Source organism: Cydia pomonella, chromosome 8 (assembly GCF_033807575.1).
Source record: "Cydia pomonella isolate Wapato2018A chromosome 8, ilCydPomo1, whole genome shotgun sequence".
NCBI classification, from domain to species: Eukaryota; Metazoa; Arthropoda; class Insecta; order Lepidoptera; family Tortricidae; genus Cydia; species Cydia pomonella.
The window spans coordinates 13,769,454-13,913,632 of record NC_084710.1 but is presented as its reverse complement, the minus strand read 5'-3'; the positions used below and the strand labels follow the sequence as shown (position 1 = coordinate 13,913,632).

At 36.7% G+C, this 144,179-nt stretch overlaps 3 protein-coding genes across 4 annotated transcripts; 1 reads left to right on the top strand and 2 right to left on the bottom strand.

Moving 5' to 3' along the window:
* The first annotated feature begins 9,231 nt into the window (after window positions 1-9,231).
* On the top strand, window positions 9,232-13,822 carry LOC133520631 (bombyxin A-3 homolog). The gene is made up of 3 exons (XM_061855167.1): window positions 9,232-9,453; window positions 9,667-9,850; window positions 13,039-13,822. Exons 1-3 carry the CDS (start codon window positions 9,436-9,438, stop codon window positions 13,218-13,220), a joined length of 384 nt encoding a protein of 127 aa, XP_061711151.1. The 5' UTR covers window positions 9,232-9,435; the 3' UTR covers window positions 13,221-13,822.
* A 28,296-nt stretch (window positions 13,823-42,118) lies between these two features.
* LOC133520625 (protein amalgam-like) lies at window positions 42,119-111,176 on the bottom strand. 2 transcript variants are annotated; one of them, XM_061855154.1, is made up of 10 exons: window positions 108,094-111,176; window positions 88,231-88,325; window positions 71,863-72,070; window positions 68,729-68,884; window positions 65,300-65,428; window positions 61,226-61,363; window positions 60,846-60,995; window positions 45,950-46,036; window positions 45,381-45,473; window positions 42,119-45,009 (listed from the first exon to the last, which is right to left on the bottom strand). In XM_061855154.1, the coding sequence occupies exons 1-10, from the start codon at window positions 108,149-108,151 to the stop codon at window positions 44,990-44,992; spliced, it is 1,134 nt and encodes a 377-aa protein (XP_061711138.1). In that variant the 5' UTR covers window positions 108,152-111,176; the 3' UTR covers window positions 42,119-44,989. The 2 variants fall into 2 exon arrangements, with proteins under 2 accessions (XP_061711138.1, XP_061711137.1); XM_061855153.1 differs by lacking the exon at window positions 42,119-45,009 and having other exon boundaries at window positions 45,024-45,473.
* A 3,316-nt stretch (window positions 111,177-114,492) lies between these two features.
* Window positions 114,493-121,075, bottom strand: LOC133520622 (glutamate receptor-like). Its single transcript, XM_061855149.1, has one exon. The coding sequence runs from the start codon at window positions 119,297-119,299 to the stop codon at window positions 117,515-117,517; it is 1,785 nt and encodes a 594-aa protein (XP_061711133.1). The 5' UTR covers window positions 119,300-121,075; the 3' UTR covers window positions 114,493-117,514.
* Between the last annotated feature and the right edge of the window lie 23,104 nt (window positions 121,076-144,179).

The following is a 144,179-nucleotide window of genomic DNA, read 5'->3' as shown; positions in this document are numbered from 1 at the left end:
GAATACATTTTTTTCTTTGAGAGCGATTATTTCCGTAAATATTATCTTTATGAAAAAATGGTTTTAGGAGACCCGTATTCGATTTGAAATATAAAAAAGGATTTTGTATAGGACACCCCACACTATTGGGTAAAAAAAATAAAAAAGCATTTTGTATAGGAGGTACACTAGGTTTTTTTTTATAGTTTTTATTTTACCGTTCTTTCGCAATGTATGATTTATGTATCCATGCCAAAGTACAGCTTTCTATCACTAACGATCACGGATCAAAGCCTCAGACGGACGGACAGATGGACATGGCAAAACTATAAGGGTTTCTTTCTAGGTGACTACGAAACCCTAAAAATGGCACTCGTAAATGAAAAAGAGAGGGGGGGTCTTTTTGTATGCAAGTAGCGGAGTTTTTGCTTTTATAACAATAATCCTCTTATTATCCGTTGTACTTATGGTTAGGATTAGTGGAGGGGCTAACGCCTAAATTATAAATTGCCGGCTAAATTGGAAAATTTACTCTACTTTATAAAAATAAAAAGTATTGTTATTATGTGTGTATATTATCGGGACTTGAACCCAAGACTGGCAGCTCAATAGACTTGATAAAGCTATCAATGTCGGGACTTAAGTAGTAATGTTATTTTCTGATATGAAAATAACAATAATTTGTTTGTTTATTTTACGATTTATAAACGCTAATAAAAAACAAGCGCCGCAGATAACGCATGTCCCAGTAACCTACAATCGATAATCGCGTAATTTGACACAGTGCCCTATTATCAACACTATAATTGGAAATTACAAAACGTATACGTATACCTATATCGGTTACGATACAAATACGAATAGCAAAACATGTCCCACATGTTTGCAATATTGTTTCACATGCTTTTAAACTCTACCAAAAGTTGCGGATGATTTTTTTTGGACATGGCTTAATCAAAATTGTTAGTTCAGAGCCAAATGTCAGTTAAATTTTTAGTGAAAATTATCACGCGTTGAACCTAACGGTCCGATTCGAAAAATGATTAAGAGAAGTTTCAGATCTTAGAAATATCTTTAAAAGATCGATAACTAAACGACATGTCAAAATTGACATTTATTTTGATTCCGCTGTGATCCCAATAAGATCTATCTACAATATTTCTAACGCCAAAGTGACATAGGTTGCCCGAATCGAGTTGCTTCTGCCAATATACGACATACAAACGATATCTAAACGAGAACTTATCTAAATTAGAACTATTCTATTCTATTCTATTCTATTCTATTCTATTCTATTCTATTCTATTCTATTCTATTCTATTCTATTCTATTCTATTCTATTCTATTCTATTCTATTCTATTCTATTCTATTCTATTCTATTCTATTCTATTCTATCGTTATTCTATCTCATTCTTCAAATCGGGCCGTAAGTACATTTAACATTGATTCTAACATTACGGACTAGCTATGGTATGTTTAGCAGTAATCCCCTTAATCCGGGAATGTTATCGATTAGGCTTAGGGCCTGGAATAACAAGCTGCAATAAAAGTTCCCTGTACTTAGTATCAGGCTTTTGCTCAAATTGTTATATCAATCTGTTCGACAATGGTTCCAAATATTAGGTGCATTCTAGATCCGCAAAATTGATTGAATACGTGGTAAGTTTTTTCTAGCTAGTGTAAGTTGAACCAATGGAACGTTTCTGAATTAATTTGTGACGTCCCACGGGTAAAGGTACTTTATGGTGGTCGGCGCTTACGCTGTTATTAGCGACGCTCCAACACTAATAAAGCGGCGCTACGCAACGTAAGCGCCCACCGCAATACCTTTTCTCGTAGAACGTCGCAATTATTTAAAATCACATAATGTTAGGTCTAGGTTTGACAAGATTTTGTTTAACGACGAACATGATAACTTCAATGGCCATATTTTTAAAACGTTAATAAGACTGGGTCGAACGTCCATTGGCGCTCTCATTAGGAGAATTGTGTTTTAGATGGAAAAATGTGGCCACCATTTGCCGTTTAGTTGGTAAAGCAAAAAATAATTAAAATAAAATTATGCCACAAAGACCAAGTTAAAATTTGGGGAATAAATGGGATAAACATATTTAGACATATATAGACGTATTTTATTTATTTATTTTATTTTATTTAGTGTTAGTTATAAATTAATTGGTTTATTAGAAAACACAATTCCCCTAATTAGGGCGCCACTGGATGGTCGACCCAGTCTTAAGGACCTACCCTTGAATTCCATGTATAAATATCTATCTTAGTATTTCAATTTAATTAACTTAACTATTATTTTAACATAAGCATTATTATTAAAACGAATACCAAATCAAAATTAAACTAAAATTTTAAACATAAGTAACTAAATAAATCTAAAATAAAACGAAACTGTCTAAAATATCTCCCAAATAAATACATTTTATGTGTTGCCGTGTTGCCATTTGCCAACAAACGTTTGCTACCAATAATAATTTGAGCTTAACTCAACTAATTCAAGAGCAGATTCCATTGTATACCATGTTATGTACCTAGGTTTAGTTGCGAGTACCTAAGTCAAGTTAATGGTCCGCGACGCTCGCCGTGACTGGTGATGTCACATTAATCACACTCCCGCGAAAGATGAGCCTCTGCTAATGCTTCATTATGTGTGTGTGCGTCCACCTGGAGGTTTCGACTGATTGTTGTCATCCGTCGCATATACGATATGACCCCATTTCACTAATATGACAATTGACACAGGACAGCTGGGCTAAGATGGTCGGCTTTTTATCATTTGTCCCCATGCCTGTCACGTTCTAACAAGGTGATAAAAACGCTGCTGGATAGTACAATATGTCATTTCTGGGTTATTTATATTGAGAATTCCTGAAGAATCTTTAGGCTACTGTCCTAGTAAAGTACCTACCTGTTCATTGTTAACAAATAATTACTAGTAAAAAAACAAGGAGGTCGATTCTGCATTTTAGCAATTTGTTATAGTTATTAAGACCTTGTTTTAATACGACCTTGACGATAACTTAGTGAATGGTTCATTGCATTTCGCATGCACCAATGTTGTATCAAAACACGATCAAACCCGTATCAAACTGTTCATATATTGGAATCATGTTCCCGGTTTTTATACTTTTGTTGGTAGATACTTTTTCAATTTTACTCATACCGTGCAGAATATGAGGCGAGACCTTCCTAATAACAATTTGTTACGCCGCCTGTTATTGATCGTTGTCATTTGTCGCGACTAGCGTGCCAATAATGGTCGTTACTTTTAATTTCTAGCGTATGTGAGCGTTTCCGTTTTAATTAAGACTAATTTTTATGACTTTATTATGATTATGATCGCCCATTGTTCTGAACATATGTAAATCCCAGTGGATAGGTATCATTGATTGCGTTCTCGCGCGCGAGTCTATACTGATGTCGAGCAGGATCTATGGAGTCGCGCGCGAGAACGCATCTCATGCTAGCCGGTCAGAAATTAGATGCAAATACCACAGTTGACAGTTCGACTGAATATAATTGTGTAATCGTATAACTTATTGCATTACGCTGGTGGCCTAGCGGTAAGAGCGTGCGACTTGCAATCCAGTGGTCGCGGGTTCAAACCCCGGCTCGTACCAATGAGTTTTTTGGAACTTATGTACGAAATATCATTTGATATTTACCAGTTGCTTTTCGGTTAAGGAAAACTTCGTGAGGAAACCAGACTAATCCCAACAAGGCCTAGTTTACCCTCCGGGTTGGAAGGTCAGATGGCAGTCGCTTTCGTAAAAACTAGTCCCTACGCCAAATCTTGGGATTAGTTGACAAGCGGACCCCAGGCTCCCATGAGCCGTGGCAAAATGCCGGAACAACGCGAGGAAGAAGAATCGTATAACTTATTGCAACGAGTTAAGGTCTACCAAAGGCCAGATAAGCATGATGTTATTTGATGTCGTTTCAAAGCTATTGTTAGATCTTGCTCGTTTTCTTTTGCCTCCTAATTGGAAGTCAACTGTTATCAAAGTCATAAACCTTTACTCACAAGTAACACGAGGCAGAAAAATAAAATCATATTTTTATGTGTCACAATCTATTGATAATTATAGTTCTTAGGTATAAATAATATTACATTATATTCGACGCGTGCGACGATAATGGATTTTGTTTACGAGACGAATCACGGGCAAGCCCCATTTACTTGGCGGGACAAATGAACAACATTTGTTTAAAATGATAATTTAGGCTATAACTTATTTTACAAAGTACCTAACTTGGCAAAGGCACCTTTGTGTGATGAATACTTGTTAGTTTGTTTTTTAAATGTGTCTAAGTGTTCTAAGTTGATGTTAAATGCCTAGGGACTTACTTAGGTTGAATTTGCTCATGACTTTCGATCATCATTTAAGAAAAAACCAATGAAATGACCATTTAAGACCCCGCCTACAAAGCAGGAGGTCCCGGATTCAAATCCTGGTAACGACATTTATTTGTATGATATTTCCTGAGTTATGAACGGTTTCATAACCATACTCGTATATGGTAAAAACAAGTTGTTACAAAACAATAGTATCTCATGGACCCCAATAGGGTATAGTAAATATTGCTTTAAATAAGTATTAGTGTACGCGCACCCGAGCTGCATACATTTTCCATTGTTAGTAGCTCGGTACTACTTACAGGGCCAGCGTGTCTTATTTAAAATGTTTTAATTTCACAATTAAAATGTGTATACCTATATTAGAAATACCTAGAAGCGATTGTTTAAAATGTATGAATTGATGAGAAACCCGGAATTTATAAAATATTGAACACTAAATAATAAAACTGTGTTTTATTTATATTATTAACAAACAAGATCTTATTGCCAAATAAAAAAAACGAGAGTGCCTTGCAAAAAAAAACCCAACATCGTCACTCCGGGATGATGTATTGTAAGAATTGTAATGATAGGTACATTTAGAAGTTATGGGGGATTAAAAAAAACGCACATACATACATAAATACATGCACACATATATGAAACCTAAAGACATTACCCTCCTTTTTTGGGCAGTTGAGTAAAAGTCTGTGACAACCCTACCCTGTGATCTTGTGCGGTGTCGGCATTTACGCAAACATCTAAGGCGTCGGTCCACTATTACTTTTTACACTGTGATAACAGGATTTACTAAATAATGTCCTTAAATAATAAACCTTAAATAATACCCGAGCAAGCGAAAGATTCCAAAATTGAAAACTGGAATCTTGATTGTTGTGAGGGTTGTAAGGCACGAAGGTTAAACAAATTTTGCCAATGAGTGAAACACGACATTTTTTAGGGTTCCGTACCCAAAGGGTAAAACGGGACCCTATTACTAAGACTCCGCTGGACGTCCGTCCGTCCGTTTGTCACCAGGCTGTGTCTCATGAACCGTGATTAAGTTAAATAGTTGAAATTTTCACAGATGATGTATTTCTGTTGTCGCTATAACAACAAATACTAAAAAACTGCATATAATAAATAATATATTTAAGGGGGCTCCTATACAACGAACGTGATTTTTTTCCCGTTTTTTGCGTAATAGTACGGAACCCTTCGTGTGCGAGTCCGACTTGCATTTGGCCGGTTTTTCACCACACCAACACAAGGTAAAGATTATGTTATGAAATATTTATCATTCTAAATCATAATTTAAAAGTCAATTTTCCAAAAAGTCCATATAAAAACTGGGATATTTCGGTTTTAGTGATTAATATGTGTGTTTTCCAGTTAATATAATTATCGAGAGTAATACCAAAGACTTTGAAACTATCTATTTCTTAAAATTTTGTGTTATAAAGCAATAGTTTTAACTGTAATAAAGTTCTTCGGTAAGGATGAATTGAATTTATTTGGTTTCGTTTAAGTTTATTGCAAGATTAAGGTTGCGCATCCACAGATTCATATAATTTAAGGTAAATGCTAGTTTTAAATTTAAATTTCCTCATTTTTTAAATAAAAAATTAGACCATTAGCACTTTTGGTAGGTCGTTAATATACATATAATAAAAATAAAAGACAGCCCAAAACGCTTCCTTGTGGGATTGATCCTTTTATTTCTGATGCGAGACCGAACTGATTCCAATTGATTGTTAAATGGATTTTGATGAACACTCTTCTTGGATCAGCCCGCGTAGCCAACGTGCCAATCGTTAACGCTCCGTAGCGCAGCGTAGTCATCTCTCTCAATCACTCTTCCATACCAGTGCGACAGTGACAGTTGCGGTTTCGTTCGCTATGGAGCGATAATGAGCATGTTGGCTGCGCGGGCAGGAAGTCAACTATCCGCTCGAAAAACTTTAAAATAGGGGAATAGTACTTCATCTCTCTTGTTTGAAAATTGTACCAGTAAAGAAAAAGTAGGGGTAGGGTATGACGGGAACCGGGAATTCTCGGTTCCGGGCCTGAGGTTGTACGGAAAACCAGTACCGGGTGTGGGTGTGGTTTTAAGGTTAGTTATGACACCCACACCCCTTCACCTCATGGCCTACTAGATTCCAGACTTCGATGGGCACTCCGTCGTATATTTATTTATTTATTTATTTAAACTTTATTGCACACATAAAGAAAAATGTACAAATGGCGAACTTAATGCCAAAAGGCATTCTCTACCAGTCAACCATTGGGTCAAACAGAGACATTTGTGAAAGAAAATTGACATGAAGAAAATTGGCTCGTCTATATATTATACGTAGGTATCTATGATGTGCTTACGAAAATCCATTGCCGCACGGCAACTTTCTCAAGCGCCGTGCAACGTGGCGGCCGTTTGTTCGAATTCTAACTACGTATACGACCTTTCACATCCTAGATCATCAATTTTAGTCATGATCAGTAGGGCTAAGATGGTCGGCTCTTTATCATTTGTCACCATGTCTGTCACGTTCTGACAAGTATGTAAGTGCGAAAGTGACGGGCATAGTGACAAGTGATAAAAATGGAACCATGCTGCCACTGCAGACCATTTATGAAGAAATTCACGACTATTGAATGTGTACTTCAGATCTCGATTTTCCACTCACTCAAATCTTTAAAGTTGGTTCTGGCGCTAGTTTCGCTCGCTCGGTCCCTCGCGCTGTTTGCTGACGGTCGACCTAACACCAATTTTAAATAAAAAAAAGAACTGGATTTCAGCATGGACTTATGGAAAACTAGTTTTAAGTAGTGAAAACGTGGTTTCAATGAGGCCATAAGGAAAATAAGTTTTAACTAGGGAAAGCGCGTTTTCATTACGGTGACATATACATGAAATCAACTAACTCACTTAATCTTTCAGAAAAAGAAATGAACAGTTATCAAATACATTCTAATTATAAACACATCCTGATGTTGTTTTTATGTCAGAGCAATAACAATAACAAGTGTGACAAATAGTCTGGGTCAACAGAGGCCGACCCTTGTCCAATCGTACCTATAGTACTCGTTGGTTATTCGTCGCCTTCCGGCCACTTGACCTTAGATAGACGCTGTTGCTATGTGCAGTGCACGAGTACTGCTACTTGTTTCACAAATCTTTTCTCTTGGCTGTAAGCTCAATCTAACATAAATTGATATCGAGGTACATTACTACTGTGCGTAATCAGAGATCTAAGTCATACTGGCTTGCTGAAGCTAAGTGATTGAGAAGTTGGGTATTGTGAATGATGTAGCCCTGCCGACAACGATTTACCGCTGGGGGGCTATCGTATGTGGTTGATGATAACTGAGATATTTTTATTGACAAATTATGAACCTTGCCGTTTAAGCAAGAAGATTCAAAATGTAATGAGTGCCTGCTTATGCATGTTTTGAGTGCCCTACTCAAGCATGCTCCATTTCCCAAGTCATGCGTTCACTTGTACCTATTGACTTATTTCTTTATATAAAGTTTCTTGACAAACAATAAGAAATGTACAAATGGCGGCCTTAATGCTAAAAGGCATTCTCTACCAGTCAACCATTGGGTCAAATAGATACATAACATACCAAACAGAGATTCAAAAAAAAAATACATAAATAACTTACAAGGAGAAATTTTAATAGTGAAGTCAAATATTATATTATTTTTGATTGTCCTTTGTTGTGGAAACTCTGTCAAAGGATAAAATCTATGTATGTTATTAAATACTAACGTAGGCTAAGATCAACTAACACAAATTGAACCATTTCTTGTCTTTATAGAATAATAATAAACAATGACACAAATATATGGTTAAATACTATTACTTATATAATAGGTATTAACCCAATTTCACGGTTTAACTCACGTGTTTTTAGTCACTCGTGCTCGCGCTTGAGTTAAACCGTAAAATTTTAGCTTCATGATGATATGTCTCACGACGCATTGAATTTCATTACTTATATGATGTTCTAATTATAGAGGATTTTGGTGGTCACCAGGCCTCTGGTTAGAGAACAGGCCAATACTTCGCTCAACGGATCAGCATCACCATCTAGCGGGGCAATGCGGCCAGCCTTCTGACTCGGTAGGGTACCGACCGAGTAACCACTGACCAGGATTTAGGGCATTTTTTTAACCTATAAGTTTTTAATTTACCTATGCTTTATTTACTTGTATTTCGTTATTTTAATGAAACCGTTTATATGTTCAATTAAATATTAACATGTATTTGAGAGATATGCTTACGATAAACTAACAAATATTACTACATACAATACATATACATGAAAACTACTTATAACGTAAAACTCCAAGTTATTCGCAAAAAATGCCCACAGATCCGCCTTGGACAGCTCGGCTCACTGACTGTTGTAATGCTGTACTTGTGACGTGATAAGTATACAATTTACACCGAAATGTTAGTCAAGTTCCAGTTAAGTCTCTCAAATTAAGAAGATGCGAATGGATTGAAATTAAACTCACCGAGATAAAAATTGTGCTCCACACACATCTTTATACGACTCGATACTTATTGAAAAGAAGCTTTTTAAACTGCCTTTTAGGGTATTTCAACATTTTGGTATCAAACTTTCAGTGCATAGGTATGTAATGATTATTCTAGCTGTGTATTTTCTAGATCAATAGGTACTTAGTTAAGTAAGTATGAGGAACTATTACCTACCTAATTAAGTCTAATGATACCTAATGTGGAACAGATAAGAGCTTAGTTTAATAATAAGTAAGGACGTAATTACAAGCGAGAAATGTAAAAGACAAAAATAGCTAACGATAAATAACATTATTATTAGATGACAGACGTTTCTCTCCAAGTCTAGCCACTCAGCAACAGCGATAAATCAAGGGACGTTTAGACAGTGTTATCAAACATAATTATAATTGTTGTTTTGTAAACGTTATCGATGTAAACAAGTTTTAAGTAACTCCGTACTGTGGACCTTCGGGGACTATTTTTAGGCCCGCGTGGAGATGTTTGATCCATTGAACAGTTGTTAGTTAGACCGAGCGACCGTGCAGTGCCGATGCAACCAAAATCAGCCAAAAATGAATTCGTTACACTATGTAGGTACTTTATTTAATTCAAGTAATTTTAAGTTTCTCTTTTCGACTTTTAAACTTAGTTTATAATATGTGTCGTTCTTAAGCAAAAGCTTTTTTGTAAGTTGGTAAATTAAGAAGGAAGCTTTTTTGAAACCGTTTCTAAAAATTATACTATAACTGTATGCATACTTATTTAATAACGTGTATCTAATGCTTTGTATTGTTTTGTTTCAGTTATTTATTATAATGGTATTATTAGGAAATAATTTAGTGGCGCTAGCGCAAGAAGAAATGCAGCAATTGAGGCTGTCTGACTCTATTAATAAATGCAGCCATCGCCTGTCGCAGATGATTGCAAACCTTTGCAATAACCTCTACAAAATTGTGAAGAGAGACACACGTTCATCGAGAATGATAGGTAAGAAATGTTTGTACTTATTTATGTATCTTTCATAAATCGGGAACGCCTTTCTAGTCCACTTTGTGCTTTAGTTCCCATCTCCCAATAGTTAGCTTATTATAATAGGGTTTGTTTGAAATGATTGTGTGAAACATTGTAATAAGTTTTCATAAAAGTTTCGATTATCGGGTCGAACAAGATCTTACTTAAACATCCGATAATGCTGACAAAATCTACAATTACACAATTATTCAAAAATGTGTCCACAAAAGTAGTTTGTTGGAGTTAAAATAATGAAGGAGTATTTAGAATTAGGTAACGTAAGCTAAGAGCAGGTTGAAGTATGTTTTGTAATTCAGACAGAATATGTTTTGTAATATAGGCAAATGACAGTGACAATAATATAAAAAATCTATCAATTTTTATTCATATTAAACTACCTACCAAAGTTTTGCATAATTAAGATCATGTTCCAATATTTATGTATAGATATTGCACGCATTAGCCGCATATTATCACGGTCATTAGAAAGACCACACAAAAACATTACATGTGCACTAGATATAGAAACTCACAGCACTTCCTTATATTTCTCCTATGTTTGTAATTCCATTCATTCATCGCTCATCCCATTCGTCTTTCTCTAAACCCATAGCTAGACCGCTAGCTAGGTATCTAAGGATGAAGCTACTAGTATCTTATTTGCAGACGATATCTCCATTGTTTTGCCATACTCTCCACATGAAAATAACCTGAACTCCTTGTTTAACGTCACCCTCACTAAAGAAGTTGATTGGTTAAATCTTCATAACCTTGAACTGAACGCAGCTTAGCCATTAACTATAAATATAACAATCAAGCCTTGAATGGCGTAAATTCTTCCAATCTGCTGGAACATAAAACAAACAGAAAGTTGCAGACCTCATTTCCGTAAACTCGACATACTAACATTGACTTCTATATACATACTTGAGATATGTAAATTCAAAAGAAAATATAATTAACTCTTTCCATTACCAAAAAATCCGACAATCTCACATTTACGCCCAAGAAATACAATTCCCGTTCCGTTTTCAAATTTAAATATCCATAGCTCTAGTCCATATATAATGTGATTAATGTGCATTAAGATTCACAATAAACTTCCAATAGATATTAAAAATGAAAAAATAGATACTATATTTAACAAAAAAACTTACAAAGTATTTAATAGATAATAGTTTTTATAACTTGCAAGAGTTTTTTTGAAAGTTAAATTACTGGTAATAAACAAATTACAAGATCTCAGGTATATGTAAAATTACTATATTTATATTTAGATTAAGAATATGTTAAGTATTATGTGTACAGGATTTATAGCTGTCCGATATCCAAATGTAACATCTAATGTACTTACCTATGAAAGCAATATATGATTACTGATTACTGAAGTTCAATAGTAGGTCTTTGAATGGCTTTGCCCTGAGAAAGCCACAAAAAGTACTTTGCCCAGATGATAGCATGCCATTCACACTTTACCTACGTTTATCATCTGCTACTCACTACATACATGTTGTCAGAAAGATAATCCTTCAACTCGACGTGACCTGGGAACGCCCGTTTTGTTATTTTGAGTTTATATTATGACAATATACCTAATCATACTAAGACATTTTCGGTGCATTAACGTAATGATAATGAATGTTTATTATTTAATTATTTATCAAGTATTAGTAGGTATTTTACAATAGTGTGGTTGAAAACTTCCATTGCAGTTTAGGCAGTTTAATCACTACCGTAAAATGGGGTGAGTAGGGACAACACTGACATTCAAACCTCGATAAAACTTTATTTTTTACATGTGGCAAATTGCTTTTTATACATAATATATGTTCCGGTCGTTTGAATTTTAGTTTTTTTTTATGATTTTGTGTAGTTCCATTTCATAGCTCTAAAGATAAATACAAAATAGTAGGAAATCCCAGCTCACCCCGTAGTAGGGATGAGGAGGGATTGGAGGGGTGAGATTTGAAAATTGTTGGATCGACACTTTGGGATAATGAACATTATAATAGCTCCATTTGTTATTAGAATATATAATTTACGTAGCAATAGTCTGTAAAAACCAATTCACCCCTCTGTCATCCCTCCTTACCCGATTTATAACCCAACTGCCCTCGTAATCCCTACTCACCCCCTTTTACGGTATGTAAACTATTACAATATAAATTTAAGGAAGACAAGGCATCGCTCGCCCCGAACTAAGATCTTGCGATTCGCACAAAAGGTGCAACTGTTAGACGTAGTCTTGATAATGAAAAATAAAGGTTTATATAGTGAAAATAATTAATGAGACCAACAAGGATACCTTACTATCTATATGTGTAATAAGATGGAGGCGTATGAGACAACTTTCAGACTTCCCTATCATAACTCTAGCAGGTAATCCCAATCTGTTTTCGAAAGGTTGCCCGGACCTTGTAAAACTTTCTTATTCTACCCACACGTCTATACCTGTGCCTGGGGCCACGTTATATTATAATATTCTAACCCAACTTTGACATTTCTATACCCTCTCCTTACTTACCAAATATGGAAATTAAGGATTTACCGCCTTTCATATTAAGCGTAGGTACCAAAAAGTAACCGAATATTTCAATCACATTACGCTGTTTCGGAAATTAAAGAATTTACGCATCAAGTGACATGTTAAATTAAATCCTATACAAATATAAAGGTCAGGCTAGGGTGGTGTTCCGCCGACTGGTTCTCGGGATAGCTATATTTCAACGGTTGCACAATCGGCAAAGTTTGCGGGACAGAAAAAGGTCGCTGAGTGCAAACTAAAGAATGGAGAGCTCGATTCAACGCCTTCTTTTTGGCGTAGAAATGCTGGATTGGCATTGTGAATATTGTGATTTAAAGTATTGTGGTATCAGCTTATGTTTCTCTTTGTGTTTGGATTGAGTAATAAATATAACGTGACTATCGAAAGATATTTTTTCACAAAGTAAATTGACTACGTTTTTTAAAATGAGTAATAATATATAAAGTTCATAAACAAGTTGAATAGTCAACAATATTTTATTAATTAACTTGTTAAGTAGTTAATAACGTGATTGCTGTTAGGGGGCTCCTTAATCTCCTTACACAGATTATTATATGGAAATGAATAAGTATTTACCTACTGCGTTTTTCTCACTGAAGGTAAATATTTTTATCCACAGATAAACTAGTCCCAGAAGACCTCCACGAGCATATGAAGCGCGCGCGGCTGAAGCGATGGCGGCGTGTGCGGCGGCAGGTGGCCAACGAGTGCTGCGAACGGCCGTGCACGGTCAGCAACCTGTTAATGTACTGCCCCCCGGAGTCGCGGGTAGTCAAAGAGCACCCTGACATGTTTGACTGATTGTAAGAAGAATGGTGCAAATGGCCCTGCACGGTCAATGCTGTATATCAACCCGAAGACAAGCACTGGAGATAACCCTGACATGTTTTGCTCGCTATATGACAAGTGCTGCACACGGTGTTACAATGAGCAACACTGATAGACTGCCCTGCAGATGTGCAAGTAGTAGATGAGCACCTTGACATATTTGACTGACTGTATGAAAAATTATGATCGACGCAACTGTATTACCCCTATAACATACAAGTACCGAAGAAAATCCCTGATCAAGTGTGTCCATTGTGAGATAAATACTCCTGTACGGCTTTGAAAACACACAATAGTCAAAGAAGCACCCTGAAATCATTTATTAAATGGAATATCACCGACAAATGTATGAATTTAGTAGTATATTGGGGTGGCTGGTACAAATTCGTTAGTATTTATGCGTGCGTGGTCTAAAAATGTTTATACAATTATATACCTATATATACATAGATCTGAATATAAATCATATTGATAAAATTACATAATCTGTTTATTTGGAACGTCTATCAAAACAAATTACTTACTACAAACTATACATATGTACATCTAAACTGCTCAATAAACTATTATCTACAGCCTCCAGTATTCATTAAATTTTAATCAATTTACTTTGTTTATTCTACTCGGGAGGCCTAGCCAAATTTGGATAAAACGCCAAACGAAACTGACTAAAATAATGTATAAAAATCGGCCAAGAACATGTCGGGCCATGTTCAGGGTTCCCTAGTTACCATCCTGGCAGAATAAGCTAAACGGGGGCTATTAGTAAAGATAATTTGAAATAGAGGTGGATTGTCAAAAAAAGACATTGTAGCCACAGTAAATTTACTGCCATGTTTCGACACATGATTAAAACATTTAGAACGCCATTTACTTTGATCCTTATTCTTTCACTGATATGTGTTAAATTTGTCAAATATCAAAAAGTGGCGCCATCTATAATCGATCATAGGCCAAAGGTATAACTGCATCGTTTCGAGCGATGGCGCCCAGATTTTTAAGTTATTTAACGTCATATTTAATTGGTAAATGTGCCAGATATCATATTTCAGAGAGGAGCAGGAAGTAATTCCTGCTCTGCTCACTTGACCTTTCATAAAGTTACCTGCTTTTCTGCCAAAACAGTTTCCACTAGTTAATTAAAGCAGAAAAGCTCAAAAGGGAACAGTAAATTACTAAAAATAACGAGTAGTATCAAGAAAAATCAAGTAAATCGAAAGCTATTTTTGGTTTACTTTGTGGTGCTTCGCTCGCGCTCTGAACTTGGCGTTCAAAACTTTTACTAGTGAGAAAGTGACTAGTTTTACAATTGGGCAGTTTCTTAAACATTGGAGTAATTATTATTTTTTAATTTGTCATATGTTCTCTTCAGCTTTCTATGATTTTCATATTTCGAATAGCAATTTTTTTATAATATCACTTTACTTTTATGCACATTTCACAGAATATTACAAAAAAAAATATGTTCGGAGTCAATTACCTACTTATTAAATTAAATATCATTTATTATCACGCAACTATGGCCCATAAATACCTTACAAACTAACATGCATACAATACCTAACTAATAAAAATCTTAAAAGCTAAAAATTATTTGGGCGACACAGTTTTCTGTTGTATCGCAAGTTCGGGTGTAGGATTCGGCAGATTCCCACGGAACAGCCGAAATACCACACCCTTCGGCCAGAACTAGCAGGTTTTTAGCAGCAGCCGCGGCACGCGCACCACGAACCAACTGAAGTGCACGTAATGGCGCGATTGCAGCTGGAACACTTCCAAGTCGTAACGGATCTTCTTGCGAACATTTTCCACCACATCGTCAGCCGTGGCGGAAACATGCAGGCGCGATACATATAGCGCGATATTCGGCGAGGCAACTTTCAGACCAGAAGCAACATACCTAGCTACGCAGTGCCACACTGGCTCTTGCGAGGCGCCTTGCGCAGCCTACTCTTCACCTCCTGTGTGAATCCTATACTATCTAAAAATAAACCTATCATCTTTTGGTATTATATTAACATTATTGAAATAGCCATGTGTTTCTCTATAGGTAATCATTTACTCGCTAGTGTTCAAACATACACTGGAAGATAAGTATAATGGAGCTATACTTCTGAAAGCTATTGCTAGAGTTAGTGACATATGTGTAACGGCATATTCCGCTCCCAACCCTGACGTAATGTGTTAAAACTAAAGAAAACCTTCATATTTATTAGGGATCCGTAGTTAATTAACCTTATAGTTTCGCCATACCGGTCTGTCTGTCATTTAAATATTTTTGGAAATAGTTGTTCCAAAATAAGTTTTCAACGTCGGCGACGTCTGAGGTTAATAATTGTGTAAGTTTAGGTTCTAAGTTCTAGGACAATGGGCACTTTTGTATGGGGAGTGTCCCATGGATGTATACTGTTGAGACATATGTTGTTTTAAAGCTCTTAATCGTAGTATTATTTTATTGTATGGCACCAACCTTGGACAACTTGCAGGGACCGAGCTATATAAAAAAAGAAGTTGCACATATAAGCAGTTATATTTCCTTATACGCGGGATATAAAAAGTTTTAGCGTATTTTATTCGAAAGAATATAAAAAATGCTTTATGTTTTTTATTTTAAGTATCATTTTCAACTAAATCAAAAATGTTGACGAAAATTTCATCTAAATCGGTTGAGCGGTTATTGATTCCTCATACAAACCTACACATCCCTTTTCACATTTAAGGGGAAATTTTTGGGATAAAAACTATCCTATGTTCTTCCCCGGGACTCAAACTATCTCTATACTAAATTTTAACAAAATCGATTCAGCGGTTATTGATTCCCCATACACATTTCCACCTTCCTTTTCACACCCGATTTATACGAAAACGATACCAAACTTGGCCTAGTAGCTTAAATGATTGTACAGATATCAAGATAAAGTTGAGAGCCCCGCGCCCTAAAAATTTATATCAAAAATCTTGGTGGCTCCACTTCTCAAATCCAGCCTTGGGTCCTAAGGACCAATCCTGCCAAAGGAAATCTTTTGTTTACGCGTCATCGTGTTTTATGGGCTGCACCATCGACTATTAAATTTGTTTAAAATGACAATAATATTTACTGGTATTTTTGTTAGCCCGAAACATGCCTAACTAAAACATTATTGCTCCACTTTGATCAATTGTGTTGAATTAATTTGTTATAACTGGTCGAGTGTTATTGTGTGTATACGGCGTGTTAGGTATTTTGTTATAAACAAATCCGTTTATGGAAACATAATACCGGGTGAGGCCTGTAACACGAGCAAATAACTTGAACATAGATTTAACTCCTAAAACGATGACACTTATGTACAATAACTTTTAAAAATTATGAAATTTTAGAATGTATATTTTAAAATGTGCTAAAAATCAATGTGATATTGTTAGTGAAAAGGTTGGTTAGTGTGAGGAGTACAGCCTACAGTTTAATTTCTTGCTCCTGTTACATGCCACACCCGGTATGTAAGGCTTCAGTTTCCATAACGGCGTAAGCGACGAAGGAGACATATGAAGTTAATTATGTTTACATTAAATTTCAACTTTTAATTATTCATTTAATTATTGAAAATCCTAGTCTACTTCCTTCAAGCCGGTAAGTAGTTTTACATTAGGTACTATATTATTGCGATATACCACACTGTAAGTACTGGCCTATTTATCGAATTGAACTTAGTATTTATCATGTGTCATTCATTGATAACTTTAGACATGTCACTTAGTATTAATTACTCCGTAATTAATTACAATCGTGTACACGGCGGCGGCTTAAAATATCAGAACTGCAATTTCGTGCCGGATTAAAGGGTAAGTAGGGTACCTACGGTACGTGTCTAGATAATTCCATAAAGTAGTTCATAAATTTTAATTTTTATAAGGTTAATTTCTTTTCCAAAACTACCTCGACTTTTTAGATATTCAGAAAACCCTAAAGACCTTATAGAACAACAAACAAAAAACTACTAGACATGGCAGTGAATCGTTAAAATGCACCCAAATGGCAGCCGCCCCTGCAAACGATCGCGTATTCCGGGGGAAGTTTTGAATAATGCTAATGCGCCCGAAGGTGGTGCACTCGCGGACGATTTATTATTTCCTACTGCATTCTTAGTAGCTGCAGTTATGAAGATGACAGTCTTGTTACTTTGAGTTCGACTTGGAAAAAGAATATTGGATGAAGTTTCATACTAAGTAGGTGCATAATGTAATTTACAGTACATATGGTGCTTCTTTACCGCCCTAGTACGGTAACTAGCACTATACGTGCGTATATCGAAAATTTAAAGGGCCTTTTGTACTGTAAAGGTACAATACACGTGGGAAAAGGTAATTCGCAATTCGTGTAGATTTTCCTACTTTTCGCACTTATATCGTAATGTACTATTTCATTTGTCATGCTCTGAAAATGGGTCGTTGTTATTCGAAAAAGTATGCAGAAAATGATACGTTTCTACTCTAGAGCATTGAAAATTCAAAAAATTCAAAATTCAAAAATTTATTCTGCAAGTAGGCCTCAAGGGCTCTTTGTACTTTCTAAGTACGTTTTTTTTTTTACGATTAGCATTTAAAATTTTGTTTTTAAATGGACTAGTTGTACAATTTCCATTCTGAGAATTAACTCCCCATTCCATAAATAACGATATTTTTGCCTAAATTTGTCAATTTAAAGTACCCTCCAGGAATACTAAATACTGCAGTTTATACTTAGCCTTGATTTTTTAATGCATGTATTTTACTTTCCTTGTACTCGAAATGAAAAGGAGAGTGTTTAATTCGGGTGAAAGACACCATTTCAGTCTCGGACTATTGACGCTTTTACTGCGTTCGAGCGCCAAACTAAGTTTAAATACTTAAATAAATATAATAAGGACATTCTTACACAAATTGGCTAAGCTAAGTTTAGAGGGAAATTTAACATATTATATATAAGAACAACCGACGACGTCCGAAATTGTGGTTCCTATTACAAACGTATAACGTACCTATATATTCATGGTGCAACATGGTTGCGGTTAAGCCTTATACTAACTTTTACAAGTTTATTAAGAAGCTTCTTTTTTTTATTAAAAAGAAGAAAAAGTTAGGCTTTTATTTTCCAAAAACTGCATAAATGAGAACATTTCCTAAGCAACTTTTGTTTTACAATTAAAACTATGTTTTTTTGCTCCAGTCATGGGATGTATGGCGCAATTAATTTTCAAACTAACAAATATCAATGAAAAATTAAACTTAAGCAGCTTTTTGGCTCTTGTTTATGGTAAAATGTTGTCAGCGATTAAAAACTGATGGTAAATACTTGTTTTACAGGATTTATCTATACCATCCCATTACTGGTGCCTGTTCCATTATATGGGTGTTTACTATACAGGATGATCAATCCAAAACGGTCAGTATGGAGAAGTCAGAAACTATGAGAGATAGCCACTTCTATTCTTAGGAAACATTATTTTGATATTGTAAACGCGCATGTTGAAATAATAAGCTCTGCTCCCTGGGACCAATTTTGCACTTCTAAAAAGGCCCTTTTTCAGGGCAACCCTGATTTACATACAAGGAGCTCCCTAATAGCTTAACACTGAAACATTAATAATTAAACATAAGTTTTAAATAGGACTCTGTCTACTTTTATTGACCGAGCGAAGCGCGAGTGAAGCTTCTGTGTCTCAGCTTGGGATATATCGCTTTCGAATGGTCCGACTATAGTTTGTGTTCACAGATTTGTCAAATCTAACCTTTAATAACATGACAGTTCGAGTCAAGACATGCGTCGGCTCGAATGATACGATCTATATCCGGCTGTTACATTCTAAAGGTCGTATTTTTGACCAATTCTCGTGAAATATTGGATTTTTAGAATATAATAGAATAGAATAATTTTTATTCGTAAACACAAACAAGACACATTACATTACATAATATAACAAAAACAAAGAAAGTATAAAGTGCCACGAAATGGCCTCATCTCAGCATGTTGCTGGTGGCTTCCAGCGCTGATCTATATCCGCGCGCTGATCTATATATTTTTCTGCGTGCGTTTGGACTCGTGAGGTCTATGGCTCATAGTGGCACTAGTTTTATTTTGTGTCATCCTGGCATCTAATCGGAGGTCGAATATTGCTCGCTTTTGCCTTTCGTTGCAATTTTCCTGTATTGTAGAAAGCACCGACTTTCCTTCGCCTTTACCTACTGTAGTTTAATTAGTCCCTTAGAAGGGTGTATATTCTCGTTTGCCCCAACGTTGTCGTAACTCATAATTAGTGTCGTTGTTTAGGTTACTACTTATGATAAGTAAACTAATAACAATTAATTCACGAAATAGGCGTTCGTTGGCATAAATATCAATCTGTGGAAGATTGGTCCCGATGAAACTCATGTTTTATTTATACGAGAGGATGGTTCATTATGTAGCTTTTATTGGCGCTAAAAGCTAGTGTGCTTTTTTTTCTATTGGCGCTAAAATCGACTTACCTACAATGTTTTTATTTTTCTGTCTATATTTTTGTGCCCTCTCCGATAAAAATCCGTGGATTAGATTATTGGATACATTCTGTATATAGTACGCTCTCAGTATCAGGTGTGTAATTGTTTATTTATACTTTATTGCACAATACAGGAAAATAAGAATGGCGTACCTACTTAGTACCAGAAGGCATTCGCTGCCAGTCAACCATGGGATAAACATATAGGTGTTTGTCAGAAAGAAGATTAGGGCACAAGGCGTACCTTTCTTAAAATTTAATGAAAAGAACTGGCAACCCTTTAGGGAGGCGTGTGAAGATCTACCGTAAGAATGCTACACTTATAATGCATATAAAAAAACAAAGGAAGTGATTTAAGATCCGCCGGGTTCAATTATATGTTTTATTATTTACTCAGATAAAAAAAACCGTTAGAAGACGGCTCTGTTTAACCCTACGAAAAAAAAGTTTAATACTTATAATACTTATACGTTATCTTTGTCTATTTTGTTAGCTTCATCGGCCTATACTCATACATGTCCTATTTCTGTACACAAGGCTCTCCCTAAAGCCGATAGAGAATATAGGCTATAATAGCTATTTTGTCCCACGGGGCACAATTGTATTTACTTCAATGTTGTTTGTTATTTAATGACATAGACATTAAATAACAAATACTAACAATATTAATATTATCTATGTGTACGAGGTGACAATATCAATAAGAAAACTATAAAAGGAACCTTATAAAATTGATCCAATAAGTAAGTGTTCCTATGTTGTTAGGAAAATATCCAAGATCTTATTAAAACTCCGTTTATGTAATCTTCATTGTACAAAGTAATTCGTAAAAGGGTCTAAAATTATTATGATTAAGTATTTAAAATAATCCAGTAACTTTGTCGACTTTTGAACTTTTCTCGGAAACTATTAGGTCTAAAGAGACAATTTTAGTATCGTACCTATTGTAACAAAATTAGTCTACTTTAAAAAAACGTTTTGAGTAGGTACTATCAAAAACAAGTCCTTTAGGGTTATAATCGCCCAAATCTACAAAAACATGAAATTTTCGCGGTTTTCTCGATTTTTCATAAAGTTGCGTTCGGCGCTCGAGGTCTCAAAGTTGGATTATTCATGGGGCCAATATAAACAGGCCTGCAAAAAATCAGAACTACCGGATTTGACGCAAACGCTAATGTTTAAAGTTACTGGATTAAATTAGCAATGACTCGATTTGACCATTAAACCATTCTCGAAATAGTACATTACTATAGAGGCCGGGAAACGAAGGGTTGCAGGCCAAGTAGATATGGACGAATAAGGATACGCGGCCGGAAACCCTGTTTCTGGCCGAGATTAGTGCTTTTCTCAAACTTGCAATGAAAATTAATCCGTTTTTTTTATTCGTAGGTCTACGGGTACACAGCTAAAAACTAATTACGAATCTACTACTATTTGATGGTTAAATGCCAAGACATGGTCGTTCACAATTTGACGTTTAAGCTTTAAAAACAAAAGAAAATTGCTTTACAGGCAAGGTTTAGTGTGTGAGGCTGTATGAAATTCCTTTACATATCATCTTCACTCATCGCACATCCGGTGCTATGGTACGTACGTAGTATTTCCGGACCTAATTTGAAGTAAGTCAAGTCATTGCAAGTTAGAGAAAAAAGTACCAACTTTATACTTATTATTACTTAATGATCAGAGCAAGTACCTACTGACAGACGTGCGTTTGGTATTAATCCTATCAAAAGCAATGAAACGATAACTTTGTATGAACATTGTTTACTAAGGGATCCAAGTGCATGCTCTTGAGTATAAACCCAAATGATGAACATGTAGAGTAATTTACAATATACACACTTAATGCAGTTCAAAAATATGGGCAATGTTGATAGTACTTACTTACTTACTGCTGTGGCGCAGCGACCCGAAGTGGATCTTGGCCTCCGACACTAAAGACCGCCATGCTTCTCTGTCCAAAGCCGTTTCTGTCCAGTCGACGGCGCCGAGTTCGCTTAGGTTAATAGTGCCCTTTGGTTATTTAGTTTTGATGAGGACACAAGTCTATAGTTTCTCTAGTCCGACCAACTAAGACAACAAAGTGACAAAGTGTGGTTCCTGATAAGTTCCCGGTAAGTTTACCATGCTGTTTCCACTGACTTGATGGTAGTGATAAAGGCATAAATAAGAGCGCCACAGTATAAGGAAACCGTCTTTTTAGACCAGTAGTCCAATCTCAAACAGTTTATAATTCTCGTTCGAAATGTACCTATAAATATTTAATAAAAAATGTCTTACAGTAATAAAAATAAAATATCACTAATATTTGCTCACCGGAAAGTTGCCGCCCCTTGCATGCAAAAGCATGCTTGTTTTCACCTGAGATCCGCTCAGTTTTTTGTTCGAAGTTGGACTACACGTTATGAATCGGTGTACACTGATATTATACTCGAAGTAGCACTTAGTAAGAAAGCTTAGCGAATTCTAAGTCTCGCAATTTCTAAAGAGGTGAATAGAACGAATGCTAAAGGAATGCAATGACACAGATAGTAAATAATTATGATGATAAAAAATTTTAATTTGAAACGGTGCTGACAGTTTCATGTCTTCACATTCACGTGTTGTTGTGAGAGTGATCTCTGTGCTGCGATACTTAATACAGACAAACTAAGTCCCATTACCTATTATGTATAACTGTTAACAAAATAACGTACATTTTGGAGTATTAAAGCTGTCACACTATTAAATGCCAAGTTCAGGGTATTGCCAAGCACCAGTGTGACGTAATGAAGACAAAGTCTCAAATGTAAGCGTTTTGGTACTTAACTTTACTTTGTAAGTTGAATTTTACGAGTAACAGAAAGGTCCACATTGTTTTTGATACTACGTGACGTCGCAAGATGGCGCCCATGATTGAATAAATGATTACAGACGGCATTTAGCTATGTCTACTCCATTTTTCAATGACTGAGCGAAAAGAGAACCCTCGTGGCAAAAAGGACAAACGGACCTAGCTAAAAATGAATATAATGGTAAGGGGGGGCGAAGTGCGCCGTGCCGTCCAAGTTCGCCTACCTTTAATATATCGAAAACTGCGTATAGAATACTAGTAAGGCGCACTTCGCCCCCATCATATATAGTCCTCCTCGCCGTATCCGACGACGGCGACTCCTTCAACTGTTTTTATTCGGAAACATGGAAAGCTCTAATATGGCTTGCAAAGCCAAATTTGGTTTTGAAAATGCGATCGCATGGTGCGCAATGAAGCTGACCAGCTGGGTTGTAGGTATAGGTATACGAGGGCCTCGGTCGCGTCTTACGGAGATGGCGCTTGGCATCCAGGTCTTCCAAGCGCCGCTATTTTATATATTTATTATCACACAAAATTCCGATTTTCACATTTGGCTTGAACCCCCTGTTGCTTTGACGTAATATGTGGATCACCCTTTATGTGAAATAAATTCAGACTTCTGTTGTATTTTTTTTTTATAAAATCATGTCAAAAAAGCACAAAATCATAAAAATACGGTCCTAAGTTCATATTTATTAATGTTCTGTATTCCATTCCAGACTAATAGATATATCCAAATGTACAAGAGTTCGCCTTTCACATTATCGCGTTTCAATAACATTAGTTCACGCAAGTATGTAGTTTCATGTGCTTCAAAAATTTGCAATTAAAAGCTCCAGCCGTAGATTGTGCCTAACTTAGTGTTCTCAAAGCGAATTAGGGCCCAATTTGACTCTAGAAATTAAGGTTAAATGGTAATAATGGTATTTAATGGTATTTATAATGGTATTGGTAACCTACATCCACCTTCTATCATAATATGATATAACGTAGGTATGCAATCTTGGGAGGACCTCTGTTATCATAAGGATTTTAATAATATTAGCTTCTGTCCGCGACATCGTCTGCGTCTGATAATGATGGTGATTAATAAAAAAACAATCCTAGCAAATTTAATCTAAATCAGTTCAGCGGTATTTGCGTGAATAGGTGACAGTCGTATTGTCATGTTATTAAAAGTTAGTTTTCACAAATCCGCGCGTCATCGTGGATAACACAAACTATAGGGATAGTAGGGATTCCAAATTTTTCAAAGTTCACTTGTTGATTGTTTAGTCGCATCTGGAAGTTCATTTCGGAGTAGGCTCGGTCGGTCCTAGTATTTGAATCTCCAACTACTCTTCTTGTAAGTAGTAAGTTTCTGAGAATTCATTTGTAAGAGAGAATTAATAAAGAAACCCGATGAGAGTTGGTTGAAAGCTGTTTTATGCAACTGACATTTGAAACTTCGTAAGCGCGACGTAGAACAGTATGGGTCATCCATGCTTGTACAAGTGGTACTCGTAACACTATCCGTTGGTAGCTCTGCTGTGGCGCGCGCGATTATGTGATGCTGCAATTACCAGAAGATGGAAGAGAAAGCCCTAATACACTAAATATAACCGTGGTAAATTTGTTCCGTAGTGAATTTACTCCCCCATTCCATTTTGCAGTCCCTTACGGAGAATTACTTCTTCTTTTCTTCCTGTTACCCTCTATCGGGATACTTGGGGAATAAAGCTCCAATCCTATTCTTTCACTGACTCCTGTTTTGTCAAAAAACCTAGTAAGTACTACTGACACTGGAAATAAACTTAGATGTAAGTCATAAAAATATTATAGTAGTAAGTAAGCATAAGCAAGTTACGGATAGCAAATTTTTACTCACAATTTCTTCTGCTACGTTTAATAAGATTCATGCCTCTATGCATAAAGGCATGGATATTACGTCACATCTATTATTCAAATGGGAATCTGATAAGGGTCTGTACGAAATGAAATACCTACTAGCTTTGTCATAGCGTCTTCAAATAGGTAGATTTATGACTTATTTTATGGATGTTGAGCTGCGTCAGATATTAGTTAATAATAAAGACTGCCAAATGTAATACAAAGCCACGTTCATTATGTGGTTATTACACTGATCCCGATCCGCACGCCTCTCTGGTGTGTGACCGAGATAGCGCTGTCAATCAAATGAATAAAATATCAATTATTATCGGGCAACTAAGGCTCATAATAGTTACATACCTTACAGACAAACATAATATAAAAATCATTATGTCGACACAATCGTTTTGTGCTCTATGCATACATGCAGCATACATGGAGAAGCTATTGATCTAATGTGAAGATCCCCTTACTGTTACTGTAACTGACTGAGCTAAAATTGTTATCTGTAATACCTATATAAACGGCCTCTTTCTAAATTCAAACACATGTAGCCAAAAAGAGAATTTTGTTTGCAATACAGCTTACCTACAGAAGCTTGTGAAACGGTCCCATTATCATTATCTTGTCTCTGGTCGCATGTAAGTTATAAGTATAACATGATATAAAAACGAATCTTCTGTCAATGTGATGTGGTGTAATGGAGCCACGGCTGCGGCTTGCGTTACTCGTCACACATTTTATATTCTATATTCCCCCAGAGTATCGCGGAGAATAAAGATATTTCATCGTGCTTGAACTGCGAGTCAAATGTCGCATGAGAATTTGATGATTGGAGTGATATTGGTATAGTAAAGATAATGTTAGGTGAACTTTATAGTTTAATATCTTATTAATAATACATATGTGACAATAAAGTGACCTAGTCGAATAAAGCCCGTCACAGACGTAGCGATAGTATACCAAAAAAAATCTTATAGCAAGGCATCTTACGATATAAATTTTTGATAAGCAGAAACGTCTGCGAACGATGCTATTAAGCTTAGAATAAATTTAAAAGTGGAAAAATTACTGCCTCTGGATCGATACTCCAGCGCTCTGCCAACTAAGCCATCAAGACCTCATCCACAGCCAGTAAATGTTCCCACCATATGGGCCTAGGGGACCCTAACGACATCTACAGTAAGAACGTTACACTTCTTAACGGCTTTTACTTATTTTTTAAATTTATCTTACGATATATTTTACGTACCATTTAACAGAGTCTATATACCTTATAGCAAAGCATGTTAAGATACCTTGTGATATATAATAATATAAGTAGCTCGGTATATTACGATATATTTTGGTATATTTCGTTGGCTTGTGTGGTGCTTAGCTATACTATAAGATATATTAATAGGTATTGTCGCTCCGTTTGTGACGGGCTTAAGGCTTGTGTTGTGGCATGGCACATCATAACTCAATAACAGATATATAACTTATATTCTTTTATACACACATACAAATGCCATTACGAGGGAATCGAGGGAGGGGATCGAGTTTGAATAAACTCAGGACCTCCTTCTTCATAGGCAGGCTCACTACCGACATTAAGCTTAGACTGGTATGAAGAAAACAGTTCACCTTATATTAGTTCAACTATTGGTCGGGTCCACGATGGCAGCGCCTAGTGTTCGCAACGCTTTCGTCCTGTCAAATAATGAGCGCAACAAAATAAAGATTATTCCTTTAAAATATTTATTATCATCATCATTGGCCTGTAACATCAATAAAATGATGATTTAAACAGCGTCCGCAAATGACTAGTATGTCCAACGCGAGAGCGGTAGTCGCGACCGCATAGCTGGCAGGAGAGTGCCGTGCCCGGTGATGAAGATGGGAGAACGGCGCACTGGTGTCTCAGTCTCAGCCCGCTTAGCCAACGTACCAATCGTTAACGCTCCGTAGCGAACGAAACGCAACTGTCACTGTCGCACTAATATAGAAGAGTGATAGAGAGAAATGACTACGATACGCAATGGAGCGTTAAAGATTGGCACATTGACTACGCTGCCAGTTCTTGCCTTAAAAATAGGTCCAGACATACATTTACATCTTCTTAAAACAGCTATCCATTTTATTCTTTGGTCTAATTTCAAACTCGGTGTTGGAAATCTATAAAATTTACAATGACTGTTTCATTTAATACTGTTGCAGTTTATCACACAACAGCTATTGTGGCCCATTTTTATCGTAAATATTATTTTAAAGCAAAAAGCGCGAACAAAATAACTGACAGAAACCCGGCATAGAATTTCGCGAGTTTTGGCCACGTCAAGCGCTCTGCACGCGGCCAATAACGTACATCTGGTAACGCGCCCCTTGCGTTATCGTGCATTATGTTACCCGTTATCCTAACAGGGCCCGTTAAAAATATTCATCAGAAACCCAGGAGTAATTTAGCTTCTCGTAAAAATATTCAACTTACTGAAAATAAAGCTGACCGATGGGAGTCGAGATTTATGGACGCTTCATCATTGCCTTATGGTTTCGTTATATACTTAGGTACTACCTTATGAAAGCAAATAAAAAACCTAAAACATTACAAATTACGTTGTTTTTTGAAAAAACTTAAAAGATTCTCTGAGTCTTGTTTACTGCATCGCATAGATCATCTCTTATTCAGTGGCTTCAAAATTCGAGTCGCACTCTATATTTTATCTTATAATAAGAAAAGCGCGCGAAGGCATAAGTTTCAGCTCCGAGCTCTTTAGTGTTTTATAGCAAAATAATGTTATCATGATAGCCAAAATATTTGAAATTGCTTTATCAATCCGATGTGATTTAGGCAGTAGATCTTTAACATTATTCCTTATTAAATGTAACTAAGACGAATAAGTTTTAAACGATTTATTTATTTATTTATTTTATAAATGTCTCAGCTTTACTAAACTAACATATTAAGTGGACTATTAAGTGGAGTTCAATAGAAAAGACAAATAATGTAAACAAACCTATTTACATTCAATTCTTCTTAATCTGGCAGTTTTTGTGGACAACCGTGATTTTTTCAACAGTTTATGTACTTAAACCTTTTATTTATATTAATTACAAGTTAAAATATTATGTTAATAATTAATATCACAATGAAAACAACCATCGTAAAAATAGACGTCAAATGCTAACTTCTTTTCCATTGAACCCCACTTATATGCAATGGTAATACCTAATACCTATTACGTTTTTACTGTTTCCCCAAAACACTTACGGAAAATAATAATTTCAGAATTTCAACATAGATTTTCGGCGGGTGTAATTTCAAATAACCAGGAGAATGGGACTCTAAGGCATGATCAAAATACAAATAGAAACAGCCGAATTTTCGTACCCTACTTTCATTTTCATTCCCTTTCCTGAGAGCTTCTTTCAAATTTCTTGTTTCCCGTGGCGCGTTAACATTTTATACCTGTAAGCGGCTAATTTAGTCAACAACAACATTACAAAGCTAAGTATCAGATGTTTACTTGTAATGATTAAATAATAGTCGACCTTCTTGGAAATTTAGAGTACCTACTTAAATATTGTATAAAGATTGGACTTATATTTAACGAAGTACAGTAATATTACTTTTTTCCTTACAATAGAATATTACGAAATTTTACTTTTTATCATATAGTCGGTATAATCTGGATAATAACGACAAAAGTGACCAAATATATCGGGACACTTCGTTATTTCTATGGCAACAAAGTGTATCCATATCTTTATTCACTTATATACCTTTTTTTTTACCCAGAATCCGTTATGGATCCCACTGGCACGGGAGAAGGCGTCGGCGTTGCCATTACGGGCTCGTCTTTTGTGGCTGCTGCAGCAGCCTACTCCGCTGAAGACGCCTCGGAACACTTGAGGGCCTTCCAGCTCGGAACCTCTTGAGGCGAGTGATGGAACTCCCGGCCCATCACCCGCAGGTTCCCGTTAAGGCGGCATCATTTGGGCTGCGTATGCCCTTAAACCCCCCTGTATGCCGCCTCGCCGCCCTATTGGTGGGGTTACAGGAACGCTTGCGTACTCATCCGCGACCCCACCGGCGGCAGCCGCCCACGAGCGACTCCTTCGCTAAAGCCCGAAGGCACTTCACGCTAGGCGCGCCAGATGGTTTGACGCGCCTTCCTCCTCGGCCTCCGTCCAGCAGTGTAGTGGACCCCCCCGAGCCCGCCACAAGGAGGCCACGGGCGCCAGAAAACTCCCCAGCGCCCGGCGACAGATGAGGTCAATGGTTCTGCCGCAAACCACAACTCGGCTGCAGAGGACAGGGAAAACGGCACACCGTAACATCGACACTCCTCTTCCTCTGCAGCCCCACCAACGCCGCTACAGCGGAACGGCCCCGTCAAGGTCGCAGGGGATAGGGAGAGTGGCGCATCGTGATACCATCACGCCTCTTCCCCTGCGATCCCACCTCGGCCGTCGAGGATAGGGAGAACGGCTAATCGCAACACCGACACTCCTCCTCCCCGACGGTCCACCTCCAACGCGTCACAGGCGGGCTTACTAAGCCCACTTGGAGCGTCCTCCTCGGGCCAGCCCGCACCTCAAACAGGCCGGCCCAGGTTGCCTCTTCGCTTCACCGTGGGTGACCAAGCCACGGCTACTAAGCCCCTCCACCACGACAAGGTGGGCAACCCGCGGGGGGTCACTTATATACCTAACACAAGCTTTATGCAGCAAAGCCAACCAGTGCGAAGCTGACCATTATATATCACTTAAACTGATGTAATTGTTCCATTGTTATTTATTAATTCCTTGTACGGCATGGCGTTTTTAGATTATCTGACATTGTCATTTCTGTCATACACGTAGATGGCGCTAGTAGCTGTCACAAGTGGATTAGTTCAGTTTTTACGAGGTGCCGTACAGTTGCAATCGTGGCCCACAAATGGTCTCGCCGGATGATCAGCGCTGACCTTCAGGTCAGCATTATGCTGAGGCGAGCCCATTTCGTGGTAAACAATTTGAATATGTTTTAGTCTTTTTAGGGTTTCGTAGTCTACTAGGAACCCTTATAGTTTCGCCATGTCCGTCTGTCTGTCTGTCTGTATGCCTGTCCGAGGCATTGCTCCGTGGTCGTTAGTGCTAGAAAGCTGAAATTTGGCATGGATATATAAATCAATAAAGCCAACAAAGTCGTACAATAAAATCTAAAAAAATACTTTTTTAGGGTACCTTCCCTGTACGTAAAGTGGGGGTGTTTTTTTTTTTTTGCTTCAACACTACACGGGTATCGTTGGAAAGGTCTTTCAAAACTAATAAACAAACATTTTTTTATAAAATGTATATGTTCGGAGATAATCGCTCCGAAAGAAAAAAAATGTCCCCCCCTCTAACTTTTGAACCGTCCAAAAAATATGAAAAAAATTGTGGAAGTAGAGCTTAAGAAAGACATTATATGAAAACTATAGCGGACATGATCTGTTTAGCTGTTTTTGAGTTATTACAAAAAGTTTACCCTTCAGTACCCTTCTAGTAAAAAGACGTACATCTACAGTTCGTCCCTTGGTTAACAATCTACTATACTTTAAGGTCCATTTTAGCTTATTGTGACGGAAAAGTAATTACGGAACCCTACTCTGAGCATGCCCCGACATGCTCTTGGCTGGTTTTTATTTTTTGTAATATTTTCTGTATGTAATTTAAGTTTTACCACGAAATAAATTATTTATGATTATGATTATAATTACTTACTGACCGTCTCAGATTCATACTTTGTATGTTCTCGTATTTCTGGGGCTATTTATGAAAGATTTTCCGTAAATGTGCAAGCATGTATACGCTCCCAGCACTTTATGAGCAAGCCTTGGTTTACAGCGGAAATATTTAAGTAAGTATACCGCCACTATTTTCTAAGCCGTTTCCGCCGCACTAACAGCATTTCTCTAGGAAACAGCACTCAAACTTTTAAAATGAGATCTTGAATTGATATAGGGTATAAGATAATGAGAGCAACAAAACGTGTTAATTTTTTGGGTGTCTGAAGAGCCGCAACTGCAAGTTGAAAGAGCCGCATGCGGCTCGCGAGCCGCGGTTTGCCGACCTATGGACTTTAAATACTATCTTTATTACTAGATCCGGGCGTCTGGCAGCTGTTAATCGGTGGAGGTCAGAGTGACAAGACGCCTGAATAGTATAGTATAGCCAACTAATTTTGTTGCTTCCATTAACATAAGTAGGTATACCATTTGCCGTGGCTAGCTCTCCGTCTTTATTGATTTGACACCGGTGGCAGTACCTGATGCTTATAAATACTGTAACTCTGCGACGAAATATATATAGCTCTCGGTACATTTTTAACTTCGAAGAAACGGTTCATATGAAGCTGACACTTTTCTGACACATATCCCTTCTCCATAGGCATACACGCCCGCAGCTTTCAATGTTAACTAACACACAATTTCCCGCTATAAAGAAAAGTCGTGAGCGGTTAATAAAAGTTTTGATTGGCTAAAATACGATTCTATGTTAAACCTCCTGCGCGGCATTGAAATATTTGATAGTTCCTCTAAACTATGGCCCATCATACTGGGCCACTAAGATGGGCCAGCGTGTAGAGAGGATAGTGGTGTCGGATGGATTAAGGCGCCGCGGGATGGCGATGGGATGGCCACGGTGTTGGTTTTTCGTCCGCACATCAAAGGTAGTGGGCCAAAGTAGTAGGCAAAAGTAGTGGGCCAGCGATGGTGCGTACGCATCTACACGTGGCCTATTCCAAAGTGCGTGCTCTCAACCATCGCATAACCATCTCGCTGGTCCAGCGCTGGGCTATCGTGTAGAGGAGTTATAACCATCGTATGCCCATCTCGCTGGTCCAGTGCTGGGCCATCGTGTAGGAGCCATGACGGTGTCAACATGCGCTCTGTAGCTACAGATGAGTCGATCGTGGCTAGAGATGGCTCGCGGGTATTTAACCAATTTACTCACCATCATATGTCGATTTCTGTTAAGAGGCTGACAATACCTAAAGCGCGCACACTGTCTATTTGTATCGGAGTAAATGAGAAAGCACTGTCACATATTACTGGGCCTGGGCAAGGGAATAATAAGAAAATTATTTAAATAAAAAAAAGTGGATTATTAGTGTAATATTTTACTCGTTAGCGGTTTAGATATAAATGTTTTGAAATTGTGATTTTAATTGCAGACCCATAAGTCAAAACAATAAAGGCATATAACCGTTTAATTGTGATTTTAAGACCAATCTTTGCAATTATTTTCTATCTAGCCGATTTCGTTCAATCATGTATCGAGTACAACCACGGTCTTTGGAATATAATTAATATGAACATATATTTTTTATATTATATTATAAAAAACTGTTTAAGTAACATCAATTTCAAGGACATTGGGGGTTGACAGCCCCTTAAAGAGGAGATATAACCCGAATGTAGGAATTATTGCCATTTAAAATGAAACGGTTTAATGAAACCTGCAGTTGTAATTAAATATTTTTTTATATATTTTTTATAAATACATAGTAAAAAATGCCGTTGTAAAAGTATTTTTTTTACATTTGAGTAAATTATCGTACTTATACGTTGATAATAAATATTCCAATTTCGTTCGGTGGGGGTGGGGGGGTTGCGGGTTGGGGGTTAAAAGGTAACTTTAACCCCCTCCCCTAGGAATTTATATTTCTAGAAATCTGTCAGTATATAATACCGAAAAGTGTTATGTACAAATTAAAGATAAAATTTCCTGCAAAAAAGGTTATATACATTTTAAGGCGTTATGAAACATCTCCAGAGGTTAGGGAATAATTTAAAACGATTTTCATAATTCGACTGACACGTTAAAATCGAGCTTCACCTCATAGTTTAACTAGTAACTTTGTCGTTATTTATTTAAATATACAGTACCTGGGCGACCGAGCTTTGCTCGGTTATAACTATTTATTGTAATATGGTGGTGTATAGGTGATAATCTTAATTACATTTTATTACTAAATTAAACTTGTCTAAAACAATAAAAATTAAAAAATTAGTTACCGGGCGAGATTCGAACCCGTAACACTCGTTTAGCAGTCCGCGTCTTAACCCGCTGGACCAGACGGACAATGGCCGGCAACACGAAATTAGCGATCATATTCTGCGTCGAAAGAAAAACGCATGAAAACTCGAAAACACGCGTTTTCCCAAACATAAGACTAATCTAGATCGATTGTTTACCCCCAAAAACCCCCATATACCAAATTTCAGCAAAATTGTTAGAGCCGTTTCCGAGATCCCGGAAATATATATATATATATGTATATATACAAGAATTGCTCGTTTAAAGGTATAAGATTATATGTAATGTAATATAATATATATTTAAATATATTAACTTAAATTAATCTTATTTCAACTCACACATCACATTTAGAAGAAAAACGAAAATTTCCGCGTATTTAGTGTATTTACTCGCGGGAATGTAAATATCGGGTATTTTACCCATCTCTACGCGGCACAATTCCCGTGGGGTCATTTTCAAGCTCTAGTCAGGCTTCTATAGTTATTGCTTCTACATTATTGCCCACGATGCACTGCCAGTGTCAGTAATACCTATTTAATTATTGTCAAATCAAATTGAAATACTTTACGTTGAAACGCCGCTCTTGCTCTAGATCGAGTTTGCACGTAATTTCTTAAGGAAACATTGAATTCAACATTTTCATGCCACTTTGTTAGTTTATTACACAACAGTAAAATAGAATACCTAAGTAAAACAAACTCAAAAAACAAAAAAAAACTTCTCAAAGTAGCATAAAGGACTTAGGTACCTAAAGTCATTTGATTCGCGCTCACATATTTTTACCCGACAGCGCAACGCAAAGGAGCGTTATGTGTTTTAATGTATGTATTTATGAATACGTGCCTTTTTTGAACTCAGTTAATATTATGGCTACATATAAAATTAAAACCCGAAGCGCTGGTGGCCTAGCGGTAAGAGCGTGCGACTTAAAATCCGGAGGTCGCGGGTTCAAAACAAACCCTGGCTCGACCAATTAATTTTCGGAACTTATGTACTTACGAAATATCATTCGATATTTACCAGTCGCTTTTCGGTGAAGGAAAACATCGCGAGGAAACCGGACTAATCCCAATAAGGCCTAGTTTATCCTCTGGGTTGGCAGGTCAGATGGCAATCGCTTTCGTAAAAACTAGTGCCAACACCAATTCTAGGGATTAGTTGCCAAACGGACCCCAGGCTCCGATGAGTTGTGGCAATAAACCGGGATATATGCTAGGAAGATGATATAAAATAAAAACCTAACGTACAGACTTGGCAGTAATAATGTATGTAAGCGCCATATGTAATACTTGGCATGAAAACACAATTTACTTAACGTTTTTATTCTTTGTTAGGTATGTACATAAATGTACCTATATTGATTTTACTTGCTGCGAAACATGTACAGAGATGCCCGCATTTTGTTCGTAAATCGAAAACGGAAAATGCCCAAATATTATCCTTTTAAATGTACTTAAAGTTAATGCCCTGTGATCAAACAAAATATTTTATTGGATTATTTACTACTTGGCATAAACAAGCACTACCTGGCTCAGTACCCCTAGTGTAAATTTAATCGACATCATAACGTGACGAACGCGTTTGCGTTAAGTCTCATTTTGTATAGGATTTTGAGTTTCCAAAACGTCCCGCTTGGCGCGCTCTTTCTAAATCCAAAACAAAATGAGACTAAACGCAAACGCGTACGTCACGTTTCGAAATCGAATTTATTTACACTAGGGGTACAGTTCTATGGGCGAGGCTTCTAATTTTTTCCACTGACTCTTGATCTTTGCATCCTGCGTTTAGCTCTCCCTAGGGAAGCCATTATGTTGATAGCCTACATAAAAATACATTCATACCCAAAAGGTAGAAATTTGATGAGGGTCCTTTCCTTATCCTTACGCCGGCTGAGCTTAAAATATGGATTTAATAACACGTTAAGCGCAAGACATTGTAAAAAACAAGGTTTTACGGGAGAATTGATTAGTATACCTATGTTTGGTGCAAGTGACTTATTGACATTGATATTTGTGTGGATGTATGTTTGCAATAGTTATTTGTACAACAAGAGAGCAAAGTTTGATATTTCTTCGAGTGCTTATTTTGAGTCCCGTGCAAGCGAAAAATTGTATAATAGATTCTTAGAATCGAAAACAAAAAGAATAGAAGATAATTTAGAATCTTGAGCGTAGTAAGGGACTCAAAAGCGCACGAGATGTAAATAACTTTGATCTCGTGTAGTACACAAAAATTTTCACGTCAATCAGCCATCAAAAAATACAACCTGAACAAATGTAATCCAGACGGACAGATCACTATTTCACTCATGTTTTCTGAAGGTATTCTAACAATTAACTTTTATTACCGCAATAAAACAAAACGAAAGAAATTTCAGTAAAATAATACGAGAATAATGAATTAACGAACATCAATTGACAGTTCAATCGACAACTTTTTTTTGTAAAAAAAAACTTTGTAAGATACGGTCCGAATTGCGGATACTACTATTTGTCAACTATAGTAGAGATCGTTAAAAGTAGTTAAGTAGAATTATTTACTGCGTAACAATTGCGTAAATTTGTATAAGTTCATTGTTTTGATTGTATAATAAAATACGTAAAATATGGTGTTTTTATTAAATTTTAAACTTTTATTTCATTAATTGATTATTACGAATTTTGGAACGATGCGGTCTGACTTATTTCGGGGGTCTACATAATATAAATCGTCAATATACAGTTGAATTTAAAATAAAAAATTATTAAAAAAAAAAATTAAAATTATTAAATTTATTTTAAATATTATTTTAAATTTCATTTTGAATGTTACGCATGATTTAGGCTAAGTTTATTTTATTGTATACAATTTTGCGTGATACTTGTACTTGTATCTTATAATAGCAAATAAAGTAACAAACAAACAATTACGTATGCATTTTGTTGTCTCTTTCTTTTTCCTAATGACGTGAAAGGGACAAAGATAATAGAATCCAAATACTTCGAACTTGTATTAGGCCCCGCACGTTGAAATGACATTCGAATATAAAGGCCACTTGAATGTTATTTTGTCTCACTCGGTGAACAAAATGCGATTTTTTAAGCAGCAAATTACCCTTGTTCGCGCTGCTGACGTGAAAAACATATTTTAACCATTTTTTGCGTCTGATCGTAATCTTCTGATCTCTGTCCGATGCATTTTACAAAAAAATTTAACTATAGGGTCAATCTTGCTGATTACGAAATTTATAAATAAAATAATGGTGTCTAATGGAACTCTGATGTACCCGTATCGAGCTCAGCTCCCTAAATACAAAATTGTCTAAATTAGTCTAGGACAGTAGTTGATTGTGTTGATTGATTTGAATCTTGTATCGCAACATTGTCCGTAAAATGTAAGAATAATATAAATAAATATACGAAATAATATTTTAAGTTTTTAATAAGTAAGTTAGATAGCTAAAACCAAAGAGAATTAGAAATAGAGGCGTATTGTCAAGGAAAACTTTGTAGCGACGTAAATTTACTGCCATCTTTCGACACATAATTAAAACTTTTAGAATGACATTTGACTTTGATCCTTATTATTTCACTGATATGTGTTTATTTGTTAAATATCAAAAAGTAGCGCCATCTTACCGGGCACTACTTAAAGGTTATGACGCCATCGCTCAAAAACGATGCTGCTATACCTATGACCTTTGATATCTTAGATGGCGCCACTTTTTGATATTTAACAAATTAAACACATACCAGTGAAAGAATAAGCATCAAAGTCTAATGGCGTTCTAAAAGTTTTAATAATGTGTCAAAAGACGGCTGTAAATTTACGTCGCTACAAAGTTTTCTTTGACAATACACCTCTATTTCAAACTCTCTTTGCTAAAACTAACTTTAACGTAGGAAACTATCTTATATTTATTTCAGAGTTAACCATATATAATTTTTTTATCCTATTCGAGAGCAAATTGGTTCCACCATCTACAAGATACAAAATAAGTACCGAATGGAGACCACGATGAAAGTGGAACGTTCTGCCTCGACGAGATATTGAAATCGCCTAGTGCGGTCTAAACAACGCAATATCCCCCTCTAGAGCTCGCCTAAATGAATTTCCCGACCAAAATATCCTACTTCTGGGTACATATTTGCGGAGGCCTGAGCTGAACTGAATATACTTTTTTATGGGATAAAAAAGTCTTTATTGAGTTTTAAACAAAGAAGTAGAAGTATAGGAGGCGGATTTAAGTATTCATTGAATTTGCCGTCCTTTAACGTAAATATGATTTTGTTATATAAAAGAAATACCATTACTAGTTAATTCAATGTAATATGAGTACATAATTTAGAAAAAAAAACCTTAAGTTAAACATGTTAAAATATATAAAGTGTGACTCTGAATACATACTGTTTGACTGTTGAGCTTCAGGGCGATTCCATTTAATTATTGCCATTATTGTACATTTAATGTGACTTAATCATCGCCTATAGGTACAGCCAGCATCAGAAGTAACGGATGAAACAACGCGCCAAAAGTATCTGATATTCCGGATAACTTTTCCAAATATAGATAAATTTCTAAAATTCTCGTTCAAAAGTATATCTTTTACAGTCTTAGTTGTTCTATATTAAAGAAATTACTTTTTGTTAAGCTGTTACAGAATGGTAGTTACTTATGAAACGTTATTTCGTCCGCTACTTTTGATGCTGACTGTACATATTAAAAACACGGAGGATAATAACACGATTTAAATAATACTGGTGCATTTGCTCATTAATTCACGAATATTCACGATAGGTACAGTACTTCCTCATAATCCATTTTACGCGAGTTGATTGGACTGTAGGTATTTCATTTTTATAGATATTCAATAGGTAGGTCTCAAAGAGTATTTATCAAATGCAGGTTTCAATATCCCCAATGCCCACCCTAAAATTACATAGCCGATATGTACTCGTATATGTTTTTCTGGGCATCCCAGAACAGCTACAGCAGAAATGAAAATGGACCAGCGAGAGACGCGCATGGACAGGACACGATAAGAAATTAATAACAGCGAATAGGTACCTTTATATCAGAGGATCATTTAAAGTAGTATCGATTGCCAGACAAAGACGTCGCCCAAATGATCTGCTTAGTGGTTATACTTAACAACGTAAGTAGTAGGTAAATCGAAACATTTTACATTCATTTCAGTTGTAATTAATTCATTTTTCTGATAATTAATTAATTTAGTAATAAACAATGTTCTTTTTAGGAAATATTGTTCACTTCTTGTTGTTTTTTTTTAATCTTACACAGATCAACCTAGCCCCAAACTAAGCAAAGCTTGTACTCTGGGTACTAGGCGACGATATACATATCTATGTAGATAAATACACACTAATATACATAACATAAAAAACATTCATGAATCAGGAACAAATACCTATGCTGTTCACACATTATATGCCCTTACCGGGATTCGAACCCGGGAACATCGGCTTCATAGGCAGGGTCACTACCCACTAGGCCAGACCGGTCGTCAATTAATTAATTAAACTAATTGCAATGAAAAGAAAAATAGCTCATAGGCACCAGCCGGGGTTTGAACTACGACTCCACTTAGACCGCTGTACTCCTTATCTCCTTACCTACCAGTGCTTCAAATGATCTCCTAAGGAGATGACAGGTCGTAGGACTTTGTATGGAAGTGCGATCAACGGAGTAAGTAATTACATTAAGCAATAATTTCAGGGACTTAGTTAAGTTTCCTAAGCGGTCCGTATCCGCCACAAATGACTGGGGTACTAAGATTAAATTCGCCCTTTCTGCAATTTATTGTTTCTGTTCGAGAGCGGAACTCTATAAATATGGAAATAGTGGGCCAATGCGGGTTCCGCATAAACCTAACTCCTAAAGTCAATAGAATCAAGGCAAGTAAGTAGGTTCTCGACAGCGCGTTTGAAGTGTAGGGCTGACAATTCACTTGGCCGTATTTGTGCAAAAAGTAAAGGGTAAAAAACTGGGAAAAATGGATTTTCTGAAATGAAACCTATGTGGATTTGTTTGCTGTCTTTCTAAGCCTACTCATGGAAAGAGTTTCCGTGAAATTATTATTTACAAATGTTTCCCGTTATACTCTAAAAAGGGAACACAATTTTTTTTGAAGATTTTCGCTTTTTACACACTTTTTTTTTATTACACACTTTTATTACACACTTGTACTTATTTATCTTCACCGCGTATCTTCTTTGTATAAATCTACATTATATATATGTGCTTCAAATCTTATAACTTAAATTTGAACCACTTCCTGGTGTCTGTTTGAGCTGAAATTTGGTATACTTCCGTATTTTCGATGACAATGCAATAGTATGCTAACATGAAGCTGATCTGATGATGCAGTCGGAAGGTAGCCAAAGGAACTCTTCGATGGGAAAACGTTGAGTTTAGGCTCATTTGAAAGGTCTCCAGAAGTAGGTACTTGATAGACATACAAAAAATAGAAAGTGCAGTCGGAAATAAAAGTGTGTGTCTAAAATATTTTTGACGGTAACTTGTTTATTATTGCGCAGTGCGCATACAAATTAAGCCGTTGCATATGGAACCACCTTAGGCAATCATAAATAGTCTTCGTGAACCATCATCATCATTATTGGCCTTCGAGTCTATTACAGACTATGTAGTAGGGCGACAACGTTTTTCATCAAAACAAGCCTCAGGGTTTCATCAGGGTGTCAAGTTTCGGCGGTTCCACGGCCGGATTTGTAGTGTTTAGTTTTAAAATATATTGTTGTAATATGTATGTTAGTTTAAAGGTATTTATGTATGGGCATCTAGCTGCCTAAAATAAAGGTTTTCATTTAATTTGATTTCATGGCTGTGTAAGCAAGCAAGCCTGGCAGGTGTCACGTGCCCGTGGCGAACAGCTCCTCCCAATGTGAACCGAGATGTTGAAGGCAAACAGGTCTCGCCTGACGCAACCTTTATTAATGTCTAGGCTAGCCATAATCTAAGAATTTCTCATACTGAACTACTCTATGGAGCTAACCCCGAAATCGAGAAAAAGCATCTGCCGTTCCATAGAAGACATCGACTACACCTACACCCACCTACCTGACACCTACACCTGACATTCGCCTAGTTGTCAAAAATGATACTGGTGTTTTTCATGATTTCCTCCGACATTCCCTACAACGTAGTGATTATATGCTCTTTGTTCCCTACATACAACTCATACGAGTATAGTAAGCACGGTTACTAAGTTCCAAAATGCAGGTCTTATTTTGAGCGTAAAGAAAAATGCGGTAAATCATGATTAAGCGTGTCAAATTAGATAGGACGCGGCGGCAATGGGTGGTAAACTGTGCTTGGGTGTATCATACCCAATATTTCATCCCCCATTACTGTCACTCGCTATTTTGTCAGTCAAACATGTGTGGTTAGGATGCCCTGAGTAAGCCGAAAAATGTTAATGGTGTATTCGCCGGATCAAATCTCTTTGAGCCCAAAATAATGTATGTTTTGACTTAGTTTCAGAGATAAAACAATGTTTTTTCAAAACCTTTTTCATCATAGCATAGGCATAGATGAAAATCCCGATTGGGTACGTACTGTGGAAAGGGTTATGACCTTAACACATTATGTACCTACCTATGTACCTACGTTTGTGTTATGTGTAACCTAACGTCGAATATACTAAGTCGACCTTGTTGGATGAAGCGTCCTTTTAACCGCGTCGCTTTTAAAAAAATCGACATCAGAAAAAAAGGGCCTATACAAAAAAAAACATTAGTCGGCTTAACTTTTCAAACTTTTAACTCATCGATTGGCGATGTCACTGCTATGGTATAGCGTAGATATAGCCTAGATATACCTACATACTTACCTACTTATTTATTCACCGTCACGTCATCGAGATGAAAAAATATTTCATGAAAAATTCCTTTAATAAAACAGAACGATGTCTGAACATGCTAAGTAATTAATGGTTTAATTTACAATAGTTTAGGTTTTAGGTTGGGTTAGGTCGCGAAAATATCACAGAGAGGCTTGATTATACCTCGCCTCAACGGTTGTTGACTATTTATTTAACTCATTATAAAATATTTCAGTTCCGATTATTTCAATTTTGTCTGGTGAGATAATATTCCAGAAGTACCTATAAGAGAGTTCAAACTGTTCCACCAAACGGAACGAGCAGGCACTATGAATCGTAGCACAATTGTAACATACCGGATATTAAGAAAATATCTTCCCTTCTATATCTTCCATAATCTTGCTCTTGTTCTATCCTAATATAATCGCAAAGGAATCTTTATATGTACAAGTACGAATAAGTATATTCATGTTAGCTTTGTACATTATCAGGCCTGCATTTATCTACAACCAATTCAACCATCAGCATCATTACGAACCTACTCGTAATAGAATAGAATAGAGTAGAATATCATTTATTTCAGTATAAGTACACAGTTATACAATACATATAGAGAAAGAAAGAGAAAAAATGACTTATAACTAACTTGTACACTGTATATAATTATACTGAAAAAGGTGAACACTCAGCATAATGCCAGGTCCTACCGAAGTAGTACGCTGACGCTGGTTCTTCCGTGGACACCTGTAGGGAGTGTAGTTGCGCGCAGCTACCAACTACAGTTAAGTTACTGAGATAACTATAATAATTACGACGGTAAACAACAAAGCGGCAATATGTACATACTCGTAGTATATACAGCGGTGTGGAATATAATAGCAGCAATGAGGTAATGAAAATTAAGGCTAAGATTTGGACCAATCGTATTCGTACTTTGATTATTATCTATTCTCTGTAACGTATTATTTAACATTTAATTATAAAATAACTTTAAACTTTGCTTGAATAATAAGTAAGGAAGTAGTTAAAATATAATCATGAAAACAGGCTTATTTACTTCTTAGCAGAAAATCTTATAAAACTGGAAGCTCAATGAAAAATATACGATTGTGTACAGTCAAGGTATGAAATATCGACAAGAACAAAGTGCCAAAAATATGTATACACGACCTTATTACCTATACCATCCTACGAGTATACATTAAGTAAAAAAGGTCGTGTACATATTGATAAAAGTGTGCTAAGTTGGTCATTACACACATCGGCTTTTTTATTGCGCGCTCGCTTGCAGCTCGCGCGCACAATATCGCCTCGTGTGTCATAATGACCAACTTAGCACACTTTTATCACAATGTACTTTTACAGTACATTGGTGCTACTTTTCCGCACTAGTGCGTAAATTAGCACATTATGTAAGTATATCGAAAATTTAAAGGGTCATATGTACTGTAAAACGTTGTACGATACATGTGAGAATAGGTAATTCGCACATGTATCGTACAACTCCCTTCGGTCGTGTTTTAATTTATCGCCACTCGGTACGAATATCTTATTTTTCGCATTTGTATCGTAAATAAGTAATATAAATACTTAGAAAAACAGCCATGACTCAGGAAGAAATATTCGTGTTCGTCACACAAATAAATGCCCTTACCAGGATTCGAACCCGAGACCATCGGCTTCATAGGCATGGTCACTACCCACTAGGCCAGACCGGTCGTCAAAAGAATATTTCGTATAAAGGATATTTTTGATCATTGGTAGAAAAATATATTGCTAACCTAATATGAACCTTTTTATAGTGCGTACGTAAGGTACATTAGTTTGTCAGCGTACTTACTTTTTTAGGAGAAAGTACCTAATATAGCACGTACACGTCCATAGAAAAAAGAAAATGTTTTTCCACTTCGAAATATTTATGTAGAATATATTACGCTGAAGCAATCACCATCAAAATCAAAGTGATTTGTTAAGATTTAGTTAGTGGAAACCGTTTTCTTCAGAAATGGAATTTCATTGAAAAAGTACCGTTATTTCGTTAGGATCGCAAAGCTATTCTTCCCTCGTAACAGTTACCTATAAGCGTTCTTAGCGCTCAAAAGGTTCAAAGGTTTTAAATAAAATCAGTAACATTTTTATATAACGCTATTTATTTAAGTCTTATAATACATAGAGTGTCGCTATGTAGCTGCGAGCTCCAGATCCATTAACCTTCCATTTGGAGAAAATCGTTTCAAGAATATTTTACGATGTTTTTTGTAATTGAATCCCTTTTATGAAAGTCGATGCCCCTTGTATATTTGCTTTAAGAAAATAAATCTGAATGGAAAGGATTTGTATACAATATTCAATTGAAATGATTTTATTTAATAAAATGTGGTGAATACATTAGGTTTATTGATTTGCTTACTTAATGATTGTACTCTAGATAACAGTAGTAAGCACAGTCAGCATATAGGTATATATTTATATATATATACACCGTGTTTTTATTGAATTCTGTTAACTACGGGGTATAGGTAAGTACGTTTAAGGAAACTAAATAGCATTGTTATTTTTCTAAAATTATTATTTTTATTTACTTTTTATTTTTATGAAAAGTAATTAAATGTTGCATATAGCATTACTTTTAACTCAACCAAATAATTGAGAACTGTGACATATCAACGTGATTTCGAATATCGATCGTCCGAGATATTACTTACGTTTCGTAGAAAATGTACAAACTCGTACTAAACACTAATCAATATATAAACAGGCCCTAAGGCAAGCGTACACACTCTTAAGGGCCTTATCAGATAAAAATAAATTATTAATTATCTCAGAAATTGAGTTAATTAAAATACAGGTGTCTTTGAGAAAGTTACTTAATTTAAGCTCTGGAATGCACCCTTGAAATTAATGGTAATAAAAAAAACACGGTGTATAGTAGAGTATCCAAAGTACAACAAATATATTGTAAATCGTAACACATCTTTGTTACGATAGAAATAAGGATGTGTTCCGATAATTTGACAACTTTTAGCCGTCACTATCTTATCTTTCACATGCGTGCCGTAACTAGGCCATACTGATCTTATATAGGTCCTTATTGATCAACATATCAATTATGTCACAATTGACACGTGACACCGCCAATCTCCCGCAAGTCTCGTGGCAAGGACCTTTTATTCACATTCACACTGGATATCTCGTCTAAGCTAAAGATATGACGTAACGGAAGAATTGTCGTATCTTTCTGTTGTTTCTTGAAATAAGAAGGAGAGCGCAACTGTTGATTTAGTTTCAAGATAATCACCAAGCAATAGCACTGCGATGTGAATTCTATGTCGATGGTCATATTATCGAGCTTCAACGGAATACCTTAGATGGAACATCCAGCGAGTATAAATTGACCTCTTCTTTATTAAAATTGTGCAGTGAAATGCCCGTGTTAGTAATTAATTCATGACAAACTTGGTGAATTTAGGATTGTTTTGAATAGTGTGGGGGCGTATTATATTTACGTATCATACTACCTACATTAAACGGTAAAACTTTAAGCAGTAATTTCGATCATCAACTTAAAACTAAATTATCAACATATTGAACGCATTAGTTAAATACAATAGTTTCACAAGAATTCAGAATACGGCAGGGGCTCGGTGATCCGGATTTGTATGGGAAATAAAAAGCTTTATATAGAAAATAAAATCTATATATCAAAAGCAACCGCTCTGTAATCCGGCCTACCGCTGTGTATACTGCCGTATTATAGAACGGGTCATCTGAGTCGCTAATTGCCGACTTACTGGGCGTGCCGGATCGGAGCGCCGGAATACCGAACGCCTACTGTATTGGTACGATTGGTTGCTATATTAATTTAAATGCTTTCCTGTAATCCGAGGCTAGAAGATGTAAGATCTTACTAAACGATATGAATTACATACAGGATGTATCATAATCGCGCAAAAGTGAAAAGCTGGACATAAACATTGCATTTTAAAATAATAATGTTTCGGGAGATATTTTTCCAATAGGCTCAACGTATTTAAATCGATCGATTATACTTAATGTAAGGCCTGCTGAGTGGACGCTCGAGTTGAGCGTGCAGCGGGGCAGGGCGTGCGGCGTGCATGTTAAACAAATGCAAACGTATATAAGAGCGGCCTTAGTGCACGCTGCTCAAATCACTTGTGAGCCCGACGCGACGCCACGCTGCACGCCCCGCCGAACGCTCCACTTCGGGCGTTCACTCAGGCCTCACACTTACACGTACCTATTTCAACATATTAAATTTAGAACAAACTAAAGAAGTAGGATCAAGGTTTTCTATAGAAAACAATGACAATATGATAGATTACAATGAGCTAAAACAACAGTACCAACTATTCCAACTAATAGTAGTAATAAATGGTACTGATTAGACGGTTTATCCTGTATCTTATGATTATATATACAGTAATTTGCATTATTAAAATTATTCGATGTCAAGTGGAATTATTCTAAATACTATTAAGCTCTGTATGCTATATACACCATGTAATTGTTTAATACAACTGATCTCGTTGCTTCAATATGCGAACGCAATTATAATTATGTATAGTAAGTCCAAGCAAGGCGACACTTTGGGCGCGGCAGACCACAGTGGCCAGCGCTCTGGACTTTTCTCTGGTCACAAACTTGGCGATAATTCTGAAACAAAAAATATGTGCCATATTTTTTATTAATGTGTTTTCTTTTATTATTTATCCTAATCCTTCTAATAACTAAAAGAGTACGGGATATTCAATTATCGTACAAGCAAGGCTAAATGAATGTAACCTGAGTTAATACAACTAATTCTACAACAAAAGAATTAGCCATAATTAGTAATACAAGCTCGGAAGATTTCGTATTAACGGTTGCGATACCAAAAACGAATCACTCATAATCAGTCGTACCATTTGGTGACCAACTTCTGCTGACGTTGCTTTAATCCCACAATTTTCTATTAAATTGGAACCTTTAATTGAATACATTTCTTTGTATTTCTGTTCCCATTAAGAATGGTTTACGCAACTTACCTAAATTTTGCATTTGATGTTGACTCAGCACAACCACGTAATCGTCAGACACGTCCTTCACGTCCTCCTCCAAACTCGTATCTAACTCTATATCTGTGTGACATAAATAAACGTATTAACATAGTCATACTATTACTTATTCCGTGACATAGTGTTGCGCGAGTTACTAGCAGAAAAGACAAAGTTTTGTAGTTGTTGCGTTATTCTTAATCCGCATTACGTGAAGACTGCCAAATGGAAAAGTTCTATGGAATGGGCTACAACAGCTTGGATACAATAGTACAATAGGATTATTAGGCTTCGATATCCTAATTAAAGTATAGTCAGCAATACTATTCGCTTAGAGTCAGACCAAGATAAGTTGCCAGCGACTTTGACAGCCAAGACAGTGCAAGTGTTACTTTAAACGTTAAGCTTCTATGAAATTATGACGTTTACCTAACACTTGCACAGGCTAGACTATTAAAATCGCTGCCAACTTAGCTTGGTCTGACTCCTTTGCATACAAACTTGTATGTAGGAGAAGGAGGGGTAGGCTGTGTGTAAGATATTAAAAAGTACATGATTACATGGTTGCGTGGAAGCAGGTTCCGTCACAACTGTGGTCGGCCTTGTGGTAGTCACCGTCGTGGTACTCGTGGTTGTTGTGGCGAGAGCTGCAAAAATACACAGCTAGAGAGTTACACTAGAAGAAAATTTAAGCACCAAATAATAATCATATTTTATTGGGACCGTGCGAAGTGCGTGGTGGGGGTAAGTAAAGCGATCCCAGCGCATAAGGTGGTAAAAAGTTGAACTAATTGCGGATAGCGTCTTTAACATTTCGTACGATTATATGGCTCGAAATGAAACTTTGATTTACGATTACTCCTGAAATATTCATTTAAATTGTATGGTGTAAGGGACCATTGTAATATGTATGAAATGCTTAATATAACTAACGTATATATTTTGATAATTGTTAATAATGTATCCATGTAAATAGCTTTGCAAATGCCACATATTACGTGATCTTTTTCTAGAAGTTAAGAATGGATATAGTAAGTTATCCTTAAAAGATAGACAATTCACATCGCGGACTTTTTTGTAGATCTATGAATGAGAAACAACCCCACATTGTGTTGTTATAGCTCAAACGGATTAGGCAGCGTTTTCGATTAAAGCTCTTAGCCAGCGTGATTTTTTCCGACAACATCGTTATATTTCAAACAATTTGCACAAAACCTTAACAAGTTATATACCTAAGCCAGGGCCCTTATTCGACATGCTAAAAGTGACGTTTCGTGTTGATTTCCATTTGATGTGAGAAATATTGTGACTTGTCGAATTGCTATTATCACCAGCTGTCAGTGAACAATATCCACACTAGAGGCGGGGCGTTGTACCGGAATAGTTTTTGGAACAGGTTATTTGTAATAGACTACTTTTAGCTTGTCGAGTATTTAAAAGTACGGACTTTGATTTCTGAAATAAAACAAATATGAAATTTTTATCACCTCGTACCTCCATTCTTACCGTTACTTTAGGTAAAATAAAATTTTGTTAACAGATGGTCGTCTGGGTGTCTGTTGTATCTAAAAATAATGTAATAATATATAACAAAAATATTACAATAGATTCATAGCCTTCACTCAAAACGTCACCATATTTCCGACCCTTACCGAAATAATAAGTCGATATTTGTATAAATAATCCTTATTTGTAAGACGCCTAAGCACGGCAAATACGTAAACTGCCTATTGGGGGTCATACTCGTAAAACTGGTATTTTAGACGTACTTTTGGTACGAGTAACAGAGACGTACTTTTGGTACGCAGTCCCAGCTCTAGTCAGGATTCTAGTTGTCAAATATAAGCGTGTCGAATACGTATTAGTTAACTGTCAAATGAAATTAGATCAACGGTAGACTTTTTTGTCGATGGGTATGGCTGCCATGTTTGGATTTATGACATTTAAAAGGGGATCCTAAGGCAGAGAGTAGTTTTTTCTGTACGATTTTGATTCTTCTACTGGACGCAAGATGGAGTTAGCTGCCAAATTCCGATCAGGCTGACGCAACTAGGAAGAAAAAAGTTTTGTATGGAATTTGTTTCGCAAATCATTGCCAACGAAGAAAAAGAAAACGTCAGTGCTATTTATTCTGTCAAGTTTACATCAAGTCTACTGTCAGCCTAATTGCTTTGTTTGTTTTGAAGGCTTCAATGTTTTGTTCGGGTATTTCGTGTAATTTCTTTATTATTCAGTGAAAAAATCGAAAATAGTCAACCGTGATCAGAGTAAAGAGCGAGTTTGTTACAATGCCAGCGAGAAAACGGTTTACTAAGTGTGAAATATGTGGCAAGCGAGCCACTCGAGAAAATCACGAAAAAAGGGATTTTATGGCGAAATTTCCCTTGGATGAAGACTGGTAAGTATTGCTTTAGATACTTTTGACCTTATTTTGGGTCAGCAGGCTATAAACACATCGAAAATTAGATATTTTACATTATTTTTCGTTGTGAACTAGGGATGTATTATAACTATCGATAACTGTAGTTTTATTTGTATATCAGTGTAAATAATTAAATTAAATATGTGAAATTTCCTTAGAACTAGCATGCAATATCTTCTTCAAAATTGGAACTTTTGGAAACAGTAAAGAAAAGAAAGATCTCATACTTTGGACATATATATCGTAACAATAAATATGTAATTCTAAGGAAAATAATAGAAGGCAAAATAGAGGGTAAAAGAAGTAGAGGAAGAAGGAAGCTAGCCTGGATGGATAACATTAAAAGCTGGACTCATATTAAGGACGCTGCTAACCTGAGCAGAATAGCAAAAGATAGAAATAAGTTCCGAGAGATGGTCGCCGACGTCAGATGATGACATGGCACAACAAGAAGAAGAAGATCTATTACTTACGCATTAATGGTCATTAGTTAACATATTTTTTTTATCTAGTGATTATTTAATATATTAACCTAAAATGTAAGAAAATTAATCTCTGTTTTTATGATAAATAAAGAAATATTATAGGACATTATTACACAAACTGACTTAGTACTAAAGTATGAATGGCATGTGTTGTGGGTACTTAGACAACAATATATATATATATATATATACCCACAACACATGCCATTCATACTTTAGTACTAAGTCAGTTTGTGTAATAATGTATATATATATATATATATATATATATATATATATATATATGTACATAGACCTAATTTATAAGTATTTATAAATACATAGAAAATACCCATGTCTCAGGAACAAATATTCATGCTCATCACACTAATAAATGCCTGTTCCAGGATTTGAACCTGGGACCATCGGCTTCATAGGCAGGGTCGCTGCCAACAAGGCCAGACCCGTTCTCATGATTAACAGACATATAAATACATAAAAAGTTAAAGCATTGATAAAGGGTTGTTGATAACTGGATGCCAAAAAACATGATTTATAGATGCATATTAGCGCGAAATAATCAGTTGATCATCTCATTAGCAAACACATGGAATATAAACTGTAGATAAAGTCATGTTTTTCCAAGGCTGTATGTTTTCAGATGCAGGCAGTGGGCCAAATTTGTTGGGAACGAAGACCTGATACATCTTCCCATAGAAAAGTTACATTTATTCAAACATGTATGTGCACATCATTATGAAAATCAAGCATTTAATAAAATAAAAAAACACGACTTAAAAACTGTATTAATATAATTCGGGTCCACATTAAGCCCGACCAGATAGTAGTCCAATTAAGAACTATCCACTATATAACATACAACTTAAATGTGGACTCGATGCTAACCTCATTTCGAGTACAAAATTTGTAGACAGGAGCCTATGTTTCAACCCTCCCCATTTTATCGATATCGATAAGAATCGTCAGCGTGTAGCGTACTACACTATTTAAATCGCTTATGTTGGTACTATGGTTCTTTGACAGTTCTTTGTCGTACATTTTGGTAATGATTTGCGAAACAAACTGATTCCACTCGCTAGTATGGAAGTCCCGTCTCTTAAAACGTAGTGATTATATGCGCTTTGACAATGACATGCAGTTGCGTCGATGTAGATCTATCATAAAAACGTACATGTGACGCATGTGACAATTGTCCAGGATGAAAAAAATATCTTGACAATTAACATAAAGCAATACAATACCACAAAATGTCAACAAGAAAACAGATTTATTATAAAAATACAAATTATATACAAAGCTTCATTTTAAAACCAATGGTCGTGGGTTCTAACCCCGGCTCTTAACAATGTGCATCTTGTAACATGTACCGATTGCTTTTCAGTAAAGTAAAATATATTATCATGAGGAAGATGGAGTATCCCCAATAAGGTATATTTTCCCCTCTGGGTTAGAAGGTCAGATAGTAGTGAGACAGGGAGATATAGTGAAGAATGCGGAAAAACAAGCATTTATTGTGTTGTTAGGCTAGTTTTTTTTTTCAAAATTTGAAAACGAACGCAACAGCATGCTCAAAGCCCCCTGTGAGTCAGAATCTGTTAAATTTAGGCTTAAGACGAAACAGGAGCTGAGCCCGTACACAAATTTGAGATTTTTAGGTAAAAGGTAAAAAATATTGCCGTCGCGCTGACGAGTGTGGTATCCCGTACCTAGCTAGAGACTATCCCTTGTGTGTGTACCAACAAACCAAATTTTAGACAAATATGATACGTCTTCTTCTTCTTTGTCGTGGTACTCTTTGCAGAGCGTCGTGGTCAACTGCTGATATCAGGCGCAGATGTTGCTTGCCGTACGATTTCTCGCCATTTTTCGCGGTTGGGGGCCATTCAGACAAATGCGTTCAGGGGACCCTTCATGGCAGATTTGATTTGGTCAGTCCATCGCATAGGTGGCCTTTTGCGCGGTCTTTTTCCGTTTGCTTTACCCTGCACCACTAGACGCTCTATGGAGTCGTTGTTCCTCCTCGAGACGTGACCGACAAAACTGAGTATGCGGGTGTTTACGAGAGTCGGAAGGCGCTGGTTGATACGGAGTTCTTTAAGGATGGAGACTTAGTCCGAAACTCGGTCCAGGATATCCCCAGCATTTTCCTCCAGCACCATATTTCTAGGGCGTCTATCGTCTTCTCCTCTGTCTTTCGGATAGTCCAGGTCTCCGCAGCATATAAGAATTTAGGAAAAACGAGGGCCCGTACAAGCCGAACCTTCGTGGTGATTGTGACGTTTCGGTGATACGTAGCCTATAGGGACCGTGTGCGTTGGAGGGTCTGCCATCTTGTGGTCTGAATCGGAACCATAAACAGGCACATTTACACGTCAAGTGTTTTCTTGTGCATAGTAGGTTCTGCCATCTTGTGGGCTACATCGGAACAAAAAACATCACATTTACGCCTCGCGCCAAAAATCTGACGGCTCCTGTGCTGCCTCCTATAGTTCATGCACGCTCCCTATACGTAAAAACTAGCCAAGACAAATCCTTTATAATTTCAGGATTTTCTACACAGCACAGAACATGGCACCCATATAGATCTCAATTCCGTTGTCGGCGAGTCAACAACGACACATATTCTTAATATTGAACTTAATTGGCTCTCATTTCACATTTATGTTTTAAATTAATTATAGGCATAGACATACCATATCCTATTGTAAGTACAAAGTTTCAGAGCAATCTAGCTAGCCGATTTAAAATGAGAGCGAAACTACATTTGTATGGAGAACCGAATTTGCTGCGGACGCACAATGTAGCATACTTGGATTAGGACCAACCTCGAAATCTCTGTAACAGTCATGAAATTTATTAAGTATATAAATTAAAGGCCCCTTTTTCATGCCCAAACCATTTAACATTTGGGGACCTCGAGGAATCCGAACCATCTTGGAAAATGTGTACCATCAACACAACAGTCAACATTAAAACTTATTAAATTCTACACAAAAATGTCCTCGATATCTTTGCGGAACAATACATCTTGTTATAGAGAATACTTGCTGAATCTAAGTTTAACGCTTATACACTTCCAGGAGACATTATCTTAAAAGGAAACTCGGCGGAATATGAATTCTATTTTTAACTATACATTTGTACGTGGTCTATCCCAATATTAAGTAAGTAAGTAAGTAAATATTCTTTATTGCACCAACAATTATACATACAACATTATTAACATTTTACTCTACTGCGACTAAACCAGAAAGAAGGGTTATGGGTGTAAGTACTGATGTTTCAGTACACCCAGTAGCTAGGTATTAGGATACTGGACGGATTTTTTTAAATGACGTATCGTTAGATTCCTCTTGCCATTCACAACCTACTTTTACTTGTTCTATTAAAGAAAAATCAATACAGCCGCCTTGAGAGGACTCCGAATATTAAATCATATTTTTTCTTCTAGCGCCTAAACTATTGAGCGGAGTACAGTAAAACAGACATCAGTAGATCCACAGTTAGTATACAAGTGCTATGCAATACAAAGTTACTAAAATTAACGGAAGAAAAAAGTTTAGGGCTAAATAATACGTCATTTAAAAAATCCGTCCGTATCCTAAGCTACAGGCTATCCTGAATCCTCAGTACTTATACCCATAACCCTACTTTCTGGTTAAGTTGCAGTCAAGTAAAATATTGATATTGGGATAGATTATGTACAAATGTATAGTTAAAAGTGGAATTTTTATTCTTCCAAGTTTCCTATTAAGAGATATATCCCATGAATGGGTATAAGGGCTAAATCTGGGTTTAGCAAGTATTTTTTAAAGCAAGATCATTTTTTTTCGCAAAGATGTCTAAAACTATTTTATGTAGAATTTTATAAGCTTGAATGTTGCCTTACACGATTATTGAATAAAGAACGTAGATTTAGAGTAAAACGCGAATTTCTCCTGGATGGTCCACATTTTCCAAGATGGCTGCGGTTCCTCGAGGTCCCCAAATGTCAAATGGTGTGGGCATGAAAAAGGGGCCTTTAACGTATATACATACCAAATTTCATGACTGTTCAGACATTTCGAATTTGGTCCTAATCCGACTGTGCTAATGCCACTATGTACGTAAACTGTAACTGTACTGCGGACTCAACCTTCACGTTATAATTTTTTAAGTATTAACGTTGACATAGTAACGAAAATAATAAACACGTCAATTGAAGTAAACAATATTATTATATGCAAGAAAATTTTGCAAAATAGGTACATTAATGATTAATATGTAAAACACCATTAATTATTGAATTAAAATTATGATTTTGTGTTAAAAAATATGAGACCAATGATACAGCCCGATTACACGGGCTACATATTAAAAATGATTATCATGGAAACAGTAAATATACACAGGTGAACAAAGTTATAGTAAAATAGGTGCATAATTTCAGAGCTTGCCTGGCCCACCTGTACCACCTACCATGACCACGGCCGTCTCCTACTATTATTTTTTTCTAATACCTATGGCCTTAATAGCGAACAGTATTCCATGTTCTTGATCCAGAATTTAAACCCTTAACTACATATTTGTGGCACTTGGGGTTGAATTTGAAACTCTAGGGCACTAGCGTGGCTCTATGAGAGCGCCTTATATAGGCTTCTGGTGACCAGAGGATCAGCATTGTTAACCAGCGCGGAAATGCACCCAGCCTTCTGAGCACCCTACCGAGCGACCAGAATATAGGGCAAATATTTTATGTATACGTTTTTGACTTAAGTGTTTTTATGATGTTTTATATTTAAACTTACAGATGTCGAACTACCAGCAAAGTTTTTGAAGAGGTTTTTATATTTCCTGGCACCAAACTGATACAGGAAATTGGAACATCAGTAAATAATCTACACCGAAGACAATGAAATATAGTCACATAATACTTTAATGTTTTATTTTATTAAAGAAATCGGTAAAAAAATGTGTTAACTGAAAAAGATAAATTTTATTTTATTTGTAGTTGAATAACAAAATATGTATTTAATCTCCTTTTAACATAGGAATTCTCTTTGTGTAGGTACATATAAATAATAGATACTTAGGTCTTGGTAAGTAATATAGACAGTACAGTAGGTCTTATCTTAATAATTTGAGATCTCATACATGCGTTCCGATATATCTGATGGCGACTGTACATACAATGGGGTCGCGTATACGAGTACAAAGAGCATTAAAATAGTTGTTGATAGACCAAGTGAGCGAGCTACTATGGTACCTATCTTTATATCAATTTTATGCATTATATAATAGCGCAATACAGAATTTTTTTTTGACAAATGTAGTATTATTTTTATAGTAATAAAGGTTATTCATGAACCATCTCGTAATTTAAAAAAAAACGGACTTTATCTCTAAATCATATGCCTTATATTTACAGATGTGTTAGGTTTCAACTTGGTTCGTGAACGTGGTTTAGAAGCAACTTGAGACTGGGTGCGGAGTAAATTGCATCAATTTTTTTTACAATTTTGAGCGTTTATAGGAGAATATGTGGAGCGAGCATTATTCGACGTGTAGGTGTGGGTTCAACAAAAAGATCGCATGTCAATAGTTCTTTATTGTCGTTAAAATTCAATTAATAATCGCCTTTATCGACCATCAACTGTGTGGTCACTTTTTAATTGATTGACGTTGTCAGGTACAGTTTCACTACTCGCCGCCGCATTGTTCATAGCGCATTACTTATCCTATCGAATACAAGATGTCGCTGATTCCTGTAAACTTATGTTTAAAAAAAAGACGCTTTACTCTATGCCATATATTGTAGGAAAGGAAGGGTATTCCCTGTCGTACGTCAAAAAATCCAAGATGGTGCCCAAGCCCATGGACAATAAAGTCTAGCAATAAAATCCACACTTGTCAAAATTTGACATTAGCAATCCACAGTCAGGTGACAATCAAATCAAACCGAACCACTTCGAGTTCAGAGCCATTTCAAACGATATAGTAGTAATAAACAAAGTTGATTTTTGTTTGATTATTTTTTCTATGAATGAGTTTTGATTGTTCCAAATGATAATATCCACAGTTGATAGAATCAACACTTGATACAATCAACATGCGATAGAATCAAGTGTTGATTTGATGTGGACGCGAAATTTGACAGTTGTGCATCTCGAATAAGGCCCCAGGAAGGCAAGAATCACTCTATTGATAGATGAAAGTCGTATGAAAATCCGTTCAGTAGTTTTTAGTTTTGGAGTAGTTTTATAAGATGTAGTGAATTGACGTTTTCCCCTAGAATTGCGGACACTAGGTTGCGTGACAGTCGTGCACGCTCCCAATAGGATGATTTATAATACTATGCACCGACCACCGAGCTCAATCGCGTTACCGTTCCATGCTTTCTTACTATCAGATATTTGTTGCTACAATAAAAATGCCTCATTGCGCCATTATTAACTTCACAAATTCAACCAAAGTTAAAAAAGTAGTTTATCGTCATAGTGTCTTATTATTTTCGTAATCTAGTAGTTGATCTGAAAAACTCGCTTGGTTGTCATATTATTGAGATTGTTTGCTGCATCTGATTAAATTATTGTCTTCGGAGTGGATCCAAGAAAACTAAAACGAGAGAAAAAGTTTCTTGACATACTGTATGAATTGTATTTAATCGGGATGGAGAATAATTAAAAAAAAAACCGACTTAAATGAGGGAGACGAAAGAGAGGAAATTTTGGATTTCATGCGATGAAATTAAAAAGAAGCGTCCTACCCTACTCCTAATTATGTAGAAAAGGAGGTAAAAGGAGGTTGGTCACTGCACTCACCTTGGCATATTTCAGATTTGCTGGTTGACTGGTAAAATACCAATAGGTTATTCGACTGTATTTAATAGTACATTATGATACAAGTGTGCTAAGTTGGTCACACACGAGGCGATATTGTGCGCGCTAGCTGTAAGCGAGCGTGTAATAAGAAAGCCGATGTGGGTAATGACCAATGCACACGCGTTTCATACGACGTTTTTTAACACACTTGCGAGGAAAAAACAAAACTTATAAATTAGATTTTTTTTTAGTCAAAACAGTAAAAGTACAGTTTTCGAATATGGCTTACAGTTTTAAGATTGAATAATTGCACCAAAGCGTGCTGGGCTTGTAGGCACTTATTCGCCAGTTCATTTAAGTAAGCTACTCGTAGCAACACGTTTTCAAAGAAAAACCGGGCGTTTTAGCTGATTTTCCATTGAATAAAAGTTTCATATGCCGCTAATTATTTTTCACCCGATTTTGATGGTAAAAGGCGATCGTTCTCGGGCTCTTGCCTCTATTAGTATTACTGGCAGCGTCAATTTTATGTTGTTTATTTTCAATGCTTGAAAATGATATTTTCGTCAATATATAAACTAAAAACATGCAATGCTATTCCAATTTTATGACAAATACGGAAAATGGCTGGCGATGGCGCATTATTTTTTTTACGCACGATTCCTATGCGCGCGCAAGGCAAAGGCGCGAACGAAATCGAGAAACAGCCAATAAAAAAATTGTAAAAAAGCTAATATTTTCGTATTTCTATTCGACGGATGGAAATTAAATAGATAAAATGTTATGTTTATTCATTAATGTAATTTACGAGATAATTTAATCTATAAATTATGTTTGGTGTCATAAAACCTATTTGAACTAACATATGAAACCTAATATGTAGTTTGTTTGCTTAAAAGAGTTGAGAAGTACCCTCAATTCCTCATGGAATCCATCATCAGAACTCAAGCTTGACAAAAATGTGCCTTGAAAACCTAACTGCTTCACAAACATGCGAAGAGAACAAATTGCCAAACGTGAACTACGCGGCGTTGAAGAGTTCCATTTATGAAGTAAATGCTTGATTTGTTGATGAAAATACAAAAATCACACAGAAAACATACAGAGTTCCCTCGATTCCTCATGAATCCCAAAATCAGAACTGAGTTTTGACAAAAACGGGACCAATCTGTATATATATAGATTGAATCAAAAAGATAATTTTCAAAATTGGTTCAGAAATGACGGAGTTATGAAAAAAAAACATACAAACCGAATTGATAACCTCCTCCTTTTGAATTCTTGAAGTCGGTTAATTAATAATAGCAGCGAGAGGATTAACCGACACGATTATAAACTTGAGTGATAGCAAATAGGCAACATTGTTATCTTGGCCTAATTACTATAATACCATTCGCAATGAACGGTGAAATTTGAACGAGAAAACTTTATTACAGTAATTAGGTAAAGGCGACCAGATAATTAGTTTGCCGCAATAGATTGCCGTATTAAGGAGGAGTCACGCTACACCGCCCTGATCCTGAGCCGCTTTCGTATAATCAACTTGAATAAGAATCAGTTGTTTAAAAGATGCATGATTGATAAGAAAAAAAAACCCAAGTGCGGAAATGCTTCGCAAGCAAGGACATCTCATACATTGCTATCCGATCCGTCAAACGATATAGGGCGTGCCAAGGAATAAATTATAATAATAAATTAATATACATCCTAAGTATTTCTAGACCACGGTGCCCCCTGGATCATCCATCAGATTTGTTTGATTCCTAAGATGTAGGTACACCTCTAAAGTTAGTGCCCTAAGCAATTACTTTACTTTGATTATTGGTTAATCCGGCACTGTAACTAACGCTCGATAAACATAGCCCGCCTTGTTAGTCGTGTAGATTTATAACTCTGTTATTTAATTTACCTGTCCAGTTATTCATAATCCTTTGAACGCCATCTGTTCAAAGGATGAATCCATTAAGCACCATCTGTTGAATAACTATTCAAAAATGTAAGTCACACGACACATTCAAGGAAACACGATATGTGATAAGTACTCCAAAAAAACAGTGTACAAATTTTTGTACGATGCTCGTTCACACTGCTAGTATTGGTAGCAGTGCGTTACGGTGTCAAGGGAGCTATCAACAGACTTTAAAACAACAAGGTTGACTAATTTAATACAATTAATTAAGTGCACCTATTACCAAGCGAGATTAACGAGTTATATCAATTTTTCAGAGCGTGTGTTTCTGACTATTTTAGTAAGTGGGTGTACATTTTTGTTAATCTATAATTAGGGGGTAATAAAAAGGGGGTCATTGTTGCTGTTCTATGAAGTGTGCAGAAAATGATACGTTTCTACACTAGAGTAGGTATTTTACATTCCAATTACGTGTTTTGAACTATTTAGCTATACGTATACTTATCATGTTATATACTTATCATGAGTTTTTTAATACACATGTATTTTACTTTCCTCGTATTCGAAATGAAAAGTAGAGTGCTTAACTCGGGTGAAAGGCACCATTTCAGTCTCGGACTATGGCTCTCTCACTGCGTTGGAGAGCCAAACTACCTCGACAGAACTGAGTTACTTTCATCCCTTGGTTAACATTCTACTACCTAATATGCTTGCCCTTTACTGTGTTTTAGGTGTTAATTTAACAAAATAAAATTGTAAAGATGATTTTATTCTAAAATAGATATATCCACAGTAAAAACGGGTCACTGTGTATGGACTTCATTTTCAACGCTTTTGAGTATCATACTTTGCAGTCTTTTAGACACTTGAAACATCTAGAAATTATAAAATAAACCCCTATGCAAAAAATACTAATAATAAAAGAAACAACGCTTAAAAAGTAAAAAAAAATATATATCTTTTATCAGTCGTTAGAAACTAAAAAAAAAACAAATATTAAAATATTGTTCAACAAGCTGCTTTAAGCATGATATTTTCTGATAAAGCTTTACAATAAATTCCATAATCCATATTACAACATTTGTTTTTCAACATTTCGACGTATAAAGTTTTTTGTTGAGTTGTTTAACGTGTTTAACCCTCTTTTCGCGTCGGGAGTTAGTAAATTTTAGTTTAGCTAATGACAGCACAATGCACTCACGCAATTTGCATGCTTCATAACCGTCCATGCAGAGATAGCTCAAACTTCGCCTCATTATTTAGGCATTTGATATGTATTCAAATTGATGTTTACCCATATTTTAGTCGATGTTCATTGTTCACTGGCTCGTTCAATTGTGCTCTAGTTACTTAACTAGAATAATACTCAAAATAATTTCGATAAAATATTGAGAATATTAAAACCGACACTGGGATTCTACGAAATAAATTATTTCATATATGTAGGTACTTTTGAAATTAAATATTAAAAGTATTTTATTTTGCTGTATACTCCGTTGCTCTTTGAAGAGATCATTCTGCGAGTAAAGGCCACCGCACAATGAGCCTTCCGTGTGTGTGGGTTTCATTCGACGCCCTTCCTTGGGTGAGGGTGTGAGAGGTCTCTTCCGCATCCCTGCTGTGGAGACTGTGTCCATTCGCGCCCTTCGTGTGGGGCGGTCATTCGTCGTCGTTTTGGGGACGAGTATGCGATCTGGCGTGGGCCAGCTTTATCGCTACCGGCCGTGTGAGCCTTCCAGCAGCGATACAGAGCTTTAAAGATAATCCGTTCCTATCTACAAATGCTTGTTGTTGTGTTGTTGTTGTGACTGTATGTGTATATTTAACATTGTATTCCATCTTATTATACCTATAGGTACACGGTAAACAATAAATGAATAAAATAAGAATGCTTTGAAAGCGATTCGTGTCAGCTTATTTTTCTGTATGTTTCCGGATTTGTCTAAGACGCCTAAAGTTTTTTTTGTTACTTCATAGTTGATCGCTATGTCATGATAATGGGATCCTGGAGAAATCGAGGGACTATCCGAATCACAATATATTCAGACATTGTTTGGGTGTAATCATCAGGGTGATTCACTCAGATAATTTTAGTAAGTATCGTGGAGTAAGCGCGTTTTTGGAATAATAGAATAAATATAAACTGTGATTTTGTTATATCTTACCATACTCTGAGGAGTGGATAAGTAGGCTATACTGAACAACTTTTACCATGGAGGCAACCCCGAAAACGCAAAAAAAAATCTGCAGTCTCATACATTTCGGCGTCATAATGACAATATTTTCTACGGAACAGCAGACTTTTATTTCGCGATTTTGAGGTAGGCTCAATAGTATAAGTTGTTAAGTATGACAAGATGTCATAACAATAGTCAAACATAACAAAACTGTATACGCACAGAAAAATATAAGCATTGAAAAGGTTCAAGTAAAGAGAGCCAGTCAATCAGGATTGACTGGCTCGGGAGAGAAATCGGGATTCAAATCTGATCGGCTCGAATAACAGAAATGTCGCACGGGTTCAGCGTTTCTTTCAGAGACGTTTTCTTAAAACTGTTACCTAAGGCCCGATTCGAATTTAAAGATACGTCAAATATTAGGTCTACTAGATACGATATGGATCGGACATGTCAGTGCCAATAGTGACGTTTCTTCAAACAAAAAGGAATAAATCATTGGTTATTTGTTACTGTACATAACTTAACGACATAAGTATTTTTTTTAATCGATTGAATGATTGATTGTTATAATAGTATTTATTTATTTGTTAGCATAGTTGATGTTGATAGTTGCCGTTCACTATAGACTTAAATATACACACATTATTAAAAAACGTTCTCTTTCTAAAAATATAACAAATCACAAATTTATTACACATTTTAACCCTCTTCAAACGTCATAGGTCTTCTTGAATTATTATTTTACTTAACCCACGATTTTACAGACATGCAAAAAATTAAGACATGTAAATTTTATTCAACCGCTTGGATTGCGTAGGAAAAAAGTTTTGGTAAGTTTCGGGAAAATTTTTACTCCTCACGACTATTTACTTACTGCATAAATGTGACGTTCGGGTGTCAACCGCAGCTGCATTACTAAGTTTCGGCGTCGTTGTTGCCGCCGCTGTGTTTGTCAATTTCCTTGAAAAAATCAATGACCTTCGCTGCCGCATGACTGTCGCGATTATGACGTTCATTCCGTCACTCAATTTATCAATGACAGATACAGCGGCGACAACAACGACGCCCAAACTGTAACGAAGCTGCAGTTAACATCTGAACGTCACATTTAATATACACGTAGCGACAGTTAACATCCGAACGTCACCTTTAAGGTTTAAGGTGACATTACTGTGTTGGCGTTGGCGTTTCTGACAATTTCCTTGATAAAATGAGTGACATTCGCCGCGGCATTACTGCCGCGATTATGACGTTCATTCCATCACTCATTTTATCAAGGTAATGCCGCAACAACTGTTCCTGTACCAGCTGCCTGTTGTACAGTCAGCAGCAATAGTAGCGGATGAAACAACGCGCCAAAAGTATCTGATATTCCGGATAACTTTTCCAAATATAGATAATTCTCTAATATTTACTTTCAAAAGTATATCTTTTACAGTCTAAATTGTTCTACATATAGAACCATCAACTTTTGTTAAGCTGTTAAAGAATGATAGATACTTTTGAAACCTTGATCCGCTACTTTTGATGCTGACTGTACGAGCTGCAGTTGACATCCGAACGTCATCTTAATGGAAATGTCCAGCGCCGTATCAACAAACTCCGTACATTTTCTGCGACGGCTTTGGGTGGGAAAAACTCCCCTGATGTTTATACTTACTGTACAGCGTGATGTCGTCCCGCGCCGTACCGAGCACATTTTCAGCGACGCACTGGTATGCGCCAATGTCGTCCCGCGACACGTCGTCTATCTTCAGCACGGCTGTGTGCTTATAGCTGTTGGATTTTATGAGCGTCTGATACTTCGAACCTGAGAAAAATAGGTAAAAGTAAGTAATTTTTATACAAAAATGCAAAATGATTTGCTTAATGTGTGCTTATTGGAAAGCAAGTGCTGACTACCAGTAGCTTGTTTTAAAAGTGGAATTCAGTGCCCTGAGAGAGTTAATACTAGGTATCATTGCGAGGAAAATATTTGTAGATCAACGGTTTATACTAAACAAAAGTAATTCACCGTCTATACATAGAACACCTCTGTACCGTTTTGTATCCTGTTGATGTTGATGTGTGTCCAGTAGACACTCGGTGTAGGGTACGCCTCTATTTTGCACTGTAGCAATACCGATTGTCCCAAATAGCCCCCTATCATTTTCTGCGTCACTACAGCAGACGGCTTGCCTGTTAAGAAAAAAACATTTAAAATTGATATTTACGGTAGGGAATTAAATGTTAAATCTATTTCGGTACGAATGCTGTTAAAGTTTCTAAAAATCCCGCGCGTTTTCATCTAACTAAAACCGAGCCGGTATACCTGAGTCGCAACAGTTCGCGAGTGAAATAACGAGTTTGTTGCTTTTCTTAGAAATGGTGCAACGAGGCACTCTGCACGAGAGCGTTGTTGGACTAGGTACCCGATACAAGTGAAAATATTGTAACGACGTACCTAACAACTTTGTTTGGAAAATATACTGTGCTCTGGAGGCACTATCTGGAATGATAAAAATCTATGACGGTGGTCGTTCGGAACAACTTATCTCATGGAACCAATATGTAAATCGCGAGAAAAGGATACCCCTGCGGTGGCAGCATGGTCCCATTTTTATCACTTGTCAGTACGCCCGTAACTTTCGCGCTTACATACTTGTTAGAACGTAACAGGCATGGTGACAAATGATAAAGAGCCGACCATCTTAGCCCTACTGAACTGTACTTAGTAACACATTCTACTGAGCCGTTTTTGCGTGACTGTAACCATCTAAGCATAAAATAAAAAATATTATAATTATTAAATAAATAAATAATAAATAAATATTATAGGACATTATTACACAAATTGACTAAGTCCCACAGTAAGCTCAATAAGGCTTGTGTTGAGGGTACTTAGACAACGATATATATAATATATAAATATTTATAAATACTTAAATACCTACATAGAAAACACCCATGACTCAGGAACAAATATTCATGCTCATCACACAAATACATGCCCTTACCAGGATTTGAACCCGGGACCATCAGCTTCGTAGGCAGGGTCATTACCCACTAGGCCAAACCGGTCGTCAATTATTGCATAGGTATACCTATTTATTCATTATTTCATTTATTTTTAAAGTAATTAAATGTTGGGATATTACCGGATTGATGACGAAAACGAATACTTATACCAATATTTAAGCTTTATTCGCTTTTTACAAACATAATAGAAACCAATTTACAATAAATATTCCAAGACGTCTTCACTGTAACTACTAATTAGTTCGAAGTCTTCGAACTTGCCGCTTGTCACCGATTACCCACCTTATTAGAACCATTTAAAATGGCGGGAACCAGTAACAAGTAAGTGTCAATTGATACTCTTTTATAAGCTTGTCATAAATAAAAGTAAGGATAGTCAATATATAAGTTATTTATAAATAATTATTCTTACATAAACTACTGTCGAGTACCTAGTTATTAAATCGCAATAGATAACCTACTGTAACTGTCATAATTATTATAACCTCAGATTGGCAGCCAAAATATTTAGACACGTGTAGATTAGTAGGGAGGTCGAGGTTATCATATCTTTAGCAATATGTATTTCACTAACGTGAGTAAATGAGACCAATTTCACCTTCGGGGAAATACCAAATGAATGCAGGTGCGTTTGGGTTCATTCTGAGAATTTTGTAATTGCCGAATTTTATATAACACCATTTTTTGGTTCGTAGTATTATTTATCCATTATTTTGCAGCCAAAGCATTGTTTTACTCTAAAAAATTTAGGTAAAAAGTACGGAGCAAATATTTAGTGATATTAAAATAAACTTTGTTGTTTGTCTATGGAGTTGATACTAAATAAAATTTTCTTATAAATCAACCAAAAGGTATATGTACATCACTGCAAAAAAAGATAATATATAAGCAAGCTTAAATAAGTAAGTAATTCTCACTATTCTTAATAAAAATAATACTGTTTTAATGTGTCCATTCAAAATCCCCGCCAACCAATTTCAGATACAACGGAAGAGTTTCCGAACCTTTTCTACAAATAAATCTATACGACACTCAAAATGGTCTAACACTTTCCGGGACACGGAGTTTGGCACAATGGAGAGTTTTATTGTCACCGCACTAGCCAAAGTAAAATACATTTACCTTTACCAGCTGTTTTGGAAACCTGCATTTCGGATTAGTTAATTGAAATGTTTTTTTTAGGGTACTTCTCCTATACGAGATTAGTTATTTGTTTTTATTTTGCTTCAACCCTATGGTGTGGGATATCGTTGGATAGGTATTTTTAAACGAAAGTCTTCAACAAACATTTTATGATGAAGTAATATTTTCTAAAATAATCTAACTTTTGTACTTTGGTTCCAAAAATTATGAAAAAAAATCGTAAAAATAGACCGTAGTAAAGATATTCAATGAAAACTATAGCGGATAATATGATCAGACTAGCCGTTTTTAGGGTTCCGTACCCAAAGGGTCAAACGGGACCCTATTACTGAGACTCCGCTGTCCGTCCGTTCCTCCGTCCGTCCGTCCGTCTATCACCAGGCTGTATCTCATGAACTGTGATAGTTAGCCAGTTGAAATTTCTATAGATTATGTATTTCTGTTGCCGCTATAACAACAAATACTAAAAACAGAATAAAATAAATATTTCTTTCCAATCTCGAGGTTCTCATCCAATCACCGAAGTTAAGTAACATCGGGCGGGGTCATTACTCGGATTGGGTGACCGTTTTTATAGATAATGGTACGGTACCCTTCCTGCGCGAGTCCGACTCGCACTTGGCCGATTTTTGAATTATCGCAAAAAGTCTACATAGTAAAAAGACGTACAAAGCGCAGTAAAGGTAATCAATCCCTTTTGCTTGTTACGAACATGATACGTAGGTTATAGCACCCGTTCGAATTCTATTGTGATGGGCGGGCAACTACGGAACCCTACACTGAGCATGGCCCGAGATGCTCTTGGCCGGTTTTATCAATTGTTATTATCTTTCCATATAGACGAAATCGCGGGAAGAAGCTAGTATAAACATAATTATTGACGGTTATTTTAATTACCCAAATAAAATAAAATAAACTATTATATAATCTATTATTATATTGTATACTTACGTTGAATAACACATGGACTAAATAGTATACATTTTTAATAACTTAGTCAGACATGTACCTATCGCACAATAAATATGTACTAGTAATCGTAAAAAATAATTTTTACAACAAATTTTATACACGTATTTCAAAAATCAGAATTCAGCTTACTGTTGCAACGTTTCTGGTGGCTGCAAATGTGCGATGTTACTCTCAATTTCTTTGATGAAGTGAATGATAAATTGACATTCTAATCGCAACAGCAACGCAATTAATCAAGGATCTCAACAGTGACATCTCCCATGTTTACCCTGCAGCAATCACCATCAGAATGCCACCTTTCCTCCGTCCCCTATCTAAATGACCTAGCGCGATCCAACTCATACATACAACTTGAATTTGCACAAGCAAGCAAATTATTGCATCCGTTCGCTCTCTTAACACTCACTTTAAACTTAAATGAACAGTGTTCTATCACTCAAAATCGGACGATCAAATAACAGAGAATAAATGCGCGCGCGTCGCGTCGAGTGACACAGGTTTCCCGTCCGACATTCAAGCTGCGACTGACCCGCATCGCTCGCGCAGCAAGTTGAATAACGCCACCGGGGTAACGCATGAAGTTGAATAGTATCGATTTCTCAAAAACTATTTACATAATTGAAAAATCGGCAGACGTAATTGAAGTGTACATCATTATTCACTATTGGTTATAGTTTGGTGTATAAGCGTTGCATAATAAGGGAGTTTATTCGGATTTTAACTCGAGAAAAGGGTTCACAGCAAAATTATTTATTTATTATGATACGATATGTTTTTTGAAATATCGTTAGACATAATTAAAAAACAATTACCAAGCTAAAATATTCTGTGCATAACTTGATTGTTTAAACAACGTTCGAGCATGCTATATCGACGTAAAAACAGACGCATTTGGCCCGGTAGCTTTTCTTCACTCATAGGCACACATTAGCTTTACCGTCTAATTTTCTCGTCAACTATAAACTACGAGTAAATACGTACACAACACACGCAGGGGTATCCGCTTGCTGACAGAAGGCGGCACTCCGTTGCTCGCGATGCAGAGCAAGGCGCCGCTCATGGCCCTCTCGACAGCCGTGAGGTTCAACCAGACGCCACTCCATTTGCTCACTGAAACATTCCGGCTTAGACAGTGCTAGAATTTATGCACCTTATCTACGTTACGGTATAGGAATACCTACGGGATAGGGTTTAGTTTAGTATTTATCTTGAGAGGCAAAACGTTAGGTGAAAAGTAGGCTAAGCGAAACTCTTCGATACACATCATACATATCACATGATAAATTTGCTGACTGTGATAGCAGAAATAAGGTATTTAAAAGGTTAAAATAGAATAACCGTTGCACATAAAAAGAAAGGACGCTTAGCACGAGGAATTTCGTGCATTGAACCGCCCGCTATCTTTAATCGTACGCGCATAATTATATTGCTGTTCCGTTCGCACAGTGTCACTGATGGGCGCACAGCGGCGGACAGCAATATTATGACGCACGAGCGAAACAAATAGGATCAGGCGGGTCAATGTACGAAATTCGTGCTTTTATACACATTATTTAAATTTGACATATTAATCAATTTGTTTTAATTGATTCTTCATAGTTTGGTATCATTGACATTAAATCATTATTTGATGATGGAAGAAGTAATCGAGGGAGCTCATAAAATATTTTATTTGTATAGTAACTACTTAGTTCCCTAGAAAAGTATGATTTGCTGAAGTAATTCATTAGTTCCTGTTCATGATTTTTTTAAATAGGTACATTAATATGTTCTAGATAATTGAAGATATCCTCAGAAATGAGAGGTTTCTAAATGTTTTGTTGAATATTGGATATACGAGGTCAATAGATTCTTCTTAAACGTTACTAAATTATACGCTTTTTGGGGAAAATATCCACACTTAAAGTGTAATTTTAAACGTCAACTTGTATATGCTATGGTGTTTAATATACATAAGTACTTATATAATTAATTCAACAAATTGAAGGAGCTGCTTATATGCAAATGCTGTGTGAAGTTTCCGGGAGCTCGCTAAAATATTATATGAGTACGTGTACTTATGAAAATCCAGTACCTACGTGAAGTGTGTCGTATGCACCCTGCGGAACACAGACCTCATCTACTAATACGTAGTAGACGACGCAAACACATGTGCCTACATCGCGTGCAAGATTGTTCTTCGTTTTAACCAATATTTTCTGTCGTGACCGAAGTACGAGTATGCGAATATTTCTAAGATTTAGATATCGAACAGCTTGAGAATAACCTGAATTCTTAAGCTTTTAACATTATCACCGAAATTTACCGCACTCCAAATACTCCAATGTCAAGGCAGAGTAGAACCAACTTACATACATATTTTTATCTGAAAAATCGATATCTCAAGCATCCAGCATAAAAAAAATAACCATGACTGGAAAATTCCAGAAAGCTGGTTGGGAAAACTCAGGCAATGGTGGCAAACAAATCAATCAAATTAAGTATATAAATCAATCACACCTTTGTTTGCTTACATCTATAGTGTTGTGTTCCTGCCGGTGAGTAAGGTTGCCAGTAGGGAATGCAATCTTGATCTTGCAAGATCAAGATTCCACCAAGATCTTGAGTGATTTTCCAAGATTCAATCTTGAAGGCCATCAATCTTGAATTTTGAAATCCCTTTCGCGATCTTGGCAAAATAGACCAAGATTTTCAGACAGATCGCGCGTGAAACGTCATACGTGTTCATACCTGCGCGGCAACGCGCGAACTGTCTCGCGGCTCGCCTGAGCCGTCTCACGCGCCGCGCCGCGCTCGGCCGACCGTCTGACTGGCGACTAGCAACGGAGCGGGGTGTGTGTGTGTGAGGCGTGGGGTCGCGGGACGAGGAATGAATCGACCAATCACGTTCTACAATCGCGCGGTGCGCCGAATTTGTTTATTATTTAGTCGCAATTTGACAACTTTGCGACTAAATAATAAATTATGATCTCATTGCATTGTTGGCAAGAAACAATCAACATTTTAATGATTAAAATAAAATAAATGCAATAATGTATTGCATTTATTATTATAGTCACTAAAATCTTGATTGTTTCTTGTTATTTTTTGAAATAAACGTTGATTATTGTGTTCATGGAAAGTTGTTTACTTTGAAAAGTATACTCAATTATATAAAATAATCCAAAAATACTGGTTACTCTCAATTTACAGAATTTGACTCAAAAATAACGCCTTTTTTAATTATTCTGCTCAATCTGGAATAATCCCGATAATCTTGATTCGAGACCAAGATCTTGACCCGAATCTTGACAAGATCTTGAACTGACCAATCTTGATTCCGAAAAGAGACTCCAAGATCTTGAATGGTCAATCTTGGCCCAAGATTGCATTCCCTAGTTGCCAGAGCTCAATGAGGGGGGGCGGGTTTAGGGTCGGCAACGCGCATGTAACTCCTCTGGAGTTGCAGGCGTACATAGGCTACGGAGGCTGCTTACCATCAGGCGGGCCGTATGCTTGTTTGCCACCGACGTAGTATAAAAAAAAATATCACTAGTAATTAGACAAAGCTCGTTTAGAAATTGGCACGCTTTTTTATCATACAATGAGGTACATGCGACATCTAGTACGATGAAATAAACCTCTGTGCTACGAAAGGTGCATTTGACGGGGTGCAATAGAGGCGGCACATTCTAGTGGCTTGAGTAAATGCATTTCTAGCCCGCTTCGAAATTGTTTTATGAAGTGTGCATCAAGGGTTGGCATGCTTGGCGTGTCGTCAAGATATATTTCAGTATTCGTCATACGTTGGAGCCAGAAAATGTTTAGAAAACTAGTCACTCGTTCAGGTTCACAGTAGCTACTAAAAATATTTGTACAGATGTTAAATGTCTGCGTATTCAAAAAAAGAAAAGAACGAATAACATAGAAATCTGTATCATTTATTTCTTTAAATACGTAGGCATTCAGCACTTGTTGGCTTAAAGACAATTATTATTGCTTACCAATTTGTCCTCTAATTCTTATGACCTGACCCTCGCCGTCCTCCAACCTCCACATGACGGTGGGGGGAGGAACCCCAGTAGCTGCACAGTTTATGGTCAGCCTCTCATCCTTGCCATATCAACTAAGAGGTTACCAACGATTGCCGAACTTAGACATCCTCGTTGGATTTTTGCATAATTCTAAGACGGTCTAGGTTAGCTTCATGGGTATTCTTATTAGGGGATTATTCGATGTTTATGCCAGTTATGCCATTATGGTTTCTTCCTATTCGCGATTCTGCACAATATGAATCCCTCAAAATTGCATTTGGTCACAATTGTTATTATGTTCCTCACAAAGATTGTCGGATGAAGGCGTCCATGTTACATGATTCTTAATCGTTCTGTATGTTGGGTTTAAGGTAAGTACCTAGTTCTTATTACTTACCGCTCTGATTCCCAATCCTCATGATCCCCGCGTCTTCTCTCCTCCACATGATGGTGGGGGGTGGAACCCCCGAGGCTGCACAGTGTATGGACACGTTCTCGCCTTCGCGTACCATCACCTCTCCGCTGCTGCCGCTATCAACGATATCCGGAGGTACTGTAGAAAAACGCAATTATGAATATTAAAAGAAGTACTACTTTTAGTCGACCTGAGTGCGTAGACAAGATGCTAATTGTTAACGCTTCGTAGCGGACAAAACGCAACTGTCTCTGTCGCAATATGGAAGACTGATATAGTGACATGACATAACTACGCTTAACGATTGGCAAGTTGGCTATGGCTACGCATCCCGAATAGTAACAAAAACCTATCGAAGAGTTACATCTATTTTTGTTAAGCTAATAATACTAATATTATATTGAGTAGCAGTATAAATAAGAAGTATAACAAGTGAGTAATAATTGTTACAATAGAATTACGACTGACGATGTCACGGATGAACCAATTTGCTTAAGTAGTTACATCTATGATTTCTCATCATCTTATACTTATTAGTTATTGAGTTATTATCTTGTCGGCTGTCGGTAATAGTACATTTCCGCACGTGTATCGAACGTAGTTTTTTAATACAGTTGGGAAAAAAATAAGAAAAACAACAAGTACTTTTTTATGCATAGAACTTAAGACAGAAACAATTGTAAATATAAAAAATATTATACATTACCTAAGTATCGTTATTCACGATTATTCGTGTATCGTAGGGGGAAGCGGGGCAGATAGGCACAAGGGGCAGTTTTGAACACCCACACTAATTCCTTAACTAAAAATTTATATTCACCTGCTGCAACACTAAAACATGGCTTTGTATGTGTGAGTGAGGTACCAGCTTCGGCACATCTCGCCTGCCAGCCGTTGCCGCTTGGTGCGTCAAGATGTGTTTCCACGGTCATATAGTAAATAATTTTTTTTTTTATTGAGTTGTCGTGCGAAATAGACTTTACCGGATGAACATTATAATAAGCGCTAAGTACATTTATTCAGTAATAAAGTTAGCCCATCATTTAAAAGTAATACAACAGTATATTTTTAATAAATTATTTTTATTTTATTTGATCATTGGGGTACTTTGCTACAGTAAACATTGGGGCAGTTTTGAACATATCAAAGTGCCCTCCAGTGTACCTAAGTTCCCCAGCCAGTTTTCTTGAAAAAAATATCAAAAGAATATTATTTTTTGAAACAGTACGAACGTAGAAACGGAAATAAAATTGATAATGAAAGTTAAAACACCCATGTAGCTTTTTGTTAAAAACTAACACTGATTTCTTTAAAAAGTATTTTTTCTGTAATTTTAGTACATCTGCTTAATAACTGTATGTGTCAATAGCACCACACTTAATTGACCATTAATAGGCTTTTTATAATGTTCAAGAAGTTTACTACTCTCTGTATCTGTAATGTGTGCTCTGCGGGGCAGTTTGAAACATTTACGGGACACTTTGATTCACGTACCAAAGTACCCCAAAATGATGTATCAAAGTATCCCATGCTATGTATCAAAGTGCCTTGCAGGTGGGGCAGAATGAAAAAAAAAACATTTTTTGTTAAAATCCATATATCTCTGTTATATATTGAGCATATATTTGACAAAAAAAATATATTCACTAAATTTGTCATCAACTAAGTATAAAAATAATGTATTACGAGTTAATTTTGGCGCCTAAACTTAATGTCAAAAAAAGGTGTACTAAACTGCCCCGCTTCCCCCTATATCTAAATTGTATGAAAACAATATCGAATGTTGCCATTCTTCAGTAAGAAAAAACGCCTCTGCTTTGACAGGCGTTTCGGCAGCTATTCCGTTCCATTCAGACAACTTATTAAGAACGGTTTTTCAATATTCAATATTAAAAAATAAACGTGCTATAATGATGAAGAGGTAAGTAATAAAATATGAAATATGCTTATAATTATTATTTTTACATTAACAGTAGGTTTTTATGTTGATTATGACTTTTAAAGGAAACTAACATTCACACTCATCAATAAGTAGTCATGAATTAGAACAAGTGGAAAAGTAAAAAGCACTAGTTCGCGAAATCAAACTTTCCGCACGCTAAACAGCTACGTTAAGTAGCACTTTTTGAGCAACTGTATTAAAAAATATCTCCCAGCATTTTCCTATCTTGCGCCAGCTCTTTGACTTTTTGATACGACATGACATTTCTACGAATATATTTTTTTCCACGTATAAGTAATTCATATTGAAATTACAAATATGGAACACATATCTCTGAAACGAAACGACACAACTAAAATCGGAACAGGAATATCAGGCTGTTATCGTTCGTTAGTTACGAATAGGTACTTCGAAACAGACTAAACTTAGACTCTATTTCAATGTACACGAGGTTATATTCCACTTAAGGTGAGTTTGTTTTCACGTCTGACCTGGCATAATTGAGGGCAAATGTATCTCGCATTCTGACTAGTGGGTATAGGCAATTTCAATTAATTCAGTGGTTATTGGAAGCGGGGCATAACGGTATTCAATATCTGTGAATGAAAGGCGTTGAGCGTGAAGTAGGTATCTATTCAGTCAATTACAAGTGATTGAATAATTGTTTTTTTCGAGGAGAAAATATATCAGCCGGTATACTAGGTACTTCCTTGTTTCTGTTCGTTGTGTTAGAAAAAATAGGTGGTCTTGTGCGCACGATTAGATTAGTTTTGCCACTTGTCCCACGACAATAATATATGTTTAGAATATTGGCAAAATAAAAACGGCTTATTGAAAAATGCGCACCGTCAGAACTAATATTTTCAATAGAAAACTATTTACGAGTATACTAGTATCGATCAATTATTATTCAATTTGGTAAAATAATTTTAACGTTTGCTTTATTACTAAGTATTTACAGTAAATAAGTCACCCATAGGGCAAAATACTGACCTACATACTTATCACCCTACATTCCTTCAATGCTCCTGATTTTGATCTAAGTACTTACATCTTCCCTAAATTTCTGTCCCGATATCCAATCTGTGGATACTGTCATCACCATGTCAATTATGAATAGTTTTCGGGAGTTAGTTTAAATATTCTAGATGAATTAGCATCGTTTCGTGCTGACCGACAACCTGCAGCTGGTGCGTCTGCGTGATCATAGGCTCGGTGTTGACCTGGCACATGTACGCGCCGCCATCTGCTGGCCGCACGTCGCGCAGCGTCAGCGCCCAAGCCTGCGCCGAGCCGCGCGCGACGCCCACGCGGTGGTTCTTGGTTATGACATGTGGACCGATTGTGAGGATGGTCTGGGTGTCTACGCGCAGCCAGGCCACCTGGGGACAAATGATAAGCTAAGCAATATTCGTTAGTCTCATGGTGTACTACCTATCAATTTCCATGATGAATTACGTTACAGTCGTTGCCGTATTGCTGTCGAAGTTAGATAGTTTCATCTGTCACTCATTGTGTAGCAAGGCTACTACGATCGTAATCCGAATGTCACCTTTACAAGATATGCGCTCTTGAGAATATAGCGTAAGACTACAAAAAAAAATCTAAGACCCCCGCTTGCCGCGCACACCCCGCGGCCGTATGCCCGTGCGTAGTAAAAATCCTACCACTTCTTCTTACTTGCAGGCATCCAATACGTTGGTACCAAGCATATATACAATCATCTTATAGGTTAAAACATATTAAAGATAAACAAGAGAAAAGCAAAAACCAAAGCCTTTTTTTAATAATAATAATAAATTCAATATCTGAAATTTAATTTTAATGAAGTCAAGTTAATATTATTATTTATTCTGAAGTAAAATTATAGAAAAACTCACCATTCACATAATTTCATTGTGTTTGTAAGTATATATAAAGCTGAGGACTAAAATTAGAAATGATAAAGAGCGAATAACATGAACAAAATATATGTGACTCTTTTCGCAGTAATACATGGTAATACATTGCAGCTATACTTATTACAGGAATAGGATCAAATATAATTATAACTGATTATATTTCAGGTATATATATATACCTAAGTATGCAACTGGATGTAAATGAGTAGCATGTAGCTTTAAAACTGGAAAGGGAATCCTTTCATATCAAAACGTTGCGCGTAGCTAACTAAATCCAATAGGTAGGTAGCCATTGAGTTATGTTGGACCGGTGGGTGGAACAAATGCTTTCATTGTAAATCGCTCAACCGCCTGACTATTACCAATTCCCGTATCTATTATCTAAAAGCTAAACATCCTATTTTATGATTAAATACCTACAGACAGCACATACTTAACCTGTACCTATATAAATTACCCATGGTTTGTTTGAGGTATTAAGGTAAATTATCTGATCCAGTATAATTCTTGTAAAATTTTGGTGTAACTAAGATTTAGGTACATTAAAACTGTGTTTCTGTTCAATAAGGGGGTATAGCAAATGATTAATATCAAATGACTGGTAGCGTGCGAAGTGCATGGTGGGGGTAAGTAAAGCGATCCCAGCGCATAAAGTGATAAAAATTAGAACTAACTGCGGATAGCGTTTTTAACATAGTCTGGTTAAGCGGTGTTTTATGTGAGCTTTCTTTCTCTGTATTATTATACATATGTATACTGTTTTTTTTGTTTCTTTATTAAGTTTTCATTAGGCGATAAAATGCATTTTATTCATCAACTTAGTGCATTAGCGCCTTGATATGAACTTTAAAATATGCTTTATCAGCATTAACATCTGATATATTTTACTTGTTCTTTTTTCTTTCGAACTTCGAGACCTCAATTATTCTGGGCGCTAATGAACTAAGTGTTTCCGAACCTAGGGTCTATTTTAATGGCTTCTATGTATTTTCATTTTCAATTGTGTTTTTGTTTTTTTCTCACTTTGTACGCATGTGTGTGTGCGTCAGTGTTAGCATTTTTTTATATACTTTGTAATTACTTGTGAGTTCCTGTAATTGGCTCTCTGTATTAATCTTGTTGTCCTATTGCAAGTTTAAAGCTGTTGGTTCTCCTGAACATAAATAAATAAATAAATAATTAGTTATATGGCTTGAAATGAAACTTCAATTTACGATTACACCTGAAATATTCATTTATATTGTATGGTGTAAGGAATCATTGTAATATGTGTGAAATGCTTAATATAACTAACGTATTTAATTTGATAATTATTAATACTCTATCCGTGTAAATAGCTTTCGTGTGCGTGCGTGTTTTAGCTTTGTGCAAGGAAGATGATGATTGACAACCAAATGAGCTTGAACCTTAGATGGATCAACAATTGAAGTCAGTGACCGTACGAGCCAGCATTTATAGTATCCGATCCCAACACAGCCGTTTTGGAAACTACCCTGCTACGGTTTGGCTTTGTGAACTAACCTGCTACGGTTTGGCTTTGTGAACTACCCTGCCACGGTTTGGCTTTGTGAACTAACCTGCTACGGTATGGCTTTGTGAACTAACCTGCTACTATTTGGCTTTGTGAACTACCCTGCTACGGTTTGGTTTTGTGAACTACCCTGCTACGGTTTGGCTAGTGCATGCACATTGCACCTGTGCCTAATGCTGTCGGCGTCAAAGTTAACAGTTTTGCACTTAATTCCGTTGAAACATTGCGATAAATGCATTAATGTTTTTGGCAATTCTATACATAAACGAAGCATAAGGTTTCACAAAAGTGCCATGTAGAAAACGTTAAGATCAAAGGCGTTTCTAAAAGTCGCCATTAACCATTGTTATCAAAGCGTGTATAACATTTATTAATGAGCAGAATGTAGCCGTCGCCAACTTTTAGATGAGCCAAAGTTTCTTTAAGTCTTGGCTCGTTTCCATTATTGTTAAATACCTAACATACATTTGATCACTGGCATATATCCTAAATTGTCGAGCAATAATGGAACACTTAATAATTAAATAATTATATAATTGTATTTGTATTGTATTAGCAACATTACCCAGTTGGTTTTATTTTTTTATCATAGTTTTTAGGGTTCCGTAGCCAAATGGCAAAAAACGGAACCCTTATAGATTCGTCATGTCCATCTGTCTGTCCGATTATGTCACAGCCACTTTTTTCCGAAACTATAAGAGCTATACTGTTCAAACTTGGTAAGTAGATGTATTCTATGAACCGCATTAAGATTTTAACACAAAAATAGAAAAAAAAAAACAATACATTTTGGGGTTCCCCCATACTTAGAAGTGTTAGAACTGAAACTTAAAAAATCTTTTTTCATCAAACCCATACGTGTGGGGTATCTATGGATAGGTCTTTAAAAATGATATTGAGGTTTCTAATAGTTTGCGCGAGAGACACTTCCAAAGTGATAAAATGTGGGTGCCCCCCCCCCCCCCCCCGTAACTTCTAAAATAGAATGAAAAATCTAAAAAAATATATGATATACATACCATGCAAACTTCCACCGAAAATTGGTTTAAACGAGATCTAGTGAGTAGTTTTTTTTAATAAGTCATAAATGGTACGGAACCCTTCATGGGCAAGTCCGACTCGCACTTGGCCGCTTTTTTTTGTGTCATTTGACATTTAGAGACAGTATATATACATCTCTAATAAAGTATTTATTATATCATCGATTCCATATTTGTAATTGTTATTTGTAATTTTTATTGTTTGTAAAAATGGACATGTAAAAGTGCCCCTGTGGCCTATTTGCTGAATATTTTTTTTATTTTTGGTATTTGTTATTTTATTATTATTTGATGACCCTACTGCCCATAGGTAGTGCCTGCATATTTTTGGCACTTTGTACGTGTCAATATGAAATACCTTGATAGTACTATAATTACTTTACGGAATCCATGTTAATGTTTTCAGACTGAAATTATATGACTAAAAATAAGTAGGTACTTAACCTATTTTCAAGATGCTGGGCGTCCTAGACCCAGTATCAATACAATTCAATTCAATTCAATTATTTATTCATACGACATATGTCTCAACAGTATACATCCATGGGACACTCCCCATACAAAAGTGCCCATTGTCCTTTACATCTTATATAGGTAAAAAACTTAAGTAAGTCACCTGTTGTATGTAGTTGTGACGTGTTCGAATAGACATTTGTTTTGTTTGTGTGTGTCTTTTAAACATGTATTGTCTATTCGAACACGTCACAACTATATACAACAGGTGACTTACTTAAGTTTTTTACCTATACGTCACTATATATTTACGGATTATATGTATATAATAAATAGATTTTATAATTTTGCCGCAACTGGGGCGTTCCGGATCCGGCCCTGAGCATGAGCTTATTTACTTTTCCAGTTTATAATTTATGCTACATTTCCAATTACTATATATACATTTACAGTCAGTACATATTTATAATTTCTTTTATTTATGATGGAGTATAAAGCGTCTTTAACTAGCTTTCTTTTCATTTGTCGTACGTATGAAGCGTAGGTTACTGATACTGCTATCTGATTAGGGGTTACCCTAAAGGCTATTTAAGCTTCTAAAGCCCCCTGTCCTGCTGCACCCTGTAAGCCGATTATTCGCAGAGTAGCAGGAATATGCAGACAGCGTATGTTGCAAATTAACTACACGCCAGCGCCAATCATGCTCTGACTTGTCGCTGTTATTCAACCCGACACTCGTGTGCCCATCCTATTCTATGCGTCCCAGAACAGTATTCGGTTCTTAAAATCTGTTATGGTTTTGATATTGATATGATATGATATAGTAGGAGATACTATCTACCCTGATCAGTAGGGCTAAGATGGTCGGCTCTTTATCATTTGTCACCATGCCTGTCACGTTCTAACAAGTATGTAAGCGCGAAAGTGATGGGCATAGTGACAAGTGATAAAAATGGAACCATGCTGACACCGCAGTAGGGCTAAGATGGTCGGCTCTTTATCATTTGTCACCATGCCTGTCACGTTGTAACAAGTATGTAATTGTGAAAGTGACGGGCATCCATGCTGCCACTGCACACTGCTGTAATTTATTTGTGATAATAAATAAATGATAGAATAATATTGACTTAGATCAATAAGGTGGCGCTTATTGGGGCGCGCGAAATGCGAGTAATAATTAGGCATTTCACTCAAACATGTTGGTGCGCGCTAACAATATCAAAACTTTTACAAATTGTAACCCAGAATACAGCACACATGGATCCTATTGTCAATTGTAAAATAACGAATGTTTATCATAGAGCGCCTGGCACCCGCCGCTATCAAAAAACTCAAGAATCGTAATCGTTACTAACCCCGAGGTTACGGTAGCGTCGATTAAACTTATTCGCTCTATCACGGCCAATAAGAATTCATGGAGAGTTGACTACAAATTGAGGCAATGAAATCATCATCTTCTTTTCATCCTGTTACCCTCTTCTGGGGTGTAGGGCTCGAATCATATACTTCACTGACTCCGGTCTTGGGCAGCTTGGGTAACCCACCCCATCCCCAATACACCCAGCTCTTGCTCCACAGAACGGCGCCAAGTAAAGCTCTTGCTCCACAGAACGGCGCCAAGTTAGGGCGAACATGTTTCCGTTTGCCGGGCATCTTCCAAGTCAAGGTCACTTGGGTAGGTGGGTGTCAGGTTTTCTGAGGATATGCCAATGAAATCGTAGTGCACTAAATTGTATCTTGCTTTAAGTAAAAGTAGATACCTTCGAACGGAACTGTTGAAATCCTCGGAAAAGTGCATTACAAAAAAAACAGTAAATCATTCCTAATGGCGTGATATTAGGTCCGTACCCACGCAATTTCATTTCGCTCCGACTGACTAAACATTTTCATAATAAAAACGGAGTTAAAAATCGCAATTATGTTTGAATGGACATGAAATTGGGATATTTGGAGGATGAAAGAATTGAACCTTTTACTATTTGAGTGTGCCCATTCAAAAGTTTTAATTTGTGGTCTACTTCAATTACTGGCTTCTCTATAACTCTCTTTATGTAAGTTACGAGTATTTCAAGAGAGTTTCTAAGGTAAAAATGTATTGCACATAAAAAAGAAACTCGTGCAAATGGCGGACTTGATGCCTTAAGGCCCCATTCGAACTTTAAGGTACGTCAAAAGAAAGTAAAAAAAAAAGTTAAAGTTAGTGGTTTAAGGGTTTGCTAAAGATACGATATGGATTAGATATATCATTGCATCGTGTATCTTTTGGAAATTTTTGACGTATCTTAAAGTTCCAATCGGCCGTTTATCCATTTATCAGTCAACCATAAAGCAAGACAGAAAAATAACGGACGGGTAAAGTAGGCTTCGGTCTGATTTTTCAAACATCATATAAACTTATCTGTCAGATAAAGATAACACGCTCCATTTCTTTCACAAGCAAGAAGAAAAAGAGAGTGTTATCTTTATCTGATCTTTGAAAAATCAGATCTTAATATATTTTTTTATATCACGTCGGTGGCAAACAAGCACACGGCCCGCGCGTTGCCGACCCTTTAAAATAAGATAAATAATAATAAAATATTATATATTTTAAAGTAAGATAGATTATTAATACCATGGCATTTTCTAGGTACTTATTTACTAAAAATAAATATGTACATTTTTGGAATATTGATTATTCCATAGTTAAAAATCTATTATCCTGTATACTGTAACTCAGACTATTCGGATTTATTTTTTAGGCAAAATTTGGTTTGCATGTTCTTAAATACTTTAGTACCAATTTATATACCTATATTAATGAGGATCATATTAGCTTAGCCTTAAGTAAATTAAAAAAATATATAATAAATGTTATAACCACCGTGTGGCCTTTTTTTTACACAGTAGCAAATATGTAGACGGATCAAATATGTTTTCGAAAAAGGTCACTCCTTTGGACAATAGGTACAATAAAAGTTAACGACTCTGGTACATAGACATCCCGCTTTAGAGTACTGAAAAAAAGATCCCGCTTGTAAAAGTGCCGCGTAAGAATTAGTATTCCCTTAAATTTGCGATGTCTACAGGAAAGACGCGAGCTTGTTATAAAATGTGTATGACCCACACCCGCCGCGAGTGCTCATTGCATCATGCTGTCCCAGTACAATTGTCATCTTTAAAATCACGACATTAGCAATTAAGAGGTGACAACAGTGTCTCAAATATTGGGCGTTAGCATGTCAAGCACTGGGACGTGTATCTTAGTTTATTTCGACTGACAATTAATATCGGACATCACTTACTCGTACTAGAATATTAGACTGGAGATGCCATATCTGGCATTTGCTGTCTGCCGATTTTTGCGGGGGAGGGGGCAAGTCAAATGTATGGCTATTTGTACGTAACGTAAAAATAACGTAACGCAACAAGTTTTAGGTAAGCTCTTAAAGGCGAGTCCTGTCTAAATGCTCTAAGACTAGAATGCATAAATTTGACCCATCGGATACTGAGTACCTACCCACTATCTACCTCTTTGTAAAGCTTGATGGCTGTTCGTTAATGGGGTCGCCATTTTGGCTTCAAAGGCCTAATTACGGCCAATTTTGAGGGACATGACTCTCGATACGTGATATCAATGGCGTGAGCGATTAGCTTTGACCACAAACATATAACTGAATAGATCTCGCATAGGTTAAGCAAAATAATGTATGGTCCACTATGAACCTACGTTAAAGTAATTTTAAAATAAAACAAAACATGTGTAGATAAATAAATGACTTTGCTCCATTATAATTTTTGTAATTTTTTTTGTCATTTTAGCCGTGTTCAATTGGTTTGCAAATCGATATAAACTTGAACCAGGCCAGGAGAGCAAATTGGAAAATAAGTAACGCTTATATATTGAAAATTCGTTGAGTATAGTAACACCCCTATAATGGAACAGGCACCAGTAATGGAATGTTATAGACAAATGCTTTAAAACAAGTATTTACCATCAGTTTTCAATCGCTGGCCAGATTTTACCATAAATAAGAGCCAAAGAGCTTAAGTTTAATTTTTCATTGATATTTGTTATTTTATGTCTGAGGATTTGAAGTTTACGTATAGGTACGTATCACAATTAGGTCAGAACGGGGATTTGAATCAATTACTGACAAAGGGCGCCGACTTGTTCCATGCAAATTGCTTCCATCTGAATGCGCAGTTCCATAGGTACTTTACGGGGGCGATTCGTATTTGGTGGAACTCGGGCCTACTGCGAAAATCAAATAATCGAAATTTCTTCATCTGACTCTCTATCACTTTTGCATATGCGAGCAATAGAGAGGCAAATAGACAAACAAACGAAGTGGTTTGCGGTAGGCCCCCTGTGTAGGTTATGAAAACAAGCAATGTTATTCATTGCGTGCCAAATTGACTGGTGCTTTGAAAATTGCTTACAATTAATGAAATTGTGTAGAAAACTAATCGCGATCGCAGTTAGAACAAAAAAAACCGGTACCTACATATTTGAACAGTGATAGGGTGCTTTTACACAAAGGCTGCTTTATTTAGGTGTGGGCGACGTCGGGCACCGCCTACGGCCTCGTGGTTCGAGGGACCTCGCGTCACAAATAAGTATACGTCGGACCCAAGGTAAAAATGTTCGTTATTTCTTGCGCCACCAGAGGTCCTCGCTAAATGTACCTTGCACGCATAAAATTTTGGTCTTGCCCCGCCACTGCTTTTACAGATTACCTACATTTTATGCGATTTCGCTGTAAGATCAGGTATAATAACTCACGCACTTATTATTGTTATCATTTAACAATTTATTGCACAAGAGAAAGATGCAGTCGAGATATTTAGCTTCTTCCGTTTTCTTGAATTGTTTTATTTTATTTTATATATGATTAAAAAAACATTTACAGGGCGTTTTGGACGACCTAGACGCATTTGGAAGTGACTGAATAGTAAGTACAAAACCGTGACGAGTGGCGGAAGAAAGGGGAGGCCTTAATTTGCGCAGGAGTGGGACACAAAATAGGCTATTTAAAAAAAGTTATGTTCATATATTTCTTATCCCCTTATAAATATCGTTGAATTAGATCGGAAGCCATAAAACTTAAATTTATGGCCGAATGAACAATATAAAAGTAGTACAATTTTGACGTCTACCGCTCTCCAAGTCTTCCTCAATTGCTCAAAGGTTATCTGGAAGAGGTTAACTGAAAGGGATAAGTTCGCCTTTGTACAAATGATGTGTGTTCTTTCCTGTTTTATGTTTCTTTTTGTACAATAAGGTGTTTTACTACTACTACTACTACCACACATTGCCTTTGACATAAAAGTGATGAATTACCTACTCACGAATATCAAAGAATCAAAGAGTAATAAATCTTGAATTTGAATGAAATTGATTGAATTATTTTGTATGTGGTGCAATAAAGAATATTTACTTACTTACTTCCAACCCTGACGGTAAACTAGGCCTTACTGGGATTAAATTATTTGAGATTTATTGTTAAGACCACTGAAGCAAAAAATACGTCTCATGAACCCTAATTAAAGAACGTGACTTTATACGCTGTAAGTTAAACCACTATGCCGACTAAGAGGCTTTTTGAACGTGGCTAGACATAATTAATCTTGTTCTAGAATTACATTATGTATGATCTGCAATTTTTTACACGGTCTGGGGTTTTTGTAGAACAATACGAGTATAGTGCGTTAAGACTTGGTAACATCTTACATGTCTAGCTTAATCTGCTTCTTAGTACCTAATTATACTATAAGAATATACCTTATTTTTAAAAGCTATATGGTAAAATGTATATTCTAACAAGTACCTTTGCTTTGTTGAATCTTTTAAATAAGTAATATACTTCTTGCCTCATGATTTTTGAATAAATTTATAGAGTTTAGACTTATAAAAATAATAAAGTGTGTTGATACGACGATCTACTAGTACTACGTTGGTTTGGTCAATCTGCGACTATAAGTTGCGGCTGTGTCTAGGGCTTATTTAATTTGGGCTTTAATTAACTTAGGGTATAAATCTCTGGGAATTATTATTCAATAAATATTAAGAAAGCTAACACACCTACGCAGCAATAGGTATCTAGGAACTCTTAGCGTAGGCAGCACTTATTAATGTTGACTGTCTAAGGACAAGGCTTTGTCTCGCTATGGAAGATTGTTTGCGGTCTGTCAGAGCACATCAAAAAGGCCAAATTTAATTAAAAAATTATTTGCTCTATTTACTGACTCATAAACAAACTCTTGGTGCTCGAAGCTACGCTGGTCTAAATTAAAACCATCCAGCGAATTAAAACTCTGTTGCCGGGAACATTTGTACGATTCGTTTGGGTCTGGAGCCCTAAATGGGGCAACTTTGCCTTCATAATTGCTCTTCCGAAGGACAAATGTGGTGCCGACACTTTACCTTAATATTTACGAGTGTGAGCCCCTGTTCGAAGGGAAACCAGAGTGGAACATTGCACAGTAGGCTTTGTTATACTTATTATTGATGAAAAGCTTAAGAGGGAACTATACCACGTGATCGTACATACAATAATTTTGAAGAAAAAAAAAACCGACTTCAATGAGGGAGACCGGTGAAAGAACGATTATTGTTGATTTTGGATTTCATACAATGAAATTAAAAAGACAGCGTCCTACACCGAATTATTATTAACATATTTTGCCATATTTAATTTAAATAAAAACGTAAAGTTTTACATATTTTTTATAACAAGTAGTGCGCAGGCCGTATAACTAAGTACAGATTATCATCTCACCTAACCCAACCTAACCTATTCTTTCAAGGTTTTTGATTAGGCGGAGGCCGCAGTTCAAACCTAACCTAAACTACATTTTTGCGAGGTTTTTTAAGGTAGTTGGATCCAAAATCCAAATTCATTTCGTTCTCTTGTTTCTGAATCCTCTGTCACACTTGTATCTGTCTTCTATCAGATAAATAAAAAAAGTTGAGTCATTTTTGTATGTCTTTCTAGCTATAGATAATATTTTACATGAAAAATTATAAAGACTAAATTTCATCTCATACAAAAAGCTGCATTACGTCACCTTTTTTGGGGACAAAAATCAAGAGAACAAAAATAATTTTGACCCAGTTATTCGTTTGTGCGGAGTCGCAGTTCCAACCTAACCTACCCTTATGTATTGCACTCATTATGCGTCACAAATAATTATGTGATGTTACTTGTTAGAACAAATGATATGCTTTAGAGTATGTAATCATTATGGCAAAGTATACTCGTATAAGACGAAGTATAAATATCCCTTTTAACCATTATACCAATTAATATTGTGTTTGTCGTTAATTAGGTATTAGGGTAGTATGCCATTTATTACGTTATTCAAAATGACGATATATCAAACTATAATATATGAAAAGTAATTATAAACAATGTAGTGCACCCTTTTCCCTTTTTTTCTAAATTTCCAAAACGAAAAGAAAAATTGTTTTTCAAAATGCAAAACCTATAATATATTATGGTGAAGCGATCGGCATCAAAATCACAGTGATTTGTTACGATTTAGTTAGTGGAAACCGTTTTCTCCCAAAATGGAATTTCACAGAAAAATTACCGTTATTTCGTCAGATTCAAAAAGCTATTCTTCTCTCAAGCAATACACTACAGCAACGCTCATTGATCATTGTTGGGTTTAAGCTTTGCGAAGGTTTACGGATTGAAATAAAGTTTACAGTGTGGACGATACGACACCATTCTATTTCTGTTTAAAGATATGATTAGGTATATGTTAGTACAGGCAGCAATGTCAGCATCAATAGTAGCGCATGAAACACCGCATTAAAAGTATCTGCCACCCTGGAATACTTTTCCAAATATGTACAGGTCGCGATCTAAAGTATATTTTACAATATAAATATTCTACATGGAGAGACATGTATCTTTCTCAGTTTTGTATCTAGCAGAAACGTCTGTGAACGAGACTATTAATCTAAGTAATAAATTAAATATTTCTTATAAGTGGAAAGAAAGTAATAATTTTCCGCTTTTAAGTTTTTTTGTTGGGTGGGACTTGAACCCAAGTCTACTACTACTATTTAGATACTCATGTGTTATAGCTTTATAATCTTAATGCTTTATGTTGCTAATGTGTTCCAATTTGTGCCGCTTTGGCATTAGCTGTAAGGTGCAATTTGTTATTTGAAATAAATAAATAAAATAAAACAAAAAATAAATAAAGACAGTAAACTTTTAATTCATGTAGGTATCTTTTTCTTAAGCTATTAAGAGAACGGTAGATACTTTTGATGAGTAGTCTGATCCGCTACTTTTGACGCTGACTGTACTTAATAATATGTACAATTCGGGGCACAGCCCGAGACACTTCTGAAAAGGAAAACCGTCAAATGGTCCGTAATGAGACAGCCATTGTAATTGTGAAGTCTTCTAACGAGCGGACGCTTATAATTGCTAGGTACATGATTTTGAACTTGTATAGGTACTGAGATCACATAATAATACAGTACCAAATCGAATGTTTCAATAGAAGTGTACAACCATAAAAGAAAGGGTTAAGCGTATTTGGTTTATCTGAAATTAATAACTTTGTTGTTTATTGTTTTTATGTAGGTATAATGTTTTAAGCCAAATAAATCAATCACCACACTTTATAAAACAAAGTTTCTCGCCTCGTCTGTCTGTCTGTATATTCGCGACAAACTCAAAAGCAAACAAACTTAACGAATTTTCATGCGGTTTTCACCTACGATAGAGTTATTCTTTAGGGAGGTTTAGGTGTATAATTTGTTAATATTAGCCGTGCGATGCCGGGGCGGGTTGCTAGTATTTTGTGTTTATATTATCTAAGTATTATTACTATTTTAATAATTTTCTTTTTTTCCTAATTTAATGATCATAATGCGACAACAAGGCATATTTAGCAAATACAAGTTAATGATAAAATATTGATAGAAGAAACTTCTTGTTATCAAGTTAATGATAAAATATTGATAGAAAAAATACCAAATACCACCATAAACTAATGTCAGAATATGCCACTAGTCAACTTCAGTTCTTCGTCTTCGACCTACTATTACGTTTTCTCAACTACAAACAGTGAACGCACGCATTAGAGCCCGTGAATGGAAACACATTATGTAGGAAATGAGTTATGGCAACTATAAGTCTCACTAATGGGCATGAAACGTAAGCCACTGTCTCTAGGCAGGTGAAATTCGTAATGACTAAATGACTAGCGAAAGTGATGCCGATGCCTGTTTACGTCATTAATTAAAGTATTACATTAATTAAGTATTATAGCTCTTTTACTTAACTGAAATAGATTATGAGTATTTTTGCGTTGGATCCCGATACATACCTCGTTTTTTAGGGTTCCGTAGCCAAATGGCATAAAACGGAACCCTTATAGTTTCGCCATGTCCGTCTGTCTGTCTGTCTGTCTGTCTGTCTGTCTGTCTGTCCGAGGCTTTGCTCCGTGGTCGTTAGTGCTAGAAAGCTGAAATTTGGCATGGATATATAAATCAATAAAGCCGACAAAGTCGTACAATAAAATCTAAAAATTTAATTTTTTAGGGTACCTCCCCTACACGTAAAGTGGGGGTGAATTATTTTTTTCGCTTCAACCCTAGAGTGTGGGTATCGTTGGAAAGGTCTTTCAAAACTAATAGGGGTTTTCAAGAAACATTTTTTGATAAAGTGAATATATTCGGAGATAATCGCTCCGAAAGAATAAAAAAATGTGTCCCCCCCCTCTAACTTTTGAACCATAGGTCCAAAAAATATGAAAAAAATCGTGGAAGTAGAGCTTAAGAAAGACATTAAATGAAAACTATAGCGGACATGATCAGTTTAACTGTTTTTGAGTTATCGCAAAAAGTTTTCCCTTCATAGTAAAAAGACTTTAATTAGGTACTGATTATGCAAATTTGCCTATTTGTTTAACTCGGGTGAAAGGTACCGTTTCATCCCTTGGTTAACAATTTACTATACTTTAAGCTCCAGTTTAGCTTAATGTGACGGAAGAGTAACTACGGAACCCTACACTGAGCGTGGCCCGACATGCTCTTGGCCGGTTATTTTAGTATTAATATAGTGTAAACAATCTTGACGAGTCTTTTTATCGAAAAACCCTTTAAAATTTGTTTTTAACTATTACGTATGAAGCCAAAAGAATGTAAATAAATGTCCTTGCTATATAATTCCTACATATTTGCATTGACTTGTTCTTCCAAAGTACTTATAGTTTTCACTGAATGTCTTTATTAGTCTCTATTTTCATGATTTTTTTATAGATTTATTTCTAATGGTTCAAGAATTAGAGGGAGTGACACATTTTGTTTTATTTTGGAGCAATTATTTTCAAAAATATTCACTTAATCCATACCATTTTTTAAAGGCCTGTCCAACAACACCCAACACTATAGGGTTGAAGCGAAAAATAAAACACTTTTATTGTTGAGGAGGTACATACAGGTCATTTTTAAAAATTGATTTTATTTTACCACTTTCTCGGGTTCCTTGATTGCTTTCTAGTACTTACGATCACGGAGCAAAACCTCAGACGGATAGACAGAGAGACGGACATGACATGAAGAAACTATAAGGGTTCCTAAGTTGACTACGAAACCCGAAGCGACGCTAGACGTGACGAGCTAAAAGCCAGACTACCTGATACTTTACAATTATATCGGAGGGGTGCTGACCTGCGTGCCTGCCAGTGTGGTAGCACATCGCCGCAAATATTGGCTATATCAGTCACCTGACAGCGCACCATCAGGGACGCTCTCAGCGGTAGAACGCAGACGCTGTGGCCGAACATGGCTAGGAGATGATGATCATGACGGAACCGTAAAAATCGAGGTATAGTAAACGGTGTAAATTAAAAGCGTAAGGATTTTTTTTCATGAAATGTAAAATTAGTATAGCTGCACAAGAATAAGTGTCAATGGTTTAAGTGTTATTTTCTTATATATTGGGCATAAAATACAAACTATGGCAGGCCCAAGTACCTAATGTTATTGAGTAGGTATACACACTACACACAACCCGTCTAGACGATAACTATATGAAGGTTATTTGGATTTGATTATATATTTAAACACTGTACGAACTTACAGTCATGCGCGTCTGAAAATATTGCCCATATATTAAGATGGTGTATACATATCTTTGGCACTTTGTCCGTATCGATATTTTTAGATATGACTTTACCTATCTATATTTAAAACTGCCGGGAAATATAAGGTACTTATATTTACAATTGTACATAGATGCTAATGATGCATTTAGTTTAAGCTACCTCTGGCTATTTTTTGTTTTCAATTTTTGAATGTATTTGTTCATAAAAAGTTAATGTTATGGGAAAACTGGCACTGAAAAAGTGTTTTTTTTTGTATAACCTAGTTTTTAAAAAGGTTCTTGTAAATTTTTGCCATCTATCAATAAGGATATTTAGACTACGCCCTACAATGGCATCATAGCCATCAAAAAGGCGTTTTGCACTAAGTTACAATGAGAAGATCTTTTTTTTTAATTCGTGTTAACTCTGAAAGTAGGCGGAATTCAGAAAAGTTTATAAGACTTTTTAGCCTCTAAATGTAATCAGGAAAATACTGTTAAATCTTTCGGTTTCCTCATGTTACACCGTGTATAATCTTATAGGCGAAGTGGAGGTGAAAGTGTCAGTAAGAGGGAACTTAACTCCGAAACAGCAGCTGATGATGAAACCATGATAAACGTTAAGATGGAAAAGAGAGAGCAAGCGTGATAAATGATCGCCATAATATATCACTTATTATCATTAGTAGTCAAATTGACCTTCCAAATGTCACAGACATTATTGTTGCCTCTTCGTAGTAGAGTATAATTTATACACCTTTGTTAGATGAATAAACTTATTAACTAACCAAAGCTACAGTTACCCAAACTTTTGTAATTTTATTATCACTGGATGGCGGAGTTGAAAACACAGCTTTGTTCTATGCAACTAAAGTTTATGTAAAAAATAAAAGGACGAAAGAAGATAAAACTTCAAGAACTCATGAAAGTTTCAGTTGTACAAAATCTAGAAGAAGCTTTTTAAGATACTGTGGGATTGTAAGAAACATAGTTGATAACTTTAAAACAGTAAAAAATCTTGTCAATCAGTAAATACTATGTAAATATAGGTCGAATTCTCGTAATCTGATCACAACGCTTTCTTTTGGTTTTACCCTAGTAGGATGAAAAGGGTAGATCGCACGGCTAACCTATTGAATATTACAAAGTTTAATACGACTCGAATGCGCAACGTCACGGTTCCTCATGTGACCATAATAGTAGGATTAAAAAATCTTTAGTTGCGATAAGGCCACTCTTTAAATTTATTTTGAATTGAGATAAGCTTACAATGTATGTCTTACATACATACATATATACCTATTATTATCTAAAGCGAGCTATGTAAAGTTAATATTGTCTTCGGTTACCGTGATAGTTATTCATGAAATAAAACTATTTCAGCGTCAGTACAAGCATATAAGCATGAACGCTATAAAGGGTTCGAAACATCGGGATGTACTTCAAAGTCGTTATACGCGATATAATCCGTTGAAATTCTATTTCACCTTACCTAAAAATGACCTAAATAGTAAATCTTACCTTATAATCGTTTAAGTCCTCCACCCGGCATGTGAGCGTGGTGTCGCGGCCCACCACCACCGTCACGTTGGATCCCGCGTCCACGAACCTGGGCTCTGAAACAATCATACATTCTTTATTGCAGTGAGTGCATTTCGCACTTTATATGCATTTTTCATCAAACCCCGCTGTCCGGGTGAATATAATGCGCAAAAGTGAAAAATGGACGGGAGATTTTAAAAAGCCATCTACACAACACGCTGTTGAGTTTGGAAGTTAGAATTGCAATTTTGCATTGCATATTGCCCCCTTGTTGTTTTATGTTTGTATAATAAATAGAAGCAATGCATGATAATGATTTTCATTGAGAATCGTTTTTTAACACCACCGTCAACTGGCCCGATGATTTCTTCCTTACCGAGGGATTTGCGCTATCTATCTTACAGATGATACGGCGTACAATTGATTGTAGGAAAGTATTTTTCGGCTACCTACGCTACGTGTAAACAAACTTACGACCCGCTTAATTGTAAGGAGTTAATGTAGCCTATGTGGGCGCTTGAAACTCCGTAGGTGTAGCATGCACGTTGCCGATCTTTCAAAAACCTGTGCAATCTCGGTTTTTGGAGAACTCCTTACTGTGTAGTTCAACGAAAAAATCTCGGCAGAGTGCATTCCACAGCCGGAACGTTCGCTGAAGGAGATTCCTATAAAAACTGCACATTGGGCGACCATTTAGGTTCGAGGGTTTTTTTGAATCGAGCTTATAAATGTATCGTTCTTGTTGCGCGCAATGTCTTTCATCACACTTGCGCTAAATTGTCTCGTGTTTATTGTGTTGTTATGTACTTTCATTGTATATTCTACCATTTTATACGCGCGCTTGTATTTATATTTTGTTACTGAAGCTTAGGCTTGAGATCTAAAACAATTATTATGTGATATGTCCCGCGACCCGCATTCAAAGTTATGAGCGCGTTTTTACATCGATCCAAGGATATCCGAGCAATCAATCTAAAGTGTAAGAGCACCCATCTGCTGCCTATTTGGAGAATAAATTATCCAAGTTCAATTTAGCTCGTTCGATCGATTTTCAACCGTTAGGTATTAATGGTTACCCTAATCGATCTCTTCCTTTAAAAAAAGTGTAGAAATATTGGATTTTTTTCTGCTGCCGGTGTAGGAAATATTCAAAGTGGGTATAACCTGCCAGAAATTGTTGGATTCCGATTGAAAAGTATATCTAACGTTGTACAGTAAGCTGCAGAGATAACTGCCCCTCCTGGATATAAACTTGATTGCAGGGGTGGGGGGTCAGTTACCTCTGCAGCTTACTGTGCATGTATAAAGATGTACAGTCAGATGCGGAGAGAGGTGTTCCCCCCTGCATACAATCAGACTATGCAGGGGGAACACCTCTCTCTGAAGCTGACTGGTCATTGAATAAAGTAGGTATGTATATGTATAAACGTTTAAATACATTAAAAAGTTCAACTATATGCACAGGTACGGAAAGCCAACGCTGATAAGTATAATTCCACTGTAATATGAGTAATATGAATATTACGTGCTTGGGGTTCTCACATGAAACTTGCACGTAACTCACTTTGTAAGGCGGAAATGAAGTGCACGTGCGCATACAAGCCAATATGATTCCGAGTGTTCCGACTAATACCTATCAATATTCCCTTTGATATATCTAAATAGATCCGAAATTAAATTCGATACCGTAAAATTGTGTCTAGTTTGCCCGTAAATTTAAAAAAATATATTTTTTTTAAATATAGCAGTTACCGTTAAGTGACTGCGCCAGCCAGCAGTGCTGCTGCAAGGACGCAGAGGCGTTGGTCTATAGTTGTGCCGATCTCGAGAATGTTCTCCGTTTTATATGGGGAATGTTCTCGCGCGAGAACCTTCTCCATAGTAAACAGAGAATGACTAACGGTTGGTCACTCAAGAGAAGGACGGCGAGGCTCATCGGGCTTGCTCAAATGCACGTGCTGGTATCCAGGCCGTCGGTCAGAGGCGTAAGCTACGGTCTGCTAACAACCTCCGTCCAGACAAACCCTGTTCCGAGCTAGGACGTGTATTCGAGGGCCTAGTTACTCGTGTAGTAGGTACTCCTTCCATCATCTGCCACCCTGGCATGCTCAACTGACCTTCCTGCCCGAGACACTGGCGAGCCTAATACAGGTGGGGAGTAAGGGGCTGGTGCAGTCGAGGATAAGAGGTGACGGGAGGAAAAGAACCTGTTAAAATTTTAAAATATAGTTTGAGTACGAGTAAAATTACCCACTGGGAAGCAAACTAGACACATTTTACAGTAGAAAGATGGACTGGCTCGACTCACATGCTATGATAGCAAAGGATTTTGACAAATTTAAGTTGATTACCGATTAGCCGCCCCAAATCCGCCTTTTATACAAACGTATGTAGGTCTCATTTTCCTCTCTGGATATTTACATTATTTAAAATATTTTCACTCAGTTTGTTGTATATCAACCACAGCTATGCCCCTGTTTGATTTTTTAAATCTTTAATTATTATAACAGTTAGGTGCATTTAAAATTTGTATGAAACCTGGTTTTCGCTCCTAATTTTACACAAATAAAAAAATCTAAAAAAGTCAAACATATGGACATAGCTATGGTAATACAGTCAGCATCAATAGTAGCGGATGAAACAACGCGCCAAAAGTATCTGACATCCCATTTAACTTTTCCAAAAATAGATAAATCTCTAAAATTCACGTTCTAAAGTATATCTTTTACAGTCTTGACAGTTCTACATATAGATCCATCACTGTTTGTTAAGCTGCTACAGAATGGTAGATAGTTTTGAAGCGTTGTTTGATCCGCTACTTTTAATGCTGACTGTACAACAAAATATGTAAAAACAGTTTCCATAACGTCAATATCCAGAGTGGAAAATGGAGACTACGTTTGTATCGAGAAGCGGCCGTGGCCTATCTTCTTAATACATACCTACTTAGAACATGGTTGTGAAGCGCGCCCGCTTCACAGACGACCAAGTAAAATAAAGATTTACAGCTAAAACTATTACGTATCTTATGAATAAAGTGCGGGGAAGATGACCCAAAATATTACCATAGCCGCAACCACTAAATACACTAAAAGTCTAGTAGTGACCGAGTTAAAAGAAGACTATAAAACGGTTTAAATAATATTATAAAAAAACAGCCAAGAGCATGTCGGGTCGGGTCATGCTCAGAGTAGGGTTCCGTAGCGGATGCACTATTTTTTTTTAATTACTTTTCATATATTTTAGTTTGATATATCGTAATTTTGAATAACGTAATAAAAGGCATACTACTATCAACGCCATATATCATATTATCCTTGGTATAATGGTTATATGGTATACGACGAGTATTTACACTTCGTCTAATATACACTGCCATAATGATTACATACTTTGAAACATATTACTTCGAACTAGTGGCGTTATACTCGTATAATTATATTTATGTCTCAATAGAAATAAAAGGCTCTCGGGAAAGTGGGTTAGATTAGGTTTAAACTGTGACCCCAGATAATCGAATATCTTATCTTGCAAAAAGTCGGTTAGTTTAGGTTACATCGCGACACCGTATATTTTTGTTTATTGTATAAAGTATTACGTTATATTAAAATATAATATAACAATAGCCATTATACAACATATATTAAATTTATACTAGTTAAAAATTATGTAAAATAGGCAGTATATGAATTAAGGTTTAGATGTTACAAAATCAATGTACTTTATAATGTAAATAATAAGTAATACCTAATATATAAAATGGCATTATGGAAAGTGTTATTATAATTATATTAAACATTTCACACCCTTCCGTATTTATATTTACCCACCGTTTAAAATAGGCTGCCTCATTTGGGGGCTATTAGGTGGTATCCTGTGTATAACAAGCAAAAGATATTTTTGCAGCACTTTTACTAAGAAAGGAAGATTACAAATACTCAAAAACGGCTTAATCGATCATGTTCGCTATAGTTTTCATTGAAAGTATTTACTAAGCTTTAATTGCATGATTTTTTTATAATTTTTGGACCCATGCATGCACCGTGGTTCAAAAGTTAGAGGGGAGACACGAATTTTTTTCTTCCGGAGCGAATATTCCGAAAATATTCTTTTTATCAAAAAATGGTGTTCAAACACCCCTTTTTTGTTTCAAAAGTTATATCCAACGACACCCCACATTATAGGGTAAAAGCGAAAAAGAATTTGTATAGGAGATGCCCAAAAAAATGTATTTTTATTTTTATTTTACAGTTTTTTGCCATGGTTGTTTTATATATCCATCCCAAATTGCAGTTATCTAATGATCACGGTGGACAGACAGACGGACGGACATGGCGAATGAGGGTTCTTAGTCGACTACGGAACCCTAAAAACCAGGCGACCAAAAGCTGTCGCCGAACGTAGATTTTACGGGACCCTGGGGAAATTAAGAAGAAAAAAAAAGAATATCATAAAATATTATAAAATTTGAAGTTTAAGTTAACAAAACCGGCAAGTATGTATTAGGGCAACGTTTTATATTGCTGTCTTTTTCCTCAGTACAATTTCCCACTCATAATACTGCTTTCTCGGTTGAAACCTATCAAACCCAGGGTCCACTGAAAAACTTTGATAAGTAAGAGGAACACCGAGGCAAGCGAAACACTTGTCTGATATTGTAATACTATTCCTCTTGCCCCGGGCAGAATAAGTGTATGGCCTGAGTGGACGCTCGAAGCGGAGCGTTCGGCGGGGCGTGCAGCGTGGCGTCGGGCTCACAAGTGATTTGAGCAGCGTGCACTACGGTCGCTTCCATACATATGCATTTGTTTAATTTGCACGCCGCACGCCCCGCCCCGCTGCATGCCCAACTCGAGCGTCCACTCAGGCCTTGCACTAAAAAACATATCCCTTTTATTACTACACCTTAAGTAGTATAATCAGCTTAATTAGAGGTTCCTTTAGTATTTTTATCTCACAATTGATAGTTCGATGTGATTTTGTTATTGGCAGTTCTAATACGAGTATAAGCACTTAATTGTCGGTTTTCCGATTAACCTTATTTCATATTTAGAGGAAAAACTCGTTAATTATTGCTTTGCATTTGACAACTTGATTAATTCTTTTATAGAGTATAAATACGTCTACCAATCATAACTTTCTAGCAAGTTTTATGAAAACCTACGTTTTAAATGCGAATAATTTAATTTTATTCTTAGCTCAACATACCATGCAAAGTTATAATCATAATAAGCATAACTGATAAAAATTGAATTTGTAACTTTTTTTCTTTAGTATTACTAACATAACATAATACATTAAGATACAAGTGCGAAAAGTAGGAAATACGCAACGAGTGGCGATAAATTAAAATACGACCTAAGGGAGTGTTTGAAATCGACACCAGTTGAGAATTACCTATTCGCAGGTGTATCGTACAACGTTTTACAAATTTACAATACATATAACCTTTTACATTTTTGACATACGCACGTAAAGTGCTAATTACCGCACTATAGTGTGGTAAAGTAGCACCATACGTACTGTAATAGTATATTGTGTGTTAAGAAAATTACGAACTCGTGTTAAATAAGCCCTCGCCTTCGACTTGGTGCTTAAAATTATCACTTGTTTCTAAATTCTTGTTTACCGCCACACAATACACACACAATGTTTTTCATCGCACTTGTGAGCCAAAACAAAACTAACTTTCAAGCGAAATAATTCTTAAATACGGTGACATTTCAGGGCTCATCTACACGATGACCCAGCGTAGGCCAATCTAATGGACTCAGCTATGCGGTGGAATGAGATAGCAATATCACTTACTCCCTCTAACGCGTAAATGCGTCCCTTGGACTGGCCTACGCTAGGCCATCGTGTAGGGGAGCCATCAAACATTCGTCTGTTATTTTTAACAGGTTAGGCATCAAAAGCCCAGACCTATCTGGCATTCAGCCATGATTGAAATTTGTATAAAATATTTTAAACGGCTATTAAATTAATCAAAATAAATACTTATAAACATACACAAAATAATTTATACGTCAGTATTTTAAAAGTAAAACTAATTTATACCTACCTGAAAAAAACATTATACCCAATACGCCCATTAGCGTAATGAAATTAAAAAATATATATTACGCCCATGGGCATAATATAGCTCATTTCATCTAAGTATGCTGGCAATGGCATACAATAAGACCGTTTACGAGCAAGTGTCATGAAAAGATGAATTTATAGTATAAGCGTCTGAATTTATTCCGGAATTAGGTTAAATAAAAATAACGAATGATGACAATAATGTTAATGTTCAAGCACTACGATATTTTATAATAATAATTGAACATACGTGGTATAATACGTCTTATATTAATATATTATATTAATTCCGATAGTTAATAAATGCACGCTAAGTGGGCTGCTACGCAATACTCCTTAGCGTTGTTTTCCCACTTTGTAGAGTATTTCTAAATAGATACCTCATTTACTGTTACTACGAAATAAAAATAAATTTAACAGTTTAAAAAACACTAAAAAAACACGCTTATGATACAATGTTCCATCAAGGAATGCTAGTGACTATCTTCCGGCTTCATCATCAGACCTTGAAATCTAATCGTGGTCAAAGTTAATGAACTTTTCTAACAAATCCAAACACAGCTATGATACGATGTTCCATCATGAAGTTCCAGTTCATATCTTCCGGCTCCATCATCAGATCAGTTTGACAGTACCATATTATTGTATTGTCATCAGAACTACATACAGCTGCCAATTTTCATGACGCTACGATCCTTGGAAGATGCTTAAATTAGTTACCTTAGTTCCATTACACAGTTAGTTACATACAGGTCGACCTAATAAAAGCATGTTAAAAATACACTTCCAATATGTTTGGGTTATCGTTGTTCATTAATATTCCAAATCAAATCGATGGCTTAAGTACTTCTCGAGATATTTAGCAATGTGACAAACGGACGGACGGACGGACGGACAGAGTCGCACCATAAGGGTTCCTTTTGTACCTTTTTGGTACGGAACCCTAAAAACAATCACCTTTTTGGAAGGCGCCAGCGAGTCACGGTCGAGGATACTGTTTCCTCGTGGTGTGAATTGACCGCGGGTGTCCCTCAAGGCGGGGTACTGTTGCCCCTACTTTTTTCCTTATTCATTGACGGGATCACAAAATCGCTTGTTTCTTCGTACGACCTTTATGCAGATGACCTGCAAATTTACTCAGCGGCTAGTATAGATAATTCAGGACCCCTAATAACCCAAATCAATAGGGATCTGGACTATACCCGCGACTGGGCATGATCTTTTGGCCTCATGGTTAACGCGAAAAAGTCGCAGGCAATTCTCATTGGGAGTCCTCACTTCATCCCTAAGTTGTCTGAAGTGACAATGCCTGAAATTCTCTTCGATGGAACACACATTCCTTTCTGGTGAGAAAGGAATGTGTGTTCCATCGGTGGGTGCACCGTAAGAAATTTAGGCATTGACATGGATCAGACTCTCTCCTGGACAACCCATGTGACTGAAACAAGTAGGAGACTTTTCGAAGTGAGGCAAGCATGTTTCCAGTCGTGTCCAGAGTTTCCTCCCCGTTCACACGAAAGTCATGCTAGCACATTCTCTACTGATTCTCCTCCCTGACTCTGCGGACATTGCTATTCTGATATTTCACTGAGCAGCTACTTAACAAGCTTGAACGTTTGCAAAATGTTTGGATCAGATACATTTTTGGCCTACATAAATTTGACCACATCTCATCTTTCGTAGAGACATACATGTACTTTCCCTTCTCTTTAACGTCCTATTCTTTTCTTCTCCCCCTTATCTCTCGGAGAGATTTAAATTTTTAACAGATGGCAGCGGGCACCGGCTCCGTTCCAGTGCAAATCTCTCTCTGGCTATCCCGCCTCATACCTAAACACCGATCCTATGACAAGTCTTTTACTATGTACTCTGTTAATTTAATGGAATTGTTTCAATCGGTCGCATCGCTAAAGACGAATTTAAAAAAGTAGTGTCTTTCAGACGGACCCTAATTAAAAAGATGTGTGCGGTTAGGTAGTTTTGTATATATGTATTATACACCGTGTTTTTTTTGATTTGCTTTAATTTCGAAGGTGCATTCCTGAGCTTAAATTAAGTAACATTCTCAAAGACACCGAAATTCTAATTAACTCCATTTCGGAGATAACCAATCATTAATTTTTATCTTATAAGGCCCTTACGAGCGTGTACACTTGCCTTAGGGCCTGTTTACTTATTGATTTGTGTTTAGTGCGAGTTCATACATTTGCTACTAAACGTAAGTACTATCTCGGACGATCGATGTTCGAAATGACATTGATATGTCACAGTTTTCAATTGTTTGGTTGAGTTAAATGTAATGCCCGTGTTACAACAACGCTATATGAAACATTCAGTTACTTTTTATACAAATAAAAATAGTAAAAAAAAAACAAAAAAGTTTTTTTTTTTTTTAATTAACTATGCCATTTAGTTTCCTTAAACGTACTTACCGATACCCTGAAGTTAACGGAATTCAATAAAAACACGGTGTATAGTATAGAATGTATTATACATTTTAACTATATATATGACTATTTACATATTTGTTTTATTTCATATCCCTTTTATACTCGTATATTGTACTCGTAGGTTATAGGACTTATAGATTTACCTATCTTTTAGGAAATTAAATATTTTCTTTTATGCGGTTTAGTACAGTTTTGATGTGTACCGTTCTCCAATTCTTCCTCAATTGCTCAAAGGTTAACTGGAAGAGATCCCTGAAAGGGATAAGTTCGCCTTTGTACAAATGATGTGTGTTCTTTCCTGTTTTATGTTTCTTTTTATACAATAAAGTGTTTTACTAATACTATCATATTTAATACCGTACATAGATTGCAAGGGCGTTGTAACACGTTAAATGATTTACAAACTAGTAGCTCTGTGAGCTGTAGGCCTCACGTTAAGATAGAAAGGTAAAAACAAAAAATACTTACATTTTTGAGTAATTATCACAGCGTACTCGCAATATCCTTAAGTGCCATAGACGCTAATGGCACTTAAGTCTTATATGCCAATTTCCACCGTTTTGAACATTTTGAAAAAACAAAATGACAGAAAAATTATATCTAATCACTGAGCCTGTTCGGAAACGATAACCTTCGTTAACGCTTTTCAATTAAGTATATAGTTATACACAATACAGATATCACGTACATTTTCAAATAGTTTGTCATATTTTAATCGTAGCTTACCGAGCTGAGCTGTGAGCTTTACCGTTATGTAGTCGTAGCGAAAATGTTTTGTAGAAGTGCGGAGATGTTTCGGAGATGCGCTCTGTGAATATCATCTCGCTTTGTGTGGTAGGATACAGCACAGCCGATATCATTTCAGATCTAGAGCAGAGCCCAACTGGGGAAGTATAGAAAACCGCAGCCAAATAACACTAGACCCTACTCATAGTGTGGTGTTCCTGCCGGTGAGTAAAGTTGCCAGAACAACAAGGGTGCGGAGTGTTAGGGTCGGCAACGCGCATGTAACACCTCTGGAGTTGCAGGCGTCCATAGGCTACGGAGACTGCTTACCAGACGGGCCATATGCTTGCCACCGACGTAGTATTTAAAAAAAGGGTGTGGCGTCAATTTCTCGTTTCTTGAATAGAATCAACATTGTATTGTAAGCGGGATTCAATTTTACATTTGACCTCAATTATATATCATTTTGACATTATTGGTAGTGCATATCACTTCTACTTATTGTATGTATGTTGTATTCATTATAGCGTCGAAAAGCGCAAATTCCGCCCTGATAAATAGAAAGCAACTCACGAGAATGCTTTATGTCGATCTAAAATTGATTGTGTTACAATCCTTAGGCCACCTAAATCAAACAAACTATCAGTAGGATGCGTCAACAAAGTATTCTCCTTACATCTTCAACTTGCGAAGGACAAAAGCTTTCAAATTACATGTTGCAAAACCTTTCTTTGTTAATATATAATTCATGAGATATAGTGGATACATTGATAGAAAAGATATAGGTAATTCCGTCGTGTTTCGATTGCCATTAGAGCTCAATGTTAAGCAGAAAACACAATGTTAAGTACCTACTCACTTTCGTGTGACTTTTATTCCTACATAGAAATCGTTTAAAGGTACAAGTTGGAACCCGGTGACATGAGGCAGACCAGAGCCGACAGTAGCAGACGACTGGTAGAAACCAGAAAGATAAGATAGAAATGTATTTATATGAAACACCATTCGAACTCAGAGACACGAAGTATACATATCATATGTTTAGTGTGAAGGAAGATTTTATATTTAAAAACAAAAAAACATCGTATAGTTATGGTTGTTTGTAACAATGGTGAAAAACGTTTTTCGAATCAATTACTCGTATTTAACGAATTTGTAAGAGTGCCTAAACTGACAGTTGCGGGCAAGTATTTCATGAGATTACCACGTTAATGTATAAAATTATAATGTATACTTTTTGTGACAGAAAGCTACCTACTCGTATTTTAAACTCTCGTGTTCTTACAAAATGTAGTCAAACGGGTCTAACGCGATATTATTTCGTAATTTTTACCTTATCCGACGTTTCGGCTGGGTTGCACCAGCTTAATCACTAAATAAATAGATTAAGCGATTTTTGATTTTTTATCTAAAATCTAGGCAACCATGGACTGGACCAACTTTTTAATAAGGCAACCTATTGTAGTTAGATTATATATAAAATATGCTTTCATTTAATACCTATAATATACGATAAAATAACAAAAAAAGTGAAGAAACAATAAAATGTTTTTACTGTCCGCAATTTAACTACTTAGGCAACCTTTTTGCTATGTGTCAATGTGAATATGATTTATCATAAACAACTGATGAGGAACAACATATTTCTTATAACGTATCTCCTACTAAGCAAATATAAAATACCCTTCAGTGTGAGCGTATGCTAACTTATTTAAATATGCTCAACGTCGAAGATGCTTCGACTTCTTACTTAGTTCTCCTTCTAGGCGTCAAGGCTGAAACTACATATCAAACTTGCTGGCAATAACAGTACGAAATTAGTGTATAAGTTAATAATAACTAGTCTTAGTTGGAAACACCGACACACAGACAGATTTCTAGCAAATCATCCACGAGTGTAAGTATAAACTAAATCCAAACGGGCAGTGATGGAAATAGCTATTTTTTTTCTCTAATTCTGATATTTTTTCTCAGTAACTACAAAGCAAATCTTGAAGATAACAACAACCACATTAATATGTTTAAAAAAAACTTGGATAATACCTAGTGTTTCTTTGCGACAGATGCTTCTAATGTAAAGTGTAGCATTGAGTGTCATCCGGGCTATGGAATTGATCTTTGATTTTCTTCTTCATTGTCGTTATTCTCTTTGCAGTGTCATGGTCAACTACTAATATCAGGCACAGATGTTGCTTGCCGTACGATTTCTCGCCATTTTCCGCGGTTGGAGATCATTCTGGCAAATGCGTTCAGGGGTCCTTCCATGGCAGAATGTCTTGGCATGGTTTCTTTGATTTTACTGACACTTTATCTCTACTAATGTTACAAATGCGAAAATAACTCTGGCTACGCCTGGAACCTCTTCAAGCTTAAACCGCTGAACCCGCTGAACCGATTAAAATTTGGTATGAACACTGTTTGAGGCCCGGGGAAAGACATGGGGCAGTTTTTATTAATCATCATCATCATTCGCGGTAAGTCGCGGACGGAATCTAGTCACTCATAATCGGCGGAGTTGTTTCGATGGTACATAAGAACACATGAAAGGATACAAAAACACCGACCTCTCTCATCATACATACAGAGGATTTAAAACATTACCCTTCCTTTTTGACTTGTCCGCAGCGAGGTAAAAAAATATAATACTATCATCAATGTGCGAGAGCCAGACCTCGTATTCAAAGTTTTCATATGAACAAAAAGCCTCACATTGCTTTATAAGGGCTTTCTATTCAGCCCCAGCCCAATTCATCCAGCTTCCGGCTCAAGTGCCTCATTTTCTCTAATTACCTATATACTTACTCACTTAACTATAAATTCATAATGAACAAAGTTCCCGGCCGAAACGAATAATTCGTAATTCTACAAGAATACCTTCTTACTTTCAATTGGATTTAAACTTGAACCTAAGTAATTGAAGTTAACAAAGCATAGCAATCTAAAAGAATAATGGTAATTGATGTACATTTACCAATAGAAAAGCATAATAAGGGTAAGAGGAAGCAGTTACTAACTAAACAACTAAGAAAAATCTACCGACAACTTGGCTATTTGGGCTGCAGATTTAGGCATGCGTATAACTCCATAACGTCACTAAGGGCCTACTAAAGCCGTGAATACCGGTTCGTAAGCCACGCCCGATAGCTTCCTCACTCCCCGCTAGCACGCACACATGGAAGCGCTCCGCGGAGTCCGCGGCGCACGTGAAGGTGAAAGCTCCATCTAGCGTTACAAAAGTTAACTACGATTATACGCGGTCGGCCAGAAACTGAATTCTTAGAAAATAAAAAAGATGGCGTTATTACTTGCTACTAGAAAATAAAAAAATATATTGTTGTAAATTGTAATAAATCTGAGACTACAATATAGCCAATTTTTATTGTTGATTTTTGGAAGATGTCAATAGTATAGATAATTGTAGGTATAACACTACCTATCTTTTTAAATTCGGTATCTTACATTGTTAGTTATCATATTTTATTTAGTAATATATTGTTGAGGCAGGAAATACAGGGTGCCGTTTTCCGACGACCAATTTTTCGGATGATAGTGAATCACAGTTGTCACCTACATATAAAAAAGAAAAAAGTAAGTATATGGTAACAACGAAAACTACAAAAAAGTGAAACTTTTAAACAATTACTCAAACAATCAGGGTAATTCTTAAATTGTGTCCAGAAAAATATTTTTCACATATTGTTACGTATAAAAAGCATTTTTTGATGCATATGGTCAAGCTTAATACCCTCAGGAAAGGTAAATAAAATGAGTACATAATCACGGTTGTCACAAAGTGTCCCTCAGACGTGACGTTTCGGCATTTTGGCAGCCAACTCCACTATTTTGAATTATACAATATTTTAAATATAGCCTAAGTTACTCCCATGACTACGATACATCGAATGACAGCTCATACGTTGAAATTCGTCAAACTAACGCTGTAGAGCGTGACAAAGAATCGGATACACATCATACATCCACATACACGCGGAAACCATTTTTCTGCTTCGGCAGTTGGGCAATAATAACAAATGAACGTAGCTAATACAATCCATTTCTAAAGAGTGAATATGCCTCTAAATTAATCAAACGAATTGAGAATGTCACGACCACGTATCTATATGACACGAACGTGGATTCAATAGTCCGTGGCGGGGAGAGAATTTTGAGGCCACTGTCGTGACAATTTGAAACATGTTCGGTATTACCTAAAAATTACCTTTTTGCAAATATTAAATAATTAGCTCAATCTCGAATGTATTAGGTATATCTTATGTTACAAACAATAACGTGAAATGAGCACTGACTTTTAAAAACTCAAACATGGCGGTGACGCGTTAAGGTTGACCTTTTTTTTTAAATTAACACAAAAAAATAATTTTCGACAACATTTCTCCCTTCAGCCATTTGCAAATCTGACACCAACACAGTATTGCTGTTCTAAAAAAAAAGCGTTAAAAAGGCTGCCAGACGTAAAGGTAACTTTCTACCGAGTACTGCATGTTTATGTTATCACGCGCGGCGGTGACACGAAAACTGATCACAAGATGTATGTTATTAAAATTGTTATAAAGTCGTTATATATCCATACAATTTTTAAACCGTATTGTGGAATAGGTGTAAGTGTTAACATTTGATATAAAATTCTTAAAAAACACTTTCAAAGAAAAATAAAATATCATAAAATCCGAGGAAGTCACACTACACGTTCCGTGACATTTAGAACTTCTTAATATGTTTCTAATAAATGCTCTTAGGATATTAGGTTGACATAAAACTAGAGGTAAATTACTAAGGATATTGATATTTAGTTTACTTATTTTCTTAAAAATATATGGTATTCTTACAGGTAACACAAAATTGACGTATGTATTTATGATTGTTATTTTGACTGTTTTTAATTTAAGTTAATTTGTATTGTATTTTCGTTTGTTTGTGATGTAATTATGGGTCTTTCACCTGAAATAAACGATTTCATAATATCGTTCCCGTGGCTTTGGTTCACTGTGATTTTCATTCCCGTGTGTTTTGATATAAAATGTATTCTTCATGGGCATGTACAATGTAAAATCATATGTCAAGTAAATGATTATTTACTTTCATGGATTAAGTAAAAATTATCGTAATCATAACAGTCGATCAAAGACATACTTATTTCTTTTCCCCTGGTTCTCATTCAATGCCTTTGGACTGGGGTTTCAACTAAAATCAACGTTTGGTACTTCGTTCTATAGATCTTAAAAATAACATTAAGTTGCTAAGAGCGTTCTATGATTCAGTGTATTATTTTGGAAGTAATTGTTCCGAAATTCATTGTCATTATGTCATTCCTTGTCATTCCCTTATCGGTTTTTTTTCATTCCCTCGTCGCTTTTACATTCTTTTTATCGATTTTATTATTCCCCTGATAGGTAAGAAATTGACCAAAATGTATGCCTATTCGATTGATGGGCTTATATTGAAATTATATTTAATAATCTGATTTCAAAGAACGACCCTTCAATGCCCGCCATAAGCTAATTGGTTGGCTAATGGTTTCAAGAGCATGGACAAATAAAGTATTGACTAACATTATCAACACTGAATCGCGTTCCTCTGAAATGAAAAGTTTGATCGGGATATCCAAAATTGCACAACGCCGTCTATTAGGAACTACTTTAATTATCAGACAGTTAGACAAGAGGTTGAAGCACCGAACCAAGTGTAATGAACTGATACTGCTGTTAAATGGTGGTATCTGCTATAGCAGTTGCCTAAACTTACAGGAAAGACATTGTTAGTAAGCGATTTTGCTAAGTATAAAACTTTAATCGTCTTTGTCAAGACTAAGATATATTATTAAGGTAAAAAAGTATAATTTTAAAATCTGAAAAAAAAAAAATTAAAAACAGTGTAAGTTCTAAGATATACATTATCAAAAACCATCCTGTATATGTTAACATTTATAGTATTTTTCAAACTCGATGGGTAGGGTGACAGGTGTTATCTCTATATAATTATTAACCTAAAAACGCCAAATCTCGCAAAATCGTATTGAAACGACAGCTGTCAGCGTACCCATATAAAAAAACTATAGATAGCACCACACACGAGCTGAATTTTCTTTTTTTTTTTTATACTACGTCGGTGGCAAACAAGCATACGGCCCGCCTGATGGTAAGCAGTCTCCGAAGCCTATGTACGCCTAGAGGAGTTACATGCGCGTTGCCGACCCTAAACTCGCCCCCCCCCCCCCCTCGTTGAGCTCTGGCAACCTTACTCACCGGCAGGAACACAACACTATGAGTAGGGTCTAGTGTTATTTGGCTGCGGTTTTCTGTACTGGCTGTGCCCTACCACACAAAGCGTGATGAAATTCACAATGCCCATACCTCTCTTATCACAATGCCCATCTCTCTCTTTGAATGGCAATTTTAAGAAAGGGACGATTCGGTACGTTTTTCTTATTGCTCCTTGTCAAGTAAAATCAAACTGAAAAGCATAGTTACTTTACTCTTTGCTGAAAAGTCATATTAGTCATTGACGTTTTGACAGTATCCTGTTAAATAAATTATGTGAATTGTTCTTAAGGCATGCGGATTACAAATCAGAGGTCGCTGGTTCAAACCCCGGCCCGTGCAAACGAGTTTTTTTTTTCTAATAAACATGTTGATTTTTTTCGTTTTTTTTTTATATAATAAGTATATTTGTTTTACATAAAGATTACCTAGGCTATAGAAAAATTGGTATGAATAAAATAAAATAATTCGTGTCATTAAAATATGTTTTTAATACACATATTTAAAAGAATAACTTTATTTCTGTATAAGACAGACAAGATTTACTTTTACAATAAAATAGAAAATAAGCAATAAAGATATTATATAGTAACAAAAAAAGAAAACAAAAAGTTACGATTAGATTCGATCGGTCTATAGATGTCTCGCATTTTTTCTTTGGTGTCTACACGACCACACAGCTACCGATACATTACAGATGCTGTCAAAACTTCCTTACCCGTTGTAATTGTTCAAAGAGTATTTGACTTTGACGTAGCTAAGCAAACACGCACACATGCGTAACGTATAGGCCTGTAAGATAGCTCCATTCGTAGTAGACCTCGGATTCCGTTACTAGTTAATAGAGCTACGACTCAACGTTTATTGGATATGTCGATTTTACGTAATTTGAAGCGCTGCGCGATTTGACATAGGTCTTACCTCTTTGAGGCACCACGGCCATCTAACATTACTGGCATAAAGGACGCATATATGACTTTGACGCATGACAAAAAGAGAAGTCGAACTGCGTAAAATGGGCGTTTTCTGTTGAATTCATAAAATCAAAAACGAGAATAAATCCGTTTGTATAAGATAATAAGTTAATATTTAGTTGAATGATGTTTAAGACGAGATGAAAACCTTTACTTTAAAGTGGATTATGCTGGATGAAGATGTGTTTTCTAGTTGCACTGAGGTAAACACTAAAAATGTAGATGTAACTTTGGATTTATATTCTATCGAGAAAATTTTAAGCCTTTTTGTTTCGACTAGTATCATACCTCTTATCATATAGTCAAGATACATATATCCGAAAATCACGTCTGTTTGTTTCCGGGGCTAGCCACTGCCACGCTTCAAAGATCCCGTTAGTTTTCGATGCAGGGCCTTTATTTACCCAAGAAACTTAAAGATATATTATAAAAGTGGAAAAATTCACTGTCTCGGGCGAGCCTCGAACTCGCGACTCTAGATCACTAGCCCATCGCGCTGCCAACTGAGCTACCGAGACTTTACTCGAGGACAGCGCTAGGCGTCTCGCTAAGGCGCATATTTACATCATACACGCTTTAGGCAAACGCCTAATGATACCTAACGTAAGCGTATTACACTTCTTAAACGGCTACCTACAGGAGTTCCACGTCATATTGGAAATTCACCAGTAACGATGCGCCACCCCATACTAAATTAATTGTGTATTAAGTAGAAACCACAGGACTGAGCAAAAGGGGTGCTGCCTTGTGTCCGAGGCCAAGTCTCATTTTGGGCCGCTGGGCCAACGGATTAAGAGGAAAGGGGACGGCCGAGGCGGCCATACAAACGTAGTCCCCATTTTCCTCTCTGGACATTGACATTATGGAAAATATTTCTACATAATTTGATGTATATTAACAATAGCTATGCCCCTACGTTTGACTTTTTCGATTTTTAGATTACCTATTGTAAAAATTAGGAGCGAAAAACAGTTTTTATACAAATTTTTAAATCCTCCTAACTCTTATAGTTTAGAAATTCGAAAAAAAACAAACGTAGGGGCATGGTTGTGGTCAATATACAACAAATAGTCAAAAAATATTAAAAATAATGTTTATATCCAGAGAGGAAAATGAGGACTACGTTTGTATGAAAATGTGATTTCGCGCGGGACCTCCACTTTTGACTTACGACTAGACCACTTTCGAGTAGAAACTTTACCGTAGTATCGAACAATCAATAAAATTCAATAAACAATCACCTGAACTGCACAAAACGCTTAGGTTCCAGGCCTCAAAATAGGTAAGTTTAATGTGATCTCCCTAGGGTATTACAGAACTGATCCGAGCAGTTCAAAAGCGGACTAATGACTTGTCGACCGGGACAGGTGACTGTCCATCTAGCCACACATTAGATACATTTTTGAACGTCAAAGTTAACGGAAAGCTGGACCCCAGACGCCATTTCGTCAAATGAGTTAGAAAAACGATTGTGTTAAATAACAAAGAAGCCGGCCTAGCGAAGATGACAATCGCTATCGCTTCGACAACGAAACACTTTGTGTCTCCCTATCACTTTTCCATATCAGTGCGACAGTGATAGTTGCGTTTCGATCGCTACGGAGCGGAAGCGATTTGCACATTGCGGGGATCTTTCTCTTTTAATCTCACTAAAACGTAATTAGAATGACAGAGGAAAATGCCCGCAATTGACGAACTTTGATTCTCGCAGTTATAGCCTTGATTACCTATATGTATAGCGCTATTCATAAACGCTTGTGAAGTCTAACAAGCCCTTGATAATCTTTTGTCTTTATCTATCATTTTGACATTTGTGTTTGTTAGAAAGGAACAAAATTTTACAAAGCTTTGAAAAGTTTTATGAATAAGGGAGATAACTCACCATAACAAAAACACAATCGAATAATATAGGATATATATATTATGTGATTAGATATGGTATCGGCACAAAGAGGTATACCATGGGTCACTCGCTACGCTCGTGAATCTATTATAGAATCTTTCGCTTGCACGGGACTCAAAACAAGCACTCGAAGAAATATCAAACTTTGCTCTCTTGTTGTACAAATAACTATTGTTACATATAAGTTTAAGCGGACTCTGGCGCCAGGCCGGGAAAACACTAGGTTGAAGAGTCAAGTTTAAAATGTAAAATTTTAACATTTTTTTATTTATTTTTTTATATATATAAGTATTAAATATGTTTATTAGATTCCTTTTATATGGGCTCGTCTTTACCGGCAGTGCACGCGCCATATTTATTTTTGCTCTTTGGTTGTTTCTAGTGTAGGTACAATAGGTAGCAGGTTTGTTAGAAACATTTCAATTTCACGGAAAATAGAATTGATTGACAACTATTTAAAAAATCCCCCTTGTATGTAATTTCAAACGGGTTTTCCACAGGTTAGGTTTCACAAGCTAACAAAGTTGTTTTTAACCCCCCCCCCCCCCCCCCCGTTGAGTTAACTTTCTAAAGATTAAATTCAACGCACTTTGTACAGTCAGCGTCAAATACTCCGTAGCAGTCAACGTGGCCAAATAGTTCGGTACACCATACTAAATATATGGTGTACCGAACTATTTGGCTACTTTGGTTGTTACTAAGTATTTGACGCCGACTGTACCATACGAACGCGAGGAAAATACTCAAAACAAAATCCAAATGGACGTTATTAAATATAAGTAGGCAGGTATCAATCAAAATAAAACATCAAACAAAATCAATCCAAATCAAATCAAAATGCACGTTGTTAAATATTTATCAATTCCACCGACCAACATGAGAAAACAACTCAAAACTTGCATCAAATTACTTTTCCACTCTTGTGGATAAAATGCAATTTTCTCAACAGTTTTCAAGAATAAAGAGAGCCTTTCCAAGGGTTTGGTGATAATATTTTCTTACTAGACTTAGTTCGTGTATTGTGGTATAGTCTATAAGTTTATTTATAATATAGTCTATATTAAAATACTGTTTGATTACTATGATACAGATATCCAAATAAAATTACTTTCGCGTTGATTATTTCATTTGAATTCTAATATCTACAACAACAATAGATAAAAAATATAGAATACGGAGCAAGTGTGTTGTTAATAATCGCAATAGTTTTAAAAAAATCTAGCTAGTTTAAAAGTAATCGGCTAAACCCACCTACGAGTAGTAAACATGAAATGGATAATACTTAGACAGCTACGCCGTTGAAGTGATAATTTGTCTTTTTCGGGGAAAAATATATTAGACTACACTATTTAGAGACAAAGGTACTCATTTACAAGAAATAGTATTAATAATTTTGGTTTAATTTAAAATTAAAAGTATGTTTAATTTACCTTTTGCGTCGACACCGCAACTAAGTAACGCGGCAAAAATTAAAAAATTTCTGTCCATATTGAACGCTTTAAAATAAGTGAATTAACATTGAACGTATAATTAGTATAGTGAACGTAAAAAGAACTAAAAAGAATTCTCAAGTTTCACACACTACAAAAAAGTTCACGCGGCGGCCGGGAGCCGGTTAGGTACAGGGAGGCTGAGCAGTCTCTCCGGATTCACGAACACGACTAAAATTCGCCCCCTAAACCCAACCACAGGACGACTACGCGCAAGCGCTCCTTTCAATTTTTTTAATAAACTGCTATCACTTGTACTCGTATCTTTCAAATCGCTTGAAGTTTTCGAGACCGAATTCGGTTTTGTAGCGAAAAAGCTTTTAGAGAACTGGCACTGGCAATTGTTTTCGGGTAGTGTCTCTCGCTTTTGTTCGTGATCGGATTAGTTTATTCGGTGAGTGTGTCCTAATTGAGCGACGAAAGCGACGCGATACGGTTACACGTGACGTGAACATTTATGTGTTATGTAAATATTCGAACGGAATCTACACAACCATAAGTACAGAACAAGTGATGGCAAAAATTCGTCCTTCTTCTTCCTCGTTTTCCATCGTCCTAACAATAGGCGCCTGTGTAGATCCTTGGCAGGTCTTCTTGACAAATTGTCATAGCGCCTAAAAGCGACCCATGGTATTTTGCAAATTGATCTACGCGACTACATACTTACTCCTAGCACAAGACAGTAGCAGAGACATGCGTCCTGCGGTGGCAGCATTATGGTTGCATTTTTATCACTTGTCATTGTCACTATGCCTGTCACTTTCGCACTTACACATACTTTGTTCTAACGAACGTGACGGCAATCGGCATGGTGACAGATGATTTTTATCATCGACCGCTTGATGCTGCATCGGCGTTGGCGCTGCGGATTATCGCTTTTTTTTGCTTTTGCTGTTTATGTGCAGAAATGCTCAAGTCAAGACAATATCTTAATCAACAACAATCTTTGCTGTCAAAGCTTGAGTACTCACCTCAATCGCTGACATTGACATATATCTAAGGACGAGCCTTATGGGCAATAAGAATGGGACCAGTGTAGCGGTGTCACGCACACGAATTCGAGCCAATCGTGCAGTCTAACGCTACACGGCCCGTCCTTAGATATCTGTTAATGATCGCTGACCTTTCATCTTGAATTTAAACAGTTTGGGAATTGTGGCTCGTGGCAAAAGTTTTTACGACACTTTCTTTTGTCTCCTTTTGTTTTAGTTGCTATGATTTATGATATAATCATTAGATATAAAAACCTTAGCATGCGTGCAGAGACAAGCGCAGAGCCGGAGCCAACATATAAAGCCAGAAAAAGTAAAATACTTGTTGTATTGAGGGTTAATGGAACCTAAAATATATAGACTATTGGGTAAAAATTATAGGCTATATAGTTCGTGTCATTCGCGATGATGCGCAGATTTGTCAAATCGAACCATTAATAATATGAAAATACGTGTCCAGGCACGCGACGTCGTGACAGGCGGGTTGGTGGTTAATAGTGGTATTGGGCACAATAAAACAGTCACCAATTTTATTTCCGGAAGACAGTCACGGCAATATAGGCCCACAAAATAAACGGCGTTAGTGATGGCACAACGGCAACATCAGCATAGAAGATTAGGTGATTTAGAACATGTAATTCGCATTCTATGCAATTTATAAATTTCCGTTAAAAGTACGAGTAGGTATAGTCTAAAGTCCGTGTAAAGTCTTTGCACCGACTTTGATAGAAAAGAACGTGGAAGTGCTGTTGCCATTATAAATGAAATATTTTCAAAGAAATCCGACGTTTGTTGAGACACTCCACACTGTGTAATTGCAAGTCTTCAGAGTTAGCTTGTTCCGACTCTGTGTGCATACCTTCCACCCTTAAACATTTTGTCACATCTCAGCTGACCTTACGAAGTCTAAAATTTTGGGGTCAAGTTACGCTCTCCGGCGGTCTAGACAATATGTTTGGAGAATTCAGGTCGCTTCCTGCGAGTTGTGCTCGGCGCCTCGTTAAGCCAGACGCATGAGCGATTGCGTAGGCTGTGGGTTGCGCGCCAAATGCATTATTTTCATGCGACAGATTTATGATCTATTAATATCGCCGAGTAACCTTTAATATTTTTTTACCTACATGCAAAATTTTGATATTATTTTATTTACTGACTCATATGAACATATATATGTTGTGAAGTAGATATATTTTGTAGAAACATTAAGGTTGGCATTACTACATATTCACAGAGTCTAATCTGTATCTTCATAGTTTTAAAGACCTACTTTTTGCTATCTTGACTAAGAGCGACAGGGAAATAACTCCCAGACAGACATACTCTCAGCAGAAAGTGTCCGGCGAACGGATAAATCTAATAACCCCTTAAATCAAAATACGAATATCAACATTTTTCATTATCATTTCATTTTTAGGGTTCCGTAGCCAAATGGCAAAAACGGAACCCTTATAGATTCGTCCTGTCCGTCTGTCTGTCCGTTTATGTCACAGCCACTTTTTTCCGAAACTATAAGAGCTATACTGTTCAAACTTGGTAAGTAGATGTATTCTATGAACCGCATTAAGATTTTTACACAAAAATAGAAAAAAAAAAACAATAAATTTTGGGGGTTCCCCATACTTAGAACTGAAACTCAAAAAATCTTTTTTCATCTAACCCATACGTGTGGGGTAACTAAAATAGGTCTTCAAAAATGATATTTAGGTTTCTAATATCATTTTTTTCTAAACTGCATAGTTTGCGCGAGAGACACTTCCAAAGTGAAAAAATGTGTCCCCCCCTGTAACTTCTAAAATAACAGAATGAAAAATCAATAAATATATATATGACATACATTACCATGCAAACTTCCACCGAAATTGGTTTGAACTAGATCTAGTAAGTAGTTTTTTTTAATACGTCATAAATGGTACGGAACCCTTCATGGGCGAGTCCAACTCGCACTTGGCCGCTTTTTATTTTTAAGCTAGCGGTGGCGGCCGCAAGATTCCTTTAGAATTTTAGACATTGAAAAAGGGTTTTCCAAAAGTCTCCGACCCTCATATAAATTGGATTGCATTATTTATAACCTGTGTAGTATATACTGTAAGTTTTTATTTAGGTGTTTCTACGTTATTGAATTACTATGCTAATACTATTAGAAGAATTAGAAGAAATTAAATTATGTTTAGAAAATATTATTAATATCATTTTCTTGGTATATGACATTTATTTCAGTTTACTATGCTAATTACTTGAAGCACTCAAAATTATCTTAACTCTTAAGGGCCTAGTACATCCATACTAAATCAGGCCTGATTTCAGGCTGTCGTACTGCTCTTTCTGTCAGGCCCGAAATCGGGCCCGAGTAAGAAAGAGTATTTTTCCGTTTCATCAAATACCAGCACATTTTTTACAATATATGACACGTAAAAAATACTTTGTCTCTAATTGCCATGTTTGGTGATTTTGTTGTTAAATGTTTGGTATTTTTACATATGAACCATTTTTTACATTTCAAATATTGTTAACGATGTAGGTATGTCCATGAAACTGCAAACGATTATCGGTAACGGATATCGGGAAGTGTAGATGTAATTGGCTAATTGGCCCTTTAACTTGTACCTAATGTATCCTAAATAACTAAAAATGTGTAGAAGAGAGCAGTTACCCAACTGCCTGTGTGTACACGGAACGGATTGTATAATCTAATGAATGTAGGTTGTAGGAACATCGTAAAAACTGATTGTCTCTCCTGACATCGTTCATAGCAAAAATTCCTTATGAATCCGGGTTTTGTAACGCCAAAAAAATCGAACGATAGCTGCCAACACATCTTGGCTGCGGCTCAGCGTCCCCATAAAAAATTATGTTACGTACAACAGTGGGTGTTTCATATCTTATGCAACACGCTGAAAAATAGATATGACGCAGTTTTGAAGTTTTATCATTATTACCTAGGAATTAAGGTTATATTCGGGTGAGGACTGCAGCTGCGGGGCCACGCCACACTAGCGTCTACCAAGCGTCAGCGTCTAGCCAACTCTATGGCTTCTGCTCGACGCAACATTCGCGCAACTGCGCAGCGACGCTATTTTTCGTAGCGCTTACTAGACGCCGGTGGCTCTTATTGTTGCGACAACACGTTGCGCCTTGACTCAGGCGATGCTAATGTGAATTTCTAAATTACGTTAATACGATGTCGCGATTAGTACTTTCAATCACACATTTTATCAAGGAGATTGACAGTGACATCGGCCGCTCCAACTCTGCAGAAGGAACGTTGCAATAGTAGCTGTAATGCTGTTGCAGTTGCTATCCAAATGAAACCTTTACACGCAAGTAGTTAGGGGAAAGTAGCACATAACAACGACGACTGAAGTGAAACGATGGGATTAAAGAAAACATAATATATACATATTTAAAAATACAATAAAAGGGATACACCCATAAGTAGAGGGTCGATCAATAAAATTATACAACTACAGTTTTTTGTATAGGTATGGCATGTAGGTGATTTATGTTAAAGTTATCAATATTATTAATCCCTGATAATAAATAGGCACCTAGGCCAGGCATTATCTAAATACATACTTATAGTAATATTGCCTATATACTATTTATAATACATATAATATCCATTCATTGCAGACCTTTTGGAATTTTCTCGTCTCTTGGATACATCCCAAAATACATAGATTGAATTACACGATGTTAACTCTAAACAAAAATATCCAGATACATAATACCAGATCCATTTCCATAAATAGCATTGCATGCATTGAATATGCAAACTGGTGCGGTTCGATGTCCAGAAGTTGGAGCTGAAAGCGTTAGATTTTCAAACTGGCAAACATTTCTCAACTATTTACCAATGAAACGTGACTTACCTGCAGGCCGATTCTGACAATTTTTGTATGTATTTATCTACATACACATCATAACCCCTCTATGATGCTTTTACCACCCAGCATTAAGATAAACAAACGGTTTTACTAAAAATTTCTTATCAGTACCAAAAGTTTCTGTATGTAGTGTTATCAGTGTATTGCTTTATTACTTTATGAAAATCGAATTGGTAAACATTCAAATTACAAACATCTCTGAAAAAAAGTAATTTGATTTGACCTCTATTCTAATATCAGTCGAGATGACGTTTTATTCGAATTTGACAAATCTCACATGTTCGTTGGTATCGAACGATATGGCAATCGGCCCCCGACTCTAGTTTGTAGTTAGTTTAAAAAAAACTACGGATGCGTGACGTGCCTGAGAAAAGGTTTCGTTTTTGAATTAGTTTGTAAGTATAAAATTAATTTGTTTTGTTGTTTTCAAACTAAATATTATAGCAAAGCTCTCGTCTAAAATGAGTGATCGCCACCTCATATTTGCGAATGACACCAGAGAGCAACAATGCCCCAATGCCGGCTCTAATACGTGGTTATTGAATACATCATAGAGAGTTTATAAACATTATAATATGTGTGTAGATTAAATAGTGTATGTAACTGTCCATAATTAGGCATTAAAACACTCGTGTAGTCCTTTTAAACTCACACTTTTAATGCCTTTCATTATGTAGGAGTGACATAAACTACTATTGTTACATTATTGGGCACCCAATGCTCACAGTTAAGATTCCCAACGCCTCGTTTCTGATTGCTTTTTGTGCACACCAGTCAGCGAGCGATCGTCAAGATCATATAAAATAAACCGGCCAAGAGCATGTCGGGCCGTGCTCAGTGTAAGGTTCCGTAGTTATTCTTCCGTCACAATAAGCTAAACTGGAGCTTAAACTATAGTAGATTGTTAACCAGGGGATGAAACGGTACCTTTCACCCGAGTTAAACAAATAGGCAAATTTGCATAATCAGTACCTAATTAAAGTAACAGACTTACTTGCAATCGGAGACTTTGCATGTCTAAAGATAAATATCCCATAGCGAAATCATTTAGATTGATTGCTATATAGATATAGAGTTATTCATCTATATAGCAATCTAAATGATTTTCGCTATGGGATATTTATCTTATAAAAAGTAAGTATTTATATTCATATTCGTTTATTGCAATGCAGTTTGCTAAAATATGTAAACACATATTACAGCAAACTGCATTAATTTTAAAATGATTTGGTTCATTAAAGCATGAAAAAGTAAAGTATAACAGTAAGACAATAATGCATCGTACAATTCGTACATGAGTGCAATAAACTAATATGAATAATTGAATATAAATACTTACTTTTTAATTTTTACTCTTTCAACGGCTTTACTGTATGAACAGCCAATGAAACTGTTTTAGACAAATTAAATATTAAATAAAAATAGAATGAGTATATTTTTATCTTAAATTTTAGCTTATTTACATGAATAATGCCAAATATCTTTAAAACCATTTAATGTCGTAATAACGTTTAACTGTTACGTCTTTTTACTATGAAGGGGAAACTTTTTGCGATAACTTAAAAACATCAAAACTGATCATGTCCGCTATAGTTTTTATTTAATGTCTTTCTTAAGCTCTACTTCCACGATTTTTTTCATATATTTTGGACCTATGGTTCAAAAGTTAGAGGGGGGGGGGACACATTTTTTTTTCTTTCGGAGCGATTATATCCGAATATATTCACTTTATTAAACATGTTTGTTAAAGACCCCTATTAGTTTTGAAAGACGTTTCCAACGATACCCCACACTGTACGGTTGAAACAAAAAAAATCACCCCCACTTTACGTGTAGGGGAGGTACCCTAAAAAAAATTTTTTTTTGATTTTATTGTACGACTTTGTCGGCTTTATTGGTTTATATGTCCATGCCAAATTTCATTTCTCTAGCACTAACGACCACGGAGCAAAGCCGCGGACAGACAGACAGACAGACAGACAAACGGACATGGCGAAACTATAAGGGTTCCTAGTTGACTACGGAACCCTAAAAAGATCAAAACCTTAACAATTTGTTAACTCAGAATTGGCCTCCCAGCAATTCCTTGAACGCAACAGAAATGCTACAATTCGGACTAATTTGTGGACTGTTTTTGACTCACGTTTACCATCGGTTTCGAACCTGGGCGTGCCTAATCTACCTCCGCAGGGTTAAAACTACCATATTATTATAATAGAGTAATAAGAGTTGATATATAATATTATTTATATGTGGCTATGTTGATTACATATACCTGATTATTTTAAATTGTACCCGCTTGGGTACACCTGGTGTTTGATTCGATTTTCTTTTGTAACTATAGCTAACACCATTTAAAAAATGGCGGGTCCCCAAAAGTGGACCTCGCCTGTCAAGTTATTCAAGAAGGCAATGAGCATATTGTAGGCTTATTATTCATAAACACCTGAAGCTAATTTCGGCTGTGAGTTATTTGATTCTAAATTAATTTCCCTAAGGTTACGATAAGGCTGATGTTAATAACTTTGCCGATAACTTTTGGGTCACGAATATTTTATCACAGAAACGACGCGGAGTCACGTGTTCGGGCCTATTCACTCATAGTCTAGAATAATAAAAGCCTGCAGTTCAAGTAGCTACACTGCATCAAATTCTAATTCGAACACATTTAATTAAAATATCAAGCGTCGCTTACACACATTTGTTTTACACATTAGTGCTTGGAAAACTTCTGTTTTTAGTGCAATATGCAAGTATGTACGTTGGCACGACATAGTAAATAAAAGACTGATTTTTCATTACAGCCCGAGAGGTCTCTTAATATGATGAGTCTGTAATCAAAACTGTTAATACCGGCCGTCATCTTGTATTTCTCAATTTTTTGTCTGATCATGATGAAAATTGATATCTGAGGATCCGAAAGACCATTTAATCAGTATCAGTAGTCAGAAAAAAGTAAAAATAGCTACCATCTTACATTTCTTCATGTTTATTCCAACCACGGTGAAAGTTAATTAAGGATCCGAAAGACCCTCTTATATAAATAAATTGTCAAAATTGTAAAAAAGCGGCTGCCATCTTGAAATTCAATTTTTTTTATTTTTTTTCGCGGAATACTAAACTGATATATATGATTCCGCTTTTAGGTATAAGAGACTGGTTAACAGGGGGCTTACCGCGAGTACCGCGACAACCGAAACTCGCAAATTCCGGGGATCTTTCTCTTTTACCCTCACTAAGGCGTAATTAGAGTGGCAGAGAAAAATGCCCGCAATTAACGAACTTCGATTTTCGCGGTTTTAGCTCAGACTACCTACTCGTATAAATTTTTCAATCGCACGTTTGCAAATCGCGAGTTTATAGATCGGACTATTAGTTTACGGTTGAGGAAATTGATTCTTTAGCAATTTGCGGTTCAAGTTAATCAATCAAATCAATGTAAAGTGAACCATAAACGGCAAAAAAATCGATTTCCTCGACTATTTACTAACTGTAATTACATTTATTTTCAAGAAACAAGTGAGACTCAGTAGGAAATATTCTGCCGTACGACACCGTGGTCCGTTTTAAATTCACTGACTGAGTAATTACTCAACAAAACTTTGTTGCCGTCCATCAGTTAGAATTTTAGGGAGTCTTTTATCCAAATTATACACTAGACTGTTTCCTGTTCTATTACAGTCACCTACCTCGAAAATTTAACTACTAACTTTCTGACAGTGTTGTAGCTGCTTCAAAAAGGGAAATTTCCCTCTGTAACATGAAATACCAGTCATGTCAGGACAGAAGTTTTCAGTATTTATTTTCATTTGTCATAAAGGTCCTATGTCCATGTAACAGGAATGAAAGCTACTTAAATCTAGCATGTCTGTGCTCTTCCGCGTAAAAGTCAGCAATCTGTGAGATTACAAAAATAACAAACATAGATAGAGAGATTTTTTATGTATCAATTATCAACGTAAACAAATCTATACATGTACCTGGGTGAAACAAAGTTCACCGGGTCAGCTAGGTATTTATATATCAAATAAATAAAAAAAGACCAAAGCCCCCTATATTCATTGGAAACATTGGTTTTCATAGATCAGACAATTGTATAAAAAAGGTATCACTATGCTTAGCCATTAGTCATACAAATATTGTCCATGTGCATGCATATTTACAAACTTAATCTATAAAAATAAAATATACCTACTTAATTAATACTCTGAATCATACATGTATTCTCCAATCGAATAGTACGCTTTCCTAACTTAAAATGTTAACATCTAATTGTTAAGTTGTACAGTCAGCGTCAAATACTTTGTAGCAACCAAAGTAGCCAAATAGTTCGGTACACCATATATTTAGTATGGTGTACCGAACTATTTGGCCACTTCGACTGCTACAAAATATTTGACGCTGACTGTACGTAGGTATGGTATAGATACAATTTTCAATATTTCTAATATTAGCAGCATATAACCTACGCCAGCAAATACACAATTAGTATTGAGAATTTGTAGTTCTTCCAAATATTACTTCAACAGCAAAAAATATAATTGAAATAACGTAACCGCCGAGTAAAGTAAAAAAACTGCCCATAAAATGTTCCAGCCGAAGCCCTTCTGTGCGTTGATGCTTCGAGTTATGGAGTAGTGAAATACCCTTTCTGAAGAAACGGGCGTACATTCTTTCACTAAATCCGCCTTCCAGAGAAGCACTCAAGATACGACTCACAGGAGGAGTTAAGTGAGAAAACTTCTTGAAAAATATAACAGTTGGGCTATTTGCAATCTTATTCGGTATTATTTGTAAATGTCTTGAACCTTTATACGCCATTAGCCTAAAATAAACTGTATCTTTGTTCATAGCAATCACAAAGTCTGAACTTCCATTTGAAATACTGTCTACAGTTTGGTATCCTTCTGCTAGGTTCATGACAATATAATTGTCGTATATGAAATGATCATCTGAATAGTATTCTTTGTAAATAGCGATACCTCCAAATGGCTTTTTGGCCGCAAGGACGTCTTCAAATGTATCAAATGGCTCGTCATAAATATTCTGTTTCATAATGCTTATCAGCGCCGCTTGGTACACCGTTCTGATAATAAAGCAAAACCAAATCCAGATTCCGATTACCATTAGTAGAGATGGCTTTGACGGCATTTTAATAACAGGCAGCCCCATGAATATAACCCAAGAATAAAATAGCAAGTTTGACTTCGGCGGGCTTATTTTCAGGGCTCGTATAACTTTCCTCCAAACACGCGTTTTTGTAAGTGTATTCATAGAAATTATTGCAATAAACAAAAAAAATATTAGCATCTTTACGTTAATTTGCAAAGGGTATAACAGTTTTTCCCAAGCTGGCTTCACGACAGGTAGGCCAGCAGCCCACACTATATCCATGGAACTGTACGTGAAAGAAATCTGAAAATTTGCATATTTATCAGGAGATAGCGGTGCGGAGCACATCGCATCGTCAGCTACACCGTTGAACACGTCGCCGAGAGACCCTGTCCAGTTGTTGTTTACGAATTCGCCCCAGTAGTTGCCGTCCTTCGGTGTTTTTAAGACAAGTGTAGCGTTCAAAATATCCACCACTAATGCTAAAAGGTCACCGTCCTTACCTTGTGGTGCGCTATCATTACTCAAATACATAAATGGATGTTGCTCAAAGGTTGATACAATAAAAGGGCACTGATACATATTCGAAAACTTTTCTGGGTATGCTGATTTAAAACAAGAATCATCCAAGCAATTTAAACTTATGTTTAATTTTACAGGATCGCTATTCAGGCATTTCTCTGGCAAAACAAGAAAATACGAAGATATTGTGGGCTCTTTGTCTCCAAGGGAACCTTTAATAAATAACACATTTACTATAAACACGCTGGATAATGTTTCGAAAATTACTTTATCAGCGCATTTTTCACCTTTGATAGAATAGCACATAATGACATATTTTCCTGATGTATCATACTGGTTCTGGGCAAGCCATCGAATCATACCTGCTATCTCTGAAGATTGCTGTCCAAACAACACAAATTGATGTATTGATGCTAGTCGACGCTGAGGTATAAATTGTCCCAGTTTTAGCTGTACTGTCTGATTGTAATTTCTTAAAAACGTCGCTAGACCAATTAACTTAATATTGTTAAACATAACCAAAGTAACGTATCGCCATTCAAAATTATAAAAAGCAATTTTTGCAGCTATCTTACTCATATGTCTAATGAATGGAAATTCGCTGTTGATGAAAAGCTGTGAATTGTTCAAAGCCATTTTACAGTGTTGGACTCAAAACATTGTCGTCCGGCACACGTAGTCTGCATGAAATTAGGGCTTTAAGTCATTTGTCACGCCATTAAATAAAATCTGTAATTACTAATGCGCATGTTACAGTTATTACCTTTTAGGTGACTATGTGGTTATTTCTTTAATGCACTTTGACCTATAGTGTAATTATGTATGATTTCATCGCACAACGAACATATAAATAAATAAACCTTTTTATGCATTCATTTTATTTGTGGAGATTCCGTGCGATAAGTGTCATGATTACCGTAGTCGTAGTAAGTTACATGTTAGATAATAGTATTGCCATCATTAATAAATATTTGAATTTGGAATCATTTATTTCATGTAACTGTGACACATACATACATGCACGAGACATATATTGCACTTGTTAAAAGCATAAAATGTAATGGTAGTATAAATCACCGTGATACAGTTTATAACTAATATGTGAGGTAAAGGACAGCATTCTACGCAAAGGATGTTAATGACAACTTAAAGTGATGAATCACAAATGAGATTGTTAAGAACAATAAAACATTAGTTACCTAATTATAAGCTTATTCAATGTTGATACATTCGATACCAAATCATAATAATATATTTATAGTGTTGACGGCAACGAATGTAGCAACCTAAAGTAATAAGTAATGTCAAAGTCTATTTTATATACCTACCTACTCATGTAACATACTTATGTCTTTACGAAATAAAGATTTTATTATTATATATAAGTAAGTAACAAATATAAATGATTGTTTGAAGTTCAGCTCGATGATTTAGGTACTGATAAATTTTACTAAGATTTCTATGGTAGATAGTATCGTCACAAACAATTCACTATTTAATTTAGAAGAATAATGCAGGATGAGTATTGTTAGCGAATGGTGGGTAAACAATGTAAACATTGTATTTCATGATTGAAAGTTGAGGGTATAATTGAAATCATTTGAGTTTAGTGATTAACTGCTTCTAATGTTCATAGATTATAATTATACAAGTTTAGTTGGATATGTATTTTAATCTAATTAAATATTAAACTTAATGTATATAAATAGCTTAGAAGTATTTACAAGCAAAGGTTAATGTCGTTAATGTAAAATAAAGATCAATATAGAAATGTATTATCTTGTTGGCAACATTGGTTGTCTTTGTTCAATTGAAATGAATTGATTACTTACTGGTCGCTGATAAAAATAGCTTCTAAGTGTTGCTGAATAAATTATCAAGTACTTTAAATATAAAGTGTGGTGATTATTTACGATTCCTGTGGTTCCCGTAGTACGGTTATCGTACAAATCAGAAGTGACGATCCTGGAAAAGAACCTACGGCGCCTGGAACCGAGGTATTTGACCCCGAGTGAAGGTCAGTGATTACAATTTTATATAATTGGTGATTTGTGCTTGTTTTATGATTTGATCATTGTTGGTGCCTAGAATAGTGAAGTGATAAACATAAAATACTTAAACTTTAGACGTCGATTAAGGGTCTCCCCAAACTAGTCGACGCCGTTTCGGCAAATCGCGTACGGAAAAAGCTTTATGTCAACGCAATAAGAGCGAATAAGTCATAAATCGGCTCGGCCCACGCAAAACGACGTCTTTCGACGGGAAAACGGCGTTTTGCCGTAAAGCTGTTCGCATTCGTACGACGCTGTTTGCAGCCTACCGCACACGTTCGCATTCATAAATCTCCTTATACCGCCGTACGGTGCCGGAAAGGGTTGAACGGCTCTGATCACGGCCGAGTACCTACGATAAGGACCGGTCAGAGCTGGCGGAAGCCGATCAGCGTCTTCGACGGCCGAACATAGCTGACGACGGCCGAACAGAGCCGATGACGGCCATAATAATCGTAAAACATTTTTGGATCGAGTCTCAAACGAGGATATCGTAAATTAAATTCACCTTCACTTAATCTATATTGCCACAAAGAATCAACCCACTGTCGCCTCCGCTTTTGCTGCTGTTCTAGCTCTTCCAACAAGTAGGCTACGATAAAAATGCTGGTAAGCCTTTTTTTTCCATGCCCATCTACGTAAAGTATCCATCATCACAGGTTATTATATAATATTTAACAATTACCAAGGAAAATAATCTTACAGGTCTGTTCAATTTCAAACTCAGGTTGTTACTAACAACCAGTCTCCAAAAATGAGATTTACGATTGCCGATCACCCGCTGTCCTACATCTGTTCGTCGGACCTCAACGGCTGTACGTGTGCTGTCTGACGTCTCGACGGCAGGACGGAGCACGGGAGAGCCGACCGTCGCTTTACAACTGTTGCGATAGCAAGTCGCAGGCGATCGGGCGTCTCTACGGCCGCAAGGAGGATGAGACTGCTAAACGCAGGTGTCCAACCGCGGAGACGGTCGATCGGCTAAATGCGAATAGTGTGGTGTAAAACACTCGGCGAAAGCCGACTCCGCGTCGACTGGTTTGGGGAGACCCTAACCGTTTAATTTTTAACGTTCATAATGAAGCCGTTACGTAATGAAATCGTTGCAAAGAGGAATTTATATGTGTTTATTATATTAGTTACGTGAGTTTATACAAAGACACCTTAGTTCAAGTAAAGATACGTGAGAACAATAGTAGTTAATTAGTAATAAAACAAGTTTGGTTAATTATTATTGTACAAAATAATTGGTTTTAGTATAGCCCTTTATGCAATTAGATGATTTATGTTATGTATTGTGTACTTCCTAATAAGTTTAGTAATTACTAGTTGATAGTTGACTTATCGTAGGTATCATATTGTGAAGTACAGACAGAATTATTAACCATGGGATCAGATAGGGCTTCTAGATCACGTAAGCGTCGCTCTAAACATCAGCGGCGTTATTCAAATTCTTCTGGTCGAAGCATGTCTAAGTCATCATCACGTAGTTCGACATATTCGCCGCCGCGTCGGCGACATAAGAAGCAAAGAAAACATCGCCATCGCAAAAGTAAACAAAGGGATGCTCTGACGAACAAACCCGAAGGTTATCGTAGTCTAGGGCCTAAAAGTTCTACACCGCCGTTACCTTCAAAAGGTAATTCCAGTAATGATCATCCGTCTGGGAATCTGTCTGCGAGTATTGCTGTGGCGAATCAAACCAGTACAGGCAGTATGTCAGTGGGAAATATTTTGCCGGGTCATGCGTATACTGCACATATTAACGTAGTGCCTGAGTTTGACCCTAACGATGGTGAGCTCAAAATATCGAGTGCTGGATTCACAAGGTCAACGAGTGCGCTCAAATATATTCGTGGACGGATACTCAGACGTGTCATTATGCTCTACCTAAGCTGTCTGGTTTGGCAAAGCGTTGGTATCAAGGACTGCCATCCCTTTTATACACTTGGCCGCAATGGATGGAAAAATTAAAATTAGCTTTTCCCTCAAACGAAAATTATGGCGATCTTTTGCAACGAATGCTCAATGTGCGTTGTAAAGTCGGGCAACCACTAGACGTATACTATTACGAAAAAATGATATTGATTAATAAATGTGACATAACAGGCCGTAAAGCCGTAGGATGTTTAGTACACGGAATAGATGACAAGTTTGTCAGGATGAGTGCAAATTCATGCCGTTTTGAGGAACCGGAACAATTATTCTCATACTTACGAACGTTGTCTCAGAATGATAGTTATTTAATGTCACAAAAACGCAGTAAACCTTGGAACAAAGATCCACGGTCTACTCAAAACGCCACGAATACAGCAACAAGTAACGAGCCAGTTAAACCAGAAATAGTTTGCTATAACTGTGGAGAGATCGGTCACATTCGCTCCAAATGTACAAAACCTATGAAGAAGTGTAGTATTTGCCGTAGGGTGGGGCACGTGGCTAATGATTGTCGTAATAAGACTACTTTAGGGTCATCGACCAATACTAACAACAGCAGCTTGTTGCAACTGCCTGCAGCATCTGACAATAACGACGTAAGACGTATTGAAACAAATGACACTGAAACACCCGATGTTCAAATAGTAGAATCCGGAAGCGAGAAGTACTATAAGCAAGTTAAGCTTGAAGGCATAGTTACGCCTGCTTTCATTGATTTCGGAAGTGCACGCACTTTGATTAGGGAAAGTTATGCGAAACAAATATTTGGATCATGGGAACGCCCTGACAATATGGGAAATTTAAGAGGTTTTGGTAATGGGATCGTGCGACCCTTGGGTTCTGTGAATGGCACTCTAAGTGTAGATGAGGTAGAAAGTCCAGTCGATTTTATTGTCGTACCCGACCATCACATGCCAAGCGAAATTATGATAGGCCGCACTTTTACGGAATTACCGGACATCGTGGTTATAAAAACTCCAAAACATTTAACTTTCTATAGAGCTCCTGGGGAAGGATGTGTTTTACCTAACACAAAATACACTTTAAATACAGCTGTTGACGTGACGATCGCGGCGAGTTGTACCTCACCTATAGAAGTGAGTACAACAACAAATTTTACTGGGTCCCTTTATGTAGCTGCTACATTTTGCAATTCACAGCAAAAGGACTACATCATTTTACCGGGATTGTATAGTTTTCATGACAGCCACGGGTTCGTTATGGTTTCAAATCTGGCCGATGCGGAACTAAAGTTTGATAAAAATCAAGTATTAGCTAGAGGAAGTAGTTATGATGAAATTAACGAGCCAACAGTTAGGTTATTGTCAACCACAGATGAAAACGAGCAAGCATTGATAACAGAAGATGTCGTAATAGGGACGCAATTAAATGAAAATGAACGCGATGCATTTCATACGCTTTTGTCGAAATACCGCGATTGCTTCGCATTAGACTTATCCGAATTAGGAAAAACTGATCTGGTGGAGATGAATATTAAACTAAAGGATGATAATCCTGTAGTTTATAATCCTTACCGTATGTCCCTCAAAGAAAAAGAGCATTTATCAATAATTATAGAAGATCTTCTTAAAAACGGTATTATCAGAGAAAGTTCATCATCGTATGCAAGTCCAGTGTTATTAGTTAGCAAGAAAAATGGACAAAAACGTTTATGCGTTGATTATCGGGCGTTGAACCGTAAAACACTGAAAGATAAATATCCACTGCCACGCATTGAGGATAAATTAGATTGTCTTGGTGGCAACAATTTCTTCACCAGCCTCGATTTAGCTAGCGGATATTACCAAGTACCGATGGCTGAGGACAGTAAGCACTTGACAGCGTTTGTCACCCCGGACGGCCTCTACGAGTTCAATAGAATGCCGTTCGGTTTGGCAAACGCTCCAAGTGTCTTCCAGCGCGCAATAAACTCGATGGTAAATGGTGTTGGGCAAAAACTGGTTCTTGCGTACATGGATGATCTTTTAGTACCGTCAAAATCTGTTAAAGAGGGCCTGGAAAAGCTTGAAAGGGTATTTATTATGCTGCGTAACGCTAAGCTAACGTTGAACTTAAAGAAATGCGTATTCTTTCAAGAAAAAATAGAATATCTCGGCTATGAAATTTCTAACGAGGGTATTAGGCCGGGTTCATTCAAAATCGATGCCGTTAAGAAGTTTCCCACTCCTAAAAACGTACACGAGGTCCGACAGTTTGTAGGATTAGCGAGTTACTTCCGTAAATTCGTTCGCAATTTCTCTGTGATAGCTAGACCTCTTACCATTCTTACGAAAAAGAACGAACCTTGGCGTTTCGAATCCAAACAATTAGAAGCGTTTAATCAATTGAAGGATATACTGGTCAGCAGACCTGTTTTGGCATTGTATGAGCCTCATGCACGTTTGGAGGTTCACACAGATGCGAGCAAGATGGGTCTTGGAGCCATTTTGTTGCAGGATGCTGGTCGGGGACTCCAACCCATAGCATTTTATAGTAGGCAGACGTCGCCTGAGGAACAAAAATTTCACGCCTATGAGTTGGAGACCCTGGCAGTCATAACTGCTCTGAACCGATTTAGAGTTTATTTGTTGGGTTGTTCGTTTAAATTAGTAACGGACTGCCATGCTATTCGTAGTACCATGACTAAGAAAGACTTAGTCCCTAGAGTGGCGAGATGGTGGATGGCGATGCAAGAGTTTGACTTTGCCATAGAATATCGAGCTGGCACAAAGATGACTCATGTGGACGCCCTGAGTCGAAACTGCTATTGCAGCAGATAATCCACCATGTCGCGATGATGATTGTCACGTCTTTCACATAGTTGGTACAGAGTCAAATGTCACAGCTGATGATAAGTGGCTACAAACTATTCAACAGGCCGACCCCGAATTACAAAGAATAGTCCAAATTTTACAAGACCCCGAAACTAACACAACGGTAGATATTAAAAATAATTTTGTGTATAAAAATGATAGGCTATATCGTATGGTTAAAAAGGGTGAGGATGTGACTTTGCTGTGGGTTGTTCCAAAATCAGTTAGGTGGCAGATACTTAAAAGTCATCATGATGACGTTGGGCACTTTGGGTATGAAAAGACTTATGAAAGAATTCGCAATGTGTATTGGTTCAAAAAGATGCGCCGATTTGTCAAAAAATACTGTAATGCATGTTTACATTGCGCGTATAACAAAGTGCCCGGCGGCCCTAAAGAAGGCATGCTACACCCTATCCAAAAACCTGATAGACCGTTTCACACCTTACACGCAGATCATTGCGGTCCATTCCCACTAAGTAAACGGCGAAATGCTTACATCCTAGCAATAATTGATGCATTTACCAAATTCATATATATAAAACCTGTTAAAAATTGTAAGACTAGCACCACCATAAATGTCTTTGAAGAATATTTCAGCATATTTGCCGTACCGAGGCGTTTAATCACAGATAGGGGGACTAGTTTCACTAGCAACTCTTTTAAAAAATATATAAAGGATAAAGGATCTATTCACATACTTAACGCGGTTGCTAGTCCTCGCTCAAATGGGCAGATTGAACGCTACAATCGTTCTATTGTAGACGCACTTACATCAATGAATCATGGAAAACCTGATAATGAGTGGGACGTTTGTGTACCAAAAGTCCAATGGGGTCTTAACAATACTATCAATAAGGCCACTAATAAAACGCCATCTCAACTATTATTTAGCTTAAGCCCCATAGGCAGTTCTGATGGGGTAATGAATACGATAGTTTCCGAAGCTCAAGAGTATGAGAATCCTGATATAATGAGAGCAGAGGCTAATGAAAGGATGCGTATAGAACAAGAGAAACAAAAGGAGCAATTTGATAGCAAAAGAAAATGTCCACATAAATATAATGTAGGTGACCTTGTGCGAATTGAAAGGGAAATAGGTAACCCAACTGGTCAAAGTAAGAAATTGCAACCTAAATGTAGCGGGCCTTATAAAATTACCAAAGTTTTATGTAACGATAGGTATGAGGTTGAAGATACGCCTATTACTAAAAAGGCAGGAAAACCAATATACAAATCAGTATTTGCAGTAGATAAGATACATCCTTGGTTGGTTTTTGAAAATGATCCCATGGAGAGTGATTCTGACACAGAAAGTATTAAAGTGTAAAGTAAATTATTTGAATTAATTATCATTTAGAGTAATGATTGTATAACACATACGTATATATACTAATTAAATATTATTGTGTTAATGGATGGTTATACTGTAATGTAAATGTGTATTTAATTAAATTTAGCCCTTGGTGGCGATACTAGCCCTGGTGGCGTTACTAGCCCTCAGTGGCGTTACTAGCCCTCAGTGGCGTTACTAGCCCTGGTGGCGTTACTAGCCCTTGGTGGCGATACTAGCCCTGGTGGCGTTACTAGCCCTTGGTGGCGATACTAGCCCTGGTGGCGTTACTAGCCCTTGGTGGCGTTACTAGCCCTGGTGGCGTTACTAGCCCTGGTGGCGTTACTAGCCCTTGGTGGCGTTACTAGCCCTGGTGGCGTTACTAGCCCTTGGTGGCGTTACTAGCCCTGGTGGCGTTGTTGGCCCTGAATGGCATCGAAAGGTAAGTGTGTTGGTGTGTTGTAATGAAAGCAAGTGCAGTATAAACTGGTTGATTTAAAGTGCATAATGTTAATTATCAAGTAAATGTATGTGATGATGTGTAATATTTGTGATTTACACTTATAAGATTGCTTTAAGATTATTTATGTTGAGAGATTAATATTTATTAATGTGATAACGAATGGTATGAATTGTTTTTGTGTATTCATAAATATATTTTTTAACACAATACCTACACGCGAGGACGCTAACGGTGTCAGAAAAGGCCGAATGTTAGCGAATGGTGGGTAAACAATGAAAACATTGTATTTCATGATTGAAAGTTGAGGGTATAATTGAAATCATTTGAGTTTAGTGATTAACTGCTTCTAATGTTCATAGATTATGATTATACAAGTTTAGTTGGATATGTATTTTGATCTGATTAAATATTAAACTTAATGTATATAAATAGCTTAGAAGTATTTACAAGCAAAGGTTAATGTCGTTAATGTAAAATAAAGATCAATATAGAAATGTTTTATCTTGTTGGCAACATTGGTTGTCTTTGTTCAATTGAAATGAATTGATTACTTACTGGTCGCTGATAAAAATAGCTTCTAAGTGTTGCTGAATAAATTATCAAGTACTTTAAATATAAAGTGTGGTGATTATTTACGATTCCTGTGGTTCCCGTAGTACGGTTATCGTACAGATCGGTCGACTGAATTGGTTGTTACCTCAATAGTCCGCAATGTAACTAAAATCGCATGCGAGTTCGCGTGCCGTCTAAATCAGCCTTAAAGGTTAGATATGACAAATCTGCACGTCATCGTGGACGACATGAACTATACACATATTTGTTTAAATTATCGGTCTATCTACTTTCTATTTCTACGTACGAATTCCCCTCCGTGTATTTCAGCACGTCATAAGTGGAAGTGTATAAAGCAAGCATGTTACTAAAGGCTGAGTTATATTAGATTTTGTAATATTTATATATCCTCGAGGGAAAATAATTTAACATGAAGCAATATAAAAGACGGAATCTCAAGAGCTCTCAGTCGCAAATATGGATACTTTTTATTAAAATACTGTTTGAGAAACATAAGGAAATAAACAGGAAGCGCGTTGCTTGTTTTTGAATTATTTATATTTATACATACTGTTAAAGCGTTATCGAAGACGAATAAAATGTAGGTAATGTATGTGGGTAAACACCGCGACCATAACATGAATAAATATTGAAGGTGCTTTGATACGTAAATACGGGATTCGAAAACAAGGTAAAATCTAATATTGGAACTGGAAATTCTGCAGTATGTTTTTTCAGATGTGATAAGATTGGGTCTATTCAACCATCTGACTCCAGCGCCGAAAAACTGAAACTAAAATAAGTTTTTGGCAAAAAAATAATTTTTGGTACAAGCCTTTATCGCTGACTGTACTTTTTTTTCCACAGGCAACTCTAAAAACCGAGACAATTCTAAAAACCCCAAACACAATTAGGTTGCGTTTTTATCATAGAGTTATCATATGGCTACCTCCTGTCTCCATCATCAGATCAGCTTGATGGTATCATAATATTGCATTGTCACCCGACTCGGCTAAAAAACATGATCTGTGGACGAAATCGCCGGACATACGAATGAATGCCCAAGGTAAATCGGAGACCATAGTTTCTGGTTGATGCTCGGTCATTCATTTTTAACCCCCCACGCAAAGAGTTAAGAGAGGGGTGTTCTGTTATAATATGTTCGACGCCAATGTATGTGTATGTCTGTCTGTGTCACTGTAGATCGTTTTTATTTTTTACATGAGAGCAAGTTTTCTTGCGGTGGGTTTTTAGCTATATTTGATAGAAATCGAGAAATCAATCCAACATAAAATTCGAAAATGATATAAGACATATTTGTCATAAAATTGATTTTTTTGGCATATAGCGAAGGGGCTTATTTAATTTAATAGTTATTTTTAACTTGGTAGATGTAGGTAGCTGGATTGAAATGTCTGCTGGGACGCCATACCTACAACAAAAACGATTTTTAAAGTTGATTTATATATTAACTGTAACTAGTTAACCACTGAAAGCACTTTATGCAAAGAGTAGACTCCGGTTGAAACTAAAAGCTATGGAAATATAGCAAATAAATATAGCAAATAAATAATCGGACTCGCACAGGTTCCGTACAATTATCTATAAAAACGGTCACCCATCCAAGTACTGACCCCGCCCGACGTTGCTTAACTTCGGGGATGGATGAGAACCTCGAGAGTGGAAAGAAATATTTATTTTATTCTGTTTTTAGTATTTGTTGTTATAGCGGCAACAGAAATACATAATCTGAAGAAATTTCAACTGTGGCTAACGAGATACACGGTTAATGAGATACAGCCTGGTGACAGACGGATGGACGGACGAACGGACAGCGGAGTCTCAGTAATAGGGTCCCGTTTGACCCTTTGGGTACAGAACCCTAAAAAACGACTCCAAACTACACCTAGGGCCACTACAGGGTCGAAGGAGTCTTGGCCAAGATAGGATACTCTTACAACTCTAATTGTCGAATGTGTGGCGAAGGAGAAGAGACAGTATTCGCTTGGGTTAGGACGTGACATTCACACATTATGTGTCTATATAATATGTAAATGTCACGTCCTCGCCAGACAAAGAATGGATGCAAACAGGGAATCTGGAACCTTGGAACAGGCTATCTGGAACCAAAGGAATTTAAAACGCTACCCTCTACGCTACCTCATGCTCCATCATTTATGGAGATGGTCTAAAAAGCTGTTGAGTAATTGATATACCATTCATAAGGAGGTAATTGCACAAAAGATCCCTATGAGTCGAAGTGTATCCACAAGGGCTCCCAAAATTATAAGATAAAAGATAACAGCAACCTACCCGTCGTGCTGTCGGCAACAAACTTGCAACCTCTCTGTGCAGCTGTGTGTCCATACGCGACGGAAATCGGTTATGCTTTACGTACCTATAATTTGCCTCTTACATCAAAATAAGCCTACTAGACAAACACCACGAAACTACCTACTTTACTGACCGTTTTATTAATATGGTAAACTTTAGTTTTTATTTCATCACAAACTCCTAATTTTAACGATGATGCTGTCCATTGGAACACTATCGTTGAACATCAATCTAAATCCGTCTGACACACGAGCACCCATCTAGCCTAATGACGTACGAGATCGATAGTGAAAATTGACGATTTATTTTTAACTAAACGTGTAAGTTCGTATCAGCTTGCAGCAGTAGCCATTAATCTTTCGAAGTAACTGCAATTTAGCTTGTTGCAAAAACGAGCAAAGTATTTTATATTTTACTTTCACGAGTTACGGTAGGCAACAAACGCTTTTGACGTACGTTAGTTTCTCTGTGTTTCCGTCGTTCACGCTGCAAAAAAAAAGGAATAGGGAGGATATAAATACTGTACTTTACCTTATACGTATGCTACGCATGGCCAGGTACGGTGGCAGTAAATAGTTTTATTTTGTGTGTGCTACCATCTATTTTAACTGGCAAAAATGTTAGTCCAGTTGCTTTCAAATCAGCTGAGCTCTTCGAAGCAAATGAATTAACTCCTTGCATGCCATATGCATAGTATAGTTATAATCGCGTGCACTGCAGAAAATTCAAAAACAGAGTAACTATTAATCTTGAAGATTACTGCGCAACTATCTTGAAAGGGAATTTTCTCAAGCTCCCCGAGGAGAGTGACAAATTGCTTGAATTTTAAAAGAATAGCATTTTATGCGATAATGCTTAGTATTAGCATCAGAAGCTGATTTTCACTGTTTTACATACTTCGTAATGCAAAAGCTCCCTACAATGGATCAAAATGTACTTAAATATCCACGTGATCGTTTTTTTTTATCATAGAGGAGGCAAACGAGCCTACGGATCACCTGATGGTAAGCGATTACCGCCGCCTATGGACACCTGCAACACCAGAGGGGTTGTAAGTGCGTTGCCGGCCTTAAGGTGGGAGTAGGCTCTTTTCTTGAAGGTCGTATCGGTCCGGAAATACCGCATGCGACAGTTCATTCCACAGTTTAGCTATAGCAGAAAATTCCTCCATACAAAAAGAGAAAACGTTTTTTTTTTACTTCAAAATATCGCCCATTCTCCATGATTTTTAAGTATTTTATTGACACAATGAAAAACTAAGTTAATAGGTTTTCCTTTAAAAAAAAAAAACTTTTTTTCAAAAAAAGCAAAACCCATAAATCTAGAATATAATATATTAAGTATGCTAAAGTGATCCACATCAAAATCAAAGTGACTTGTTTGTGTTAGTGGAAGCCGTATTCTCCCGAAATGGAATTTCATAGAAAAATTTCCGTTATTTCGTTAGATTGAAGAAGCTGTTCTTCCCTCTTAAGGTGTGACTATTATTTTTGTTATAACATAGTTCTATGGCAAAATTACACGTTTAGTTAAAAATATTTTATAAATTAAAGCTCAGACATAACCAAAAATAATTTCCGTATTCGTACTTAAATTGAACTTCTGGGGCATATTTGTAGTACTGGACTATAGTTGAATCGTTTGACGGTAAGTAAAATTAAATAATCTGTTAAATATCCGTTTTCCTATAAAATGTTGCTAATCTCTAAGACTCATTTGTTATAGGTACATACATACGTATATGGATATGATCGATCACAAACCCTTTATATTTAACGAAACTAGGTATCGTGAATCCGTTTTCGATATATTTGTTTGACGGGAACATCAGTTTGTAGGTAAATAGAACAGTGGATTGTTAACCAAGGGATGAAAGGCACACATTCCTGACGAGGTATATTGGCGTTAAAACTGAGTGAGAACCTCAATAGTTTGAGGCTTTTCATCCTATTTAAACTCTCTAGTTTTCATTTCAAATACGAGGAAAGTACAATAAATGTGTAGTCTACAAAACATGATGAAGTATTTTACATTAAGTAAAAGGAAAGTTTGTTGAGAAATCGGGAGGTAAGATATCAGAATGAAAATCATACAACAAATCTATTTAGAGTCGCCATTTAGAGCCTAGGACAGAAACCTATCACTTTCAGAGCATAAAAAATGAAAAACTTTTTGGTTAAATATTTGAAATATTTTCACAACAATCGCAAAACAAAACAAAACAATTTAACTTGTTAAAATATAAGACAATAATTAAAAGGTGTGTACAATTAGAGACACAGGGCCGGCACAATTCATTTTATATTATCTGCGTTTAGTGCGCCTGGCCCTATTCCGGGCACCCGCGCCTCTGGCCGCGCAGAACATTTAAACAGAGAGACCACTGAGAATATATTTATTACTCGTTTTTGATGACTGTTCGTGGAATAAAACACCCCGGCACGAAGGCACGAAGAATTTCGCACATTGACCCGCACGCGCGTAATTATATTGCTGTCCTGCCCATGATGTCAGGTCAATGCTACTGTGCGAGCGGGTCAGCAATATAATGCACGTTTGATAGATGACGATAGTTCATTTTCCTAGTAGGCATATTACAATGCGCTTATGAATGTCAAATAAAGCTAAGCCAGCTCTAACCCTACACCTCTGACCCGAGAAGGTTTAAATCCCCTCTCAATTGGAGGAGGGTATCCCAATATGGGACCGGCAAGAAAACTCGGCGGGAGGCGGGACACATCTTTTCAAAACATTACAACGTATAGGAGGAGGTAAATCAATGTACACAGTTTTTTCGCGCTTCGCGTCTTTATTTTATTTTTCATTTCTCATGCTGTTCAGAGCGGGTGATTTATTGTTATTCTATGAAGTGTGCAGAAAGTGATACGTTCCTGATCTAGGGCGTTTTTACTTTCCAACTACGTTTTTTTCACTTTTTTTACAACAGTCAATCAAAATTTGGTCGTTAATGGATTTGTTCTACAATTTCCATTCTAATATTCAAATCCCCCATACATAAATAACTATACGACCTTAAATTTTAATTGAAAGTCAGTCTAGAAATACTATAAAACTTTATACTTAGTCATGTTTTTTAATACACATGTTTTTTTACTTTCCTCGAACTCGAAATGAAAAGTAGAGTGTTTAACTCGGGTAAAAGGCAACATTTTGGTCTCGGACTATTGACTACTACTGATACTACCTCGACTGGAATGAGTGCCTTTCATCCCTTGGTTAGCAATCTTCTATTGTAATCACACTAAACTGAGCAGAATATCCCTGCCACATGTCGAATGATCTGTGGGTGAAAATAGGCACCATTTACGTCTATCGAAATTGAATCCCGTAGACATTGAAGAAGGCAAACTTGAAGCCTTTTACAATGACTCGTAAAATAATTGTTTGTGGAAGAAAAAGCTCCTGATTTTACATTATTTTCCTCGTTAGGAACACAACACAAATAACTTTGTTCTAAAAATATTCAAAGCCAAAAAAGTCGCAGAACCAGAAAGAATCAACGACACAAATATAACAATGCTATTATTAGATCGAGGGTCGTAAGTTTTGCGATGAGTCCTGCCGTCTGATACCATGCCTGTCACGTTCTAACAAGTATGTAAGTGCGAAAGTAACAGGCATAATGACAGAGGATATAAGTGCAACCATGCTGCCCTGCCTCGATTGCTGCACTCGCTGGCAATAAGCAAAAACTTCAATAAGGCGTTTCACTACCGCTTTTCGCAAACTTCTCTTCTCAGGCCTGCGGTAGACCACATCGGTCTCGAATCGGTCTTTTCAGCCTTTTAAAAATATGTCTCTCCCGTATTACACCATAAATCGTCTGCAATAGACGATGAGGCAAATGTTGATGATTATTAGATGTAGTAGGCTTCTGTAGTAGGATCTCTGTTCCTCTAGCATCTGCGCAGTAACGCCTGTTTTAGCGGCATGCAACAATTTACATTTTATTTATGGTTTTTTAACGACCCACTCTGGTAATAAGGATTCAGAGTTATGTCCGTATTTGCAAGAGACTTTCTTGCTCTTTTATTGCTTCATTCTTCATTTCTCTCGTGGTTTATTTTATGTCGTTATGGGAGTTATACAGCTGTTAAAGTTTTATTCTTTGTGAAGTTAAGTTGGACTTATGTCTAGAGCCGTTATATGACATAGTAAGTTGTTGAATAGTGCTAAAGATAAGTATTTGCGTCAACGAGCTCTGCTATTATTAGACGATAGATATTCAACGATTATAGTTTTGTACTTAGTTGAAAAACAAAGTGCATTTAAGTATCTGCGTCGTATAATTCAAAAGAATAATATTTTGTTCGTTGATATAGTATTTTATATAATATATTCGTTAAATGTTTATACTCGTACATATTAGCAAGACAAGTGTAAAGAATTTGGTGAATAGGTGGGCTCTGCTGCCAATCGAGTGCCGGCAAGGTAAAAACAATGAATAATAAAAATATATACGATAAATAAAACTAAGATCGGTGAGTACGTGAGCCGTATGTAAGTAAAAGATAATCACTGGCCTTAACGTATGTATATAAGGGACAAGTAAAAAAATAATAATGTTGGTAATGTACAAAGGCAAACTTGTCCCTATAAGGGATCTCTTCCAGTCAACCTTTGAGCAATTGAGAGTCAAACATCCGTATATCTCGAGGAAACTCGGAAGTTCCGAGTCGGAACCGAACGAATGTTTTGTTTAGTTGATTAGGTTTAAACATAAGCAGAGACTTAATACTATATATATTACAATTATTGAAATGTTACCTGCGTTAGAGGTAGCCCACATATATACTTTCATAAGTATCAAGTCACATTAAATAAATAAAATCATGTGCTATTTGCAACAAAACTCCAAGAGAAAACATCGCCAGACAAAACAAAAGACGAGCAAAAAGGGCATAGGGCCTACCGCGAACCACGTTCGACGTGTTACCTCCCTATTACGCTTACGTACGAATTTACAAGTGCGACAGAGAGGCAAACACGTCGAACGTGGTTCGCGGTAGGCCTCCTTATTTCTTTTTATCGCCGGCCAGTGCCCGCGGAGGCTGCACCATGCAGTTTGCGATGTCAAAACTTAACGTACATACCGTCGTGTGACGTCTGACCAATATACTAGTATAGAAGAGTTGGTAATGCGGAACTATTCTGTGACCATATTTTCCTTCATCTACATTATAAATAAAATTACAATGAACCGTCAACGATAACAGCATTTAAATCATTAAAAGTTTAAACGTAATTATCTCGAAATTTATCTTTTAAATTTACATGAGTTGCGCGTGACACGGCAACTGTTACAGCTGGCAGAGTATAGATTAGTGATCCGTAGTAGCAACAGGGGCAGCGCTAACAGTATCATGATCAGTGCCCCTAGTGTAAATTTAGTCGATAGCGAAACGTGACGTACGCGTTTGCGTTAAGTCTCATTTTGTATAGGTTTTTGAACAGCGCGCCAAGCGGGACGTTTTGGAAAGTCAAAAATCTCATACAAAATGACACTTAACGCAAACGCGTACGTAACGTTTCGCTGTCGAAAATATTTACACTAGGGGTACAGACATAGAAGTTTTTGTGGCAAAATAAAGTGATTGACTAAATCGAATATCGACATGTCTATTTAATTATCGATGATTGTATATAAAAAGATAGCTACCGCGAAATACACAACGCGTTTGATATCTTCTTTGTTACACCCATTGGTAGTTTTCTTATTTTTTGACACTGCATTCTATAGTTTACGTTTTTATTTTTAAATACTTAATATACATAATAAAGAAATTATGGTCGGATTTGTAATTGATTTGCATTCTTGAAATTTCCCTGTAAATTGCAGCAAGTAGAATTTACATCTTTTAATTATTAATCTATGAATGATTAATCGGTGTTATTATTTGTCGTTATTTCATTTTCTCAAGCACTCGTTTTTGGCACAAAAACTTCTATTTCTGATCATAATAGCGTTTGTAAGACAGGTGGGACTCCCCTCTGCTGCAGCGGTGGACAAAACTCCACTCTGTAGCAAAATAAATATGTAGGTTAAAATTAGTTTGTAATTCCACTAACACTATTTTATAAGTTAAATGTAAATGTAACTAAGAACTATGTACTAAACCATTTTATTTATTTCTTCTTCCTCGCGTTGTCCCGACATTTGCCACGGCTCATGGGAGCCTGGGGTCCGCTTGACAACTAATCCCAAGATTTGGCGTAGGCACTAGTTTTTACGAAAGCGACTGCCATCAGACCTTCCAACCCAGAGGATAAACTAGGCCTTGTTGGGATTAGTCCGGTTTCCTCACGATGTTTTCCTTCACCGAAAAGCGACTGGTAAATATCAAATGATATTTCGTACATAAGTTCCGAAAAACTCATTGGTACGAGCCGGGGTTTGAACCCCGGAACCATTTTATTTATTTATTTTATTTATAGTCGCGGGTTCCAGACCCGCTCGAGACAGTGAATTTTGCAATTTATTTCTCAGCTTAAGGGGCTGTCAACATCCAATGTCCTTGAAATTGAAGTTACTTAAACAGTTTTTTAAGAAAGACTATTTGTTTTAGTCAAGTAAGAAAAATATATGTTCATATTAATTATATTTCAAAGACCGTGGTTGTACTCGATACATGATTGAACGAAATCGGCTCGATAGAAAATAATTGCAAAGATTGGTCTTAAAATCACAATTAAACGGTTCTATGTCTTTATTGTTTTGACTTATGGGTCTGCAATTAAAATCACTATTTCAAAACATTTCTATCTAAACCGCTAATGAGTAAAATATTACACTAATAATCCACTTTTTTTTATTTAAATAATTTTCTTATTATTCCCTTGCCCAGGCCCAGTAACATGCGTCAGTGCTTTCTCATTTACTCCGATACAAATAGACAGTGTCCGCGCTTTAGGTATTGACAGCCTCTTAATAGCATCGTTTGCAGACGTTTTCTCTTGATAAAAAGAATAATTTATGTACGAACAAGCACGAGCGAATTATAGCAAAATGACATTTCGATATCGGAATGTAAGTCTGAATTGGCACCAGGTTTACTGCAAAAATCTTGCATCGAATAATGTCTAGTTCTATTCCAGATAATAAACTCAATAGTTCCCGGAAGAATCGGCACGGAGCGATCTGATAGTGCCCCTGAGAATTAAATCGTTGGAATTTCAACGCCAGAGGTGGGAATAGGTATATAGTCGTTCGATTTGAAGCTGGCCCCGAGCAGCTAATCTTTTGTCTATTGTTAACTAAAACCGCGCGTGCCACTACCTGCAAAAAAAGGTCGTATAATTCTAATTGTGCTTAAAAAAAACAGTGTAGGTGCGCTCTCCGATAACGCGCCTTTGTTCCGCATATCGAAGATACATTTTAGACTGGTTCGGTAGCGTTCGACTCGCCGGCACTCTGTAAGCGTATAGGGACCACAAAAGAAATCGCAAATTATTTTTCCATTTGCTCATTTTGGACCTTATTTCAATAACCGGTTAAAGTGACCGCGCCTTTTTTGCGTGTAGTGGCACGCGCGGTTTTAGTTAACAATAGACAAAGGATAAGCCGCTTGGGGCCAGCTACAAATTTAACGACTATGATGCTTTTTTTCGAAATAAGTTCAACGTTTTAGGAGAAAGTACAGCCAAGAAACTTAATTTAGGTACCATTTTGTACCTTGCCACAGTGACAATAGTATAAGGTCCATAGCGACTTCCATATTCATTGTCACTGTGACAACTTGACAAGATACGAAATAGTACAGAAAATTAAATTTTTTGACTGTACTTCTTAAACTATATCTTGGTTGGTATAAAAATGCGGTATCCCTAGTCTATGCGAAAGTAATTTTGTCTCTCTATTTGTTAACACTTTCACACTGAACTGATTTAGATGATATTCGACAAGGAGTTAGTTTTATCACAAAATTCATGTCTCATGTCTAAACTACTTTTCAGTATATATTAATGTCTTTCGCTAGTCTTGTAATGATTATACGTATGCGAGAAAAAATATACCTGTACACCACTTAGATTTATAAAAAAACACTACTTGCTTTTATTTGGGAAAGGAAATCAAACAATAGTTTTGACTTAATACTTATCATTTTGTCGATATACGTTAAAATTAAAATGTAGTACGCAGTTACAGTATGACTACATAACACAAAGATAATAAATGTGTATAGAGGCGAACTTATTTATATAAAAAAATCTCTTCCAGCTAACTAAGCAACCGAGAGAGATCAATTAGATAATATGGGAGTCAAACCAAGGATTTGTGCATGACAGCAAGACTGAAAAGTAACCCTATAAACATAAATAAATACAATGCCTTAAGTGCATAGGCATATGCCTTTATGTGCTTAAATATAATAAAATCATACTTACTGAATAAATAAATAAATAATATAGTCATAAAATTAAATATAACTTTCAAAGACATAAATACAAATTCTAAAAGACGCCAAAATTCAGTTGATATTAGAATTAAAAAGAAAAGTAGTAAAACACGTGTTTATAAGAGTAGGCGTCTTGTTTCCTATTTGTAGGTACGCCAACCGTTCACGTCTAGACATTATTATTCAGTAGCGGTAGTTATAAGTAACGTCGTTATGTGTCTCGACGAAGCTCGATCCGAACATAACCTACTTAAAGCTTTTCGCTTTTGAATTTGATCGAGTCTGGATCACAAAACCTGTACCTATATAAACAGGGTGTACAGGGTGGTGTTCGGACTACCGCGACACTGTACCGCCTCGGGTATGTTCGCGGAGGGACGGATCGACGGCTTCCATGCGATCATCAGGAGGCGGTGGTGCGCCAGCTCGAATACCATCCTGTGCACGTCGGCCGACCGGTGGGACTCACCGTGGCTAGAACACTGGGTGCAGCTACATGCCCCATTATCTAAAAAATTGTTTTAATGTTATGTTTGTACTAACTTAAGTATTAATAGTATGTTACTAACACATCCCCGCGCCTGGGTGGTATGCGGAAAGCATTTCCTCTTAAAAAAAAGGTTAGCTATCTGTCATTTTGACATATCTCTTTGTTCGAAAGAGACAAAATTAACAGGGGCTTATAAAGGTTACTAAGTCTTATGAATAAAAGGGTAACCCAAGTCTGACAGACTAATAAATAGTAAAAGTTATGTTTACAAATAGATCAATAAGTCGAAGCTGACCACCATAAAATGAAATCCGAAGTCCTAAACCAACATATAACTTAATCTAAAGTTGGCAACTGAATTATAATTAATGAATATATTTAAATAATAAGCAAAGTTTTCGACCATAGTTGTTGAATTCAGTTGAGAAAGAGCACTTGACGTGATTGAAATATTGATTTCTTGAGTTTAATGCAACTGCATTTTAAATCGAACTAATACTACTACTTGTAAGTTTATTTGACACAGTCACTGGGATAATAAGCGTTTCAAAAAATATTAAGAGAGAGATGGGCACTGTGAATGTCAACTCGCTTTGTAGGCACAGCACAGCCGAAGTCATTCCAGATCTAGAGCAGAGCCCAACTGGGGAAGTACCTCCACCTTACAGAAAACCGCAGCCAAATAACACTACGAGCAGACCCTCATAGTGTTGTGTTCCTGCCGGTGAGTAACGTTGCCAGAGTTCAACGAGGGTGCGGAGTGTTAGGGTCGGCAACGCGCATGGAACTCCTCTGGAGTTGCAGGCGTACATAAGCTACGGAGACTGCTTACCATCATGTGGGCCGTAATGCTTGATCGCCACCGTTGAGAAGAAAAAAAAATCGCCTCATCGGTTCAAGAGATAACAAACAGACAGCGTTTATTTCGCATTTATGTATAAGCATTTATTTGCGAAAAGATGAATGTACTAAATCGAAATATGTACATCCTCATATCCCACTTTATTCAAGTTTTTTACCCATTTTCACCCCCTAGTAGTAAGTAATCTAAATGGAGCTTTACTACAACTAGCCCAACCTTTAATGTCTTAGTCTGTATATTGCCTGTCAGCATCTTTTTATTTATATATTTTTATATTATTTCTGGACTAACCTAACCTAACCTAACACTTATTTCATCAAGATCATCAAATTGATAATATAACCTTGTATGTATTTTTCTGAGAGTTGATTTCTATAGGAATGTTAAAATTCCTGAGCGGTATCTCATTTTTATAGCCATACATACCTACAACATTAATTTCTCTTTAAGTAAAAATTCTCCCTTTCCCATTCAAACAGATTAAATACACAATAAAAGACCTTCTCGTGTAACTTGCAAACAATCCATCGGTTACAAGAGTTCCTTGAGCATTTATTCCAGTAATTACGCAAACAGCGACCCTGTATTTACCGCCGCGGTTGTTCGGGACATAGATTAGAGACTTCTTCGTCGTGATACTTATTATTATGGAGGGTAGAGGTAAGGAGAACAATCGACGTATCCGACGAAAAGTGTCCATCAAAAAACCTTAAATAGGTGGCGCCACGATACATCGCGAACAAATTTTTGACTTTGATAATAAAATTCAAATGACTGACAGCGCATTTCACTCCGTCAATAACGTCTAACCCCGTTATTCATAAACGTCTGCTAAAGTTAACAAGCCACTAATACTCGTAATCGTTTGTCCCTTGCCGAAGTATTGGTATGATAGAAATGGACAAACGATTATTAGCGGCTTGTTAACTTTAGTAGACGTTTATGAATAAGGGGGTAAGTTCATGTCATGTCTTTGTGCTACCCTAGCGCTACCGGAGAGATTTGGAACTATTATTTACAGCTGCCAGCTGGACACTTTAGCAACAGTTCTCCCATATGAGATTGTTCTCCTTGATTATATCCTCCATACTTATTATTAGATTTCTTCAAACCAACACGTCACTTTTGACACTCACATATCCGATCCATATCGTATCTAGATCTAATATTTGAAGTATATTTAAGTTCGAATCGGGCCGATTGATTAGAAACTTCGTCGTAAGCTCAATCCCTCTCAAACCCGATACAATGTTTTATACGACTTAAACTAAAACCGATGTTATGAATTATGTAGGTATACTAAAGAAAAAGTCGAAACCGGAAAACGAGCCGGAAATGAACCGGTCTACAGATTACGCGGTTAAAGCTCTGGTTTTCTAGGATAGCGGTGCCATCGCATAGCGGCCGTCTCCATATAAAATAATACGGATAATTATGGATGGAGTAGTATTACCACTTTCCTAGGAAACTATGGAAGGTAAAGGCAAGGAACAGAAACTCCTTAGGCAGAATTGTTGCAAAAGTGTCCAGCTGTCAGCTATAAAAAATAGTTCCAAATCTCTCCAGAGTAGCGCTAGAGTACCTAAGAACCTAGGCGTTATTGACGAAGTGAAGTGCACTGTATATGATTAGATTTTTTTCTCAAGTATTCTAGGTATTGTAGCTCCACCTATTTATGGTTTTTTTCGGACACTTTTTGGTATATGGAGATTTTGTTCCTTGCCTCTACTTTCCATTTAGGAAACCAGAGCTTAACGGCGTAGGCGGTGCACGATGGAGGGCTTGGTCATATTTCCAGTAGTAAAATAATCAAGTATTTTTAAAATGTATAAAAAATTGATAATGTATTTTGTTTATTATATATACTGTAAAGTAACATGTGAAATACTACATTTTATCAATAAATATCTGAATAAGAAAGTTTTAGTTTATAATTTCATGGGACTATTAAAAATACAAATCAAAATAATTATGTAATTTTTTCCCAATTTGAGCTTGATGTGCATCTATTTTTTGGTAAAATTATTATTTTTATATTTTACTTGGACGAAGTTGGATCAACGGTGAAGTTAAGCACCCCGCGCGGGTTGCCTTCCCCCCGCGGGTTCCCCCATTGTCGTGGTGGAGGGGCTTAGTAACCGTGGCTTGGTCACCCACGGTGAAGCGAAGAGGCAACCAGGGCCGGCCTGTTTGAGGTGCGGGCTGGCCCGAGGAGGACGCTCCAAGTGGGCTTGGTAAGCCCGCTTGTGACGCGTTGGAGGTGGACCGTCGAGGAAGAGGAGTGTCGGTATTGCGGTGAGCCGTTCTCCCTATCCTCGACGGCCGAGGTGGGATCGCAGGGGAAGAGGCGTGATGGTATCACGATGCGCCACTCTCCCTATCCCCTGCGACCTTGGCGGGGCCGTTCCGCTGTAGCGGTGTTGGTGGGGCTGCAGAGGAAGAGTAGTGTCGGTGTTACGGTGTGCCGTTCTCCCTGTCCTCTGCAGCCGAGTTGTGGTTTGCGGCAGAACCATGGGCCTCATCTGCCGCCGGGCGCTGGGGAGTTTTCTGGCGCCCGTGACCTCCTTGTGGCGGGCTCGGGGGGTCCGCTACACTGCAGGACGGAGGCCGAGGAGGACGGCGCGTCGATAACATCTGGCGCGCCTAGCGTGAAGGGCTTTCGGGCATTCGCGAAGGAGCCGCTTGCGGGCGGCTGCCGCCGGTGGGGTCGCGGATGAGTACGAAAGCGTTCCTGTAACCCCACCAATAAGGCGGCGAGGCGGCATATGGGGGGTTTTTAGTGGGTATACCATGGGCCTCATTAGCCTCGACGGGAGTCCCACATAACCACTCGGGTCACCCCCCGCACCTGGGTGGTATGCGGAATGCATTTTCCCCCCTAGAAAAAAAAAAAAACGGTGAAGTTAAGCAGATTTGGCAACACTTCTCAATGAAAAGCAACATTATTAACAGGGTTTGATCGAACAACCCTAGACTACGTGCAAATTAAACAAGTAGTGAACGATTAATAACAAGAAAAAAAAACAACCTCTGCTTTTTTATTCGCGCTATTATTTAACGGAACTGCGTGACGATTATTCGCCGCACAATGGATGCGGCATTTGTTTGCCAGCGCGCTCTGATCGTCTTCATTTGTCACCTAGCAAGACAAACCATTTACTTACCGAGTTCAGGAGAATCTAAGAGTCAGGGGGCTTAGCCAAGGTGATAATCGCACATCGACAGACGCCAAACCAAAAGAAAAAATATATCAGAATACTACGAAAAGTCACGAGATTATTTTGACGGACGTTTTCATTCAACGATTTTCATTTTGGCTATTAGGTCAAATTACTTATCAATTAGTAAATTAATAAACAACCAAAAAAAACTCTGCTCCGCTAATATGCGCTCTTATTTAACGGGCTTGCGTGACGATTATTCGCGGCACAATGGATGCGGCATTTGTTTGCCAGCGCGCACGGATCGGCGTCATTTGTCACCGGGGGAGCCATTCCAGTTACTTACCGAGTTCAGGTGAGTCGAAGAGTCAGGAGTTAGGGCCCTTTCTCATGGCATCATCCCGTTTTTATGCAAGTGCGGTTTTCTGCATATACTAATTTTCAAACGAGGATCCAGCGTGCAAGATCCATTGAGTTATTATTACTATAGTGAAGCCATACTAAACAATGATATTGTCGAAATCACAACTTGCACCACGTGACCACAACGGCGTAAGCGCCGTGAAATTTATGGCGCCTACGCGTTTAGGTCGCGAGATTCACGCTCCGCTTCTATGGTTTGTTATCAAAACAACAACTCATGGCACAAATACTAGTTAGTGCTTCTGGGCATTTTCCACAAATCGACAACCATTGTGCCTGTTTTCCGTGAAATCGAGGTATCGCTACTCTAACCACCCCAGCTCCTCTACGAATCCTAGAAAATTAGCAATGCTTGGTTGCTAGCTGCCTCTTTTAGTGTGCACGGAGTCCCTAGGTATTTGTTCCTGTATACTTCTACCTGTTTGCAGTCTAGGAGAATGTGTTTTGTTTTTGTTGTTTCCTCTTCTCCCATGCACGCTCTGCACATCAGCATCAGCAGTTTGGCGAATATTTTGTTTTGTGGTACACATATTTTATATTTTAATGTTGTAATAAATAAATAAAAAAAAAAAAAAAAAAACATGGGGCTGTCTGTTTTACCCATATTGTCTAGGTGTTTGTTTATTGTGTTATGTTACAAAATACTGGTTCTCTGCGCCGGTTCTATACGAAGTAATAA

Bases quoted from the DNA above. Each gene is read 5' to 3' on its own strand.
- LOC133520631 (XM_061855167.1), top strand. The intron at 9,851-13,038 runs GTAAGAAATGTT...TTTTATCCACAG, and splicing joins ACGTTCATCGAGAATGATAG to ATAAACTAGTCCCAGAAGAC.
- LOC133520625 (XM_061855153.1), bottom strand. From the start codon at position 108,151: ATGGACAGAAATTTTTTAATTTTTGCCGCGTTACTTAGTTGCGGTGTC. The intron at 88,326-108,093 runs GTAAATTAAACA...TGATTGTTTCAG, and splicing joins TTGCGGTGTCGACGCAAAAG to AGCCCAGGTTCGTGGACGCG. The intron at 61,364-65,299 runs GTACGTATTTAC...TTTTCTTAACAG, and splicing joins GATACCCCTGCGTGTGTTGT to GCAAGCCGTCTGCTGTAGTG.
- LOC133520622 (XM_061855149.1), bottom strand. From the start codon at position 119,299: ATGGCTTTGAACAATTCACAGCTTTTCATCAACAGCGAATTTCCATTC.